This window comes from Accipiter gentilis, chromosome 21 (assembly GCF_929443795.1).
Source record: "Accipiter gentilis chromosome 21, bAccGen1.1, whole genome shotgun sequence".
Classification (NCBI taxonomy): Eukaryota; Metazoa; Chordata; class Aves; order Accipitriformes; family Accipitridae; genus Astur; species Astur gentilis.
The window spans coordinates 225,759-334,744 of NC_064900.1; the positions used below are offsets into that span (position 1 = coordinate 225,759).

Sequence of the window (108,986 nt, forward strand, 5' to 3'; positions counted from 1 at the left end):
GGCTTCAGAGGCTTGCATAGTCCAGTACCAGTGACTGGGAGAGTGAGCATCCAGGGCCAGCTAGCAAGCAGACTGCATGTCTAAGGCTAGTTTCCGGGTCTGTTAGTGCCATCTGTGTTTGCACGAGTGTTTCTGTCTGTATTGATTTGTGTGGCTGTCTGTCTGTACACATATGTTTGTATTGTGTATGTGTTTGCATGCCTGTTGGCAATACACACTCAGCCTTGCTAATGGGTGCACCTAGGGAAAGGGAGCTGCAGCAGCCTTGCCACTGTTGGGCTACTGGATTCAGTAAGCCCAGATAAAATAGAACTTACGATTCACTTCTAGCATCTTAGAGTATTTAGGTCATTAATCAACCCATGCCTGCTGGACAGCACTATTTAGATGGACAGTGGTACATTTTGTCGGCATTAGGAAAAGTAGATTTCCTATGTTTCATCCCAACTTTGTCAATAGTTTTTGTGCCACAGCTGCTCAGAATCTGCAACGATGGGTCCAATCTTAGACTAAATGAAGAAAAGAAAAATGGGGGAGGAGGGTAGAAGGGGTGAGCCTGTGGTTTTACAGTAATAAATTTACTGGCTGCAGAGAAAGGAAAAAACTAGAAGTCTTTAGTCTTTTTTGGTATTGCCTGCAATATTATGCATGTTGCCTTCTGGGAAGTATGGAAGCATCTACACACCAGCACAGCTCCCCCATGCACTTATTATGAAATGTAAACCCTACTGCTGTTACAGCTGTTACACTGCTGCCTTTCTCATCACAGATGCTGAGTACTACATAGGCCATGAAGACTGAGTTGCTCTTTTGCTCATAGTACAGAAGCTAAAATAGGGGTAAATGCAAGTAAATGAAGTTTAGACACTTATTTGGATAAAAAAGAATTTGTATATTTCAGAATGGGAATAAAAGAAAATAACAAATATATTTTTTAACTCCTACACAAAAAGAAGTACTGGCAGGACATGTGTGAACAGCATTCCATCTATTGTGTACTGCTGTTTAACGCTCTTCAGTATGTCCTCCTGTGCTTTTGCCCACACCAACCCTGATATGTGATTGGGGTGATGCTATTGTTTTTATATTGCTAGAGGATAAACACACTGTTCTACTGCATCCAGCAATGGATAAGGATGTGAGATGATGGTATCATGTGAGAAATGCAGGAAGGCTGTGAAAATGAAAGTTTGACTACTATCAAAATGTAATCCTGGGAAGAAGACTGAAAGTAACAGAAGCAACATCTCCCAAGAAATGTGTATAGTAGGAGTTTTTTCTGGTGGTGATGATAAAACTTTATCTTGAAAAGGACATCTAGTTTTGGGTCCCTCATGACTTGAAGCAGTCAGAACATTAATTATGGGAGAGGAGAAAACAGATTTTGTGGGTTAGGCACCTGATCATTGTAAGAATTACAGGAAGGAGGGTGCATGGGTAAGGGATTTCCAACTAGGTGATTCAAAATTCTGCAGAATTAAGGAAGGCGTGAGGGCAAATGTCAGGCTGTGTGATTACAGTTTAGTGTGCTGGACTGTGAAATGGTAGGATATATGATGGTAAGTGGCCTAAAAAAAAAAGAAAAGTCATTGTCTGGAACACTTAGCAGTCAGGGTTTTGCTAAATCCCATGCCTAAAAGCAGTATTTGTAGGTTCATGGGGAAGAGGCTACTTAACATCAAAACAGATTAAATGAAAATATTTTTTTGTTAAGCTTGAAAGAAAGGGAAGTAAAGAGACTGAAGGACTGCAAGGGAAGGATGAACAGGATCTTCCCTGTGGTCCTGGTATTTCAATGCTGTAGACATTACCTAAGTGAAGTAGCATATTGCATCTCCAGGAGCTAGTACAACCCTTTCAGGAATGGGGAATCTTTCAGGAGTGGCTTTTCTGGGTATGGTAGATTAGGAAATAGAAACTGTGTGCCAATGCGAGGAGGAAGAGAGAACAAGCTCCTCAGAGAATTTTTATATGAAGGCCAGAAGTAATACTGTATTTTGTAAAAGGAACATGGCTCACTGTTCTAGGTAAGAAAAAAAAAAAGTGCAGTGGAAGAGTTTGAGTCAGCAGAGCTTCACTACGAAGGCTAAAGATGGTGTTTCAGGAAAGACAGGTCAAGAAAGAAGGAGATAGTAGGGACTGTGAAGAAGAAGAGGATAAATTAACCTGTTGAATTATTGTTATTAAAGTTGCCCTGTGAATAGGACAGTTTGGTGTTAAACTGTCAGATTAATAAAACTGTGGCAAAAGGTAGCAAGCAAGCAAGCAAGCTTAATGGAATAAACTGAAGGGAGTGAGAAGGATGAGACAAAACCAAAGAAGAGACCTCAAGTCAAATAAGTGTATTTTGAAAGAATATATACTACTTCTACAATGCAGAACTCCTGGAGACTCTACTCAGTGTTTGCTGAGTCTACTGGCTCTATTCTACCAGAAATTAACTGTGTGACTGACCAAGTCTTTTCCCCAGAATTAAATTGCCTACAGAATGAACTAATCATTATGATTCCCTCTTATTCCTACAGTCTATCTCCCACTGTTATATCCAAATGGAATGTGTGTCCATGAAAAAGACAAAGGCAGAAGAAGTAGGGCTGGGAAGGATGTGCAGGTATTCATAAGGAATTGACAAAAGATGTGGAGGCTGGAGAGAAAGAAAGTGACAGTGGATACAAATGAAGGAGACTGGATCTTACAATATATATCATGATTCCTAAAAATTGTGAGGATATTGATGTCAAACTACAGGACCAGACAGTAAAGTGCTTTACTAATGACAGAGAAATGAGAGGCTGTTTTTATGCTGTGATCCAAATCATCATTAGAAAACAATGCCAAATATTTAATAACCAAGTACTACTTAGATAGACTGATATACTTCATTTTCAGCACAGCTTTGGCTACTAGTCTGCAAAAAAAATGGTATTTGAAGGTTTAACATGGTTATCACTGGACAGCATCCCAGGACATGTGTGACTAGTTTTGATATTACACTGTGAGGCTATGCTCTGCCAATACTCAGTATTTTGGAGAAGGAACAAAAGGAACAGTTCTGGGCAAGTGGGAATCATGAGAAGAGTATTAGGCTGTGCAAGGGGCAAGATTCTGGGAGTGTGACAAAAGTAAACACAGAGGGAAGCCTTTGGATCCAGATGATGGGTTCTTTTCCCAAGATGCCTCATTATTCATGATCTCTAAAGTTAGGGTAGACAAGAGCACAGCAGAATGGAGTATAAAAAATAATTTCAGCTCTGTCTGGAACACATTAAGGTTATAAGGACATTTGGTGCAAATGGCTGCGTTTATCAAGCCTATTAAAAAAATCCTGATCAATCTTGTTCTCACGCAGACTTTCAGAGTGGTTATGGGGGAGCTTGGTGAAAGTGAATGGGGGAGCAACTTGGGGATAGGTGTCTTGGAGCAGACAAACTACATTTTGGAGGAGTGACACAACTAAACAGTTCCATGTAAGAAAGAAATATAGCAAATACCAGAGAGTTCCTTTAAGATTCTGGAATAAAAAGAAAGAGAATTTTTGATGGCACCTAAATCAGTAGAGTCTGGTGATCCTCACTGGGATCCTCTAGAAAATAGAGAGAAAAGAGCCAGGCAACACAGGATATTTAAGAACAGGTAAGCAAATGGCCATTGTGGTGCCAAAGTACATTTGTGCATGAGTGAACAAACCTACTGTGGTCTGGCTCTGGTGAAAATTAATATATAGCTGAAGAAATCCAGTTCGCAGTGTAGATAGTATGATACCATCTATGCATTTCCTAGTTGAGAGCATTTATGCTTTGAGAAGGTAGGATCCAGATACCATTTTAAGGGAAAGAGAAATGACCTGCATATCCAGCTACATGAAAACTGTCAAAATGCCATTTTTCTCAAGTTAGACGCAGGCAACCTAGTGCTGACCCTGAACTATAACACTGGATCCAGAAAGCGAAATAGAAAACCAAATAAAGTGTTTCATTGAAATGAGTGATAAAGCTTCCACCAATTCCATTAGAGTCAAAATTCTACCCTCCATTTTTACTTGCAGTCTGGTTTCTTACGCACTATTTAGAGTCATTAAAGTTATTTTTACCACGACATCTCATCAGATGCATACGCTGCATTCCTAGCAGACAGATGGGGAAAGAGAAAGAGCAGAGAAGGAGATGGTCAAATGAGTCTGAGAAAGAAAATGAGGAAAAACTATAAATGCTGATGTGGGACAAAATTCTGTAAAGTCATCCAATGAGGGTGTAAGAAAAGTTAAATGGGAAGAATCTGAATTAAAGAGGTTATATCACAGAACATTTCTGTAGCAGGGGAAATATTCATACATAATGCACACACAGAACCACAAATCTCAAGCATTCATATTTTCAGACACAGAGAAACAGATTTTGGCAAGAGGAATTATTGTCTAGCATTTAAGCCTGTTTTTTTCTGATCTCAGTTCTTTTCTGCATTGCTATCAGTTTATGCAAGGAGAAAATAGGAGGTAGTTTTAATAGAAATGATGGAGCTGACAAGTCCTGTGACATTGGCGCAAGAAACACAGTTGAAGTACCATTTGCTTCTTTTCATAGTCTAACAAACTTGTACTTTGTGTCCTTTTTGGCACCAAGAGACGACACCAAGGATCTAGTGCACTTATTTTTCCTCAAGCAGAATGGAAATGGTATTAGCAGTGCAGAGTCAAGCCTTCATAATTCCAATCCTTATTTTGCTTGATAGGTGTGTGGGGTAGGGGATTTATTACTCTGGATATGAGCAACATTTTGTGGCAGGAACTAAGCTGACTGACTTAGGTAAGAAAAGATGGCCTACTATTTCTTTGCTAAATAAAACACATTCACTCTTCTTTCTTTTGGGAAACTTTGTAGGTTAAAGATTTTGTAGGTTATACATTTGGGGGGGCGGTAAATTTGTTTGTTTGTTTATTTTTGTTTTTAAAACTGTAGGAGAAGGAGAAGGAGAGATTGAGGTGAAATAAACCAAGACATTTCAGAAAAATCTTGACTCAGGACCTGAGGAGATGGACATACACAGAAAGAGATAAAAACAATAGAGGATGAATGCAGAGGATCAGTTTGCCCCCTGTTCATTTTATAGCTTAACACAACAAACCAGAGAACTAAATTGTTTTTCAATTAGTACCTTAGCTTCAGTAAGCTCAGCTATTTTGTCAGTAGCCAGAGAAAAAGTTTTGTACTCACTCTATACCTTTATATTTTAAATCCTGGAGCCACATTCTGTTCAAGTAACCTATTGATTTTGATTTAAATGGCATAGATAGGATGGCATATTTAGTACATACTATATTGGAAAGACAATTAAAATTTAATGTAAATATAATGGTCTTTTAGACTGAAGGAGGCATCGAATGGAGACCCTGAAGGGAACTTCTGTCTAGCATAGTCAGGGTCATCAACAGAAGGGGGAAATATCTCTGAAGGCCTCAGCAGAAGACAGTACCTCAGAGTCAGAGCAGATTACATGCCAAAATGCACTTGAAAATATCTCTTTAAGGGAACAGCAGCTGAATTTTAGCAAAACAGGATGCGGTTTGACATTTACTCAAAAAAATGTTCAGATAAAGCATCAGTGTCTCTTACCACAACACCGCCCCAGCTTCTCAGGATGAGGCAGCATGCTGCTCTCACTGTATTACAGTTGGACAGAAATAGTGACACATACGGGCCTTATGAAAGCTGGTGGTTTTTTTGTCTCATGTTACCATGCAGCCTTCTTGTTACTGAAGTCTGCAGATGGATTTTGCATGTGCAGCTGCTGTTTCTGTTGTGCAACACAGAAAAAAACGAAAGACTTGTGGGTTTGGGGGAGTTGCTGGCCTGCTTTTAGAAATTAAAAAAAAAACCACCACACTTTTTCTAGCTATCGCAAAACAGCAAAGCAAGATGATAAAAACCATATGCTTGTAGAAAAATTTTGATGGAAGGGGACATCCGGAGGCCCCTCTGTCCAAATTGCTGTTCAAATCAGGGCTAACTCCAAAGCTAGATCAAGTTGCTCAGAGCCTTGTCCAAGTGATTTCTGAATATCTTCAAGGACAGAGATTTGAACAGCTCTCTGACAAATCTGTTCCAGTGCTGAAGCATCCTCAAGAGGAAGTATTTTTTTATTATGTCTAATCAGAGTTTATCTTGCTGCAGCTTGTTCCCACTGGCTTCCACTGTGCCCCTCTAAGACCTAAACTCTGTTTAGGCAGTTGGAGTCATGCAATTAGCCATCCTTTAGCCTTGTCCTCCCCAAGATGAACAAAATCAATTCCCTCAGTCTTTCCTCTTATGTTTCTGCTCCAGTCCCCTGATCATCTTAGTGACCCTTTGCTGGACTCTACAATTTGTTGCTATCTCTGTGTTACTGGCGCTGGGGCAGGGTAGGGGTGTGTATGGACAATACAGGTAGTATTCCAAATACAGCCTCAAAAGTGGTTCAACATGCTAACTGCATTCTTGCCAATGCAACCAAAAAATGTAATTGGACTTCATTGCTGAAAGGGCTTGCTGCTTATTGATGTTCAATTGCTTTTCTGCAAAGCTGTTCCCTCACCAGTCAGCTGATATTTAAAGGACTCAGATAAAGGTTCTTTCACCTTTTCCACAGGGAAAGTGCCTGTAATCCAGTAACTCCTTTCCCAATGAGGAAATGCTGTGCAATAATCACAAATTGAAATTTTCCCTTGAAGATCAGTATGCTTATCCTGGACATGTGGTAATATAGATACTCCCTTGCCCTACAGCATTTACAATATAATTTGACATAATTCAGATTGGGATAAGAATAATCTCAAGATGTGGAAGCTGTGTCTAATTATAGAATGTTCCCATTCTACTTCTTTTCTTTAAACTTTCCAAACCCCTCTGACTGGAAACACATCATTATTATTCATTTCAGTACTAGCAAATTATGCAGGTGACTTTTACACATCACAAGGACTTTGCTTAGTGCTTTCTTGCTTTAGGACAATTTAGGACAATTTGTTATATTACCATCATTGAATGCTTACACCAAAGAGTATCTCATGCTATGACTAATCCCATTGCATCAATGACACTATCTGGGAGAATGGTGGTGCTGGAAAGACAGTGGTGGGTGTTTTTATCTGAGACACAAGACTCTTCAGGCTAAACCTGAAATATTACATCAGGAAGAGTTTATATAGTAAATAAAATTACATTCACATCCTGCTTGTTCATTCTTCTACATTTTCATCTTCAAAATATGAATGCTTTCTGGAGTAGTGTTCATATTAGGGCTTAGCTCAAAGTCCGAAAGAACTACAAGACTTTGAATGAGGAACATCACAAAGTTGCCTGGGAGAAAAAAAACCCTCAGAACTCATCCATAGAGAGAATTAATATAGACTGTGTTGCTGCTTATTAAGCTGTGAGAGGTATAAGAAGTATGAGGCATAAAGAGATAGATGTGACACACATAGTGGCATGTGTTTCACTGTGTAGCCAGAAGTAAACTGGATAGTCAGAACAATTTCTGAGTAAATGGAAATCTACATGTTATTTGTCTTGAATGTGAATTCATTTTAAGTTGCATACTACTTTGTACTATCTCCCTTTCCTCTTTATATCCTCCATACACATGTAACTTTTCAGGACTGTGTCTATGCTCTTGGAGACCACAGTAATGGTTGCTCTTCTGTCTTTTTAATCCAATCTGTGGCATATTAGTTCTGTTTAGCTTTTATTCTTATTTCATCTTTTCTTCAGGCCTCTTCTCTTTACTGTTGACAGTCTTATCTCTACAGATTTCTTGTGATTAGGGTAACCTTTCCACGCACAGTGAAAAGCATTGTGGCTTTCACTGCTTGATAATATTCAGAGAGGAATGAGAATGCACATACAAGTCACTATCTCTAAAGTATTTCAGACTTAGACATATGTATATTTCATGTAGCTATTCTGTGTTAGGTAAGAAAATGGCTTAGGGGACAATAATTTGTGGCTGTGTAGATTGCAGTTTCCATTTCCTTTATTTTATGTCTACATTTGGTTAACAACCTTTATTGATTGTTCTGATGAGCTAGAGAATAAATGGCTGATCGGGAAGGAGGAGTTCAGCAATTAACCTGCACTTCAAAGACCTATGCTGCCCCTCTTGATCCAACTCCTTGGCAACATCTGGTTTGTGAATAGGCTATTGGCCTGCATACCCTTCTCCTGTGCTGAGAGTGGCTCCCTTCTGAGGGAAGGTGCTGGAAAGGAGAGAAGTTTATGTAAAGGAAGTGACTTTGAAGTGTTGTGTCCAAACTGCTGGCACAGAAATAAACAGCTGAATCATTCATCTTCACGGATGAAAGTCTGTGAGGTTTAACCAGTTAGCTTTGTATCCAGTGTGAATGTCACCCTCTTGTTCCTGATTTGGACCAATGGAATAATAGAGCAGTTCCAGCCCCTTCCCTGGCTGCTGCAGATACCAGTACATAGAAATGTGATAATCATTTGACTGCATGTTAGAGTAGCTTTCTCATTTTCTTTCAACACAAGACCTGAGGTTTGGGTCATTTTAGCTCCTATAAGACAAAGCAAAACAAAAACACAGTAAAACAAGTAAACTACATTATCCCAGCAGCGCAGCAGAGCAGGTATCATGGCTCTACTGATTCCTTACTTGCTCCAAAGAAGTACGTGGCCACACACCAAGCTGTCCACATCCTCATTTCTACCTCAATAGTCAGTGAGCATGCCCTTATAAGGGACTTACATAGGTCCATTTTACATGTTTCTCTTAAACCAATAGCAGAGATCTCTGTAACAGCTAAATCTACGCTGAAAACCAAGTTCCTTCCTGCAAGAAATTTCAAGCAAACACTTTGAAGTGTATCTGTTGAAAACACACAGAAAGTTTCATGCTAACTTAGGTGGAAGTTTTTCTTATTCTACCAGACAGGATATTGTAATATATGATGCTTGTCTTCTTATCTACCCTTGTATGTTTTATTTTAACTTTTGGTATTTTGTTTTCAGAATAAAACAGAAAATGTTTAGTGTAACCAAGCAAAGCAGGTTTTTTTCTATCGGTGACTGCTGGAATTTTTCTGTTTGGAAACATGTGCTCAGACCTTAATAATTTTTCTTCCTTCTCCACCTATCAGAACCGGCATGCATGATCTTGTTTTGGGAAGAGCTTTATATGGGAGCCTGTTGTAGCCTTAGCACACACCAAAAGTGAAGGAAACTTGGGTTGTTCCTGAAGCAAACATCTAATAACTTCTTTTCCCTTAGTTGTCCCAGCAGTACCTGTACTAATTATAAACTCAACTTCCAGGATTCAGAGTGATACCACTGTCTCTGACACAATCTTTTAACCTGTGTTAAGAAGACTGATCACTGTTCTACCATGGTATTTTGGATGCACAGTGGGAACCATCACAGCAGTCACATTTGCCATCTATAGCTTTGAAATGAGGCCCTAGAGACCAATGCCAAAATCAAACAACCTAAGATCTGTGCTACTGAAACTATTCTTTCTTACTTAAGTGAAAGGATACCATCTGGTGGAATGAATGGGTGTTTACAGTGATCCCTAGGGGCTGTATTTCCCACAGTTCTCTATTTTTGCATTAGCAGAACTGCATGGAAGCCGAACTGGAACTAATGCACCAGAGGTATGTATGTCTGTCATTAAACTGGTGACTGTAAAACACTGAATTGAATGTGTTGACTCAGAAATACACAAGTTCTTTATCTGTAGGAGAAAGATCTCAGAGCTGATATTGAGAATGGGATTTCACAAAGCCAACATAATGCAGCTGAGGGAGGGAACTAGCGTGTGAAGTAGTTGATGAGGTACCTAACTAGAGAGGCTGTAAAAGTTGTCCTAAGATCCAGGTAAATGGGCTGGAAAAAGAAACTTCCTTTCACACAGAACATAGAGTTTTCTTCTGGGTCTGTGTGGGACTAGGGGCAGAGGGGTGGCCTACAGCAATATAATAGGTAAAACATTCAAGGAGAATATCTAGATTCAAAGCCCATGTTGTTGTTGTTTCAAACCAGACAAACCAACTCTCTAGTGTACTATATTGTAGGATATCGTGAAGTGATTAATGACAAATGTTTTTCTACTGTATAAAAAATACACATTTATAGCCTAGACTTTTCACATGAGACAGATTCTATGCCTGATTAATAAATATTTAAGTGAAAGTGAAAGAATTGCAAGAGGAAAATCTGACCCACAACATCCTGTTACACACCAGTGCTTAAGTCAAGGCCAAAGCAAGCACGGGGAAGAATAAAACCTAGTCTGCTAATTTGCAGCTGAGTATTTTACTTCTAGGACTACTAAGTGTGGGCAGTTGGAGGGAGAGACCTCATCACCTAATCCTGGCAGTGAGTTTGTTGGGAGACTGGACTTCTTGCTGGAGTTGTAAAAATAAAGGTATCAAAACATCTTGCTATGTCTCTGAGCATAACATGACCTGGGTAATCATCAGCTCAATGCTGAGATAGGCTTACTTTCTTCTCAGTGGGAAAGAACGTCTGCAACATGGGCTTCATGAAGTTGGTATCCAGGATCATAGGAAAGCTACATCTGAGGGCATATAAAGCAATTGTTTTGAAAAACTGCAGCACTACCATCTGTGGGACCAGACCACTGAACACTGCTACATCCTGACAGGGTATTATACAAAGCTGGACCAGCATATTCAGCATATCAGCAGTTTCAGCATGGATTTCGTCTGTTTCATAGCATCAACAGATGTTAAGAAATTATTTAGTTCATTTGCAGGCGTCTCTTAGCACTCTTTATTGATAGAATTCTGAATGCTACTATTATTCAGGGCTGAGTGATAGATTTCCTTTCAGGAGATATCTAACTCATTGATAGTGCCTCTGCTTCAGATTGCTGTGTGTTACTTGCTCAATGTACCTGAGGGTCATGGAAATTTCAGCACAGCACAAGACTGTTGCTCTTACTGTTAGGCCACTGGCGATGTAGATCTGGTACTATCACCTTCCTGCTCAGTTCTAGAATTTCAATCCAGATTCATTGAGATGGCTGCTTTTTTTTCATTTGAACCAGTTCTAAATTCTTATTGCAGATAGTACTGTTTTGTCTTGTCATCAGCACAGTTTATCTGGGCTGTGTATTTTGTATTCTCAATTATATTATTCTGCTCACTCTAGTCTTTCCTTCAAATTTCTGGTCTGACGTGCCAAGTTCAGTTAGGGCTGCACATGCCAGTTCCCCCTCTTATTTATCAGACTTTAACATAAGTGAAAACAGATATATCACTGTTTTGTTCCCTTCTGAGCATCTTATTTCAATTGAGTTCCTTTCCCCATTCTCCATCTGATTAATTCCATCCTCTGATCTAACCATCTCCTGAGATTAAAGAATTTCCATTACTTCAACCATAAAAGAAACATCATCTCAAACCGTCTTCTGCACTTGTGACGACATGAAAATATATTAATGTAGTTTGAATCACAGTGCAAATTTAAATAGAGAGGCCTATATAGGTACCTATTAAGACTTGAGATATCAGGTAGCCCGATAGCGGTGAGGCTGCTGCAGCTCCCTGTCTCTAGGTTCATCCACTAGCAAGGCTGAGCGTGTATTCCCAATAGCACGCAAACACATACACAATACAAATATACGTATACGTGCAGCCAGTCACACAAATCAATACAGACAGAAACGCTCATGCAAACACAGATGGCACTAACAGACCTTCATCCTGTGTCCCTCTCTGGCTGATCAGGATGAAGGTCTGTTAGCAGGTAACATGTATATAATCACGGTGCGGACAGCCCCAGGTCTAACTGGCCTTAGACAATCAGCCTATCCAGCAGCTGGCCCTGGATCCTTGGTATCCTCATGCACTGGCACCTGGACATATGAGCCCCTGGGTCCTGCAGCCCCACGTCCTGGTACAGAGCCCCTCACTCACAGGTACAAACCCTCATGCATTCATTCCTTTGCACATGTGTGCGCGTGCTCGCACACACACGCACACGCTGGACGCCGGTAACTGGCATTAGACACTCAGTCTACTCCCTGGTCCTCCAGTTAGCTCACACACCCACATGCACACTGCAACCCACACAGATAGATTGGATAGATTGGAGCACTGGGCAATCATCAGTGGCATGACATTTAACAAGAACAAATGCTGGATTCTGCACCTGGGATGGAGTAACACCAGGCACAAGTATAAACTGGGCACTTTGGAACCTAATGAACAGAAGCAGGTAAGATCTAACTACATACGGTTCTCAGAAGCGTGACTCTCACTGATAGACCTTGCAGAAGTAGCTCCATGACCTCTCCCATAAAACCTACTGTGTTTCTAGGATGACATCTCCCTGCGCTTGTTTGTACAAGGCCTGAGTTACTCTCTCAGTAATGCTAATGGGATCTGAGAAGGTTTCCAATCAATGTCTGTTTTGGCAAAGTAACATGGCCTTGCGTCATTGGCAAGACCTTGAGCTGGCCTTTTCTTAATGACACTCTGACTTTAAAATGCTCCCAAGAACGTTTTTGCACCAATCCAGTGGTCACTAGCCAGGAGAGAAAGCCTTTAGATGAGCCAGCAAGAGATTGTCAACAAGAGAACAGGGAATTTGTAAATATGTTCCATGAGAGACCACTAGCGCTTTTTCTAACAACAAATGCAAAGCAGGACAGTGGTGCACCTCACCCAGCAACACAACAAAAAGTACCTCCCAGGCAAGCAGCTCACAGCTCCTCCTGGCAACTGAATGCGCTCTGTCACTGCAAGGAAACTCCAATGTTCCTGATACAGAGCTGTGCACTACAGCTCACTTGAATAAAAATGCTTCGCTCACTAATGCTCAGACTGAGCTGCATTTCACCCTGTTTTTGCTTTAGAACTCAGCATCGCTTTCCTTTTGCACACCTCATGATTTTTTTTTTCCAAAAGGAGGTGTCTCTCCTAACTTAACTGGCTCTGGGTGTGGAATCCTGCTGCCCTCTGCTGCACATTTTCTGCTGTCTGCAAAAAAGACAATGGTCTTGACAGTAGCTGAAGGAGCTTTAGATCATGTGGCAGAAACCACGTATTAGTCAAGAAAAAGCTGCTAAAAGGTTGGAGGTTTTGTTGCTGTGGTGGCACTATGCAAGACCACCCTGACTTAGTCTCAAGTCACCTTAGGTAGTCCAAATGAAATTAATCAGGATGACATTTCTCTACAGCAACTTCCTTCAGTGAAGAAAAACTGGCTGTTGTGTTTGAATGTTCTAAGGTTTCACCAGTTGCAACCTCAATTTTCCAGTGTGTAAAACCCACAGAGATGTCCTAGGAAACGAATCACACTTACAGACAAAAATGTAATTATTCTACCAGAATTTACCACCAACGCAAGCTTTAAGAAAAATAGGACAATAACTTTAAAAACCTAGTGATAAGGACATTAATGTTGAGCTTTTCTGGGAGCAATAATAGCAAGGGAAGAAGGCCGTTTCTTCCCACAACAGAAGAAATGTAAGACCACGAGACAGGGAGAAGCAGCATCCTCACTGACAAGGCCACAGTCCCACAGTACCCAAGCAGGGCTGGTAACAATGAGAGGTTCCATCAACTGATCATCAAATAAATACAAAGTGACAAGCCAAGTCCGTGTTCCATCCATGAACCAAATCAACATGCCAGAAACAACAAAGGCAAACCTACAGCATAGCTTAGACAGGGAATGTGTGCCTAGGTTTGAGCTCAAATGCAGCTCCTGGGGCAATGGACAGAAACTGAATTGTTGGAGAGTACAGGTGAGGTTGTTCAGGGCAATTAAGGCTTATTGGTGCACTCAGGACTCTGATTGTCTTGGTTGAAAGTGTACAGAAAAAAAGACTTCTTTAAAAACTAACTTAATTTTCCACAGTGTAACACCACATTGTGTCACAAGGATAATGCTGAATTTAAACAGAGAGCACCCATTGTTTCAAGACACTTGCTGCAGCACAGAGAAGCCCAGCAGTGTAGTAGTTAGTGATTAATCACAGTCACTTAGAAATCATGAGTATCCCTGCAATGCTAGGTAGACATGGTAGGTAGTTTCAAAATAATTTCTCAGTAATAAGTTCAGCTGGTTGAAGGAAATAAACCTACCCTGAACTATGCAGTGCTAATAAGTACCCTTAAACAGAGAGGGTTAGTACTTTTCCAAGCTTTGTTTTTTCCATGGAATTTCTAAAATTTTTGTACACAATGCTTTTATACCTCTCCTTCTAGTAAATGGTACTCATGTGAAGCAGCAGCTGGAGATCAGTGGAGACTGAGATCCCTACTCGCAGGTTTTCTTGTGCTTTTTGGGATGCTTGGATGTTAAGCAGCATGCTGTTCTGTTAGCTAACAATACCACTTCTGTCCACTGAGTAGCACTGTTAAATTACAGAAATACAAAGTGGAGTCCTCTGCCCCCCAACACGTGGGTTTTGAAAGAGGCACTCCTAAATTGCATGCTTTATGTCATTTTTACACCCACAATGAACTAGAATTCCATGCTTTCTCGAAAGAACTAGGGAAATGCTAGACTCTCCACATATTACCTTAGCGTCTGAACCCCTGTATACAGAGTTCAGCGCAACGAAAATTTTATTACTCATTCTCAAACACCTCCACTGGCTCTCTATTCTCTTGAGATCCAGTTCAGAAGTACACTCCCTTCTCCAAGTTCTTCTTCAATTATTTTGTCTATTATTTTCACATATCTTAGTCCTCTCTGTTCACAACCTGGACTCTAATACATACAAACTGGGGAATAAGAGGCTGGAGAGCTGACCTGTGGAAAGAGATCTGGGGATTTGAGTTGATGGCAAGTTGAATATGAGTCAACAGTATGCCCTGGCAGCCAAAAGTGCCAACCGTGTCCTGGGGTGCATCAAGCACAGTGTAGCTAGCCAGCTGAGGGAGGTGATTGTCCTACTCTACACTGCACTGGTGCAGTCCCACTTTGAGCATTGTGTGCAGTTGTGGGCACCTCAAAATAAGAAGGACATCAAACTATTAGAGTGTGTCCAGAGGAGGGCAACCAAGATGGTGAAAGGTCTTGAGAGCAAGAGGTTTGTTCAGCTTAGAGAAAAGAAGGATGAGAGGTGACATCGCAGTCTACAGCTTCCTTAAGGGGTGCAGTGGAGGGGGAGGTGCGGATCTCCTCTCTCTGGTGACCAGCAATAGGACACAGGGAAATCATAGAATCACTTAGGTTGGAAAAGACCTTTAAGATCATCGAGTCCAAATGTAAACCTAACACTGCCAAGTCCACTGCTAAGCCATATCCCTAAGTGCCACATCTACACATCTTTTAAGTAACTCCAGGGATGGTGACTCAACCACTTCCCTGGGTCACCTGTTCCAATGCTTGACAACCCTTTTGGTGAAGAAATCTTTCCTAATATCCAATCTAAACCTCCCCTGGTGCAAATTGAGGCCATTTCCTCTTGTCCTATCACTTGTTACTTGGGAGAAGAGACAGATACCCACCTCTCTACAACCTCCTTCCAGGTAGTTATACAGAGCAATAAGATCTCCCCTGAGCCTCCTTTTCTCCAGGCTAAACAACCCCAGTTCCCTCAGCCGCTCCTCATAAGACTTGTTCTCTAGACCCTTCACCAGCTTCGTTGCTCTTCTTTGGATGTGCTCCAGCACCTCAATGTCTTTCTTGTAGTGAAGGGCCTGAAAAGGAACACAGTATTCGAGGTGCGGCCTCACCAGCACCAAGTATGGGGGACGATCACTGCCCTAGTCCTTCTGCCCACATTGTTTCTGATACAAGCCAGGATGCCGTTGGCCTTCTTGGCCACCTGGGCACACTGCTGGCTCATATTCAGCCAGCTGTTGACCAACACCCCCAGGTCCTTTTCCACCAGGCAGCTTTCCAGCCACTCTTCCCCAAGCCTGTAGCGCTGCATGGGGTTGTTGTGACCCAAGTGCAGGACCTGGCACTCGGCCTTGTTGAACCTCATACAATTGGCCTTGGTCCCTCGATCCACCTTGTCCAGATCCCTCTGTAGATCCTTCCTACCCTCAAGCAGATCAATACTCCCGCCAAACTTGGTGTTGTCTGCAAACTTACTGAGGGTGCACTCGATCCCCTCGTCCAGATCATTGATAAAGATATTAAACAGAACTGGCCCCAATACTGAGCCCTGGGAAATACCACTTGTGACCGGCCACCAACTGCATGTAAGTCCATTCTCCACCACTCTTTGGGACTGGCCAGCCAGCCAGCTTTTTACCCAGTGAAGAGTACACCAGTCCAAGCCATGAGCAGCCAGTTTCTCCAGGAGAATGCTGTGGGAAGTGGTGTCCAAGGCTTTACTAAAGTGTGGCTAAACAACAGCCTTTCCCTCAACCATTAAGCAGGTCATCTTGTCACAGAAGAAGATCAGGTAAGTGAGGCAGGACCTGCCTTTCACATGCTGACTGGGCCTGATTGTCAACCTGGACCTGGTTGTCCTGTACATGCTGTGTGATGACACTCAAGATGACCTGCTTCATAACCTTCCCCGGCACCAAGATCAGGCTGACAGGCCTGTAGTTCCCTGGATCCTCCTTCCAGCCCATCTTGTAGATGGGTGTCACATTTGCTAACCTCCAGTCAATTGGGACCTCGCCGGCTGGCCAGGACTGCTGATAAATCATGGAAAGTGGCTTGGTGAGCACTTCTGCCAGCTCCCTCGGTACTCTTGGGTGGATCCCATCTGACCTATGGACTTGTGTGTGTCCCAGTGGTGTAGCAGGTCGCTAACCATTTCCCCTTGGATTATGGGAGCTTCATTCTGCTCCCCATCCCTGTCTTCCAGCTCAGGGGGCTGAGTACCTGGAGCACAACTGGTCTTACTACTAAAAGACTGAAGCAAAGAAGGTATTAAGTACCTCAGCCTTTTCCTCATCCTTTGTCACTATGTTTCCCCCCACATCCAATAAAGGATGGAGGTTTTCCTTAGCCCTCCTTTTGTTGCTAATGTATTTATAAAAACATTTTTTATTGTCTTTTCATTCGATTGAAATGGAATGAAGCTGCCTCAGGGGAAGTTCAGACTGGACATTAGGAAAAGGTTCTTCACTGAGAGGGTGGTCAGTCACTGGAACAGGCTCCCCAGGGAAGTGGTCATGGCAGCAAGCCTGTCAGAGTTCAAGGAGTATCTGGGCAGCACTCTTAGTCATATGGTTTAGTTTTAGGTACTCCTGCAAGGAGCAAGGGAGTTGGACTTGATGATCCTTATGGGTCCTTTCCAACTTGAGATATTCTATGATTCTATAATTCTGTGATTCAGGAAGATAAGCAAGAGAGATGAGATGATTATAATAGATCATTCCCCACCATGACAAACAGAAGCAGTCATTCATTGCTACCTTCAAGGTGCTTGCTCACCTTTTCCATGAGTGCTGCCTAATACATAGGAGTTTTATTCTTTTCATGTTACGCTGTGGTTAAACCTGGGTGATTTCCCACCCCCGTACCCCCCAGTGTAGCAGATTTACTGAACAATGGCTTTTCAACAATTTCTAGAGGCATTTTCAAGTTTAGCTTTAGTTTCCTGCATAGTTTATGGAGGATTTTCTTTGTTTTCCAGCTTTCTTTTTGGTGGGTAGAGAACAGTTTCAGTCACTGACTGCAAGAGCAATGGGTAGTGAAAACCCATCCCTATTATGTGATACTCAGTATTAAAGGCCTCATACTCTAAGGACTGGCTTATGTCCACTTTAAACATATATCAACTGGATTGCTGCTAAAAGGGGCAGTCTTGCCTGTCCCTCCCCAACCTGCACATCCTCTGCCTTCCCATCCATCTTCCAGCTGTAGCATTTGTACAGCTCTGTAAAGTCTCCTGCACATACTCTAAAATTTTACATACAATTTTTGCTGAATTAGTTTTCAGCCAGATCAGTTCCTTGATCCAGGTCACTGCACAAATCTTTGCTGCCAGCACAGGGAAGGTGATAAGGACATACAGCTCAGGGCAGAGAAAAGAGAGATTAAGGTTGTCTATCTCAGTAGAGACTTGCATTCTTGTGGGGTTGAAATGTCTGTGGGACCATAGCCTTAGAAGCAGGTCCCATTTTGCACTACAGTGATTTTAAACTGTTTTCTACAAATATGTTGTCACCACCAGGTTCCTGAGCGTGCCAGTCTGTGCATGGGAGATGGAATGAGTGAAGGGAGAAAATCATGTTTCCTGTTGAGATGTTTTGATGCCTTGTAAGTAATTAAGCATTCCCTGGGGAAGAAACTGGCACCCCGGCTACAGACTGGGACCCAGGAACCACCAGGCTACAGACTTGTTCTGTTCATGAAACACCTCCTCTGACAGCAGATTTATGTATCTAGCTGTTCATTTCCTTCTTTGAAGAGCTCCTGAAATAAGTAAGTTAAACGGAGTATTTCACGCTAAACAAAATTAATTGTTTTAACACTTCCCATCATTCTTTTTCTCTCAGAAAGAAAAGAAATTATTTTACTCCAATCCAAACTAAACTTGTAGCTTTCCTTTCCTACTCATTTTTCAGCCAAGAGCTAAACTGAAACTGCAGTTATTTAGATAACTGTAACCCTTACTGTAACCTGGAGCAGGCTCAGAGACCCCGTACTTTGACACAGGGTGGTGCAAGCTGCCCAGTTTGGGAGCCAAAGAGAACCAGTCCGTCGCCACCTTATGTTCTCTTACAGAACCTCAGCTCCATTCCCTTTCAGCTTCCTGAGAGTGTTTAACCTTCACTGCTCTGCCTTTCAACTTCAGTAATGTACTGTCCTTATTTTTCTGCTGGGCTTCCAAGAACAAGTTGTATGTTATGGGATCTTTTTAGCAAGGCAATTTTGCTTAAATCTTTCATTCTTCAGATGAGCAACATTCACCTAAATCTAGCACAGAACTGCTCTAAGTGTGGAATACTTCCAAACACTCTTATTGAAGCAACAGAACACTGGGAGATAATTGCAGTTTATTTGAGCCCCTCTTCCTTCCAAGTCAAAAAGACAATACTGAAAAAAGTACAGTGGTAATTTTTCTATGCTATTCCAACAAGACTTTGCAATTCCTGTTGTTCTCAAATCTAGCAGAAATTAGAAGTCTCATGCTTGGTCAAGAACTGGGGTCACAGCATACGTCCAAAGGAAGCGAGTGAAGCTTGGAACATGGATCGACATGGATCAGCAGACAGAAAAGGCTAGTCTCAGGTGCTTGATAGAATACAGAGAAGATTGCCAGAGGTGTATACACATTTATAAGAGATATACACACCTTTATAAGAGATATACTGATACATTCATACTTTCTAGGGAGTTAATAGGACTTTAGTAACAACACACACAAGATAAATATACATCTCTCTCACTTATGGCTGCACGTTTCTGTCCCTGAGTCATGGCTGTAGGGGTCATGAATTATTCCCCCCCCCCCCCCCACCTTTGGCAGCTTCAGAAACCCTGTAGTGTCACATGTCCCAGTAAGCTTCAAATTAATTTACTAGGTCTGGGCATTCAGGTAAAAAGCTAGCAGCCAGTATTGAACTTACCCAGCTGGATTGCAGGTCTACACAGAATTGACTGAATATACCCAAAGTGCCCAGTCCCAGCATGGAACTAGGCTTATTGTAAAACCAGTCATGGATTTCCAGGCAGCTACTTCTCCTTTTAAATGTTCCCCAAATCCTGGACCGCAGCATAAATGACTGGTTTTCCTTCTGGGTGTTAGCATTATGAACACTAGCACTCAATCTGTGTGATGTGTGTGTCAAAATGCTTGGGTTGTATAGGCAGACTGCTAGAAAATGGATAGATTAACAGACATTTAGATTGTAGCTCCAGTGAACTGGCACAAGTCTAGCTGTTCTTTCACCTTTAAAAGTGTCATGAAAATTTGCAACTGGCCTGTGCCAATTGAGGAGGGAGGTTAGGATGTAAAGTATAGAATTACAAGGGTAAATATTAATTCATGCACATGAGGTGTCCCAGCCAAACTGGGGCAACCCGAATGTGGTTTTACACATGAATCTTATACCCTTCAAATGTTCAGGTACTACACAATTTGACTAATCACTAATACCCACAGTACTGATTACTAATCATAGTAAAACTCTGCAAAGCAACTATATTTTTGCAGCATTCTTGCTACTTTTCTATTGATCCAGATATCCTTGGAGTCAGTCGTGCTATAGCTATGCTTACCTATGATACCAGATGATGCTGGGAGGGTTTCAAAGTCATGGGCTAGGATGCTGGCGTTATCTTGGTTGTCCAGGGGGTATCCTTTATCCTTCATGGACAAAGCAAGCTTCCAAGAAGCAAAGTCCTTATTTCCAGGACTGGGCTGTCCTTTAGGTTCTTTTACTTGGAACCTGGAGAAACAATACAAACGTCTTCAGTAAAATTTCACTACGTCATAACAATACAGTGTATAATGTGAACTAATATATATATTAACAAAGTTAATACACTGTCATACTATAAAGACTGGTTGATATAATAGTTAAGGAAGGGAATTTTCATAACAACTGATACACGTACTTAATAGCAATAGTAATTAAAAATACAGGTGGATGCATATTCAGCTAATGTAGATTGGGTTTTTTCCCCTCTCTGGTTTAGATTTATTTCCATCAAAGCTTAGGAAACAATGCTCTAAGCAGAAGTGAGTGATGGCAGAGAAGGAACAAAGCAGAGAACAAGTCTGCTCTGTAAGCAGAAACATGCAGCCTATTCCAAGGGAGAACTGAAACCCGTAAGAAGCCTCCTTGCTTGTAGAAAATCTCCTTATTTGTGACAAAGATTAATAAATAAATAAATAAATAAATGCATTACTGTATACTAATGGCTACCAAGAGCCAGTGTAGAGACTGTGAAACTGCAGGGTCTGGTCTTTCACACTCCATCTTGGGCTGCCCCTCAGTCCTCTTGCAGTTCTAAGCTTCCCTAAATTCTCTTCACTTACCTCTTATTAATTTTCTGTAAGCTTCTTCTTTTTCTATGATGGGCTTTCTTAGGGAGAAAATACCTTTGTACTTCACCAAACACATCAACAAACAAAATAAGACCATAATATATGGTATCCAGAAGGGTATTATAAGGTTTTAATCTACTGATCTGTATGATTATTTTTCAGAAATCTGGGAAGGAAATGTGCTATTTTAGACTTTTGAAGTGATAAATCTGCCCTTGAAAAAAATCTTCCTGAAGATTTTATCCACTGAAAACAGTTCTGCTTCAAAACTGCTTGTCAAACATGTCCTCTCATGTATAAATAGTACCCTTCTTACTCTTTCCCCGCCTGCTCTTCTATTTGCTATTCCCAGCTCCTCCCTCTCTTCTTCACATGCCTTTCTTTCCTTGTCTGTCTTTCATAGTTACTCTGTGTGTATCTTGCTTTCTCTACCTCTGTCTTCCACCTCTCTCACTCTTACCCTCCTTTTTCTCTCTTTTTCCTTTGAAACTCTATTCCCCTTGTCTTAGCCTCACCCCTCGCTTTTATCCTCAGCTATTCTGTCATGGGTGGTTTTCTTCTCTTTGGTTTGTGTGGTCTGCCCTGCACATTCCAACTCTTTTCTCTTCAAGACCTAACATGTTTCACACAGTGAGGAGATTATTTATGAAATGAATTACGCTTTGCTATTGTGACCATTGTTTTAATAACTGCACCTTCTTCTTTTGCTTTAAATATTATGAGATCTGTTTGTGTGTCTGGATATTTGCAACTCATTATTGTGTGGAATTCTGTGTCTATAAAATCAATGTCTGTCTATGTAAGCTGGAGCACATGACTGTCTACATCAGTGGCCTCCAAACTTTTTTGATCATGTACCCCCTGTTGGTTAAAACCTTTAGCATACAGCCCCAATATACATACACTTACTTATTTACAAATTATATACATGTACTACTGAAGCTCTAATGTTTTATTCCTGCACTCCAGTGGGTCATCTTGCACACCCCATTGGGGTACATCCACCTCATTTTGGAGACCACTGATCTATATCATGCAGCCACACTGTGGCATAAGGTACGCTGTTTTTCTCACATTCAAGATTGACCTGAGAATCCGATACATCCGTGGTAGTCTGGGATGGAGAGCTTGTGTTTCTCTGTCATGTCTGGGTGTGATTGCTTACATTCTGAAGATGTAAATGCATGCATTGCAAAATGCTGCAGCACTGAAGAAAGAACATTTAAACTCTGCCTTAAAACTAATCCCTAGTAAAGACCTGACTGTCTGTTGTCTTGCCTTCCACCAAGTGAATTTTAAACAGGGGTTGGATGTTGCCCGTGCATGTGTGCGTCCCTGTAGCACAGGAACTTTTGCGAAACTTCCCTGTTCAGAGTAGCACCTCGCTCATTCTTGGCTTTCATTCCACAAAGGGGGGGGGGGGGGAATATTCCATTACCACAAAGGGGTGGAAGTGTTTCTGCAGCTATTGAACAAAGCAGCTAGTTAACCTCTTTCAAGCCCCCGATGCAATGGTACAGTCCCACTGCTCCTTTCTAGGAGCCTGACGCTCCTCCTGTACTACAAGGAAGAAAGGAAAACATATGTGCAAAAATTTGCTACCGAACTGAGTAAGGACCAGATTCCAAGAGGAGCTGAGTACCTGCAATTTCTCCTGAAGTCAATTTCTTTTAGAATCAGGCCGGGGCGGGAGTTGGAAGGAAAGAGGTCTGTTGTAATTGGTGTCTGGAAAACCCCACAGAGAGGATTAAGAAACTATGCTGTCTGGGAAGAGGTAGGTATTTGTGTTATTCCACATATATACAGAACTGCTAGAAAAGGCTGTGCTGTGTGGAAACTAGCCATGGCTTTTTGAACTCTGAGATGTGGCACTATCTGCTGATAGTAGTTCTTTTAAGCAGAAGTTTATACATTTTATCATGCAGTGGGGTGTCCAATGTGCATTGATGCTTTTGTATGTGTACCAGCATTTTACACGGAAGGGAATCATGGTCACTTTATATTGTATGTAATGTGAAGCTCATACTTGAAACCAAAGGAAATTACTTTGGCAGCAGAAGCCCCAAATTCTGCTCTGTGTTTTCGCAGAAGTATTTGTGAATTGCAAGCCACTGAGTTTTGATATATTTTCCATTCAGTCCTAATGGGGACACTTTGCTTGCACTGTAGCTCACAGCACCCTCATTTTCGGCCACTTGTCTGTGTCACTCACCGAATGGTACGTACAATCAGCGGCTTATGCAGCATGCCTCATCCTCTAGCATTTCTCCATCATCAGCCTGGTGACATCTGTAGACTGAGCAGGTAGACTTGTTCTTGCTCTAGCAGGAGACAGGAGTGCCCCCAAAAGATGCCTCCAGTCCTTTGTCTCTACACTGGAAGCTGAGGTTCTCCTTTGGGAGAATGGAGGAACCCCGGTTGATTGATCCGTGCCATTGCTGGTTGAGTTGAGGTTTGTTAGTACCTGGAATCAAGGAGGCACCTCGCCTCTGTGACATACGATCTCGAGCATCTGGAAGCGGCGTGCAAGGAAGCACATACACGCTAACGTTAAGCCTGGTTGCCACAGAACAACAACGGATGCCACAGAGCAGTGTGGATTTCAACGATGCCAAGGGAGACTGACCAAGGCTCGGTAGTTCGGGCGTTACTCCCGTACTCCCGCACCGTACCTTCCAGCGGGAACCTGGCGGGGCAGAGGGGGCACGCCGGCCATCACGCTCGGGCGTCCCCACAGCAAGCCCGGCCGCAGCGAGGCAGCGGGGCGGGCAAGGCGCGGGCCGGGCCCGCAGCTCCGGCGCTGTGGCGAGGGAAGACCCACTCGGAGAGCCCCTCTCTGACAGACGGTGGGTGGGCGAGGCGCGAAGGGAGCCCGCGCCGCCAAGCCTTGACTCGAGGACGGACCCCGGTGCCGCCCAGTGGCTGTGAGGGGGAGAGAGAGAGAGGGAGAGGGAGAGGGAGAGGGAGAGGGAGAGGGAGGGGCGGGTCCGCGCCCCGCTCCATCCATCCCTGCTGGTCCCGGCGGCGGGCAGCCCGCGGCGGCGGGGGACGAGGGGGCCGCCGGCGGTGGGACAGGGGACGGTGACCGCCGCGGATGTGACAGGAGGGGCCGCCGCCGCCTCCCACTGTGGGATCTGCCTGCGCCCCCACCCCCATTTGCCGTCGCGTGCAGCTGCGCTAGGCTGGGCCTCTGCAAAGGAAAGCAGGTCGGGGGCGGGGGGAGGAGGAGGGGCACGGCGAGGAGGGGAGGGGGGAAAGCAGGAGAGCGAGAGAGAGGAGCCCTTAGAAAGGGACGAGTCAGATCCCGGGAAGCGGGAGGGAGGGAGACTGCCGTACGACAGGGATCCGCGACGGCGGGGGGGGGGGGGGGGGAGGGGGAGAGAAAAATCCGTTCCCGGGGAAGGGCCTGGGGAGGAGCGCGAGGATCGGGACCGCTCGCAAGCATCCGACCTGTTGAAGGCATCGATCGAGGGCCGGGGGCTGTGCCCAGGGCCGGGGGACAAAGCGGCAGTGGGTGCGGAGCGAGCGGGACTTGGCGCTAGCCCGTCGAGATGGTGTGGCCGACGCGGTGAAAACGGCCTTTGTCCAACTTTTCTGATGGCGGGAGGCCGGTCGGCACGGCTCTAGCGGGAAGGGCTCCTGCGAAAACTGCTCGAGTAATGCTGGGAAGTGAAGGGGTTGTTGCTGGAGTCCTGCAAAAGGTATTGTGGCGGGCGAGCGGGCCGGCGGGGAAGGGCATTGTGAGCCTTGGCCGAGGAGGTCTGAGGAGGAGAGCCGCGGCCGAGGAGATCCTCGGGTCTCTGGCATCGGGTGGGGGGGTGTCGCGGGGGCACAAAAGACGCGAGTACTACTTCTGGAAGGGATTAAAACTCCTAAGGTTGTGGGTGTTTTCTCCTCTCCTGGTGTCCCCTGTCTGTTACTGGGACCGGGAGTGTCCAGAGAGACCCTCCCCCGAGCGCACCCCCCTCCTGTCAGGTGCCGTGTGCCGGCACGGAGGGAAAAGCTGCGAAATCGGGTCGCGGTTTCCCTGCTCACGGAAATTGCTCTCCAACCCGGGTGTCTTGCACACAAGCATGGTGTCTTTGGTCCGCTCCTATGCGTGTTGTTTCTCTCTCTCTCTCCTCAGCTCCTTGAAGAGCCATAGTTAAATGGTGCCTTTGAAGTCCCTGGAGCAGGAAGGCAGGGGTAGATGTGTGCTGGTGCAGGTTCCCCATCCTCGTGCAACGACACAAGGAAGGCTTTGTGGCCTTCTCTGTGGGTAGGGTTGTTTAATGTTCTTGTGGGGGACAGATGGCTGTATGAGTGCTCGTGGCAGAGAAAAACCATGTTAACCTATTTTTCAAGGAGATGATGCAAGTTACTACTATCCAAGCTAAATAAATCGGTGAATGTGGGAGGGGCTGTTGTGATTTAATTTTTAATTTTAAATTTGCCTTTCACGGATCCACTGAGATGATTTCACTTACTCTGAAGTTTGTCTTGCTATTACCACACTCGTTTGGCTGGGAAGAAGAGTGAATATCACCTGCCTCCCCCACAAGTTCTAGAAATAAGACAGTAAAGGTAGGGAAGCAAATGTCCCAAGGGCCATCCTTCATCAGCAGTGATATTAAGTCATGCAGATTGATGAGGAAGGAGAGTGATGAGGAAGGAGAGTGAGAGGGCAAATGGAAACAACAAAGTCAAGACAGTAGGAAGCGTAGCTGCCACCAGACACATCTGTTACAGAGACAGGTCTGCAGCCTGGGCTGGGGTGAACAAGGGAGGCTCGCTCCCTTCTTCCTTGTTATGTAGGTTCTAACCAGCAACATGGAAACTGGGTGTTGGTGCACCTCTTGTTTAGTCACAGCTGATCCACCTGCCCCAAGCCACTAATACAAGATTTAGTGAGTATTTTTAGGTCTTTCTTCATTCCCAGTTTGAAATCATTCCAGTGCTGAGGTTCCTTTGGGACCAGGAAAGGAAGAGATAATCCACAATCTAATAATCCTTTTTCTTTGATGTTACCCGATCTCTGTGCTGAAAAAAAATATCTGTTTTTCTCTAGAAATTAATTCCCTAAATTCAACACCTTGCACCACTTCAGTTTATTTTGCTAGTGTTTTGGCAAGCCTCAGATAACTGCATGTAATTGCATCCTTTCCTTTACTGCCTTTTGCATGTATGTCCTCTTAGCCAAATTACACGTGCAGTTTTTAATTCCTTGAAATGTATGCATGCCCCTTTAGCCACTAAAATGTTTTTTCTTGTCTTCTGGGTTCTCTATTTGACTTTATTGCGCTTGCACTGAGCCTCATGGAATTGTTTGTATGGCCATGTGTTTTGATACTTGGAAATACCATTACTTTGGGGCACTGGAGTTTGTATGCCAAAACCCTGCAGAAAGGCATGTTTTCTTGCTTTGTTCTGAGGTTCTCAGCTCTTCCAAGCTGTTATCTGTGGCGAGAACAGCTTGGGTTATAGAGACTGGTTTTGGAGGGGGTTGGGAGAGGGCTATCTCCTCTCTTTTCTTTTGCCCAAGGCTGCTACTGTCTTCACCTTCTGTATTTGACTTGCAGGCTGACCAATGACACAGTGTGAATGCTTTTGGGGGGAAAGGCAGCTGATGGCTCCAAGGAGACAGCTGCTTATTCCCCAGCATGCTCCCATAGGCTGCCAGCAGATGTGTCTGACAAGAGAGCTGATCCTTCAGTCCATTGAGAATTGTCATGTTTATGCGTATACAAATTCACTGTGTACATTCCTCTTTGTGCCTAGGTGCAGATGTCTCCCCCTTCTCCCCTTTGATACTGCATGTACCATATGCAGAGAATCATGTAAGAGATCTACAGTTTCTCACCCCTTGCTTTGTGTGCCTCCATTAAGATAGAGCTTCTTTGTGGTCAACTCTCCTTCCCTGTATACCTGCACTGTTATGAGATTTATGCATGCTTTTCCTCTGGCTTCAGGAATGCTTCCCTCTATAGGTCTGCTCCCCTTAAAACCCGCTTTCCCTTGTTATCCATGAACTATCCCTCAGCAGCCCCTGTGTAAAAGGTTCTCCTAAAGTCCCTACAGATGAGTGCAAAGTATTTTTAGAACACATTTAAGGTTGCGCAGTTTATTTTTATTTCTCATTTCTGTGGCCATGTTGCATATGTTTGCTGCACGCACAAACAATAGAAGATGGAAGAAGTAGAAACTGGTATGTATGGTCAAGCTAGACCTTTACAGTGTGGTTTAGCCACCAAAAAGGATGGCAATATTACCCAGAAAAGGTGCTATTGTGAAAAAGTGTTTGTTAAGAATATCGCAGATCAGCTGTTCTCAGTCATAAACATATAATGATTTTTTTCAAAAAGCTAAAAGACATATTTTTATGAAGAGAAAAGTTGATTAAAGCTTTAGGAGGAATCTGATGAGGGTCCTACAATTTTGTCATTATTTTCTCATGATTTTTCTTAAACCTGCTTTAATATTGTATTACTGTTATATCTTACTGTTTAAAAAAAGGAAAATTTGTATTTTGTTAGGAAGTTTTACATAATCTTAGAGCAATACAATTAACATACTTTTTCCAGCTACGAATTCCACACATTCAGCAGTTTTCCAGCTCTTTGCAACCTTATCACTTAGCTTCTGCCTGTTAAGTCATTGACTGGACATCCCTCTTCTCTCCATATTTGGTCTCTTTGGCAACCTTGCAGTGTAGTGGACTTCAGGAAGTGTGCCCAAGTATAACTTACGTGGATTTTGTAAATAATTCTGTAGATGTTGTACAGCAGCAGACTAGCTCTCTGTCTTGACTGGTGCCAGCTGTGCTACATAAACAGACCCCCAAAAGAATAAAAACTCCTTAATTACTCATGTCAGCCATGGTACTCTGACATGTGAGCAGCAAATCTGCTGAGTAAGAAAATGCCATTTCATGTTGTCACTCTTCTCACATTTGATTTATACAAGGAGTTTTAAACTTCATAAAGAGAAGAACTACACTAGTACTTTCTTCTCAGAAGCTTGTGTTGTGCTTTTAAGACATTCCTCTGCCACCAGGAATAGTATTTTATTTCAAGTGTACTATTAATACATGTGGTATTTAAAAAAAAATGTGTACTTTATGGAGGTACTAGCGCAATATTTTATACAGAAGATGCAGTCTTGCCTCTTAAAAAGTCACTGTGGAGCAGGCTGATGCTCCTGTTGTGGAGGTGCTACTTGAAGATTGCTCTTGAGACCACTTCTGAGAAAAGCAGCAGCTTTGGAAGTCAAGCTCTTCCAGTCACTGGTTTCAATTTTCCACGCCTCCAGAGGCCCCTGTGCATTCTACTACTCAGGGCTTGCTTGTCAAGAAAATTTTTGTTGAAGTGTTTCACGTGCACACACACTCTCTCATATGCATGTATACACGCACATGCCCATGTATGCACACAACAGTTAAAGAGGAGAACAAAAGTGCTATCGTGGGGGTAGAGAAGATGCTGGATACTACGAGAACACAGCCTATCCAGTCTGAAAACTATAGCCTTACATATGAAGGCTGGATCCTTAAGGTCTTGGTTCACCTTAGGATGGAAATTCTCACGAGCCCAGACCTGTATATTGAAACATACATGACTTCATTTTCAGACAGGCTTTTTCTTTTTTTTTTTTTTTTCTTCCCAAGCTTGCCAAGTAAATGATTCCTCTGCTGATTCTGCAGTTTCCAAGTGCAGTTCTTTTTCTCTGTGCCATGTCTCTGGAAAATATCCAATGTGTCTAAATCATGTAATTAAACCCTAGAAGCTAGAGATTGAGGACTACTGACTCTTTGTAACTTATTTCTGTTTTAGCATACCGATGTTCCTCCCAAGTTACTGTAAAGCTTTCAAAGCTCCCTAAATGACCTGATCTCTCTCCCACTTACTGTAAAACACTCACATGGTATGAATCTATTTGGCCCAGCTGACCACTTCAGAGACAGTGTGTAGGATACAGACGCCTGTGTGGAGGCCTTTAGCATCAGGCTTACCACAGGTTCTCTCAGATCCTGAGGATGTCTACAAATGGAAGCAGGGTTCCTTGGCAGAACGCTCTTATCTTCCTAACTATTCTTTAAGAAGAGGGTGGGATGTCACAAGAGGGATATTGTTGTGGCGATTTCTGGAAGGTTTTGAAAAATTTCAATTTGGAAATTCAAATTGAACTGTTTATAAAACTGAATTTCCAAATGTTAAGTTTCACTCACGGCTAGGATCAGTTTGATTCCAGTAAGAAGAATCTGAAATGCTTTCTGCACCAGGAAGATGTTTGAGATTATTCCTTCTTGGTTTTGAGCCAGGAAGAAGCTGCTGGAAGCACAGCTGGATTGAGATGCTTGCCTGCAGTTGTCTCTCAGCTGGTCCCTTCCCTTGCTAATGTCAGTAGGCTTTGAGCTGATGCCAGCAGCAATGGGAATGCAAATATGTACTGGCATTTTCACTTTTCAGTGAGTTTGCTAATCCCGTTTGGACCATGTGTTGTTCATAAAGGGGCCACCATATCAGCAGTTATCACTGCCATCATTATGGTATCAGGAATGGAGTAGGTCTGATGAGGAATGTTCATTTAATTACTAGTGCAGAGAGATCTTAGTGGCCTTCTCCTCCAGTATCTAAGCATGTTAGAAATCGGTAAAGGTGCAGTACAGCGTGATCTGAGAACAAATTTTGCTGACCTGAGTATGAATCAGTGGTCTGTTAAAATCTAGCAGACAGATAGAGGCTTGACAGAGGGAATTTTCTGTAGTATACATGTATCTTGGTGGTGTGTTCTGCTGGGACACGTATGCGGAGTCAGATGCTGAAGAGTAATTAGTTTTCTTTTAGAGCCTTACTGTAGCACCTTTTTGCTCAGGGCCCCAGGCTGAACACCAAGAAAGACATTTGGTGAAATAACGTAATGGGAATGATACATGACTTGTGCTCCTTGTTTCAGTCAAAAGTCCTCCTAACGCTGCCTGGAAGAATCATGTTGTTTCTCATGGATGATTTTACGCATCTTGAACTAGAAGTGTGTCTGGATGGTCTCAGAGAGCTGCAGGTTGCTGCAACTAAGGAAATCAAATTAGTGACTAGATCCCTGCTACCTGAAGAGAATAGCTTAAAAAAATATTTCCTAAATAGATTCTTTTGACTCTGTCTAATGAATTGCCCTCAAAAGTGTGTGCGGTGACAGGGTGTAAAGAAAACAAATCAGTCTTTGGAACAGAGTAAAAATAAAAATGTTCAATTCTTTAAAAGAATTAAGCTAAAGCAAGATTTACTCTCTTTAGTAAAATAACACCTACTGGACAACTCTAATTGAAAGGATCAGAATAGGCTCATTGAATTGTTTTACCTGTCTTGCTTCTCTTAGATAGTCAGTACCAGCCCACTGTGTCTAACAGCGTTACAGAGGAAAGAAATCAGAGTGGGAAGGGAGAACTTGCCCTAAAACCTCAGAAGGTTATTTTAACATTTTTTGATGATTCTTTTGAAAAAGGCTTTGCTTCCCCACCCCCACCCCCCCAGGTCATAGCAGATCAACCCAGTGTTTTCTCCTGTATTTTCTCTTGCGCTTCTGTACCTATGGTGTTGAAATTGGACAATCCCTGACTTTATGGCACTAATTCAAATGCACATGGGCTATTTGTATTTGACTGTGTGAACTTGTCTGCCACAGCACTGAGGAACTGGGAGCTCAGTGAAGAGCAACAGAAGTGATTAGGAGACTGTAGGGAATTTTTGGCATGGTATTGAAAAGAAGTGGCTTAATGATGACTGAAAAACGGTTGCTCTGGAGTACCTATAGTACCTGGGAGACTATTGACAGGATCCTAGGCAATGTGGCTAAAGTAAAAGGGCTGGCTAAAATTGCCTGAAGTAGATGATTTCAGGTTCAGCATTAAGGCATGTTTTCTTCCAGCAAGGGTCTAAGTAGATTATAGGAAGTCATGGAAACCCTATTGCTTATGTAATTTAAAAACATAACTAGGAAAGCTTAAAGGAATATGCAGTCAAAAATCCTGCAGTTGACAGGGGACTGTAGGCCAGATGTTGTCTAAATAAAGATGCCCATCCCCCTCTTTTAGTTTCTATTATTACAGTCTTACCAGCAACTGGGGAGGGACTACCTTCCCGACAGAAAATGTATCTTGGATCTGCTGTGTTACAACCAAGACTGGTTGGTATCCAAGGAAAAAAGTGGTGTGTTGTACTAACTCCATTTTTGGTGTAATCCTTTGGTTTGAAGTTGGACATGGCTGTAACAAGAGCAGTGAGCCCCAGCATCCACACTGAAATATAAATAAACCTTTGAGACACAGAGAGGCAGGATGAGCTCTGAGATTTATATGTCATTGCTTTCATTTCTGGCATGAAAAATAATACAAACGTGTTAGAAAGAGATGCTATGAGCCTGAAGTATCTTTCTACTGTAACGTGCTTGGCCTTCCCTTTTCCTCTTAAGACTTTTTCTGTTCTGCTGAAGTATTTATTAGTGGCACGTTAGGTTCCTGTTTCCTTCAGGGTGGAAACAGTGAACTGGAAATGCAGGATGGAGGAGGAGGGAAGGACCTGAGAATGGGACTGGCTGCTCTGCAAGCTCTGCCAGTGGCAAATTCAAATTTTTGGTGGGGCTCTAACCTGCTTTCACTGCACAGGGACTCCCTATGATGCTTCACTGAACTCAGGTAATTGTTCCACCTAGTCATTCCCTTTCAGATCATCTCTCTCTTCTTTGCAGCCTTGATCTCGCTTCACTTCTTCAAGCTGCCACTTCTGCCTCATTGCTCTCTCAACTGTTTCCTAGACAAGAGCCAATTTTGGGCAACCTGACTCCCAGAACCAAAGTTAGAGCTTGGTCTAAGCCTTGAACAAGCATGAATCATTAATTTTGTCCTCTAAATAAATATCTGTATATCATTGACAAAAGGTAAAAGAAACTTAGTGTTAAAGACCAAGTCAGATGTTTCTGAAGTTGAATAGGATCCTTATATTGTCTGTTCTTGTTGCTTAGTTCAGTCTTTTTAACAGTGAGACCAAGGTAATGTGAGGGAAGGAGGCTGAGTCTGAATGAAGATTATGGATTTGGAGACTGGAACTGAAAAGGGCAAAACTGGAAAAATCAGCGATTTTCTTAAAGTTTTTCCAGAATAAGTTCTAGGTCTCATAGTTCCTGTCTCTGTGTTCTTACTGTGCCTTGAGTGATTGCTACCAAGGTAGCTCCCTTATTGCTTGTTACTGCACAGTGCAGTAACACCTTCTGCAAAAATGGTTATAGACAGACTGGTTAGTGTTGCTGTGCAATTCTGCGGAGTATGGTCAGTGCAGTGCAGGATTATTTTGTAGTGTTTTAGTGTGTAATGGGAACATGAGGCTCAAACTAATGGTGGAACAGTCAAAATTCCCATCTAGGCAAACAGTGGTCATATAAGGATGAAAACTGTGTAGTAGAACTCTTCTCTGAGCCATTTTCTCTCTCCCTCATAGCTTCCTAGTTTTGTGCATGTATTTCCACATCAAACACTCTAATTTACATGCTGGAGCTAAAGCTTGTGTACTGTATAGCCTGTTGGTGCAGTCAGCAAAATTTAAGGGAATTGACTTGACTGAAGATAATTTCTTATTCCCACTTCCATTCAGGGAATATGTTACATTACAGGCCTCTGTTAGGGCAACCCTACGAACTTGAAAGCTGATATTTGCAATGAGGTGGGGGTATAACGATGGAAACTAGCTGGTAATCGACTGCATGGAGTGGGGCTGGGGGAGGAGGTTTGGATAGCAAGATCAGGGCAATTAAGTCAGTAAAGCAATTGTGCTTCAGTACTTTTCTGCCTTGTTGTTTTACAAAGAAGCATTCTTTCCTTGCTTCTCTTAACAGGAATAAAAATGGTGATGATAAATAATGTTAATAATTAAATAGTTTTATAAATAAAAGTAGCCTCTATCCGCAAATGCATGCAGCCAACAATTTGAGAACTAAGCTCTATGACAGCCCAAGGCTGTGAAACTGATTAAAATGGAAAAAAGTAGTTATAATTAATCTTTAAATCAAGAAGCACATTCTCTGAAAACCCAAGTTGCCTCCTTGAAGCCAGAAAGGAGGTTAATAAAAAGAGCAGCACTTAAATAAAGATGTTTTAATATTATTAGTTCTTTCTGCAGTCTGTTTTGGAAACGTCAGTTTCTCTCATGCAATGAAACGTGATTTCAAAATGCAGGGAATATCCATAGAAGAGGAACACTATCTTTTAACCGACTGTCAGTGCTGCCACTATCTCCTAATGGACAGCATAAGTTTGGATACTGTGAATATGAATAGCATGCATTTTCTGCTTATGCTAAATATTCCTTACTCTAAAACCCTCATAAAGTCAAAACCGAAATTAGATATGAAGTCAGTAAGTATATTTTTACAAAAAAAAATGAAGATTCTTTACTGCAGCTGAAGAAAAACTTAATCATTACTAAAGGGCTTTGCAAACTTTTGTCCACAAAGAGCAGTTTAAGAAAGGTATTCTCAGTTTGGTTTTTACCCTCCATTGTATATTTTGAGTGTTTGTGCATAGATCTTGGTTCATATATTTCTAGCCATGCCATGTAAGGCTACATTCTGAATTTAAAATGGGAAACAGCATTAGTATAAAACGTACATTTTCTTAGGCTTATCCATATTTTACTTTTGCAAGCCACTCTGACTTTTCCCCCACTCAACCCTTCAGGCCCTTGATTTCTTTTCCGGCATCCTGACAGTGCCTTTAAGGCCCTTTTGCACCCCTGTGCTTGGTTTGTCTTATGCACATTTGCAGATGCTCTCACAGACTTGGTCAGCAAATGTCAAGGGTATTTGTTTGATTTGTGGCCTTGCATGTCTAGCCATTGCTAACACTGTGCTTGACATCTTTATCATCCATCAGCAATCAGAACTTGGTATATAATAAAACTTTGATTTCAGATGAAAAAGAAGCAAGTTCAGTATTGCTGAGTAGATGAGAACATGATTTTAGGGACATATTCTTTACATCACACATCCTTTGTTTAAATACTGTTCGTGAAAAAGTTTATTTCCCTTCCCTTTTTTAATGCCAAAATAGTATGCATCTCTTTCCTTGTTGTTTTCAAACTTATTCTGTCACAAGATTACTGTGAAATTTGAAGTGTTTACTTAAACTTAGCTCTTGCCAGTTGTACTGGAGAAGGAAATGGCAATTTTCAAAGAATTTTTACTACCACAGAATTTTTTCACCTAGAAGTTAATAATGTGGCCATCTTCAGGGCTACCCAAGTCAAATGCCCTAAACATAAAATTCTGTGCTTAGAATTTTGGAAATACAGCCTTTTACACAGTGCTTGAGAAGGGTTTGCTGCTGCGCCCTAGAGCTTGTAAATTACCTATTTTTTTCCTCTGTAAAGCCTTATGTCTTCCTTTTATGCAGATAAAAGTATACTTGTTAAAGGTAAATCATACTTGAAGTTGAAAACATTGTGTTTATTTCCACACAGATAAAAGTGCATTGCAAGGATCTGTACACAGTTGTACTGAGAGAAGTTTCCTGAGAAATTAGAGTAAAATTGATAAAAGCACAGTGAAACCATACCCAATAGGTACAGCTGTTATCTTCTCTTTCCATCAAAGAAGATAAATGTGATGGGCAGTTGCTGATTTTTTTTCTCCCTCTTTCTGCAGTCTCCTTTATTTACTGTATGAAAATTCAAAGGGAGTAATTTCTGTATCACTCCAATTCCTATTATTTTTTAGGAGAGTTTCTATCAGGCAAGTGATGGATAACATACACAACAATGCATTTCTTCACATTTTTCATTCTATAATATTACTATTATTCTAGAGCTGGGATTTTGCTTCCCGGTGTTAATGTTAGAAACTTGAGTACAGTTACCAATGTTTCTTTGAAAAGTACATGAATCACTATAAAAATTGTCAATTAAGTCTTGTGAGGTGGGAAGAGATTTTATTAAGGAGCTTTGTTGTACTTAATATGCACGTAATTCAAGAACCTAATAAGCAGGTGGAAGAAAGAATCTGTATCTTTAATAAAATAAAAAATTTTCTAGATTGTAATAGTTTCAAGAGATCCGTGTCCATCTTGTTAGGCATAGCAGAAACATTATGGGGAGATTCTGCAGAAACACAGGGTAGCGGTGAATGAATTTTGGTTAGAAAGATAAACTGGAATCACAAGCAAAGCTGTGAGGCTTCTCTAGCCAAGTATATGTGTTATGGCAGAGAAGAGAGATTTAAAGGAAAGCACTGTGTTTATCTATAGAAATGCTAACATGGCCACCCGTATGGGTTGGAAGACAGCACAGAGGCTCAGAACCTCCCCAGATACCTTTAGGCTGCACCTAAGGAGTCATCTGGAACGGGCTGTTTAGCTGTCCCTATCTCCCTTTTTTAATTAGTGCAGATCTTAGGTACCTACTGAAGATAATTCAGCTCAGTCCACTGACTGTAGAGCTTGTCTGAGTGATTATGCTTCTAATTTGGGCACGCTATCTGAGCCCTGAGTCTTAATAAAAATTCATGAAAATAAGCATCTGTTCCCTTTAAGGGCTATGGAGGTTCTTAACTTGGATCCCACTAGGAAATGGATAGTCAGAGCATGGAAGATCAGCTTCAAGACTCCTGGTGTTTCTGCCGTAAACAAAGAAATTAATCCCTTTCTTTGGAGAACATTCAAAATCAACCTTTGGATTGTCGTTGTAAACTTAAAGAATCCCAAAAGACATAGCCGCAACCCTATTTAGATAATATGTAAGAAACAAATGATCAAGCCAGCTAGTGGAAATCTTTTATGAAGTAAGTTGTTGAGGAAGAATTCCTTTAAGCTTAGTTATACATTAGCACCTAGAGCCTTTCTCTCAAAATTAAACTAATAAACTGAATGGTCCATAAAAAATCCACAAGGCTTTGATACCTATTCCACTCTCAGATATTTTAAAAATATTTTGGAGTCATTCAAAATAATTTCAAATAGTAACGGAGGATAAAAGGATATACAGCAACTATTGAAATGATTTATATATTTAATTAAACATTTCCCTGTGCTGCTATATGTGCCCTAGTGATAATTTTTTTTTGAAGAAAAACACATTAACTTCATAATATTCAAACTCTGAGCAGTAAATTATCTGTTGCTCTCCCTCCATTCACTTCCTGTTTGGGGTGTGGAAAGATTTGTATGAATAGCCATTATTGTAATTATTGTCTAAGAAAGAAGATAGGCAGTATTATGTCATGCTCAAAGTGTTGCACAGGCATTGAGTGACAGGTTTTCACAACAGCATTGTGAGATTTAACCTTGTGAGATGTGTGACCATAGTGGCAAGGGCATCTCAGTGGTGAAGGAGCAGTTATAGTAGGAGAGAACTGGGGGAAATAAGAGAAGAAGGCCTCTTGCTTGATTTATAACACTATCATGGTTCCTTATTTATCATGAATGAGAAATACTAATTCTATTTTTTGTACTCTGCCTAAATGTGATGAATCAGTGTGCAGCACAAATTAATTGGAATAGTAGTTTATTGACTCTCCCAGATGTTGTGCTCATTTATCTTTTTAATACTTCTCACTGAGAGATATTTAGCTGTTCTGAGTCCTAGTGCAAAACATGTAAGAGGAAGAAAGACTGTGCCTGCACATGTACAGCATTTACTCTGCCCTGAAGAATTTTTGAGGTGCATTTATTTTGCATCTAGATGCTTTGTGTGAGGAAGAAGTATGACAAATATGAGGGAAATCTGTTGAATCAAGTGTAGCAGAGGGAGGCTATACCCATATAATGATTTCTACTGTGAAATAGGCTTAGAGGAGTTGGTTAACAATGGAGGAAAAAGCATTGTTCCAGTGGGAGGAAACAAGAGGATTTGAAAAAGTTCTTGGGACAGTTAAGAAGAATAGAAAGAGTAAAAATCTGACAGTGTTGCAATTTCAGCTTCTGTTAGCAGAACAATTTAAAATACGTAAAAGTACTTTGTTGCATAGGGATAGATATCTTTTAAAATCTGTTGCAAGTTCAAAACAGGGACCAGATAAATTCGTAAAGAGATACTAAAGGGAATGGATTGGGGTATACTCTCTAGCAACCCTAGTCTTGTATTTCTGCATGCTGTAGGAATAGGAGGGAAGTGGACCACATAGAGGCCAGGCTTGCAAGCTGTCTCCAAATACCACCTCTTCCTGGCACTGGAGATAGCTAAAACTTGGGTTAGATGGATGTTGATCTGCTTCAGTGTTCTTTCTTGTGTTTTGAAATGTAGTTTGCACTAAAGCATGCAGAATTGTTGACCGCACATTCAAAAACACAAGTGTTCTCGCAATAAGGAAGGCTGTCAGGAGCTCTTAATTAAGAGCTGACAATTTTTATATTGTGTTGACAGCCCTATTGTTTCCATTTGCCTCCATGCCTCCTGGGAATGAGATACTTGGACCAGTATTGGAGTTGGGATTTCTACAAAGTAATGCAGGATGGAGCATCCTCTCTGCAGTGGATCAAGCTCCTGTCACCTTTTAGGGAATAGAGTTTTGGAACTGCCCTTAGATCTCCTGTAGGAATTGGGGGCTATGGGACTAACAGTTCTTCCTACTGCCTCTGGTTTGCTCTACTTTTACAGAACTCAAAGAAACAGCTACATTCCCTGCATGGAGAGGAAGGACCTGTCAGGCCCTCATCTTTTCTCCAGGAGGCTTGTGCAGTGCCCGAACAATCCTAGCTTTTTTCTTAATCCTAAAGGCATACCTGAATTCCTCCTGCACCACCAGAGAGGTGCATGGTTCAGATGAATGCTTAACTGTTATTTGATGTCAGGTTCTGCAGGTGGTACCTGTCAGAGGGAAATAGGGTCAATGTGTATTACTTTCTGATCTGTGTCTACATATCATCTGCATACTAAGCTAGAACATGCTTCAGCAAAGGTCTATCTAAAGACTTATGGGTGGAATCAAAAGGATTAGAAAGCAAGGGGTTTTCTTTAATGCTTAGGTCCAGCAGAACCTGTGGCCAGCAGAGAAATAATACAGTTTATCTAGTTGTCACTATTCATGATTGGTCTCAGAGTGCCAGGCAAACCCAGAAGAAAAAAAGCAGTCCATTCTAAGGAGATCCTTCTTAGGTTTGTCATGCGAATGACCACTTCCATCAAGGCTCAAGACATATGCCATTGTTGTACTCTAAAATATGTGACTACACAAACCTAGGAGCAAATCTGCTTCCCTTCTAATAAAAACACATGCACTGATGGAAGACAATTTTGAATCAATGCTGACCTATTTAGCAACACTAGTGCCCTGTGGCTCTTCAGGTATTGTCACTGACAGTGCTTAAACTTTGAGGGAGTCCTTTATTTGCATAAGCAAACTGCTGCGGAGATACTGGCTGCATGAAATACTTAATACAGGATGGTGCTGTGGTTTCAGCCCAGCCGGTAACAAAGCACTGGGCAGCCACTCGCTCGCTGCCCCCCCCCCCCCGCCGCCCCGGACATGGTGGGATGAGGAGAAAATATAACGGCAGGCTCGTGGGTCGAGACAAGGACAGGGAGGGATCACTCCCCACATATGGTCACGGGCAAAAGACAGGCTCAACTTGGGGAAGGAACTAAATCAGTTTAATTTGCTACCAATCAAATCAAAACAAGGATATTAGGAAGTAAAACCCAACCTGAGAACACCTTCCCCCCGGGGAGCCGTCCCTCCTTCCCGCCTCAACTCCACTCCCCGTTCTCTCCACCTTGCCCCTGCTGTGGCGCAGGGGAACAGGGGACGGGGACGGGGGCTGGGGTCGGTTCCTCACCCCTTGTCTCTGCCGCTCCTTCCTCCTCAGGGGAAGGAGGACTCTGCACTCGGTCCCTGCTCCGCCGTGGGCTCCGTCCCTCCCTCCCGCGGGAGACAGCCCTTCACCAACTTCTCCAACGTGGGTCCTTTCTGCGGGCTGCAGTTCCTCACAGTCTGCTCCAGCGTGGGTCCTTTCCGTAGGCTTCAGCTCTTCCCGAACTTCCTTGACATGGGTCCTTTCCGCAGGCCGATCTTCAGTCACACACTGCTCCAGCACAGGCTTTCCCATGGAGTCCTGGCCATCTTGGGGGGCATTCCCCTGCTCCAGTGTGGGCTCCTCCCTGGGCTGCAGGTGGGCATCCACTCCCCCGCTCCCCTCGATGGGCTGGGGGCGACAGCTTACCACCTCACCACGGGCTGCAGGGGCATCCCTTCCTCTGGTGCACCTCGTCCCCCTCCTCCTTCACTTGACCTAGTTTTCACAGAGAGATTCTAATCCCCCTACTCACTGCAGGTTCTCCTTCTTAAATCTGTTCTCCCACAGGTGTTACCACTCTCACTGAGGGGCTCGGCCTGGGCCAGAGGCCGGTCCAGCTTGGAGGTGGGGGAGCTTTGAGCAGCTTCTGACAGGAGCCGGCCCTGCGGCCCCTTCCCTGCTACCAAAACCCAGCCACACAAACCCAAAACAGATGGGCACAAAGCAGCCCCCTTTGTGACAGAAATCTCAAAAGCATAGACCTGTACAAGTGTCAGTTGTCCTAGTATGTATGGGAGCACTGTCGCTATCTGCCCTGTAGCACTGAGCATCATTTGCCTGGTGACTGTACTAAAGTGTTCCAACTACAAGACTGAATTCAGAAAAAGTGAGAAATTGCAGCACTGCTTCTGTCTGGTGAGAAGAAGCAGGCTGTAAACAGTGCAAGTTAAGCCAGGCGTACTATGTTTCACATTCAAGGCTTTCTAGCTCAAATGGTTTGTGTTTGCAGCCTTGTGTAGAAGAAGCTTTGAGATGCTGGGCAAAAGCTGACTCTCTTCTGTTGAGATATACAACAAAAGAGAGCAAAGATGCCCAAAGAAGCTGGGGAATCTCCATCCTTGGAGACGTTCAAAACTTGCCTTGACAAGCTTCCCAAAGAAGCTGGTTGCTCAGCTAAGAAACCAGGATTCTTTAAAATACTGGTGATGGTTGTATTCATCTGTCATATTGGGATCTTGAACATAATTAAATTTTGGTAATCCACATACCAGCGATGGTGCCAAAGTAAACAGTCATGATGGCATTGGTGAATAACATAAGGAGATAACCTGGATACTTCTATCTCCTGTCTCTTGGAGCTTGGTACTAAAACAAAGGCAACACATAACTGGTCTTTTCTGACTGCTTGGGATCTTCACTGTTTTATAGGGTTGAATTATTAAAAGATATTTGGATCCTCAGGAACTGTCATGCTTTTCAGATGCTTTATGATTTTCAGGACTTCCAAGGAGTTGGAGATCATTCCACTAGCCGAGGAAGTATATGCCCCCAAATGGTTTAGAATCCTTTATGGAAGGGTTAGCATAAGAAGGATTGACAGGTGGTACATGGGTGGCAAGTTCTATGTAGCTGGAAGAGAGAGAGGATGAGAAGGGGTATTTAAGGAAGTTTGTTGAAAGATCCTGTGCAGGGAAGGTGTATTACTTTGCAGTTGGATTTGGAGGAGAATTGGGGGATAGTGGATTCTGTAGCAAGGAGAGGTGATATGTCTGAGAGTGGTTTTGGAAGTAACAAGCTGAGAAGGCCATGGAAAGGTGCTTGTGTGGACAAGAGAAGAGGGTGGTTTAAGGGTTGGGATGGTTTGAGGTTTCTGTTTAAGTAGTTTGGTGTAGAGAAGAAATAGTAGGAGAACTGAAGAATGAAAGATGAGTGTCTTTGGGTGTAGTCAAATTCTGCACACATCAAGTGCTGGGGGGAAGGGTAGGGCACTGGTTAGCAATTTAGGGGCTTGGTACTCTTTAATTCAGAGAGGCTAGTGCTTCCCTCCTACTCTGCCTTAAATGCTTCCATAATGTTCTCCTCTATCCTTCATTGTGGAGTAAGCATTTTTCATTGAGGTGTGGAAGAGGCAGAATAATAAAAAAATTGACAGATTTACCTTTTTTAACTGCTAAATCAAAGCCAGCTCTTTGGTTTAGCCACAATTTATTTCAGCAAAAAATAATTTTCAAGTCTAATCCAGACAAAGGCTGTATGATGCCTCATGAAGAGCAGTGCAACATTGCTGGGATACGGTGTCTACCAGGGTAAGCTGAATAGATACTGTAAGAGAGATGTGCAGGTAGGGAGGGAAGGAGAAAAATTGGTTTCCTTGGAGCCAGAAATTATTTTGTGCCTGCTTCTTGGTAGCAGGGTGGTAGCAAACTGATTTCCTCCTCACATATTGCCTAGTAATTTCAAGACTTTGGCCTGAGATCCAGCAGCCAGAGCATATTTGGGTTCTGCTTCCTGCTCTGCCACTCATAAGTTATGTGACACTGAGAAATTCTGATTTGTGGGCTGTTTTCAAACCTTCTGTAATGAATGTAGTCTTATTGACTGAAATGAAAGTTTTCTTCAGTTTATTTGACCTCTGTTTCTGCATCTGTTTGCCTTCGAAATAAATGTTTGAAAGTCCCCATCTCTCAGGATGTTGGCTGGCCTAAAAAAAAGGCTTTTAGATGTTACAGTGTCATAGATTGACTGGTAGTACAAATGCGGAGTATTCATGTCTCCGTGTAATCATGCAGGCTAGATTCCAGTGTACCCAGTCTTGTGTTTGGTGGCTCAGGCAGTAGTCTTCAGCCCTGTTCCTGGAGACCACTGCTATGTGGTTGGATAGCTCTTTCTGTAAAGAAGGGGTTTCTGATAATTCAGCCTGGAATTTCTCCTTTTACAGTTTCATCCAGTAGTGTTTTTCTTCTGTGGTGTATACATGCTTCATAAACTAATGTGCAGTACCTGTATTATATCAATCCTCCCATTTAATCTTCATTTTTCCTCAGGTATACTTAACTGATTTTATTTTTCTCTTTCCTCATAAATAATGAATCAAGGTTTTTGCTTTTTCCTGAGGTCTTTTTCGTTTCCTTATGTTTTAGTGATGCTCGGTGTGCTTTTGGTTTATTTGTGTTTGGTGCTCTAGGTTCTCATTAGGGACAGAGTAAGAGAGAACTGTTCCATCCTGTCCAGTAATTTCTCTCCCTCTTTAGTAAAGCAAATCAAATTGCACTCCATTGCCCTTTCTCATACTCCCCAGGCTGCTTTTTTCTCTGCTATGCCGAACTTGCTCAAATCCCCCATTGCTAGGTTTTCAGATAATTGCAGTGAGGCTGCCCCTTTTAATTACAACTCTCCTCTCCCCTATTGCAGCCAAGTTATTGAGCCATTTCTCTGTATTGCCTGAGACATTTTTCCTTCTCTTTAGCTACGCTTCACTGTCTCACTGAAGATATTGAAGTGTTTTCAATGCTCTGCGCAAAGAGCACCTAAAGAAACAAAACATACTGGCTTTTTGCATGTAACCTACATATTACCATGATATTTTTTCTCGTGGGCTAAGAATTGGGCAAATGGATCCAGAAATACCTTGCTTAGCAAAATTACTGTGCTGGGCCGAACTAATGCAGTGCTGGATTACACTACATGCTGCTCCCTGACTGTGAGATAAGCCTTTATGTCAGGTTCTTAATGGTGGTGGTGGAGTTTTGTTTGGTTTTGTTTGGATTTTTTTCCCACTTAAGATAATACATTTGGACTTGTGTGCTTTTCCTGGCTGTAACTATTTGACCTTAAATATCACGTTTGCTTCCTCACCTACGACATATTAATGGGAAAAATACTGTCCAGCTTCAATAGTGTTGTACAGTCATATGCTTAAAGGGACAAATGCCTGCATCTGAAATGCGGTTACAAGTGTGGCAGCAGTGCAGATTTGTATTGTCATAAATGGTGAAAACTCTCCTGTCAAGGCTACTGCCCTGCAGAGTCCTGAAAAGGCAAAGCATAAATTGTAAGAGACAGAATTTGGAAAGCATACAGGAGAAATGGAATGGAGACCTTCCAAGAGACATTGCCAAAGATGCAAAGGGTCAGGACTTAAGTAAGAATACAGCCTATATTGTGGGACAGATTAACATTGATCTGGAAACCCCACTGTCACTGATGCCATGAATGTCTCAAAATCTCTGTGTACTGTCAGTATACAAAACAACTGGGACTGAAGACCTGAGGGGTGAGAGATGTGGGTATATGGTAAATACTGGGTCTGTGCCACTCTTTTTCACGTGTATCTCAGAAGTAGTAAAAGATGGAGTGGGTGTATAAAAACAGCCAGTTCTGTATTATTGTGACCTGATTTCTGTTTCCACCTTCTGTTTTTTCTTAACCAGTATTTCTGTGGGAAGGCCTCTGTGCTTTGATTTGGGAAGATATTAAAACATTCCAAGAAATCTCTGACCATTTCAAGGGAGTGGTGTGTGTTTTTTGGAGATGGTGGTATCTACAGAGAATCTTCATGGATTCTAATGCTGGCATCAGTGCAAGAAGAGTGGCAGGAATGTGTTGGCTCTGGGTGGTCTGCTTCCTTCATGTAGTCACCTCGCTAGAAGGTAAGAACAGATTTTATATAATGCAACAACTTAAAGTTTTCTCTAAGGGAAAAGAAGTGTGCTCTCCAGTATGCTTATCCTAGTCCAGATGAGCATTGAGCACATGTCTTTTGGTGTGATGGTTGATCACTATCTCATGAGGTGTAAAAAGATATTAGTATTGTTTCTAGTGGGACTGGCAAACCCTCTTATGAAGGAATATTAATGAACATTCCTACTAGCTATCTCAGAAGCAACAGTCCTAAAGAATAAAACTTTTGCCCTGGGAATAAGCTCCTTGTTTATGCTTTGTGTGTATTTGATGCTTGTGTTCCTACTCTTCCACCATGTTTGTTTTGTGAAACAATCTTTCGATGCTTATGCTGTTCTACAAGGCAGCATTCAGTGGGCTGAAATCAGGAATTTTTGTCTCTGCCATCTGAGCAGCTTGCCTCATATAATAGATATGGAGAGAATGCTTTGCATTAACAAGAAGAGGCAGTTTGCGTTCAGCCAGCAGAGGAGAGGAGGGAGACAGCAGTGAAGACAGGATAGAGAAAAGGTGGGCAGGGGAAAAGAGAGGCCAAGAAAACTGTAGAAGAAAGAGCATATGATAGGAAGGAGGGTGATGAGAGCAGGAGATAAGATGAGAGCTATGGGAGAGAGTTAGAGAAGGGCAGAAGTATTGTAAACAATCCTCTTGTTTGTTCCAAGAAATATCCTTGCAGCTACATGTGCTCAATGAACTGCACAGCTTTGTGATGAATGTTCATCTCTTGCATACGTGAAAGCCTCTGAAAAAAAAGGCTTGGTTTTTTCTTATTAATAATGAAGAGGAAACATTGTTAAAGCATCCCTTCTCTAAATAGGAGGGGAAGGGAGTGGGAGGGAGTTCAGAGAGGAAATAATTGATGTAAGATTATAATACAAATTCTTAAATCTCTGCAACTCTGTTAATTGCTGATTTTAAAAATTATTTTACAGAGTACTATGTTATTCCTTAGTATAACTGGTAGAGGAACTGAGGTGGAAGGGGAAGAAAAAACGTCCATTCTTTGCAAATATGTAGTATCTCAGTGATGCCTGTAGGAATGGATGTTTTTGGATTTCGGAGATTGCTCCTGTAAGTTTGTAGAGAGAAAAGAATTTAGAAAACACTGTGTGATACAGCTTCACAGATCACATGGTTGAATTGCCTGGATTAAAATAGGACAATAAAATTCTGCCTGTGGAGATGAAGCAGTAAAGGTGCCCATGAGCTGAATTTCAACTCTGAATTCAGAGTCGGGGGAGTCAGCACCTTGCATTGTGACTGTACTACATGGTCCTAGGATTGCACTCCAAAGCTAATTTGCATCTCAGAGGTAAGTATTTTTGTTGTGGTCAAAAGTCCAAGAAGAATTATACATTAGGGGAAGGAAAGTCTGATGATAACTACTGAGTTACCCATAAGGAAGAAAAAAGGCCCACGGCCATTTTGTTGACTCATTATTATACATAGTAGAAACTTGAACTTCAGGTTTCACATTTAAGTTGAAAAATACAGGGAATATCCAGTTTGGTCTTTAGGTTTTTTAAAGGTTTCTTAGAAATTTTAGATGGTGTATAAAATATGTCTTGCCTCTAACTGAAGGGGATTGACTGACTGGAGAAATCAATCAAGGTAATTCTTCTTCCAAGTGTTTCTCAGGCATTTGAGTTAGATTTAAACAGTATGAATGTAAATCACTTTTTTCCTTAAACTAAGCTTTGTTTGAAATTTTCTAACAGGAGAAAAACAATATTGATAAAATCTTAATGTAAATTGTTAAGAAAAGAAAGAGAAGCTGTAGAGAGGGGAAGAAAAGTAGACAAAGTATTCAAACCATCTTTCTATGCATTCTGAAGAGAGCAAATACTTTTTATGCAGAATGCTTTTTAGATAGAAGGAAGGCAGTACCCTTTTGCAGGACCTAATGGGACTTTAAACCCCTTTAGGACTCAGAAGTAAGGAAGTTCTTGTAAGCAATTGAAAATGTTTTTGTTGTTATTGTTGTTGTTTTTCATACATAAAAAGGAATCATTAGGCTGAACTTATTTGATACAGATCTAATATTTGGACACACTGATTTCACTAGGAACGAGTATGTCTGTCCAGAATTTTCCAGGCATGATTTTTAGATTAGAAAAAACCTGCATGGGAAGCATAAGGGGAAACTGTTTTGCAAACAGAAGACATTTCTAAATGTATTATTTTAGCTTTATAAAAGGAAACAAAATTGCATTTCCCAATGTTTATGGCTCTGCAAGAGTTTTTGAGGTTTTAGTTTGGCGAGCGTTATTTTTGAGCTACATGCTGGATGAAAAAATAGATTTTTTTCCTTTTTCTCAAAAATACATAAAGAAATACACAGAAATTTTATTTCTGTGAGTATCTATATATGTATGTAATTACTGTCTACAGTTTAACATTTTTGTAGGTTAACCTTTCTGATTGTAAAAGTTAATGAAACACAGAATTAAAGAATGCCTGATGGGCTACAGTTAAAATAGCTGAGAACAAGTGATAACTTGCTAATGAAATAGCTCTTACTAAGGCAGAGAGTTGAATTTTCTGTGGAATATTGGTTTTGCTTTGACTGAGGTATAAATGTTTACAGCTGTAAACACAAGCGGAGTTCATTTTGCAGAACTCATTAAATATGTTCCAAAGGAATGATGTTTTCTGCATGTGAGTGACTGCATTTATTTTGCAACAAACTCTCCAGCCTGCAGAATGGCTGGACAGCCTTTCTAAATATCATCCAGAAGTTCAAGATATAGAGAGGATTATTCTTCTGCTTTGATAGAAACTTTTTGATTAAAAGTTTCTCCTTAGCAAAAGGGAATATGCAAGAAAAAGGTTGTGAGGTCAGGCATTCTTATTTAATTTTTTCCCCTTTCTTTTCTACTAGCTGGTTGTCATCTTGGGCTATTGAAAATAATGTACTGATTTCTCAAATTGGCTTGACTTTGAAGTGCAGGAAAACTATACTTTCCTCAAGGGTAATCTTCAGAGTAAAAAATACCGTTGCTTTTTGTTTTATTATATACAAAGAAAGGTTTAAATGGATGTTATTTTACTTCAGGGGAAAAAGTCAAATTAGCTTTTTACTTCAGTTGCTTGTGATTCACATGCTTTGTCATTAACATGAGTTATTAAAATCCTAGCAAAGGTTTTCTGTTATGTTCTTCCCGGTTCGTTCCTGACAGTCCCCTGCATGCCAAAATCTTTGCCACATGCTTGGAAAGCGCAGGGCAGAGGAATCTCCTATTGTAGATATTCAGAAGGTGAATGGTACTGGGCTGGATGTGCTGCCTTTTTTTAAGAGGAGGGGTGTTTGGGTTATCCCATTGGTCAGTCTCAGCAGCTCCACTTGATTTGGTTTGTCCCACAATAGATTTCTCTGTAGTCCCTCTGCTAGGACATTCCCATTCCCAGGTATGTACCATAGCCCTGTGTTGAAACTGTTCACAAGCTGCAGGCTAGCTCTTGCTGCTTGGAGGCCAGTAGCACAGTAGAAGCTATTCGTGCTGCAACTAACACCGTTTATATTCAAAGCTAATTAAAGCTTCAAAGAAAAGGAACAGCATTCTTGTAATATACAGTATCTGGGACTTTCAGTATATGCTTCAGTGAAACCTTGGAAGACCCAAGCTCATTTTTTAATGTTTATGAAGAAAGATAGGCAGGAAAACATAGATAAACTTTAAAAATCTCACTGTACTGTCATCAAAAGTAGCCAGTTTGATGGCAGTGGCAATTAGATAAGTTCTAGACTCAATAGTGGGTGTTTGCAGACTGAATCTCTTAAGCTGTGGAAGAATACCTATTATATTGTATTACTAGGAAAGTTGTAGATAATAGTTTAATTTGATTCATATACAAAGTTGAAACTAAGCATTTAATGTAATTTTTTTTTATTTCCTGATGTCTGCATTTCCTGACATTAGCAGAGGAATTAGTGCAATATGCTAATCCTGGCAGTTTCCCTAGACCTTAAACAAAAGAATAGGGGAAGTAAAGAGAAAAATACACAGTCATTCACAAAGCTTAAAAGCTACGCTACCTTGCAAATAGCTGTGTATTTCTATATCCTCAACCATTTGGCTGTCATTTCTCTCTTTCACAGATGGAACATAACTCCTGATTGGGGGGTGAGAATTCCTCCATGCATGATGTTCTGATAGTGTCAGCATTTTGCTCTGACATGACAAGTAGTTAAAAAATATTATACTTCATGGAACTCACTAAATACATATCCCATTGGCTCCAAATAACTTTTTTTATTAATTGCATTAGAGTACAGAAGTAATACAGGAACATTCATTGCAGGAATGGCTTCACAATATGGCTTTATCCAAGAAAAAATCAAACTCCTTTGTCTCATATAGGTTGGTTTTGTATATATTCTCTTATATTAGGAGGCATATTTTATAACTCTGTAGCTTTTTTTTCATGTTAAGTCATAGCTGAACTGTAAAAAAGAAATTTTTTGTTAAAAAGTACCAGCAATCTTTGTATTAAGTAGTTATGAACAAGTGGGATTTTTTGGCTATTTTTGTTTGATTTTTTACTTGTTTCATCAACTCATTCTTGAAAAATAAAATAGTTGTTACAGTTGCATATGTCACTAGCCATTGATATATTACTTGCTTCACCACAATAGCTGTTTGGTTTTGGAAGAAGTTCTAGTGTATTTAAGGCTTCCCAAAGGTTTCACTGTATTCTGTCTCCAAGTGATAGCCCCCATATATACATATATTTGTTCAGTTGCATGATAAAAGACTCCTCTCCCCACACTCTAAGGAGCACAGAGGAACAATGAAAGGCAGGGGAACCTGAATAACCTAATAGGGAAATCAGCACACTGTCCCAGCTTCTCCCAGGTCTTATCACAGGAGTGTGATCAGCCTGGTGAGTGGGTTCCATTAAGATAAGTCAATGGAAGTGCTCTCTGAAACACCTTGCAGTCTGCTGAGGGGGGTTACTGCCAGCAGGGGCATGGGACTTGTTATGGGATGTAGAGAAGGTCATTTGGGGCTTCTGCAAAACTTATTGTGGGTTATTTAGGGGAGGAACCATAGGTGGGGAAAGGTGTTGAGGTGGTTTTGGGGAGGATCAAGTGTGAGAAAATAGAGAGATAAGGGGTCAGTCATGTGTAAACAGTCAGTACATCTATTAGGCCTTGACATGCACCTGATCACCACAGTCTATCCTGTCTTGTTATTAAATTCAATTTTTCACTAGTTACCTGGGTGAGGAGGCTTTCTTTTATGTATATGTGTGTGTTTAAATGCCAGCAGCTGGAGTCGAACCATAGGTCATAGGGGACCATTTGTCAGTGCTGCCAGCAACTGGAGAGCCCGGAATGGATGAAAATCAAGTGCCAGGAACTCAAGTTGGACCACAGGTCATAGGATCTGTGCATTTGTGATGCTAGCAACTGGAGTGAGTGAGCTTATATGAGCTCTGATCTCTAGCAAATATCAAGCCAGACTAGCTGGTTAGTAGAGTAAATGGGTTGGGAAGCCAGGGAGAGACCAGCGAGTCTGGGGGATGAATGAGACACCTCTTTGTATGTGTGTCTCTCTGTGAGTGAGACAGCTGGAGGAGCTATCTTCTGAGGACATCAGGCGGTCCAGGCCAACTACCGGGGAGACCATAAGTTCTGGGGGTTCTTTGGGAGTCCTGTCTGTATATTGTGTATCTCCGTGCAACCGGAGACAAGATGATCCAAGGGCCACCTCCTGGGTAGGCCGAGTGTCTAAGGCCAGTTACTGGAGGAATCTGTAGTGTGTGTGCCTGTGCATGTGTTTGTATGTGTAAGTGGGGTTCTGTGGAATGGAGCAGCACTACAGCAACTGGCTATGGGCCTTGGGGGTTCACATGTCCAAGTGCCAGCAACCTAGGAGAACAAGAATCCAGGGCCAGCTACTGGGTAGACTGCATGCCTAAAACCAGTTAGTAGAGGATCAATAGCATGCCTGTGTGTGTGTGTGTGAGGGGACCTATCAGTGAGTGAGAGTGATCTATCAGTGAGTGAATACTAGGAACAGGAGTGGGGCTGCAAGCTTGAGGTGCTTATATGCGCAGGTGCCAGCAAATGGGGATACCCCAGATCCAGAGGTCAGCTACCGGAGACTGAATGTTTAAGGACAGCTATTGCAGGGATCCATACTGTATATAAATGCATATATATTTCCCACTAACAGACCTTCATCCTGACCAGCCAGAAAGGGGAGCAGGATGAGGCCGTTGGTGGTGCTCTTTCTGTTTGCATGACTGGTGAGTGTTTCTGTCTGTGTTGATCTTCGTGGCTGGCCATTTGTATATGTGCAGTGCCTACATGTGTTTGTGTGTGTGCCTACTGGGAATACCCACTCAGCCTTGCTGTTCATTGGACCTGGGGATATGGAGCTGCAAGCAGCCTTGCTTATGTGAGGTTACTGGATTTGGCAGCCCCTAACAGTATTTTTGCACAAGCCCAGAGAATGCTTTCTCTTTCCAGCCCTCTTAGAGAGCATTCGCAGTCTTCCTACTTGTTCATGTTCAAGGCATGATCATACAAGGCAGAATAAGCCCATTAATATTTCAGTTGTTTTCAAGAAGTCTGTTAAGCCAGAGAGCTTTGCTACTTGGGGCATTCAGCTGCATAGCAAGGCAAACTCCCTGAATGTTACCTTTTACCCTAGTGCCCTTTGCCTTATCTACCAATGTACATGTGCATTTGGATATATTCAGAATTCAACTGGAAAGGCCTTGAGCAACCTAGTGTACTTTAGCCTGGCCTTGAGAGGTGTGTTGATCAAGATGACCTCTATACCTCCCCTCCAGTTTGTTTCATTCTGTGATTCTATCATCTGATCATTCTTAGCACCAGCTTCTCATCCCACAGGTAATTCTTTTGCTGTATTCTCAGGATCAACCCTCTTCTCAGTGGCTATAGTTTGCCTAAACTTGGGTTGTATAATTCCCTCTTGCACCACTCCATTGTTAAGACACTGAGGACAAGTGTTCTTCAATCCAGAAAGCTGTTAGGCCATCTCTGCAATCCAGAAAGCTGTTAGGCCATCTCTGTCTTCATGAAGGTTGTCCAAGGGTCAATCATCCTTGGGTGAATTGTCATCCTCTTGCATCAGGGGTACATTTTGCCTGTAACTCAAACACTAAAGTGTCCTGCTTGAAAGTATAGGCTAACCAAAATCTGAAAATCATTAACATGCCTATTCTGAACAGCCTGATCTGTAATGGCAACTTCCAACCTCTGCCCAGTTGATCTTGATGTTGTGCAGCCCAAGAGATTGGTTTGTGGTGTAAGTGTAGACTGGTACTAGCATAAGTCTTTGGGATTTTTTTTTACCCTTTCTGGCCTGCAAGAACAGAGGATGCAGAAATGAGAGTGTAGTTAATTCTGAATTTTGTTTTACGAAGAATGTAATGAGTCTATTTGACTCTGCTATAAAAGATGATTTTTTTTTTAGTTTAGGGAAGACATATACAGGAGAACCTCTCATCAGCTATTTTTCTCTTCTTTGAACTAAAATAACAGTCTTAATAAGAAATTGGAATCTCATTCTTCAAAAATGTAAGATTAAAGCAGGAGTCGAAGAAGAATTGTCATCATTTCATGTGTTTAAAAGCCTCCAGATTGCTCTGATACCTTGCTTATTCCTCATTTTTAATCCAGAGTGCAATATTGTTCTGTTGATACTCTGAGGTCACCTCAAGAAGTGTTGTCTCTAGCAGCATCATAGACTGTTCCAGGCCTGGGTCTGATCTGATCTTGCAAGACCCTTGATTTTGAGCAAGATAGAAAGGGTGAAAGCCATTTTTCTTCCAGGTTGGTAAATTCAGCTGAAAAGATCATTGCTATCTGCACTGAAGAGCAGCAGAATACTGGTGTGGCCCAGCACACTGAGGATGTGGAATGCTACATCAGTACTAAAAAAGAGGCAAAGTGAAGGCTTATACCTGTACACTGGTATGTAGTCATTCATACTGTTAAATTATTAGCACAGTCATGGGTTTGGCCGATGCCAACTAACCTTCTAAACAGTGCCTGGGCATAGGTCAGAGGTTAGGATGGACCAAGAACCATTCCTGAGAGATGGTTTGGATGCAACCATGTACTTCTGTGGGGTTGGAGTTTTTAGCCATGTGAACATGAACCATACTGTGCCTGTTGTCCTCAGACTTAGAGAGCAGTCTAACATCTTGTTAGATTTATGAGTGTACATGCAGCTAGTGTGACTGCAGATCTGATTCAAGGCATATAGCCAGTAGGAGAGGGAGAAAAAGAAGAAAAATAGGGACTTTTGACTATAGGTGACCAAATGAGATTTATGCACACAACGTTCTTGGGTACTTTTATTATTTTTCTAATGCTTCCTGACTTAAAATACTCACTGTGAGAGTTCTGTCTGCTTCCAGCTGCCTGTATCTGTTTGCCTGTGAAATATTCATGTGCTTGATAAAGATTATCTTGCTCACTGGTGAGAAGCTGTCTGGAGAATATGCTTCCCGATAGTTGTGGCAGAGCCCGGGCTGCTGAGCAAGTCTTGTCTATTTTTTCTCTTCTTGTAATGGAATCATAGAATCATAGAATGGTTGGAGTTGGAAGGGACCTTAAAGATCATCTAGTTCCAACTCTGCTGCCTTGAGCAGGAACACCTTCCACTAGACCAGGTTGCTCAAAGACCCATCTAGCCTGGCCTTGGAACACTTCCAGGCATGGGGCATCCACAGCCTCCCTGGGCAACCTGTTCCAGTGCCTCACCACCCTCAAAGTAAAGAACTTCTTCCTTACATCTAATCTAAATCTACCCTCTTTCAGTTTAAAGCCATTACCCCTTGTCCTGTCACTATGTGCCCTTGTAAAAAGCCCCTCCCTGGCTTTCTTATAGGCCCCCTTTAGGTACTGCAAGGCTGCTATAAGGTCTTCCCAGAGCCTTCTCTTCTCCAGGCTGAACAACCCCAACTCTCTCAGCCTGTCTTCATAGGAGACATGCTCCAGCGCCCTGATCATCTTCATGGCTCTCCTCTGGACTTCCTCCAACAGATCCATGTCCTTCTTAAGTTGGGGGCCCCAGAGCTGAACGCAGTACTCCAGGTGGGGTCTCATGAGAGCGGAGTAGAGGGGGAGAATTACCTCCCTTGACCTGCTGGTCACGCTTCTTTTGATGCAGCCCAGAATGCAATTGGCTTTCTGGGCTGCAAATGCACATTGCCGGATCATGTTGAGCTTCTCGTCAACCAACATCCACAAGTCCTTCTCTGCAGGGCTGTTGTGAATCCACTCATCGCCCAGCCTGTACTTGTGCTTGGGATTGCCCTGACCCATGTGCAGGACCTTGCCCTGGCCGTGTTGGACTTCATGATGTTCGCACAGGCCCACGTCTCAAGACTGTCGAGGCATCCCTTCCCTCCAGCATTTTGACTGCACCACACAGCTTGGTGTTGCCAGCAAACTTGCTGAGGGTGCACTCATTCCCACTGTCCATGTCACCAACAAAGATGTTAAAACAGTGCCAGTCCCAATACCAACCCCTGAGGAACGCCACTTGTCACTGGTCTTCACTTGGACATTATGCTGTTGACTGCGACTCTTTGAGTGTGACCATCCAGCCAATCCCTTATCCACCGACTGGTCCATCTGTCAAATCCATGTCTCTCCAATTTAGAGACAAGGATGTCATGTGGGACAGTGTCAAACGCTTTGCACAAGTCCAGGGAGATGACGTCAGTTGCTCTTCCCTTATCCACCAACACTGTAACCCCATCACGGAAGGCCACTAAATTTGTCAGGCACGATTTGCCCTTAGCGAAGCCATGTTGGCTGTCACCAGTCACCTCCTCATTTTCCATGTGCTTTAGCATAATTTCCAGGAGGATCTGCTCCGTGATCTTGCCGGGCACAGAGGTAAGACTGACTGGCCTATAGTTGCCCGGGTCTTCCATTTTTCCCTTCCTTTCTCACTTTTTATCTGGCTTTCCATGCCCTGATTAACTTTTCTCTATTTTATTTTCTCCTAGAGTTTCCATGGGGTAGATGCATTATACTTTGGTAAATGGAAGACTCAGACCTGATTAGAAAAAAAGTTCTTTCTTTGTTGAAAAATTACCTTGTATATTATTCCAGCATATCAAAGCCATGTTTGGGAACCCAGTGGCTAAGTACTGACATGGCAGCATGCAACCTCTATGCCAGACTGTGCAACTGAGACAGTAATGTGCATGGGGGAATGCCAAGTCCCTCTGCTGCCAGGACAGCCCAGGGGAATACTATGCCTCAAGGAAGCATAGGCTTTTCACAGATGTTTTGCCACTCAGAGGAGCCATCTGAGCTGAGCTATCCTTGAGTACCAAGCTGCTCAGCATTTCCTGAGGTCTGTTAGGTAGTTTTAGTGGGGTTGTGCTTAAGCTGTAACCAGTAGCTCTTTCCAGTTCTGGCAAGCCAACCCAGGTATTTTGCCCTGCTTTGAAGCAAAGAACTGTATCGGCTCCTCAGGAAGGTCTAAGAAACATATAATCTCCTGTAGGAATATGGAGTACATCAGTTTGGGGACATCGATGAAGTCTGAGGTCTGGATAAACTTACACACTTGAACATGTCTGCTTTAGGATGAGTCTAGTCTTTCCTTTCTGCTGATTAATGTAGAGTGAATCCCCAGGAGCACTGTTAGGGATAGTGAAGTCAGCAATCTGTAATTTGGAAATAGAAACTTTTGAGGATCTCTCCTGCATAAAACATGGGACAATCATATCATTAAACCTTTGCAAGGGAATAATGAGTTCTGTTTGTAAATAAGCTGGATGTTGCTGTTGGGTTTTGGGGTTTTTTTCTGTTTGTTTTTTTTTAAACAAAGTAACAAATGAAAATTAAAATAAAGAAACAAAAGAGTCTGACTTCTCAGAATTTAAGAAAAAGCAGTTGATTCATACAGTATGTATCAACACACATAAATACCTATTTGAAGGAATCTTTTTCTTCCCCTGTGTCCTCATTATAAATGTGCACAGAAAAGCACAGGTGCGTGCATACCAATAAGTTTCAGGATGGTCTGAGACCTTCTGGAGAATACTATGTGTATAGCTTGCACTGTCACAATCTCTTCTGTATTTCTTTGTACCTGAACAGAGAAAAACATCTCTAACAGCAGTCAAGTCTAGTACCTGTCTCCAGTGGTAGATTCAGTAACAATGGAAATGCAGACTAGTTGTGGGAATAAACTAGGCCTGTGAAGTTCTGCATGTACCCTACTCCTGAGCAGTATAATGCAAGAGACTATTTAATACTAATTTTCTGATAAAACTGGGACTTGTACACAGGCTTGCAGCCTAATGTCCAGCTCCAGAACACAGTGAATCCATTACAGGATCAATAGGGTCATCATCCTAAACTCCCACAGAAATTTGATTCCAGAGCTGCAAACAAAAGTGTCTTGGCCTTGTGTCCACATTTACAACTGCAAATAAAATAGGCAACCATGGTCCTGAGGAGACTGGCATGCATTCATATAACTCATCTCTCTGTCCCACGCCCACCCTTTTTCTTTCCAAAAAGAGGGTGGCCTCATCTGTACTGCTCGTTATAACAACTCTGCTCCATGCTGTCAGTGTGCTTACACTTTGCCTGGGAAAGCTTTCTTCTGGCCAGAATATTGCCAAGCAACTTGCTAACCGTGAGGTAGCATGATTATGTGCCCAGTGCCTCTACCCCTGTCTTGGCCCTGCTTAATTTACTAGTATGGACATAACCTGTCATATTTAATCTCAAAACATGAATGTATAATCTGGGTGTGTAGAAGCCCTCTACAAGACATGTTTGGGGGATTTTTTTCAGAGACAATCTTGTGAGGGACAGATAAGATTTTAGCCTGACTTGGAAAAGCACAAAATACTTCTTTTATTTCATTTTTTAAAACATAAACAGAAATACTTCTGGATACAACTGGAGAGACTTCAGAGATTGGCTGGACCACCCACCCTTCTGATGGGGTAAGCATTTCCCTTGTCCTCTTCTTGACTGCACCTCTTCTGGAAAGGCATGCATGCATCTGATGAAGAAAGGGAAACTGGAACCAATGTGACTTGTTTTATGGATTTTGTACATATGAACAATTTGAACACAGTATGTTGTGCAAAGCCAGATTGTTAAGAGAGGAGGATACTGGGTGGGATACTATTGCCTCCTCCTTGCCCTCTTCCTTCCACCCTCCTTCAGAAATACTCATGAGGTTTCCAGCCATCCCTCCACACAGAGCGAATAGAATAGAATAGAATAGAATAGAATAGAATAGAAGAATAGAATATTTCAGTTGGAAGGGACCTACAATGATCATCTAATCCAACTGCCTGACCAATTCAGGGCTGACCAAGTTAAAGCATGTTATTAAGGTCATTGTCCAAATGTCTCTCCAACACTGACAGGCTTGGGGCATCAACCACATCTCTAGGAAGCCTGTTCAAGTGTATGACCACCCTCTCAGGAAGGAAATGTTTCCTAATGTCCATTCTAAACCTCCCCTGGTGCAGCTTTGACCCGTTCCCAGGCATCCTATCACTGGGTAGCAGGGAGAAGAGATCAGCACCTCCCTTTCCCATTCCCCTCCTCAGGAAGCTGTCGAGAGCAATGAGGTCGCCCCTCAGCCTCCTCTTCTCCAAACTAGACAAGCCCAAAGTCCTCATCTGCTCTTCAGGGGACATGCCTTCCAGCCCTGTCACCAGCTTTGTGGCCTTCCTCTGGACACACTCAAGGACCTTCACATCGTTCTTAAACTGTGGGGCCCAGAACGGCACACAGCGCTCAAGGTGAGGCTGTACCAACGCCGAATACAGCGGGATCATCCCCTCTCTTGACTGGCCGGTTATGCCGTGTTTGATGCCCCCCAGGATGGGGTTTGCCCTCTTGGCTGCCAGGGCACACACTGCTGACTCCTGTTGAGCCTCCTGTCAACCAGCACCCCCAGAACCCTTTCTGCAGGGCTGCTCTCCAGCCACCCCTCTGCCAGTTTATACTTGTGCCTGGTGTTACTGCATCCCGGGTGCAGAATCCAGCACTTCAACTATTAAATTTTGTGCCATTGATGATTGCCCAGCTCTCCGATCTATCTAGATCCCTCTGCAAGGCCTCTTGTCCCTCGAGAGAGTCAACAGCACCTCCCCGTTTGGTATCATCAGCAAACTTGCTAACGGTGCATTCAACTCCTGCATCCAGATCATTGATAAAAATAGTGAACAGAACTGGCAGCAGAATTGAGCCCTGAAGAACACTGCTGGTGACCAGGTGCCAGCCAGATGTAGCCCCATTCACTAGAACCCTTTGAGCCCCGCTTCACCCAGTGCACCGTGTACCTGCTCATCTCACAGCTGGACAACTTTTCCAGAAAGATACCATGGGGAACAGTATTGAAAGCCTTACTAAAATACAGAAAAATTACATCTACTGCCTTCCCTTCATCCACTAGGTGGGCAGCGTTATAGTGGAAGGATATCAAATTAGTTAGACAGGACTTTCCATTTGTGAACCCATGTTGACTGTGCCTGGTGATTGCATTGTTCTTTAAATGCCTTTTGATAGTACCCAGTATAATCTTCTCCATAATTTTTCCAGGTACTCAGGTTAGACTAACAGGTCTGTAGTTCCCTGGGTCTTCCCTCACACCCTTTTTGTAAACTGGAATAACACTGGCTAGCTTCCAGTCAGAAGGGACCTCCCTGGACTCCCGAGACCTTTGGTAGATGATTGAGAGGGGTCCTGCTATAACATCTGCTAGCTCCTTTGGTACTCTGGGATGAATCCTGTCAGGTCCCATGAATGTGTGAACATTCATCTGATACAGCTGGTCCCTTACAATTTCACAATCCATAAATGGAAAGCCACTGTTCCCGCATTTGTGGTCCTCTGATTCAGGGGACTGGGCAGTCCAAGGTCTATCAGTGTTATTGAAGACCGAGGCAAAAAAAGCACTGAATGGCTCTGCTTTTTCTTCATCCCTATTAGTCAGGCGACCATCTTGAGCAAGTATCTGTCCAATGTTTTCTTTAAACCTCCTCTTGCTAAGTACTTAAAAAAGCCTGTCTTGCTGTCTGACACAACACTGGCCAGTTTCAACTCTAATTGAGCTTTGGCCTTTCCTGTCTTTCCCTGCATATACGAACCACAGCTCTGTAATCTTCCTGCAACACCTGACCTCACTTCCAGATATCATACAATTTCTTTTTCCTCTTGAACTCCATGAGGAGTTTCCTGTTCAGCTAAGATGGTCTTCTTCCCTGCTTGCTTGACTTACAACACAGTGGAATTGCCTGCTCCTTTGCTTCTAAAAGGTGGTTCTTAGACTGACCAGCACTCATGGACTCCTAAGCCCTCAAAAGCAAATTCCCAGGGGACGCTGCTAAGTAGCTCCCTGAATAGCTTAAAGTTTGCTCTCTTGAAATCCAGAGCAGAAACTCTGCTGTCCTTTTTTCTCATTACACTGAAAACTTCATAAACTCAACCATTCATGATCACTTGTGGCCAAGACAGCCACTTACCATCACATCTCCCACGAGTCCTTCTCTATTCAAAAATAGCAAATCTAGGAGGGCCTCTTTTGTAGTTGGCTCACCGAGTAGTTGTGACAAGAAGTTTTCTTCCCCAAACTTCAGGAATTTCCCAGACTTGCTCATCACAGCAGCATGGTATTCCCAGTTGATATCTGGGAGGTTGACATCTCTCATAAGGGCAAGGGCTAAAGATCCAGAGATTTCTCCTGATTGCCTATAGAATAACTCATCACTGCTAACCTCCTGGCTGGGCGATCAGTAGTAGACACCTGCTACAATATCTCCTCTGTGTTCCACCACCCTAATCGTCACCCAGAGCCCCTCAACCACGTCATCACTAACTATAAGGGCTGTACAATCAAACCTCTCCCTCACGTACAGTGCAGCTCCTCTACTTCCCCTGCCCTGCCTGTCTCTCCTGAACAGCCTGTAGCCCTCTATCCCAGCACTCACTTGTGGAACTCATTCCTCCAGCTCCCACTAATACCAATAATATCATAGCTCTGGGAACTGACCAATGCTTCCAGTTCATCCAGTTTGTTTCTCATACTGTGTGCGTTGGTGTACAAGCATTTCAGATATGCTTCTGAGCCCTCCATGCTCCCAGGAGCAGCATAAACATTCTCACTAGCATTGCCACCCTCAGGCAATGCCATGCGAACGCTTGGTTTACCTTCAGCTCTCCTGTTGGTATCCCGTTCCCCCATCAGTTCTAGATTAAAGCCCTCAATCAGTCCTTCCAGCTTACAAGCAAAGACGCATTTCCCCCATTGGGACAGGTGGGTCCCATCAGGCCCCAGAATACCTTGTGCCTCAAAGACACTTCCATGGTTATAAAACCAAAAGTTTTGGCAGAGGCACCAGTCCTGAAGCCAGGTATTGATATCTTGGGATCACCTGTTTCTTCCAAAGTCTCTCCCCATTACTGGGAGGATTGAGGAAAACACTGCCTGTGCTCCTGAGTTTTTTAGCATTCTTTCCAGGACCCTGAAATCTATTTTGATCAATCTTAGACCTTTTGTTGCAACATCATTAGTACCCACATGAAAGAGCAGGAGTGGATAATAGTCTGAAGGCTGTACTAAGCTCTTCTATCGCCTGGTGACATCGCTAATCCATGCCCCAGGGAGGCAGCAAACTTCCCTGAAAAGACAGTCCAGTCTGCAAATGGGTACTTCTGTTTCACCCAGGAGGGGGTCACTGATGACCATAATTTGCCATTGTTTCTTCTTGGCTCTGGTCTTAATGCAAAGGAATTGTTGCAAGGAATTGGTCAATGTGACCTTGGCGAGAGTGTTTGCACAGTTTCCTTCTATTTCATTATGCATTTTGTGTATCATACCCAGCGCCTCATACCTATTCTGTAAAGCTAGTTGAGAGGGTAAAGGGGGGGGTTCTCTTACAGCTTTGTGTACTAACCTGCTTCCACCCCTCTCTGACTCTCCCTTGTGCCTTCCTCCTGGCACAAAACAGATCCTGGACCTGCCCCCATAGTGCCATGCTGAGTTGGCTTGTGTGCATTGGAAGTGGCAGAGCACAGCTCCAACTGTGATAAAGTTGGGTAGAAGGGACTTCTGCTTTAATGTTTTCTCCAGAGAACAGTGTCTTGTTTCTCTGTCTCATTTGTTCGTGTTGTGTGTCTTGTCTCTGGAGATGAGAGATAGGAGAGAAGAAAGTGTGACACCGATTTTAAGATTCTCAACGCCACGTGACAGGTTTGCATGAATTATGTTTTCTATCACAACAGTTCTTACTTGCAAGCTTTAACAGCTCTTCTTTACAGGGTCATACTTTGTTCTGTCTAGAGTGCTGGGCTGCACGTGCCATCAGCAGGTTCAAGCCTTGTCATAGACATGGCAAGGAGAAGGGAGGGGAAGAAGAAGGCCTGTCTTGTATTTTGGTGCAGTTGGAACACTGAATCCGTATGTTTTTTTACTATTTCTTCTTCCTTTTCTCTCCCATATATCCATTATAGTGGGATGAGGTAAGTGTCCTGGATGACAAGAAGCACCTGATCCGGACCTTTGAAGTCTGTAATGTGGCTGAACCAGGTCAGAATAACTGGTTGCGTACCCACTTCATAGAGCGACGCGGAGCCCACCGAGTCCATGTCCGCCTCCGTTTCTCAGTGAGAGACTGTGCCAGCATGCGCACTGTAGCCTCTTCTTGCAAGGAGACTTTCACACTCTACTACCACCAGTCGGAGGCTGACATAGCCTCTCAGGAACTGCCAGAGTGGCGTGAGGGCCCCTGGACCAAAGTGGATACTATTGCAGCTGATGAAAGCTTTTCCCAGGTGGACAGCACTGGGAAGGTGGTAAAGATGAATGTTAAAGTACGTAGCTTTGGGCCACTCACCAAGCATGGCTTCTACCTGGCCTTCCAGGACTCAGGAGCCTGCATGTCCCTGGTGGCAGTCCAAGTCTTCTTCTACAAGTGCCCAGCTGTGGTGAAAGGATTTGCCTCCTTCCCTGAAACTTTTGCTGGAGGGGAAAGGACCTCACTGGTGGAGTCACCAGGGACGTGTGTACCAAATGCTGAAGAGACTAGCACAACTGGGTCTTCAGGTGTTCGGCTGCACTGCAATGGAGAAGGGGAGTGGATGGTGGCCATTGGACGATGCACCTGCAAGGCTGGCTACCAGCCTGTTGATGATGAACGAGCCTGCCAAGGTGAGAGACCCTTTTTCCCCACCCCTTAGGCAGCCACTTCTTTGTTGGTTCTCTGTATTTGTAGTGTTTGGTATTTACCAAAAGTTCACAGAGCGAGGAGATTAAATAATTTGTCACAGAGCGCACTTACTGGCAGCCTCTTCTGACACTTTTGGCACCTAAGACTGGAGTTGGAGTGACCACTTCTTGGTGCTAAGAACATGGTTGGAAACTCCACTCAGGCCTTAGTTCAAGCTGCTGTCAGAGACAGCCTGTTAAGCTACATATACAGAATTAGCAAGAGTTGTATCTAGCCAGATCTAACAGAGTTCCACTTCTTCACCAAGAGGCAACAGCATTAGAGGAAAGATGCCACATGGAGCTAATACACTCTACCATCCTCACTAGTTTGTGCCCTTTTGCTAGTGCTGTTGGAACTAGTGATAAAATAAAGGGGAAATGGCAGCACCCTGGTCATGGGACAGGGAACACGTAGCAGGGATCTATGAACCTGGCTCGGTAAGAAAAAATGGTCATAATGGTATTATCATTACTTCTAATGTGCTTACTGCCCTGGGGCCCATGGTATTTTGTGTGAAATGCTTGTAGGAGGAAGTAGAATAAATTACGTATCGCCCAGTAATGGTATTGGGCCAAAATCTGGCCAAGCCTGAACACCCAGTCTAATGTCATGACTGTCTTCCTATGTCAAGCTTAAGACAGTCCATTAGACCAAACTGCTTATGTTGTTTGTATAATGTTGTGTATAATGTTATTCTGGTGCTTCCTTGGTTTTAACACGCATCTACTTAAGATCTCTTAGCAATGTAAAATGTTGCTGCACCACAGTTAGTACTCTAAAAAATAAATGTAATGTGGAACCCAGTTTTGGCTGCAGGCATAATTTTAAAGTTGGATTGTAATTTATTCAAATAAGAATTCAACTGGGACATTGAGAGTACAAATCTTCTAGTTAGCACCAAGTGTAAATGCAGTCGATAGTTAATGGTTGTCAATATGTTATCTTAAATTCCTGTTTCATTAAGTGATTGGGGTTGTGTAAAATAACTTTAGTAAAATACAGCTCATTGTGCTGGAGACATATAAAGCAATTAAAATTGGTAAGTGCTTTTTATTTGTGTAAGCTTTGAGAATGATTAAAATGTGTGTGCCTTTTTATTCTGCTCATCCTGAAAAAAAAGTAACTACATTCATATAGTGCTGCTTCTGAGACAGGAAGCTCAGGCGGACATAGAGCAGCTCTGTATGGCACTAGCTTTGTTGTCTGCATCAGCAGCGTGACTAGTTCACAATCCAGGTGAACTGCCAGTCAATAAAGTAGTAGTCTTAAGCACTCAAAAAATATGGAAATTAGGCTTGGCAAATAAAAATAGGGATTTTTTTTTTTAAATCTATCTTCCCTTTTTTGTAGTGTTCAATGAAAGCTGATACTCCCTTGCAGCCCCATTATCACAGAAGCTGGAGATAGATGAAAATGGTAAATATTTTAAGGAATAACTGAAAAGACAGTCTATCAAACTACAAAACACTGTTCCCATCATTTACTTCCTGAGATTCCATGAGCAGCTTAGAGCAGCCAAAGACAACCAGATAATGAACCTTAATGTTAGAAGGTATTTTTTCGCTTCATGTTTCTTGTAAACTCCTCTGGCTTGATCACCATTCCTGATCTCTTCTGCTAACAATGTGTTGCCGTCCTGTCTGAATGGAGCCACGTTCAGCTAGTGTAGTTGTCCCCTTGTCCCCTTGCTTGGTGTTTCTTTGCATGGACTCCTTTCCAGGACTTCTCCTCTGTATGTTCTCTCTTCCTAAAAGCAGAAGTACACTGTGATACAGGGTTGCTACAGTGTCCTATATGAAACACAGAACAAAAGCAATATCCCAAGGGCAGATTTCTGTTGATCCTGCAGAGCTCTTCTTAATAAGACTGAAGAATGAACCAAGGATAGGAAGGAGAAGCAAGTTTCCTTCTTATACTTTAGTAGAAGAGTGTGTGGGCATTGCCTTCCCCCTCACCATATGGAAGCCTGTAGAGTCCTTCCTGGACCAGCTGTTACCTCTTTATTTAGAACAAAGAATCTGACAAGAGCCATTCTGAGCAGACAGATAGAAAGCCCTTTTTTTTTTCTGTCCCCTACCATGAGTTAAGATACTTTCTTTCATTAGTTTCATAAGACTGCCTGCTGTTTCTTACTATACGGCCAATTTCTCCAGCTAAATAGAAGAGTGAAACAACATCCTTTGGTAAGCCCTCTTAAGTGATATGGGATGTGGTGTCATGTGGGATTCACTTTTGACTTTATCCAAGTAGACTTTTTCTCATGCTGAACAGTCAGAAAGGAGAATGGCAGTTTACAGAGGAAAAAGGAAGGTTGGGACCTTAGCTCCTTTCCTTTCTGTAGTTGTATACCCACAGGGTGCCTTGCCTTGCAATTTGTTAAGTGTTTTTCCACATAGAAGGCCAGAAATGGAAAGTTCTGGGTGATCAGGCCATCCTAGGCTACTGGTTCCCTAAATTCTGGACTGATTGGCTGTTCTCCCAAGTCTTCCCTCAGATCAACAGATTCATTACTGAAAACAGTTGTTCCCAGATTCCATCCCCACAATATTTCGTAAAATATATTTTACAATATAATGTGTTTCTTGGGATTCACTGCCCACTGCTTATCATCGCCTTTTAGCTAGAAGTCACATGGGATTTAAGTTGCCAGATGCTTTTGAAAATAGAATTCATGATTGAGATATTTTAAAAAATATTTTTTAAATGACAATGTGGAGAAAAAAGAGAAGAGAAATGACTGCTAGATAAAGTGCTGACTTCCAAAGGAAGAAGTAAGGTGAGCTCTTAGCTTGAAAAATCACTGAAATAGAACTATTAATTTAATAATATGGAATTTATCTTTTTTTGTCTTTCAAGTTCAAATACAAATTAATTCCAAGTCAGTTCTGCCAGTCAAGTTCCATGTCTGTTTTTCTACTCAGTCCCATAGCAGTATGCAGTATGATGTTTGTCCTACATCACTGAAAACGTGCCATTACTATATCAGTATACCCCTAATCTGCAGTTACCTTCCAACTACCCACCTGCTGTTTCTGTAGCTCAGAGAACTGACTCTTCTCCCTTTATCCAGCTTTGATGTCTGAGGGAGAGAAGATCATGGGACTATAGGAGAAAAACATAGATGGAACCATATTTAGAAAGGGATAGAGTGGAGGGAGCTATTTCAGTCATGAGACTGGGGGCAGGTCTTTGCATCCTTGTTGAAGTCCCCTTGTTGGACTTGGGCTGCTGATCCCCTTGTTGGATATCATTGTGTATTGGATTTACGTGGCAAGGTTCTGGTAGTGGTGGGGGCTGATGGGGTGGCCTCTGCGGCAAGGGGGCAGGGGCTGTCCCATACCAGACATAGCTTTTTCCAGACAGCTCTGCAATGGACCCACCACAGGACAAGAGCTGAGCCCATTAGCCATGTGTGTGACACCTCTGTACAAACTTACTTAAGAAGGAGCAGAAAACATCAGCCAGGGAGGGGAGGAAGGAACAAAAACAGTGAGAAACAGCAGAGGGAACACCAAGATCAGAGAAGGAGGAGGTGAGGTACTCCAGGCACTGGAGCAGATACTCTCTGTAGCTTGTGGAAGAGCTCATTGTGAGAGCAGATATCCACACTGCAGCCTGTGAAGGATCCCATGCCGGAGCAGATGGGTATTTGCTGAAGGGACTGTGGCTCATGGAGAGCCCACACTGGGGCAGGGGAAAAGTGTGAGGGGGAAGAAGTGACAGAGAGAAATTGTATACCGCATATCCTACCCTGTGATGCTTGGGTGGAGTAGGAGAGTTTGGCGTGAAAAGAGTTTAAGTTGAGCTTGGGAGAGGGAGGAGGAAAAGTGTTGGTTTAATGTTTGTTTTTGTTTTCTCATTACCCAAGTCCATTTTAATCAGCAATAAATTAAATTAATTTTCCCCAAGCCAAGTCTGTTTTGCCTGTGATAGTAATTAGTGAACAATCTTCCTGGCTTTATCGCTACCCACAAACTTTCTTACCCTGTTTTCTCGCTACGTCTTGCTGAGGAGGGGGAGTGAGAGAGTGGCTGGGTGGACATTTGGCTGTTTACCAAGGTTAACCCACCACATGGCTTCTTCTGTCATCTTGCCCTGGATGTTTCTGAGAGTATTAAGGAAAGGTCTGCCTGTCTTCTGTAGTACCTATAACTGGCTCTTCTTCTGTAGGATGCAAGGGTATATGAAGAAGTCATATGGAGAAGAGGATTCCATAAAATTGCCCATGTCCTGTGGCCATATGTAGTCCCTTCTGATTGCAAAGGAATCATATCTGTGTTACTGATAACTACAGGAGCTAGTAACTGTGCACACAGCTGTTTGAGGGTTCACTTGGGAAGAATATTGCATGATTATTTTTCTATTATTAAAAGATGTTCTTCCTCACCAGCCTGGATAAACATTTTTCAGTGTATGAGGCTAAGGAAATGTTAAGATTTATGTTAAAGCATAACCTTCAGTAGTCTACTAAAAATATGCATATCCTATTAGCAAAAAAATCCCCCCACAATAAGCTCTTCTCAAATTTTAATCACTTACATGATGCTTCCTTTAAAACCATAGAATAATCTACATTGCAGGGACCTGTGGAACTCATCTGTGCCAACCCCATGCTTTGAGCAGGACCAAATTGGGTTAGGTCACTCAAGGCCTATCCCAGTGTAGTTTTCAGTATTCCTAAAGATGAAGATTCCACAATGTCCCTGGGCAACTGTTCCAATGTATGACAACACCCATGGTGAAATTTCTTTTTCCTATATAGGAGACTGTAATAAGATGTAATAAGAGATTATTACAACTTGTGTCCATTGTCTCATGTTCTACCACTCTGTGCCTACACCTTCTTTATATCCTCCCATTAAGTGGCTGATGCCACCCATAAGTTGCCCCCCCCCAAGCCTTCTCTTTACAATTAACAAACCCAGTGTCTTAGCCTCTCCTGAGTAAGAGCTTCAACTTCGAGGTAAACTCACAGTTGATAATAATGTTCGGTGTCTTGTGCTAGACTACCTTTTTTTTTTTTTCCTTACGTATTTCTCCTTTCATCAGCTTCTCCAGCCTTATTCTGCTACATGCACATACATTTTGGTGCTTTTCAAGCAGTTTGCTGCTTTTCCTAAATCCAGTGGTTGCTCTCTACTCATATTCCATCCTTCTGTTTCCTCTCTTATTTTGCCTTTTTTTCTTCACACAGCCCATTCCCTGGCAGTCCTCCCAATATATTACTAGCTAGTAATTGCTTCAGCTCCACCTCTTTTACCTAAAAATCCCTTACTCAACTGATCTCCTATCAACAGTTCAGCGGGAAACAATACTTAGTCACTTCATTTATTTTATTTCAGTTGATTTGATGGTCTCCTTCTCCATTTAAAAAAACACAAATCCACACTCTTCTCTCCTTATGTTTCTTTTATTTTCCGCTATCTCTTCCCCAGCTAAACAGTTGTAGAAACTATGAAACTCTAAATCAACCTAGGGCCCTATCGCTTCACCATGCCTTCTAACTCTGGCTGATCCCACCTTATTCAGAACAAGATGCAAGATACACAGTTACAGTCACTGTCTAATAGCCTGCCCCAGTGGGAAATTACTTCCTATCACCATAAGCTACCCGGAGGCTTATTTCTGGCGACAAAAAAAAGCAGTGATTTTCTAAAATTACTTAGATTTTTCTTTTTTAGTATGTCTTCTGCATGTTGATTATGCCATCTTTCTTGCATTATAAGAGAGTAATGTCTAAATCGTATTCTACAATATTATCAATTATTGAATCCTTTCCATCATCCTTCCCTCTGTAACTGCCAAACTCCATCCCTCTTCCCAGCTGATTCAGTTCAGGGCTTATTCTAACAGTGACTCCCATTGTCTCGTTAAAGCAAGTGGCATGGCCCGTACCAGTTATCTTCTCATTTAAACTCCATGCAGATTCTGCTTTGCCTAGAGTCATTATCATTTGAGGCCCTCTGTAGCTCTGCACATCCCATTTTCCCCAGGCCTCAAATTCAGCTATGTCCATTCATCCCTCCCAGTTTGACTCCAGTGCCAGCTTTGACACTCTGTTCATTTTCAATACTCTCACATCTAGCATTCATTCTTGCTGCCCCACACTACACCTGGGAGCAGAGCTCCCATATAAGAAACAGATCACTTGTCTCCACCAAGAAGAGAGCAATTTTGTGCTCTTCTTAATGTCTTCCTATGTCCAAGCTCAGTTCCAAATCAAAAGTCAGTGACAAAAGTCAGTGTCACCTGTATCACGTTCCCTAAAAATGCTTCTAGGGTACCTAAAGCTCTGTTGAAGTTTCTGACTGCCCTTCTTGGTCCCTCTCCCCTTGCTGTATTTTGTTTTACTCTTGGAATATTTCCTCTCTGCCCTTATTGTCCAATTGAGCTTTTCACTGCCTCTTTCTCTAACTATTTTTGTTCTTGGTCTGTCCCCTCCCCATTTTCAGTTTCTTCACCCCCCTTCCCCCCACACTCCATGATTCCAGCACTTTTCTCTGCTGATACTTGTTTTTGTTAGAAGTCTGTTAGAAGCTGCTCCTCTGGCCTCCCAGGTGAAACTTATCTCTATTGAGCAGTCAGGCAAATACAGGCAACACAGAGGCAAGCGTTGTTGGGGGGAGCTGAGGAAAATTGGGTCAGCGTCTCTGGGATGAGCTGTGCCGAGCTGAACTGTTGTGGCGTTCTGACACTGTGCCAAGATATGAAAAATGACTGAGACAAGCTGAGAGAAAAGCGCTTGCGCACTCCAAACTCTGCCTTCTCCTTTCATAGTAACCTTGCCTTGATGGGAAGTGGCAGCTTGCTCTGCCCCCTGAGGTGCTAGCTCTGCAACCCTCTGTCCTTGCATTGGATATTGTGAATCAATGAGAGCTAAATTGGTGTTTTCTTGGAAAGTGCTGGTGCCTGGGAGATGATCAAGTCGTACTGTCCCCAGTGACAAGGCCTGTGGCTTAACTGGTGTTGGTGTTTGTGTGAAGTTGTTCTGCAGGCACCCAGTGGAGGTGTTTCAGGAGAAGCTGCTCTTGGTCAGGCTTTCTCTGGGATGGTCCTGAGATGGTAATGTTTGCTAAAGCAAAACATGCTAGTCCTAGTGATGGTGGGCTTGCTTCAGCTTGGTTATTAGTTATGACTGTGTCCAGTGTGCATAGGAGTCATGCACAGAGATTGTAGGACCACATCAAGTGGACAGGGAAAGGGAATGTAAGGTACATGGAAACTGAAAAATCTCATGGTGTGAAAAAAGGGATCCTTCAGAAACAAATGAAAGATGGATTCTGTCTGTGTGTGGAAAGACAGCCCTAGGCTTACTGTAACTGCTGGAATAAAAGGAAGTGGCTTTTGCCTATTTAGATTGCTAGGGGATTTTTTTCCTCCCAACTTGACCTTTGATATACTATTTATAGAGTGATTGGACTGAGGCAATGCCAGGAAAAGCTCCATGTCATGGGAACAATTATTCTTGCCATCTGTGGGCTGAAGTCCTGAGTGCAGAGAGCTAGCATATCTTAGGCAATTTTGGAAAGGGATAAAGGTGCTTGTGAATGTAAGCTGCTCCCTAACTGGATGCAGCAGCAGGAGGTAGGGTTTAGGTGGAAGCAGAAGGTCTGTGATAACTGCAGTCCTGCCTGTGGAGGCCATTCTTTAGCTGCATGGTGGCCAGTAAATGTCTACTGTAGTCAATCCAGCCTTATTGGTCAAAATTGCAAATGTAAAATACAAGTAACTACAAATTTTAGGTTATAGTCTTTTTTTTTTGCAACGATCTTTTCATTAGGAAGGTGGGGGAGATGTGAATCATGTTTAATCACTGCAAATCCACTTTGCTTGCAGTATGCTGTATGATTTCATTTTACTGTTTTCCTTCTGGAAGTAGAAATACCTAGGGGCAGAATGAGTTTCCAAAGCATGATCCTTTCTCTATGTCTGCCATCTCTCCTGGAAATACCAGCATGAGATTATAGGTTTATGTAGTCATTAATTTTTTTCACTAGACAGTACAAAAATAATCACTGTGGAGAGATCTTTCCTCCTAATTTTCTCTGGATTCCACTCCATAGTTCCTCAGCTGCCATTTCTGTCATGTGAGTTGAACTGCGTAGGTGAGTCTCTTCCTTACCGCTTTCCTTTACACTTTTCCTGTCTCCTTTAAACTCTTTTCTCAGGTTCCTCCCTCAGAGGGAACCTGCCAATCCTATTCTCATTTCACTTCTGAAAATCTGAAATGAGATGTAGCCTAGTGTCAAGAATTTTCCATTCATTGTTCCATGTCTACCCACAATCATGTATGTGGTGAAAGATGTGGCAGTGGGGCAGCCAAGACCACAGGGATCTATCCACACATTTTAATTTGCATATGTTTGAGGGAAATCACAGAGTAGCTGAACTTGGAAGAGACCTCTCTGGAGGACATCTTCTCCAACCCACCCCTGCTCAAGCAGGGTCACCTGGAACAGGTTGCCCAGGACTACGTCCAGACCACTTTTGAATTTCTCCAAGGAGGGAGACTCCACAACCCCTCTGGGTAACCTTCTCCAGTGCTCCGTCACCCTCATGGTAAAAAGTGTTTCCTTGTGTTCAGAAGGAACCTCCTGTGTTTCAGTTTGTGCCGGTCACCTCTGGGCCTGTCACTGGGCAGCACTGAAAAGAGCCCGTGTCTGTCCTCTTTGCATCCTCCCTTCAAGTATTTGTGCACATTCATGAGATCCCTGGAAGCCTTCTCTTCTCCAGGCTGAGCAGTGCCGGCTCTCTCAGCCTCTCCTCCTGTGAGAGATGCTCCATTGCCTTAATCATCTTTGTGGCCATTTGCTGGATTCTCTCCAATATGTCCAGGTCTCTCATGTACTGGGGAGCCCAGAAACGGACACAGGACTCCACACATGGCCTCACCAGTGCTGAGTGGAGGGGAAGGATCACCCCCCTTGACCTGCTGGCAACACTCCTCCTCATTCAGCCCAGGATACCATTAGCCTTCTTTGCCACAAGGACACATTGCTGGCTCCTGTTCAACTTGGTGTCCACCAGGACACTTTCTGCCAAGCTGCTTGCCAGGTGGTCACCCCCAGCCTATACTGGTTCATGGGATTATTCCTGCCCAGGTGCAGGACTCTGCACTTCTCTTTGTTGAACTTCATGAGGGTCCAGTCAGCCCATTTCTGCAGCCTGTCCATCCCTCTGGATGGCAGCGCAGCCCACTCCTCCCAGTTTTGTATCATCTGCAAACTTGCTGAGGGTACGCTCTCCCCCATCAACCATGTCATTAGTGAAGGTGTTGAACAGTATTGGACCCAGTATTGACCCCTGGGGTACACCGCTAGGTGCTGGCCTCCATCTAGACTTCATTCCAGTGGTCACCACCCTCTGGGCTCAGTTGTTCAGGCATTTTTCAATTAACCTCACTGTCTGCTCACCCACCCCATACTTCATCAGGTTGTCTATGAGGATATTATGGGAGACAGTGCTCAAAGCCCATGCTGTGTTCTCCATGAGGACGTAGGCAGATAGGACATAGGAACAGTGGAAGACCCAGCACCTACTGGAATGCCATTTGGATGACAGAGGGAATGGTTGCCAGGGGCCTCTCAAATGTATGGGCAACTGAATTGTTCCACGGCTCATTAGGTTCCACTGATTGTATTGCCTGGGGATGGGATTCAGCTGCCTATCATGGGTATCTGTGCGGAATATGGACTGAGTGTCACATGCCAGAGATGTTCATGGTCTACTGAGAACGGCACTTGGCTGTGCTCTGCATAAGTGGGGATCACCATGTACCGTTATACTAGCCTGCTCTCTTGATTTTTTTCTTACAGGGAGCTGCCTTAACTCCCTTCTCTCTGTGATGTGGTTACTTAATATTTTAGGGTTATTTTTTTTCATAGAAAATTAATTAGCCACCGTAGTTGGTGGTTTTTATGTACTTGACTCACCTTGTAAAAATGATACACCTTAATGGAGCCTTTAACTCACTGTATGGACCCCTCTTTCATCTGATTCTTTGGGTCACTGAGGAGGAATATGATAGCCAAAATGGCAGAAATTCCACCTCTTCTCCAAAAAGGGAGGGAGCATGTGAGGACAGAGAAATATTACTGAAATTTGTTTTGTTGGTGAAACAGCTGCAGTGGAATGTTATTTGTCCAGTTTACTCAGGTGTAGTGTAGTGCTTATAAATGAGCCTATGTGGCTGCTTCACGTTCTGCTTGATGTTAAGTACAGGACAAGGGAGTGTTGGGTCTGGAGACACTGGGAAGCGGAGATGTGTTTACCTTGTCTGCTACTTTGCTCTCAGTGGCAACTGTATCACAAAATCACTTCAGAAACAGGCTACCTTCCTTCTTAAATGTGGTTAAGCTTTTTTTTTTGTCTGCTGCTTGTATTGGAAGTTTTTCTCAGAAGCCTGCTGCTTTAGTTAGTAGAAGCATTCTTCTTACTTAAACTTGTAATTTACTGTAAAGTCACTTGTTTTCATGCTGACATCACTCTTCAGCATAAACAAACAATTCTTCATTCACTGAGTTTAACTGGGATTACATTCAAGAACAGATGCTGCCTCAACGAGTAAGAGAGAGAATAGATAGCAAGAAACGACCTAAGTATGACAGCACGAAAAGCATAGCACACTGGGCAGTGCTAGGAGAGACAGCAGTAACCTGGCTTTGCATATGGTGCAAGTGTATAGTGGCAAGGACAGTGCATGGATGAAGAAATTAGATTTTGTGAGGCAAATACAAAAGAATAGCTGTAAGTATTTGGTCTCTAGTATTTGTTAAGAGTACCTTTTCCAAAGTGTTGTCTCTGTAGTATTGTACTGTATCTGTGGTATGAGTAGATAACATTGTAATCCATTAGGAGACACCATGTCCCTATACAAAGGTTTGTATTCTTGCTGGGTTGGTTGGTTGGTTGGTTTTTATAAGCAGGTGTTGAATGCTTTTGGTCAATTGGAGTGACTGTATAGTATTAATGAAATCTTGCATGGCCTTTTAAGCAATAGACTTGCTCTGCCTTATATAAACTGGCTTTCTTTACTGAGGTGGTAGTGATATTAGAATGTTCATTCCATTATGTAAAACCTACAACATCGCACTTTTGCTTAATACCTTTGTCTAGCTCATCAACAGTGTGCCATCACTGCAGACCTTGTCCCTGCATCCCCAGTCTCAACAGCATGTTGCCAGTAGACTTCATAGCACCATGTAAAAAATGTTTGTTTATTTTTAACACAACCATGTTTATTCTAAAATGGATTTTATTTACTAAATACCAGACAAATTCTTCTTAAATCACAGCTTTGTCTAGCTTTCCATATGATTTGCAATTGGGCTAGAGATTAATCTACCTGAATTCTCTTAGCACTACCCTTGTAGGGTAAGTATGTTTTTGCACTGCAGGGGTAAAGTCTGTATACTCTATAGATTTCCTTTTAGCATCACATAGACTGCAGGCATTATCATTACCTGTTTATTTTCACTATTGTGACTAGCAGCAAAGTCATTGTCGCACTTCATGTCAGCGTCTGTATAACTGAATGAAGAAAAAAGAACCATTCTCCAGGGTCTACCTTGACAAGTGGAATGAATGTGCCATTAGTTCTAAGCCTTGACAAAAGCTTGAGACGGGGTTCAATGCAAGAAAAACCAGATGAGATAAAATGGCTTGTAAGAAAATAAAGACATTCACATTCAGTTCAGCATTCTTAAATTTATTCTTAAATAGATAAAGGAAGATCCCTGAAAATGGTAAATTTTGGTTGAATGACTGTGCACTGAGGTGGATGAGAACTTCCCATTCATAATACTCATAGTTTCAGTACAGGTGTATTTGCCAAGAAATGTGAAAATTCTATTCTACATCTGTGGCTGTTAGCAGAGCCTTAAACTGAATGAAAGGGATACAATTCATAAAGTGGACAAAATTTTACTTACTTTTTTTCCGTAGGAACATAGGGACAGATCTTTCTATATGAGAATAATTTGATTTTTCTGCTGGATAAAGGCCTGAAGGCAAAGGCTGTTGCTCTTTCCTTACCATCATCCATCATATGCAAAATTACAATCTATTCTTCCCCATTCCTTTCCATATGGCAATGTATCACATACTGCATGTTGTCATTTTCTGAGTGCTGGGAAGAATCGGTGTTCTCCTATCTAATAGCTATCATTCAGGGTTACTGAAGTCCCTTTTATGGTCTGAACTGTTCCAGGACTTACCACTCTTATCACAGTACATGTGGAGGTTACTCTGCAGCCAAGAAGACTTCTGACAGAGAGGATGAAGTAATATAACAGGCATAAAGCTGATGAGACTCCACAGATGTTATTGGCTGTTATGTCTGGACTGCAGCTGTAACCTTTTCAGCTTTGTTAAGGTTTGCATACCTGCAGTCCCACAGTATACATCAAAAATTCTACAATGGGCTTTGAAAACCCAAAGCAAAGGCAATTGAACACATATGAGAAGAGGGTTAGATAAGCAAGCTGCTCTGTTCTTCAGAAGTTATTTGTTAAGAAAGTTGCATCAATGGCCACTCAGCACCCATGTGGTTTAGAAACATTTCCAAATAATTGTTATTGGAGGTGGAAGCCTGTAAGTACAGTAAGTAATAACCAGATGGGCTAATTCTGCAGCTTCTGGTGTAGCGTTCTGTTTCAGAACATTCATTAGATACTCTAATTTTGTATTAACACCTGTATACAATATTCTTCTCATACACATTTTTCTTTTTTTACATAAGTTTTTGCTACCCACAATCCTTTGGAATGTTCTGCTTATGGTAATCACTAGGGCAGTTCTTCACTTGAGTGTGTTCCTTGTGTCTTTCGACAGCAAATGCTCATCTGGGGTCTATCTGAAAGTTTCCCCTTCCCTGTAAATGTTCTTTATTGTGAAGTTAACTAACCAATGTCAGTCCACAAATGAACTTTCACCTGAGCTTGTTAGTCCATAAAATAAGAGCTGTATCTATTTATATAGAAAATCAGCTTTAGAAACTGACATAAAAATTGTAAAAGCTTTATCCTAGCACTTCAGTGTAAGATCCAAGCACCTTCTGTTATGTAATTCAGCATAGCATCTTTGCTAAACCTAGAATTTGCCATACTCCCATATTGTTAATAAATTATTATTTTTTTCATTTTCTTTCCCTGTAGAATGGATTTCCATTCTTGTTTCAGTTTTTTGCATAGGCATGTTCCTGTGCATTTGCAGATTAAATTTGACTAAATCAGGAGGCTTTTATCCATTATTGGGAAGTTTCCAGAACTACAGGGAAACAATAGGTCTGCCAATCTGAGCGCCTGCTCCTAATTTTGATGCTAAATCAACTATGGTAGCTTAAATTACTTTGAGCAATGAAACTGTTGAAGACGGCATAAAAAATCCATTTTGGTAGCTGTATTGGGTGGGGAGGAGGAGGTGTGGATGATACCTGTAACTGCTAAGGCTGTTTCCAGACAGATCACCTGGCTATGCTCTTTGGCTCCTCCAACACTAAAGCTCTTTGAGTGAGTAACGAGAAGACAATTATTTCAGATGGCCAGAGCTGTCTCTGGACTGGTTCTTTTTCATCTGCCAATGAATCAATTTAAGCACCTATTGTATAGAATAAACTGTTTTGAAATTGCAACTTCAACTATACATGCTCCATAAAGCAGCAAAACCACTAGTGGATACTATATGTAATAATTTCTCCCGCAGCAGCAGCCTGAGTTAAATGTAAATAAGACTGCGTTATTTCTGGAATCTGAATTAATGAGTTTCCTGCTTTTGCCTCTCATTTTCCTCCTCTTAGCCTGTCCCCTTGGTTTCTTTAAAGTATCTGTGGGAGATGACCCCTGCTATCTATGCCCTGCCCACAGCCACGCTCCACTGCCAGGTTCCAGTGAATGTGTGTGTCAGAACCGCTACTATCGATCTGCTTCGGACAATTCTGATGCTCCCTGCACTGGTAAGTATTTGGATGGAGTGTTTGAAAGCAAGAAGGGCAGCTAATGAGAGAGAATGTGCCTGAATGATTCAGGGGAGTTGCAATTCACCTCTTCTTATGACCTCTGAAATAACCCAAAACTTCCCTTTGCTCCTCCAGTTGACTACAGCGTATATCCACTCACTGAATGTAGATGAGAAGGCAGAAGTGTACCCACATGCTTTTTACAATGTTGATGCATTGGTGAAACTATGTTTTGAGAATACTGGGGTGTTGCAATACTAGCTGCTCAGAAATGAAAAATGTCAAATTTTAGATAACTCCTGCAACCTTAAATAAGTCCATTGCAAATATGCATAAGGTACAACTTTTAATAATAATTTACTAATTTCTCATGAAATGCTAAACTCATTTCGTACACAGGGTAAACATTGTTCATTGAAGGAGTTGACCAGTATTTTCTTCCCTTTATCACTGAAAGTGTGAAGACCATATTTACTGCACAGAATTAAAATTCTGCAAATTTTATTTATGGGAAAATAATTAATTTTTTCATTGGCTTCTCTATGGTTCTCATCAGTTTTGACTTTTCACAGTCATTGGCTATGAATATTAACAGGTCAAGAAAGAATAATTAGATGCAGAAAATGAAATAAAGTTATTGATTAGCACTCAAAAATATAGTTTAAATAATATATCAAACATCACCCTTAAACTTTGTGGAAGTGACAGGGAAAAAAATTAACTTTCTAAAGCATCTTGCAAACACTTTATGGCTCTGAAGTTAAACACTCAGAAATTAGGAAATGTGATTGTGGTTTTTTTCTGTAATCCTTTGCTTCCTATACTGCACAGAATCCATCTTCAGCAGCATCAAGCAATCTTTACCTCACAGGGATTATTTTTCCTGAGTAGTTATCTATCCTTTGCATTGACTGTGATAAGAATCCTCAGGGAAAACTAATATGTGATCATGCAATTAAATACTACACAATGCAAATGCCGAGTGGCCCAGTTAAGATCACAAAATAAAATTTAATTCTGACATTCCCTGATGTACAAATGCTTCATCTTGTCAGTAATACATTTTTTAAACAGTCTTCTGTGTGCAATTTTCCAGCATAATTTATTTTTTTTAACAATACTGGAAATGTGAGTCCCCAGGGAAATACAGCTATTGGAAATACTCAAATGGTCTAGCAATGAATAAGATTGCAGCCAGAGAGATCCCCCCAAAAGACTTCATCCACCTGTACTGATTGATGATGTCATCCTTTATACTACTGATCAGTGTCAGAGAAAAGGCTTTGCCCTTAGTTTTCATTGATATTTCTTCCCGATAGAATAATGATGAGAATGAAGGTTCTTGGATTTCATTATGGCCTTTAGAGGGAAATGTTCTGTAAATCATGTTTCCCTTGCCCCTCCCTGTTACTGAGCTCAGCCTTTCTGTCCCTGCCCTTCCAGTCTTGCTTTGTGCCCATGCCCAGCTTTAGCAGTGCAACACTGCTGCTTATTTTCACCTGTCTGAGCTTTTCATTTTCTGGCTCCAGTATCTTGTCCCATTCTCATACCCATGCCATCTTCTCATCCTCTGCATTTTCTTCCTTCTCTTCACTGTCTCTGTGCCAGTAGGGGAAGTGTTGGATGCACAGAACGGGCAGTTTATCAGCTGTCAGGTTACTCCTGATGCCATTCAGGAATCTGGCTGGCAACAGAAATAATCACAGGGAAAGTGATGTTCAGTTCCTGCAATAGATGGAACAGGCTAAGTGAAGTCTGAGAGAGTTCAGAGATATTGGGTGCCAAAGGAGAGAATTACAGGTCTCAGTAGAGACAAATCTTTACTAAGTTAGTGCAAAGTTTAAAATTTCAAAGGCTTGGAATTTCCCTAAACACTGGCTGTTCCTTTAGGGAAAAGTAAAAGTCGCACCCTTGAAACAAAGACCCTTCCTGTTAATTTTGTTTCTCTAAAATGTACTAGTACAGTTGCTCCTTTGTGTATGTAAGTATATATTTGATGTATCAAAAAATATATTTTTCTTAGCCTTGTTCAGAGAAACAACTAGAGAAGAGTAAGAATAAGAAGAAAAATCAACTTGTTCTCCTGTTCTTTTCCCCCTGCTTTGTCTTCTCCCCTCCTCCACCTCTTTCCCATTCTTTCATGGGATTTTGATCTTCTGTCTTCTAGGCATCCCATCTGCTCCCCGTGACCTTAGCTATGAAATCGTTGGCTCCAACGTGCTCCTGACCTGGCGCCTCCCCAAGGACCTAGGTGGCCGCAAGGATGTTTTCTTCAATGTCATCTGCAAAGTATGCCCAGCAGGGTCCTCAGGGCCATGCGTGCGCTGTGGGGACAGCGTGCAATTTGAACCACGCCAAGTGGGCCTGACAGAAAGTCGTGTGCAAGTCTCCAACCTCTTGGCCCGTGTGCAGTACACCTTTGAGATCCAGGCTGTCAATTTGGTGACTGAATTGAGTTCAGAAGCACCCCACTATGCCACCATCAATGTTAGCACCAGCCAGTCAGGTGAGGAGATCCCTGCGTATGAGTCCCAAAGTTTCCAGTTCTGTCTCTCATTTGATTTGCTTTTATCTTTTGAATCCTAGAGCTTTGTCTTCTTACTTGTGTGTTGTGCCCTTTTTCATCTTGCCCTGCTAGTTCCATGATTTCACTTCTGCCCTTCTCATTCCTGCTTTCTCTGAATGGGCTTTCCTTTCTTCCCTCTTGACAAAAAAAATGAGTTTAGCAGCTGATGTGGTTGTATATGGAGAAGAGTTGTTGGGGTGGACGCTGCCCCAGAGAAGAAGGCAATGGGAGATGTGGTTCTGTGGGTCAGACCAAGCATGTTGCTTCACTGTGCAAGACAGGGGACTCTGTCGGGGTTTGACAGGGATGTTGTGAGCGTCAGCTTGCCACAACAGGTCTTAGAGAGCATTTCTTCATTTCCTCTTCACCTTCTCTATTTCCTACTTTTCTCCATTTCATCTTCTTATACTTCAGTCAGTCTTTCTAGCATTTTTCACCTGTTCACTTTTCTTTTTTTGTCTATGTTTTGACATACTCTGTTTTTCCATCCTTTCTTGTTGCCATACACCACCTTCCGTTCTCCTCATTTCAGTTCATACTCTAGTGCACTTTAATAAGTGGTACTGAGTGTTTCATCAATTGTGTCCACCTTGGCCTTGCTGCATATCAAAGTAAGGAATTGGAAAATAGAGAGACAGATAGGTACTGTCTAATGATGAAGATACAGTTAAAGATACAGGTAGGCGCTGTATGACAAGAAAGAATGTATGCAATGATATTTACTCATCACCTAAATATATGTGACCCTGGGATGGGATGTGTTAATGCTGTGCACTCCTGTGGGTTATAAAAGGATATGAAAACTACAGTTTACTGAAACTGCTCTGGGTTCTTCTGCATGCCATGTATTTTCTTCTACCTTGTTCGTACCTTTTCAACTTTGCTGTTCTGATAAGTGATCTTGGAATATTATTCTCCTTTCAACAGGAAACAAAGATATTTTTTTTTTGGCTTGTTACATGGCAGAAATATTAAAATGTGGTGTTGTTGCAGAAACACTAGGCCAACAGCAATATGTTTCAAAAGTCAACTTTCTTTAATGATTTCAAAATGCAACAGTCAAATTAAACGGGAATGTTATGTGGTATTGAGATATAACAGCCAGATTGAACAGGAATATTAGGTGGTAAATGCTGCGACAAACACAACTTATTTACATGTTCAGGATGTCAGTTGGGAACTATCACTACATGAACTGTAACGAAATCTAAGCTTAGAATGATGACTCAAAATGCTTGTATCACCAATAAGGCGAGGCACTGAATCCCGGGAAGTTTACTTAGACGGTGTCCTGATCTAAGGGGAGAGTCTCTGACTGCAGATCCACTGCTCCGAGGAAGACTGGCTCAAAGGTCTCCTGGCAGGCTCCATTTATACCCTAGGTCAGGTCGGGGCTCGTGGTCGTATGTGGTCAGGGGTCTAGAAACTTCTCTTAAACGAGGTAATGCATTGGATGAGGTGCTTCTGGCAGGCTCAGGTGGCTGGAGTGCATGACTTGGGTCACTCTGTGTACGTGACTCCACGTGGGCTGGGCAGCTCGACCCCCAAACCACAGCTTCTAGTTTAGCCTTTTCCTTTCAGCGGTCAAGAACTTTCAGTCTTTATCAGGGCGGGTGAACCTGCCACACTTGTACAGTTCTATCAAAGGTGCTGTGATCCTTGTAACTAGGAACTAAACCACAGGGATGAGTAAACTGAAATACTAATGGTTTGTGTGGGCATTCAAAGGAAGGGGAGAGATTAAAGAGTTGAAGAGTAGGTCAGACTGATGGATAGCATACAGAAGGCTTATATATACGGAGGAAAATGGAGAACAGCATGAAGCAAATTCTGGTTTTCTGTAAATACCATATACGAGGACTGGAACTGGAGAGAGCCACATGCATACAGGCATACAGTTCTGCTAAATGTCAACAATAAGAAACTGGGCATATGTTGTTCTTTACAAGCATGTATAAGCTAGTATGGAGAGGAATTGTACACAGCTTGTTTAAGAGGATATAATGAGGAGTAATGTGAGGAGGAGCAGAAAGGGGGAACAATTTGAAGTAAGTGAGAGCAAATGTCTATAAACATTTAGAGATGTGTAAATGTTAAACTCAAACAAATCCCCAATGAGATTCCACAGTGTAGTTGTGGAAATCCCTGCAAAACCAGGCTTCAGTAAAGCTCAAGAGAAATGCTGCAAAACCAGATGTGGCATCATGCTCTTGGTTAAATCACATCTTGTCATTTCTGCTTCTGTGCTATGGAAAGGAAGGGAATATATATACACCCCAAGTAATTTCCTACTGTTAGCCGGTGCCAGGGGTTTGACAACATCAGTTTCTTCCCTTTGAAATGTTACCTGACAGGCACTGAGTAGCAGAGCATGTATAGGATACCTGGTCTCCTTAAAAGGCTGGCTGCAAGTGGGTGATCAGTTTTTGTTTACAGTAAAAGATGTAGCTGAGTAATTTGTATGGTAATTGCAGGCAGTTCCTTTGGCTTCTCCTGGAGAGAGGTGGGTGTTCTGTTAACATCCTAAAGAATTCTCTTTCTTTGTGCTTCTCATCTCAGCCTTCTTCATCTATATCTGAGGTAATTTAATTGAGTAGCTGCTTCCTTCTCCTGCCTGGAATCACCAAATCTACCCTCTTCTTTTTGCTTCTGTTTGGCTTTTCTGACCACTCCTGTTCCTCCAGGTGTCTCTTGCTGTCTCTGGGTGTGTTGGGTGTCTCTCTTTAAGGTGCCTCTCTTGTGCACTGAAACAGTTCCAGGGGAGGCCAACTTAAACAGCAATGTGTACTGAATGGCTTCTTCATGTGTTTGGGTCTTTTTTCCCTTGCTCTTCCTCAAGATCGTTAGGAGTGAGCTTGAGATGAGCTGCCCTCGATTCATAGTGACAGCTCATACTAACAAGGCCCTGCTTCCTCCATCACGTGGGCCTGTCTCATCCATACCCCCCTCCCTTCAATCCCTTCAGCAGCTTTTCACTTTAGCATGGCTTATTGTTGTTGTTGTTGTTGTTATTATAACAATTATTATTACTATTATTATTATACAAGCAGAGACGGACATTTCAGGATCTTATGTTCTGAAAGAGAAGGAGGGGAGAGGAAGGTATGAAGAGTATTGTTCTGGTTTTGGCTGGGATAGAGTTAATTTTCTTCTCAATAGCTGATACAGTGTGTTTTGGATTTAGCGTGAGAATAATATTGATAACACACTGATGGTTTAGTTGTTGCTAAGTATGCTTACCCTAAGTTAAGGATTTTTCAGTTCCCCACGGTCTGCTAACAAGCAGGTGCACAAGAAGCTGGGAGGGAGCATGGCCAGGACAGCTGACCTGAACTAGCCAAAGGGATATTCCATGCCATAGAATGTCATGCTTAGTATATAAACCAGGGGGAGTTGTCCAGGAGGGGCAGATCACTGCTTAGGCATCGGTCAGTGGGTGGTGAGCAATTGTATTGTGCATCACTTGTCTTTTCTTGTTTTTATTTTCTCCTTTATTTTATTTTATTTCATTTCATTCCTTTTCATTACAAATATTATTATAGTTTATTATTATTCCTGTTAGTATTACATTTTATTTTATTTTAATTATTAAATAGTTCTTATCTCAACCCACAAGTTTTACCTTTTTTTTCCCCCCTCTCCGAATTCTCTCCCCTATCCCACTTGGTGGAGGGCAGGGGAGTGAGCGAGCAGCTGTGTGGTGCCTAGTTGATGGCTGGGCTTAAACCATGACAGGTATAAAAAAAGCAAACTGGAGAAAGATAAGCTTTCAGAATAAATGGCCATAGCAAAAATTTTCTCTCGTGTTGAATTAAAGGTGACCAAAGAAAGACCCTCCAGCCCTGGCAGTTTCTGAATATTCTGCTTACTCATACATCAGTCAGAGTTAGCTTTCTTCTTCCAGTTGCTGATCCAAAAAGTCCTCCTCCCCACCCTCTGCCCCTTTGTTAAGGGTATCTTGGGCAATATTCTGTGCTGGAACAGTTCTACTTTTCTTTTTCCCCTGCTAGCTATTTGCTCTTCATCTTTGTCTCCAAAACACTGTTCCATCTGAGAGTTTGCTTATCCCTAACAGTCTGCTAGACCTTTGGTTATACAATCATGTTTTTCTGTGGTAGTCTGATTATGATGTTCCTACTCTTCCGTGACTATGTGTCTGAAGACAGAATAAGAAGGGCTAGCACTGAAAAACTTCCTTTGATGTAGTAAGACTTAACCTTCTATAGCAAAAACCATCTGAAACCTGTTTGGATGGTAATAATAAAACCTGCTTAGATAGTAATAGTATGACATGCAAATATGATATGCAAATTACCAGAAGGAAAAACTGTCCATAGATGAGACAAGATAGAAGGGAATTGCTTTCACCTCAGGTTTGAAGTGCTGAGGGTGAATACCTAAAGAACTGTCAGGATATATAGAAAGATGTTGGGAGGCTGTTCCAGACAGTATGCACTGCATGAAGAAAGACTATTATGTAATTGTAGTGGAGTTACACTTCTTCACAGAGGGGAACCTGACACAAAGAAAGCAAAGAACTTAAAATCCAACCATATTATTTAAAAAAAAATAAAATCAAACTGACTAAAATTTTAATTATTATTTTAACATATTCAAGTGTACTTATCAGGCTAAACAAATATCTCTTCTCATGTGTCAGGACAGAAGGGAGGTTTTCCTTTAAAGGATTGTGAAAAAACTTTCTCTGTGCACAGCTATAGGTACCTGTCCATTTTTTTTTCCTACACCTTCCACTGAAGCATGTGGTAATATCTGTTGCCAGAGACATGTTACTGAACTTATTCATTCAGGCAGTTGTTACATACCTAGAATAAAGAGGAAGAGAGAAAGACAGCAAGAGACCCAAATGTTGGAGCAAATATACGCAGACTTTTAAAAGCAAGTAGATTCTTTTTTTTAAACTGAATCCAGACATTATGAGAGATAATGGAGATATGCGAGGATAAAGGTTATGTGACCAGGTTGCCTTGTAACTGTGAAAAGATATGTAGAAGCCTTATACATCAGTTGGATTCAGAGCAGTGGGACCTGGCAATACCAAAAATCTGTAGAACTGCAGAAATGGAAGCTAGGCAGACTGAAGGCTTGTGTAAGAGGCTGAATGGGGACAAGGACAGTTATGGGTAGTGCCAGGAAATTTAAGAGGACCTGACAGAAGATATTCAGGTGAAATAGTGTGAGAAGAGGAAAAGAATTAAATGCCAAGTATGATTATGAGATTATGAAGGGAAATGGATGAGTTGCTTGAAGATGTTTGCTTTTCCAAAGAGAGACAAGAGTCTAGCAGACTTAGCTGGCAAGAGCAGGGACACAGACGAGGCGTTTTCTTGACCAAAACAGGAAAGGAATAAAAAGAGAGCTGTCAAAAGCTACATACTATTGTGTTTTGCCAGGCTAAAACCAGCAGGTAAAGCAAGTGGAGTGTGAGCTCTGTGTTTGTTATCCTCTGAATGAACTACATTAAGTTTCAAAGTAACAAGCTGTTTGTTTATTTACAATCTAATTGCCAACTCTGAGCACTCACCAAAGGTCCCTAAGAATTTAATTTTTTTAAATTGTTTTCTTCTTACATAGGGACAACAAAAATACTCTTAAGGTTTAATTTTTCCCTTAGTGACATTTGTCAACTTTGCCATCTTCAGCAGATTTGCCCAGTTATGTCTGGGACTTAGTAAAAATTTCTGTGGTCGCTCGACAAAAAGAAACTTCCAGTTTCTCTCTTTACTATGCCCTATCTCTGCAGCACGGGCAGAGAATAAATGTGCTTGTTTTCACATTTCAGGTTTCAGCAGCTGTTTAAATGAAGACAAACTTTTTCAGCAAGTAGAAGTAGGAGGTGCATAGTAAAACGTGGCACCTTGTGGCATAAAGGATTTTGTCCTGTTTATTAGGAATGAGTGGAACACTTACGCAAAAAGTAGTAATAATAGAGGTAAGGGAAGTGAAAATAACTAAGTAATTTGCCTTTCTAAAGCACTTTCCATCCACAGGAAGTAAAGTACAAGGTTATGATAGAAGAAAACCCAAGATACTTTTAAAGTATTTTCAGATATTTAGAGAAAGGGGTCGGAACTAAACTGGAGTCTGTAGAAAAGACATAGGACATTCTCAAAATCAAGATAAGATATTAAACACATAAAGAAGGGAATTTCCATGCTGTATTCAGACTGATCGTCCTTGAAGATGATATGTGGGAAGATATGTGGAACAAAGCCAGGGTCTTCATGCCATTTGCTTAGAATATGAGGATCATAGGATACCTGAAGAGGTGACGAAGGAGAAATAAGAATGTGAGAGTGGTAGATTTGGGGCTAGTATTAGAGAATATGGAGGCATATTAGAGAACATCAGAGGCATAGCTGAGGCTGATCAAACCATATGAAATACAATGAATGAGACACTGGATGCTTTCAGAAGGGGAAGAAAACCCATAAATAACTAGAAAGAACACAGAGACCCTCGCAGGGTTTAGTTTGAAACCCAATTAAGTGATGACCTGTGAGCCAGTTGTCTGAAGTCCTGTTATAGTCCGTGGATCTCTAGTCAGTACTGCTGAGTGAGTGATTCAGCTGTCTGGTCAGAATCAGAAGATAGTTGAACTTGGAAGAGACCTCTCTGGAGGACATCTTCTCCAACCCACCCCTGCTCAAGCAGGGTCACCTGGAACAGGTTGCCCAGGACTACGTCCAGACCACTTTTGAATTTCTCCAAGGAGGGAGACTCCACAACCCCTCTGGGTAACCTTCTCCAGTGCTCCGTCACCCTCATGGTAAAAAGTGTTTCCTTGTGTTCAGAAGGAACCTCCTGTGTTTCAGTTTGTGCCGGTCACCTCTGGGCCTGTCACTGGGCAGCACTGAAAAGAGCCCGTGTCTGTCCTCTTTGCATCCTCCCTTCAAGTATTTGTGCACATTCATGAGATCCCTGGAAGCCTTCTCTTCTCCAGGCTGAGCAGTGCCGGCTCTCTCAGCCTCTCCTCCTGTGAGAGATGCTCCATTGCCTTAATCATCTTTGTGGCCATTTGCTGGATTCTCTCCAATATGTCCAGGTCTCTCATGTACTGGGGAGCCCAGAAACGGACACAGGACTCCACACATGGCCTCACCAGTGCTGAGTGGAGGGGAAGGATCACCCCCCTTGACCTGCTGGCAACACTCCTCCTCATTCAGCCCAGGATACCATTAGCCTTCTTTGCCACAAGGACACATTGCTGGCTCCTGTTCAACTTGGTGTCCACCAGGACACTTTCTGCCAAGCTGCTTGCCAGGTGGTCACCCCCAGCCTATACTGGTTCATGGGATTATTCCTGCCCAGGTGCAGGACTCTGCACTTCTCTTTGTTGAACTTCATGAGGGTCCAGTCAGCCCATTTCTGCAGCCTGTCCATCCCTCTGGATGGCAGCGCAGCCCACTCCTCCCAGTTTTGTATCATCTGCAAACTTGCTGAGGGTACGCTCTCCCCCATCAACCATGTCATTAGTGAAGGTGTTGAACAGTATTGGACCCAGTATTGACCCCTGGGGTACACCGCTAGGTGCTGGCCTCCATCTAGACTTCATTCCAGTGGTCACCACCCTCTGGGCTCAGTTGTTCAGGCATTTTTCAATTAACCTCACTGTCTGCTCACCCACCCCATACTTCATCAGGTTGTCTATGAGGATATTATGGGAGACAGTGCTCAAAGCCCATGCTGTGTTCTCCATGAGGACGTAGGCAGATAGGACATAGGAACAGTGGAAGACCCAGCACCTACTGGAATGCCATTTGGATGACAGAGGGAATGGTTGCCAGGGGCCTCTCAAATGTATGGGCAACTGAATTGTTCCACGGCTCATTAGGTTCCACTGATTGTATTGCCTGGGGATGGGATTCAGCTGCCTATCATGGGTATCTGTGCGGAATATGGACTGAGTGTCACATGCCAGAGATGTTCATGGTCTACTGAGAACGGCACTTGGCTGTGCTCTGCATAAGTGGGGATCACCATGTACCGTTATACTAGCCTGCACTTCCTTCACATTCCTTCCTTACATGTTGATTTAGGTAGATTTTTCGGCTTGCAGGCACATGTTGTTGGTCTGAGCAGATGCTACAGTCAAGGACATCAGCTTTATTAGAAAACAGCAGAAACATGTCAAACATTAATAACTCAGAGAATGTAGCATTTTCAAGGTACTCAAAATATCTTATTTCCACCCCTGTGTGCTAACAAGAAAAATTTGTCCTGCCATGTAGAAGAGTTGCAACTGACAGCCCACCAAAAATAGAATCTGGGTGCTGTATTGGATTGAATCAGGCCCTGTGATTTCAGCTGTCATGAGACGCAGACCTAGCATGTCTTCATTTATAAACCCCATGTGAAAAGAGCAAAAGGAATAAAAGTGGCAAATCAACATAGAACTGGACACTTATATACATGAAACAAGCTTTGAAAGCAATGTTCTGTTATAAACTTTCTTAATAGTCAGCATGCATACAAAGGAAAATACTCATCTAGCACTTCTGTGGCAGCAGATGTAGGGTAGTTTGTATGTTGTGTTAAGACATAAAACCTTGAGCTTTATATTTCCTAATTTATTAACACTGGGAGAGTAACTTTATCATACACTAATGATGGGAAATATGTCCTTAGTCCACCCACAAACATGTTTTGCATCACCTTAGTATTAGTATTCACGTTACCTTGGTATGAAATTTTTCAAAGGAGAAATATAGATATCTTTTTTACTTGAAGTGGTGGGAGAGCTCCCTGGCCAGCATTTCATAAGTTTTGTCCTTAAAAGAGAGGCAAACACATGTATCAAAATCTGAACTCTGTCTCAGAAAGGTAGATTAAAGCCAACCTGCTTTGCATTGATTCATAGCTATTTTTAATACGGAGCATTTTTACTCATTTAGGCTTTTGCCTTAAGTAGTATCTGCTTATTAGGTACATATCACCGAAATGACTAGTTTTAATACAGCAGACTATGTTATCATGGGCATCCCCACCACGCCCCAATTTACCGTGAGGGATGGACATACCTGGGTAATAGGGGCATTCTAAAATGCTGCGGCGCATGGTTAAGAGATATACACAGTGTAATTCTGGGCAAAGCTACTCCAGTGATATTTTGCTTATCTTTCCCAATATTTCTCATTCCACTAGCTTTACTCTGCTTCTGCATACTGCCCATCTGAGTAGAGTAGCATTTATCATCATTGTTCTGGTGCAGATTTTGCTGTGCCTAAATGTACTATGCACAGTGCCAGCTCAGGTCTTTGTACCCTTGGCAAAAGATAACATGTTGATGGGTAGCTGAAAATTCATAGAACATATTAACATCAGAACAGATATGTTTTAACTAAATTACAGGTCAAATATTCCTAGTTGACTTTGACTATTCATTCCAGGTAGGGGAAAAATTGTGGATTGGGAAGAAATGAGAGGGGTGGCAAGAATAACTGATGGATGTGGGAAGGAGGGGAATGAGAAGAGATGGAAGGGCAGGCATGGAGGGGAGATTTAACTGATCATTCTGCAAAATCTTCATTTGAAACTAGAAGGAAGTGGGCTCTTCCCTGGCACTATAGCTGTGTATTTAGGTTTGCACCTCTCCCTGTGTATGCTTTATGACCCATCAGAAGGAAGTTAAATTTTTCACAACATCAAAATGTAGTGAAATCTGTCTTCATCAAATGTTAACTCACCAATTATCCCATTCTCCTCACATTATCATTTGCATACAGTATTATTCGTTTATGTCTCAAATGCTACATATGGTCTTGGTTAATTGCTGCTGTCTCCCATCCTTGTCTCGACATTGTCATTAGCAGGTGAAGTAGTTGTGCAATCTTGTTTGAAAGACAAGCAATTGTAAAAAATAAAAGGAGTAAGGATGAGAGAAAGCATTTTATTGTTTATACTCTTACATTTTTGTTTCATTTACATTTTTAACTGGTTCCCACTTGCCTGAACTGTTTGAAGCCCATTTGAATTATGTCTTTCAGAATAATTTTATCTTGTTATTAAAAACAAACCTTTTCTCTTTTTCACAACTAATGAGGGAAGAAAATGCTATTCTGCAGTTTTTGATCATTTGCCAAATGTCTCTGCTTCATTCCTCATATCAAGGAAGTTTATGTCTATTGTGTAAAACCAGTGGAGTTAGGTGGCAGCTTTTCATTGGCATGCTGTTTCTGGAAAATTTAAATGTTGCTGAAAATGTTACTTCCATTAGGAAAATGAGGGTTCCCTAGCTGCCTACCTGGAGGTTTCTTGGCAACATGACATTTTGCTTGCAGAGAGAAAGCAAAACTTGAGAAGAGCTTTGTGGACAGACAGCTGGCAGGCTGAAAGATCCTTTTCCAATTATCCTGAAATTTTTGCTTGGAAATCTCTTCCTTACAAGAAACTCATATTCTTTTAGCTTTTGCATGAACCTGGAGAGTGTGTGTGTATAAATTCATGGATGTTTTCTGTAGAAGTGGATTTTCATTCTCCAGAAAGCTTCACATGCAAGTGGCTTTAACAACCATTCATCTCCCTTCTGAGGAACATCCTGCTCTGGGGACATTTTTTAGAAGAACTAACTACTTCAGGAAAGCGCCTGCTATTAAATAGATGTTCTGTACTTTTGTTGTCTCAGGAGGACAAAAAAATGAAAAGCAAAACTACCCCAAATAGTAGCTTGGATTGTTTCTTATTGTAATCTAATTTTAGTTCAGTGAGCAGTGTTTGAATCATTAATCATATTCTCTTCAAGTTAATATTTTGTTTCCTTCCTACTGATTTAATGAATTTCAGGTTAGTGAGAAGTAATGGCAATTACACAAGTCTCAAAGTCTTAAACTGAACTTCAGACTTTTAGAATAGGCAATCAAAAGATTTCCAAAATTGGTAGACACAAGTTCCTGCTTGCTTTCTGGTTTAGATTCATGCTTCCAAAGCCCTCTTTTGTGTTTGATGTCCAGATCCTTGCTTTCTACATAAAGGGAGGTTGACATTTTCCCACATTAATTAATATCTGACACAGACTATAAGGACTTAATATCATAATGGAATCGAGAGCTAACAGTTCCATCTGGGTAGTATACCAGGCTGGCCTGTTCACCAAAAGACAGAAACTTAGCAAGCTATTTAAGAACAGGCAGAAAAACTGTACATGCACACTTAACAGTTACCTTTAGGTTGTGGTTCCAGACAATAGTGCTAGTTAGAAGCCCATTCAGACTGGACTTCTGTGGTTCAGTGGCCTAGAGGGACTGAGAGTCTCAAATACAGTGGTAGTTTTGACATCTGGGCAACAATCCTGACAGGGATTGGCCTGAGATCCAGGAGCTAGTCTGAACACAAGGCTGCATATCAGGCTGTGAAATGAGATGCTTTCGTTCTCTATGATCTGCAGCTGAACTGGGACCACTGAACTGAGGAATGCTTCAAAGTCTGTTCCTTAACACATCAGTGTTCTCATCTGCCTCCATCTTGATTTGCAACTGTGATCTGGTAGTGAAAAGCCTCCATTACTCTGATAGCCCATACTTGATTTTTTCCCCAGGAAAAGAATTATACTCTGGGGGAGAAGCAGAAGAGACGTAGTGTGCTCTGTGTTTGCTCTGACCACTATCACATTGTTTGTCCAAGCGTGATCCTAGAACAAGGCAGTGGCACTGAACACCTTGTCAATTTGCATGTAAAATTTGAAAATTTGAAGATCAGAATAATGTTCCAGCAATAACATAGATAATTTCATAATTCTTGTACATGATCAGTTGGATGTGGATTTCCTTGTTTTCTTTCTAAGTTGTCAGTGACTGTATCTCCCAGCAGAGTAGAATTGTGCCTGGATTTATTCTGGTTATTTTATAAAGTAGTTCATAATGGAAATTAAGGGAGATTACAGGAAGAGCTGACCTAACTTATTAACTCATCATAATGAATATTCAATTATAGTTCATTGTTAAGCTTATCCCACTGCAATTTCTCCTTCCTCTCTTCTATTCCAGTCCCCTCTGCAGTCCCTATGATGCATCAGGTGAGTCGTACTACCAATAGCATCACACTGTCATGGCCTCAGCCAGACCAGCCCAATGGCATCATCCTGGATTACCAGCTACGCTACTTTGACAAGGTGAGCAGAAAGTGATGCGGTGCTGATTTTTGTATAGTTATTATGCAAAAGAGAACAGGGAAATCTTGTGTCTGGGAGATGCACCCCTGGATCAGGACTGGTAAGGTGGAGAAAAATGCACGCTTCATCTAGCCTCAGTCCATTTGCATTCCCAAATTGGAATGATCTAGGGGCAATGCAAATAAAAAAAAAAGAGAAGATAGCTAAGCTAAAAAGCTGTGGCTAACAACCTAGTAAGTTTAGCACCAGCTGACACAAGTAACAGTGGAAGGGGCTTAAGTTTCCAAACGCGTATGGTGGAATTGGACACACTGCAACATTCTGTTTTGTGTTCGTGGAGGGAAGTCCTGTGTCCCCATTTGTGCCTGGACAGACATCTCTAAGAAATTCTGTGAGGAGGAATGCACTCTTTCATTCACTTAAGTGGTGGATATGAGTTACCTGTTTATGTGCTGGAATTACAGGGTGCCAAATACAAAGTTGTTCTCCATTTACATCTTTCATGACTCCTAACCCAACTGATTTGAGGGGAAGAAGTACGTAGGGCTGTTCAGCAAGCTCCCATTCCATATTCTTGATCTTTCACATAACCATTTTTGCAGGATTGTGCAGGGCTACTGTTTTTCTAGCAGTAAAAGGGCCTGCTATTTGTAATAAAATGTCTAGCAGCTTCCTGTATTTTTTATGGATATGCTTAGCAAGGAACCACAGGACAAGGTAGTTTTGTCTCTCACTCTTGTTTAGGTCAGGACTGAGGGTCTCTGGCAGAGCTTTGTGGGAAGCCCAGGCCCAAGGGAATGAAAAGCAGCAGTGAGGAGCAATGAGTAGCATGCGAGGAAGTCAGGTCTGGAATGGCAGTTGTGGTTGGAAGGCTCTGTAACAGATTCAACTAATATTGAGCCAACATGGAAACTAGCATTCCTTGGTGAGGACAGTGATTGGGCTGGGCAGAAGTCTCACATTCATTTCTGGTCACTGACATTCACAGGCAGAAGATGAGGATAATTCATTCACCCTGACTAGTGAAACAAACATGGCCACCATATCAAATCTGAGCCCAGGCAAGATCTATGCCTTCCAAGTACGAGCTAGAACAGCAGTGGGCTATGGCCCATACAGTGGAAAGATGTATTTCCAGACTTTAATGGGAGGTAAGTGCTACCATTTTGTACTCAGATCTGCATGTGACCATCTTTCACTTGGGTGTGTCCGGGAGAGTATTAGCTTATCCTCTGGAGGACTGCAACCAGACACTCCTACTCAACTTGTATTTCTGTATATCATAATTTGCATATGCAAGATTTGTTCACTCAGAGACTCTTCATACTGTCAGAGCATCTTATTTATGCTGCCACCATATTCCCCAGTCCTACTGATTGTTGCCCCTGCACCTCTGACCAGCAGGAGCAGAGTGTGTCAGTAGAACTCTCTTTAGGAGGGTATTACAGTACATAGCACTATACACTGCTGTAGTTTGGTCTCCAGCCATCACAGGACATCTTACATCTGAATGCTCTGTGAAAGTCTTAAAGACAAGTGGGACACAGGACATACACCCAGAAGCTTGCCTTCCAGCAGTAACACCATCTATTCATGCAGAGAGCAACATATTACCTTGTGATACACTTTGGTCTGGATCAAAGGTATTTGTGTATGTCATCTACAAGCTAAATTAATAGGGGACAATGGGATCAAAGCCCAGGTGTAGAGCTAGCCTATACTTAAGTGGCTAGTCAGCTGTCAGTGGACCAGGGGAAGGAAAAGTGGATTCAGAGGGAGCACTGGCTTTTCAAAAGTAGGAAGGCAGGCACTGGAGAAGCACAGTGACTGGAGGGGTAAAGGGATAACCAAGTCAAGCATTTGTTGAACTGCCAGGACTAGCCTGGGAAGCAAAGGGCTGGTAGGGATGGAATTATGGGTGAGAGCTAGTTGAGTAGAGGGTAGACTCTAACAGTTCCTGTCCTCTGCATTTGTGTGTGTATGCATGTGTCTTCCTTGCTAGGGGAGCGCTCGGAGATGGTACAGGACCGACTGCCGCTTATCGTGGGCTCAGCGCTCGGTGGTCTAGCCTTCTTGGTAATTGCTGCCATTGCCATCCTTGCCATCATCTTCAAGAGGTGAATTCCTTGACCTGCTCATGTGCACTGCAGACAGTGGAACTTTCCTACCCCTGCTACTTAACCCCATCCCAAGGGAAACAGCCTGATCTACATTTATCCAGATGTCCTTGAGATGCCATTTTCTAATTAAGGAAAGATCCTGCCCCATTACTCCTATCTGAGGAGCCTCTCCTTTGGTAAACTGCTCATGTACTTAGCTGATATTTGGCTAGTTAGCAATATGAACACGAGGGAAGCATTTTAAAGCTGGTGCTCAAAAGACATTTAAATGCATCACTGTAAAGAAGGGACTGTAAATTGCATTTTAGGCAAGCAAGTGGAAAGTGAAACAATGTAGTGAAGAAGAACTGGTGGAATAAGTATTTAGATCCACTATTTAGAAGGTGCTAAATGCCCTTTAACCAAGGACCAAGAGACAATAGCTCATTTGCTGAAGAATAAAATCTGTACAACCCCAATGGTTCCATGGAAAACTAACTCATAAAATACAGGTTAAAGAAAGCAAATACCACTTCCCATTTTGGAAAGAAAAAAGAGCAGATAAGTCAATGTAGAGATAATCTGATATGGCAAAAAAGAAGGACAGAAATTTTAAAGAGAAAGAGAGAAAAGTAAGGGTCACTATTTTTGTAGAGTTACAAAAGTAAACAATGGGGGGTTTGTTATTTGAAGACAAGAAAAAGTCATTACCAGCTCCTTGAATTTACTGAGGTTTGAACTTAATCCCCTAGATGATTGTCAGTAATGGATTTCTGTCTTTGCTCTACTCTGCCTCTGCACAAGAGGGACTTTTTAGCTTTTTCTGCTGACCTAAAAAATGTATAAACTACTTAACTCTAGAAAGTGACATCTAGTTTTAGTTATTTCTTTTTTGTTCTCTTCCCTTTTCTACATTTGTTTTCTCTTTCTGTGTATAGTCTCTTTTAATATTTTTCTTTCTGGAAAGAAAAGAATTATCAAGTATTGTTATATATGCACTGTTGCCTCCTTTTGTAGCTTTGAACTGTTAAAAATATAATTTCTTGTTACAGCTGGAAATGTGATATTATGTGCACAACTCAATAAAGCGTATATTTTTCTAAAAAAAATAAACCAAACCCAGAATAAATTAATATTACCAAAACTGTGTTGGGGAAAAACATTAATGGGTTTCTGTAAATGTATCTGTATAAAAAGAAGTATCATAAAAAATAGATTCATTGATACTTGAAGGATCATGTGAAAATAGACAGTTGTTTGGAAAAAGTGGAGATACTAAATTTCTACTTTAAATTTGTCCTTGATAAGAAAAGTAAGTTTGAAGAGGTAGGAAATGAGGAACACCACATGAAGTGAGTAGTTCTTTAAAAGGGTGAATATATGTAGAGTCAAATGCTATAATTTTAACTCGGTTTTGTAAATTGTTGGTACACATTTTCCAGGCAATATGCAATGTGAAACATCTATTTTAGCTAATTGTTGGGTTTTTTTAATAATGGAAAACCATTGGTATATCAGATAACCTAAAAAAAAATTGTGAATGTAGACCTGACTTTCAGATACAACAGCAGAGTTAGAGCTCTTCTGTATAGGCCCCCAGTAAAGCCAGTTTCTTTCCACAACAGAACAGATTTTGAAGGTAGAACGCTCTGTGCTTTTGCAATCTTAGCAGGATTTGAAGACATAAGCCTGACAAGTAAGAATGATACACAAAGTTACCTGTTAGAATGACAGAATTAGTTATGTTAGTAAAGAAAAGTAACATAGGGTTTCATGATAATCTTGTCATCAGATGTTAATTGTATCAGCAGCTAGATGGTCTTGTGCTGAACCAGCAAAGCACATGAGTTGACACAAATCCATGCATACAGCAGGGATACTACAGGATGCTACAGGGTTTGATTTACAATCTAGTCTAATTAATATGATTTAGAAAAGATTGTAAACTAGCATGAAGTGTACACTTTTGGGAAAAAAAAATGAAAACTATTGGGAACAAAGGCAGTAACTTGAAAATGGAAAATATGTTTAGAGCAAACCAAGAATAGGATGAAACTTATAACACAAATCGATCATGTGGGAAAAAAATTGCTTGAATCACACACATTTAAGAGGCGAATGAAATCTGAGAAACGCCTATGCTGAGAAGGATCTATGCTTACTAGAAATTAGATGCATATATGCAATAAATATTACAATAATGAAGACTATACCGGTTTTGATCTGCACATGCAAAAAATCACATAATGGAACAGATTTCTGCCTTCTGGCTCTGTGTGGTTGGTTTTGGGTACCATACTTATGAAAAGAATAGTCAAAGTAAATGCTGTTAAAGAGACCAGGAGGAAAAACAAAGAAGAATTAACATTGGGGGAAATTTTCACAAATTAAGCATTAGAGTAAATGGCTCTTAGAATGTTTTTGAAGAACTTAAAAGTCATCACAGGAGATGGCTTAGATTAGTATTGAAAGAATGATTTGTTGTAATTATATGAAATTAAAATGAAGTTTTAGCCTGAATAGCAAAAAAACTTCCAAGGCAGTAATGTTAGACTCTAATGGTTTTTTTTCAGGATAGTGCTGGAGGCCTTATCATTTGTCATATCTAAAGTGGGGATGCAAACAGTGGTGTAAAAACTACCACATAGAAAACAAGCATGCACTAGTTACCAAGAGATGGGCAGGATCTTAACACCCATCTTCTATCCCTAAATTCAAGGATTCTCTGAGTCTTGCATTGAGAAGCCTACCCCAACATCCTATGAGAGACTCCTGTGTGTGTTTTGACTTTCCTTTCCTTTATGTCCTGCAGTAAAAGGCGAGAGACTCCATACACAGACCGCCTCCAGCAGTATATCAGTGCACGAGGTAAGAGTTCTTGAGCAACAGATGGCAAGGGCCTGTCTCTTTTCAGGGCTCATTAACACCCATTTCTCTCAGGGTTTGATTCTGGTGATGTTTTGGGCTGTCTCCTCCGCTGCAGGACTTGGAGTGAAGTATTACATTGATCCTTCAACCTATGAAGATCCCAATGAAGCTATTCGAGAATTTGCCAAGGAGATTGATGTGTCCTTCATCAAGATTGAGGAGGTCATTGGATCAGGTAGTGTAAGAATCTGCAGATTTTGAAGTGCCTTCTTGTTCACCTTGAGACCTGGCACATTACTGGCCTCAAATGGACCCAACCATGGTACCTCAAGTGTCTGAGGATAGCTGACCTTCATTTTTACCAAAATTCATCTTAACCTACTTACCCTTAGATGCTGGCTCCAAACCAAGTTTAAAACACCCTTTGAAGACTCAGAGCTCCTCAGCTGAACCCAGAGGATTTAAGTCTCCAACCTGAGCCATCATCAAGAACTTTACCTTAATCCAAATAGTCCTAGTAACCCTATTTCCAAGCAGTACCTGGAGTCTTCCACAATAGAATGTTTTAGTGTGCCTGACCAAAATTCCTTGCTGTGTTTCCTTACTTGAGGTGTGTTTCTTCCCTCCCTGACAGGAGAGTTTGGAGAGGTGTGCTTTGGGCGCCTGAAACACCCAGGGAAGCGTGAATACACAGTAGCTATTAAGACCCTGAAGTCAGGTTACACAGATGAACAGCGACGGGAGTTCCTGAGCGAGGCCAGCATCATGGGGCAATTTGAGCATCCCAATGTCATCCATCTGGAGGGTGTGGTCACCAAGAGCCGACCAGTCATGATTGTCACAGAGTTCATGGAGAATGGATCACTGGATTCCTTCCTCAGGGTACCACAACTAGAGTCTCCACAACCGTTACCTCTTCATCTTGCTGTGTGCCAGTCTCAGATCTGATAATTTTGCCTGTCCTTCCTCTTCACTCCTGTCTCTATAAGTCCTCAGTTGCCCTCTTCAGGTGCAATAGAAATAATAGCAAATTACCAGAATAAGTGGTTTTGGGCCAACATGGTGAAAATACTCCAAAAGCTCACCCATCCGATAAAATTTCTTCATTATTTTAGACTTCTCCAGCTCAAATAATTAATGGTAAACAGTACTAAATTGTTTATCTTTGTACACAGCCTTCCAGTTCCTTATGTGCATGCTCCAAAGTTTGCTTTTCTAATAATGCTTTTCAGACTTTATTCCACTGAATGTTTTCAAGTTTCAACATTGTAATGAAGTAATGAAACTTGTAGTTATTTTTGGACTCGGAGTTTCCAGTGTTTTTTCTAGTAATGAAACATAAATACAGGCATTTTTGTAGTATAGATGCTTCACTACTTTTTTTTTTTACTGAGTCATATGCTAATTCAACCACAAATGCTTTGGCAGGTATATTTTGAAGAGCACATGAACCCATTGTGTAGAATTGGATAGAACCCATTGTAAAGATCTTAAAACAGTAAGAGCAGATTTGTCTGCTCCCTTTCATTTAGCCATCTTAGTAGTTAATGAGACTAGGTGGAATATGCTAAAGGAGGCTATGGCCACAAGATGAGACTTGTCTTCAGAAAAAGATCACCAGTGTCTGACTTCATTTGAGATTCATTGCTTTAAGCCCACCCTCCTTTCTTATTTGCTGTCCCTGAACCTTCAGATTTTGGCTGAAGTTAAGATGTATGTTCTCTAACTTCATAAATGCGCCTTGTTACCTTGCTCTTTGTTAGTCTTCCCTGTTGGCTTCATGTTCTCTGGTCATAAAAGCCTATGTTTGCCTCCTCACTTGCAGCAGAAGGAGGGACAGTTCAGTGTGTTACAGCTGGTGGGCATGCTACGGGGGATTGCAGCTGGCATGCGCTACCTTTCAGACATGAACTATGTGCATCGTGACCTGGCAGCACGTAACATCTTAGTCAACAGTAACCTTGTGTGCAAGGTGTCAGACTTTGGTTTGTCCCGCTTTCTGGAGGATGATGCTTCAAATCCCACCTATACTGGAGCTCTGGTGAGTTACCTCTATCGAGTGAGTTACTGCAGTGCTGCCAGCTATCATTTTTTCCTGTGTTCCTCCTTGATTTGGTTTACCCTTTTTCATCCATCTTGAGACCAGAGAGACCAGTGGGGTAGAGCGTTCTATCTTGTGGGCTGTCTATTCCAAACCAGCAAAACCCAAAAATAACTGAATATCTGATCCACTCTGCCATGTGAAATGGAGACTCCGTGCTGTTCTTTGTGGAATGATGGTGAATAGGACAAACCTCATAACCTGATGTAGATGTTGTCTTTCTCCTTACATTAGCTTCTTACAAGAAGTATAAAGGACTGAAGGAGAGATTGAAGTCCTGTACTACCACCCTTCGAGAGTTGTTTTTCTCCTACAGAAAAGATAATGGGCATAAGTATATTTATGGGCTTACAACCAACCATCAAATGAATTTATTGCCTATGAAGGTCTGACACCTGTTATACATACTACAAAATGGGTGGGACTATAACAGGTGGGTTGAACCTACCATTTGGTATGCAGATGATGAAGAAGAATTCAGTCACTGAAAAGTGAAACAAGTTTTAGATGTATGTGTTTTGAAGAACCAGCACCTAAATAATATTTCATCTGGCAGGTCATATGTACAGTCAGAGAGGTCAGGATGGAAAAAACAAAGGAGTTAATGCTAGCCACTCAGTGTATCTGTCCTTGATGTTGCGGGTTGGGATTGTTTAAATGGCTTTAGATTTCCAAATGATTGTGACTTTCAGGAGGACTTTATTATCTGCCACCTCTCAAATGCTGCAGAGAAGAGCTATAAAAGTTAAAATCTATTATGTCATGGGATTTGTGGCAGCAAGGAGGCATGATTCTGTTTTTTCATCTATATTTGTCAATAGAACAAGGTGGAAACCTTGAACATAGCTTGAATTTAAACCAACAATGTCTACAAGACATCATCAACTGGACTAGCACCCCATGCTCAGAGTTGTGTCATGCTACCAGCATCTGATCAGTTCAGTGACGTCAGTTTCACAAATAGTCCTTATCTCACTAACATTCTGGTTGCTCTCTGACTGCTTTCTAGGGCTGCAAAATCCCCATCCGTTGGACTGCCCCTGAAGCTGTCCAGTATCGCAAGTTCACCTCCTCCAGTGATGTCTGGAGCTATGGCATTGTCATGTGGGAGGTGATGTCCTATGGTGAGAGGCCTTACTGGGACATGTCCAATCAGGATGTAAGTTTTAGAAGTGGTGAGAATGTACATCTGCCTCTCTTCCTATTCAAGTAGAAGAAAGTCATACACCACCAAGTGATTGAAGCTTGTTTGTCTTTTATTTTCCCAACTGTAATAAAGCTTTGTTCTTCTTTTCCTGCAGGTAATTAATGCCATTGACCAGGACTATCGCCTGCCACCACCCCCGGACTGCCCAACTGTTTTGCACTTGCTGATGCTTGACTGCTGGCAGAAGGAGCGGGTCCAGAGACCCAAATTTGAACAAATAGTCAGTGCCCTAGATAAAATGATCCGCAAGCCATCTGCCCTCAAAGCCACTGGCACTGGGAGCAGCAGGTGAGATGAGGATTTAATGCAAAATAATAGGGCTTGTCTCTCAGTAGGCATCATGAGGAAAAGAAAGCAGTAAATCAGGCTATATAGTCTTTTTTCCAACCCTCTCATCTGAGACTGGAAACAATTAGGAAGGGGAAAAAAATTAGGGAGAGGGTTGGAAGAACTGTGTATCCTGATTGACTTAATGGGTGATGAGGAGTTGTGAGTGCTGAATCTGAGGGTAGATAAATCTCTTGATGAGGTGCACTGAGGATGAACTAGTGAGGGATCTTGGGGAATGAAGGCAGGGACAAATCTGGGTGCAGTTGCACAAGATATTCTGCAATCACAGAATACTGTGTGATCACAAGAGGTGATGAAGGAAGAGAAGACCTTAGTTTATGGAGGGAAGGAAATCGGTAGCCTTAGCTACAGATTACAGACTAGTTCTACTAATTAGAACGGCAACTTGCATCCCATATTTTCCCAACCACGTTTTGCAACCTGATGGAACCAGAGGCAGGAGGTTGGCAAAGGAGAAGTCTCTGGGGGCTAAATGGCACCAAGATCAGATGGCTGTTGAGCTGATGGTGGAATTGCATCCTGCTGGCCTGGAGGGGTTTTCCCCTGTGGTTATAAACCTTGTCTCAGTGGAATGTACTCCACAGTTGGGGGAGGGAAAAAGTGCTTAGTCAAGTCCAGTTTACTAAAAACAGCACATAAAGAGAGTTACAGCTTTGGGACAGATTCAGATGATGGGGAAAATAGCAAATGCCGTGTATAAACAGTCATTTCTTTGGCCTTTTACTGCTATGCTTTTATCTGATGGGTGTTGTACCTGAAACAATGCACTCATTGTCACATAGGTTGCTTTCTGATCCAAGGAGTGCATCTAGGAGAGGGAGAGCTAGTCACAGAGGTAAAAAGGTATAATGTCTCATCTCTGCCTCAAAAACCTCCTCACTGCAACTCTTTGCCCATCTAATAGGTCTAGACCCAGAAAATGTGGAAAGTTCTCAGGCAACAAGAAGAGAATGTGCCTGAGAGAGTATAAAATGGGAAGGAAGGATCAATTTCTTGGGTTAGGTTGATTGTTTTCAGGTGGAAAAGGGAACATGAGTAGTCTAGAAACAGGTCATCAAGGTGGGACTTCAGGAATCAGGGCATGGATAACAAATATTGTTCTCCATTTGGTGCTCTTCAGAGGTTGCATTCTCTCCCTCTCATAACTCTTACCTTACTGGTGTGGTCAGCTGATGTTGATAACTTGGGTTTTTAGAACCTGTCTCTTTTGCAGACCATCTCAGCCTCTCCTGAGCAACTGTCCTCCAGATTTCCCTTCACTCAGCAATGCACATGAGTGGTTGGATGCTATCAAGATGGGTCGTTACAAGGAGAATTTTGACCAGGCTGGTCTGATTACATTTGATGTCATATCACGCATGACTCTGGAGTAAGTAGAGGGGTAGAGAGCAGAAGATACCAGACACTGAGTTTTCCATGCAGAAAGTGAAAGCACTCTGAGAAGTATTTAGTAAGGGCTATATGGAGAATACATACACATGAAAAAGGAGAGGGAAGCCAGAGCAAAGTAGCTACTGTTTCTCACATCTTATTAGGGCCTCTGGACACCCTCCATAGCAATATACATTTGTAATCTGTTTCTATAAGCACCAATACTGATCCCATGTACACTACAAAACATATTGTCAGTATTGCAGAGAGACTGTTACATCAGAATATTCATGACAGCTGCCACAGGTAGTAACCACTTTTAAGGAGGTGTGTAGAACCAGCCATACAATATACTGGGCTGAAGTGTTATATAGAAGACAGGAGCCAGGAAAAGGAACATTCTTAGAATCATAGAATGGTGTGGGTTGGAAGGGACTTTTAAAGATCATCCAGTCCAACCCTCCTGCCATGAGCAGAGACATCTTTCACTAGATCAGGTTGCTCAAAGGCCTGTCCAACCTAACTTTGAACACTTCCAGGGATGGGGGATCCACAACTTCTCCTGGCAACCTGTTCTAGTGTCTCACCACCCTCATCATAACAAATTCTTCCGTATATCCAATCTAAAGCTACCCTGTATCAGTTTAAAAGTGTTGCCCCTAGTCCTGTCACTACAGACCCTGGTAAAAGTCTCTCTCCATCTTTCTTGTAAGCCCCCTTTATATATTGAAAGACTGCAGGAAGTTCTCTCTGGAGCCTTTTCTTCAGGCTGAACAACCCCAACTCCCTCAGCCTTTCTTCATAAAAGAGGTGTTCCAGCCCTCTGATCATTTTCAAGGCCCACTTCCAATGCTTCTTTTTTGTATCATGACCTACCAGGTTCTGCCAACACCCCCTCCACCCACACACATTTGCCAAGCAAAAGCAGAAGCCTTGCCAACTGTTTCTCAGACAAAGATACTCGTACACATTTATTTGGATCTACAGGGAGATGGACTGGGAGTGTTCAGAACAAGAAGCCCATTATAACAACTTCCACATCCTCTGTTCTCTTGCAGAGATATCCAGCGTATTGGCATCACCCTCGTTGGTCACCAGAAGAAGATTCTAAACAGCATCCAGCTCATGCGAGTCCATTTGAATCAGCTTGAACCAGTTGAAGTGTGATGTTTACACCATCCTTATTCCACTAGTCTCAAACTCTGGAAAGGTTCAGGGGAATTCAGAGGAATTTTCACTGTAAGAAAAAAGAGATGTCAGTATACTACTTGAAGACTTAATGCACCCAGAGAGTGCACATTACATGTCCCGTTCCATGAACAAAAACAAAGCCTTGTCATGGTTTGAAAGCAGAGCTATATAACTGGTGGCATTTAAATGTGGCTGACATCATGCATCGGGAATGGGTTGGGGGAGGGAAAGTTATAGTAACATGGGGAGAAGATGGAATAATAGCTTGGACAGATCATAAGCACCTGTTGCCTCTTCTCTGCCAACAAAAGGTATCAGACAATTTTTATAAAGCCATCAGCAGGCTTTATCTGTGGCTGGGAGCCCAGCAAAGCTACAAAGACATAATAAAGGCAACAAAAAATTACCATTTTTTTTCCAAAAGGATGCCATTATGGTGTGAGAGATTATTACTCAGGTGGAGATGAGCATCAGGCTATCACTTCGTATGCCAGCTCAGTCCAGAACTGAAGTTCCAGTTAGTGTACAATATGTGGTAAGCAATAAGATATGTCACCTGGTAAAGAGGTTGAGAGTAAAGGGCTCAAAATTCTGTGCTATTTCATGTGCAATTACTGGGTCTGCTCTATGATCCAGGAGAGAAACTTGCTAATCCTTTGTGCTGACGCAAGGAACAGCAAGTCCTTGGTGCTACATAACTCTTTTTATGGGACTGCAACAGAATGGAACAATAAGGATTCCTAGAATCCATCCTCCTGGATCTGCAAGTGGAGAGGGAAACAAATAGGTTCTGGTCCTCACAAGCCCATTCTTAAGAGGAAAGGCATAAGTTGTGATGTTCTGAAATCCTGAGCACCCAGAATTTGGGTTTTGTTTTCTTCTGACCCTCTTACAGACATTGAAGAACATGACAAAAAAGTCTGAAGCCCTTTGCTCTTGGAAAATAGTTGCTCTTTTTCTCACCCTAACCAGCTACATCAATGGGCCCCAGGTGATTGAATATTGTTTCTGAAGAAAATGCAGACCCACAGTAGTCAACTCTAAATAGACACTTGGAATAAGGGAGGTGATACTCTTTCACAAGTTTTTGTCAAGAGTGATCAGGGAAGAGCATCAGTCCCACAAGTCACTTCAGTCCTTAAAGGAATAACAGTGTGCTTGGGATCAACTATGTTGTCTGGTAGAGATGCATGAGAATGACCAGAATAGCAGACCTTATGACTCCCTTCAGACAGACTAGTACCTGCTCAAGGAGGAGGAGAGCTTCAGGACTGTATCTCTGTATCTATCCCTAGGCAGGAATATGAAAACATGAAGCTGAGCTTGAGAGGTAAACTCATAAACTATACACTTGTCTACCTCACCAACACATTGGAAAGGAAATGGAAATGGCCTTGTTAAGCAAGAGCCCAATGAAGACATCACATAAAAAGATACCTTCTTTGTGTCTAGAGAGGAAATAACCCTAGCTGTTCCGATATGTCCCCATCTGTTGGCTCACTGTGAACTAGTCATGAACTTACTGTATTTCTCCAGCTGTCAAGGTTAGACTAGCATAACTTCTGCAGATACTACTCCTGTACGGATTTAAGGATTTTCCCAGTCAACCCAGCAATTGAAGACTGAGAAGCCACATTTAATATGTATTGAAGAGTCCCATAACATGACAGGAGGTGCTCCAGAATAGTTGCGCTAGAACAGCCAACACAGTTGACTCTTTATTACACCATTAGAGCAACATTATTATTAATTTTTTTTAGTTGACAAGGGAGAACAGCAGTGCATTCTTTCAAGATATAAAAAAGTCAATACAAAACCAATACAAGGAAATGAGAATAAAACAGTGATGGCAGTACAAGGAGTGTGAAAATAATTTTTAAAAAAAAACCAAAAACAACAGACTAGAGAGAGTCCAACCCTAGAAAATTTGAGTCTGTTGCTTTTTAAAGGATTTCTACAAACTTGTAATACAAATCCAGTTACATGTTTGCTGACTGTCGGCTCCACCTACAGCATCTGAGACTGAACAAGTGATGTCCTCTTCAGAAAGTATATTGAGCACAAGATGTTGAGGGTAATCTGTGGTCTCTAGCGCCTTCCATATGTATTCACCTCAGGACAACAGAGCATATTCATGTATGAGTGTCTTCTAGAAGTTCTGCTGGCCATTTGGGGAAACATGGCAGGCTATGTTTTCCATGTCTTCAGTGGTCAAGATTAGTGGAGAAACTGGTGATCTAGTTCAAATCCTATGGCCTTTTTTCAGCCTACTGGAAACTTACATGCAGAAAATAACTTTCTCTGTCTTCATGCAATGGGGACAAAATGGGAGCCTTGTCTGAATTTCATACCAATGACAACGAGGTCATGGGGAGGTGCAGTGAAATGAATTGTTTGGTTGTAGTTCAGGCAGTAGGACATTTACTTTTGCATATGAAGTCTATGGCAAAGTGGTTTTCACAGTGGGAGGAAAGGGATTTGCTTGCTATACTAAGGCAGGCAAGTAGAGATTGGATGTCATAGAGCTCTGCCTTCTGTTCTAAGGCAAGGTTTAAATGTCCCTATGATAGTTCTGAGTGGTAAAGTGTCAAGATATCCTGGCTGTGGCTAGAACTGCACAGGGACAGGCTTGGGGTCACAGACAGAGTGCAAAAAGATAACTGTTTTTTGTAAGAAGTCTCTCTATTCTCTTTATTCCCAGGGTGTTCCCTATTTTCAGAGTACTTAACTTCTTCCACAATTTGGGATGCAAAGGCTCTCATGTCACAATGCATCTTGTATTATTTGTCATCATGTCAGCCCTCAACTCTGGAAGCGTGGAGGAAAGGCAGTCATGGCAAAAGCATTAGAAATATCCTGATCTTACTTTTCTCAGTCATGTGAAAGCAGAAATCCAACATTCTGTTTCCACAGATGTCATCTGGGATGTCCTGCAGTATATGGGCACCCTCAACAGGTAGGGATGAGAATCATGAGGGAAAGGAGTGGGGCTCACCTAGGCACCTGGTATATGTACTTTACCGGAAGAGTAAGAAACAATGCAAAAAAAGTCTTACAGAGCCATATTCTTTGCCAGAGAAGCAATGGGAGATTAACAAGTTATTGCCAACATTTACTTCATATGATATCTATAATATGCAGTGGATGAGAAGACTGAGTAAATTAAATGCACCAGTATCAATGCGCAGAGCTTCATGAGGGCATTAGGCATTTGTATGAAAACTCAGAAGATTCATACTTAGAGTTGGAAGGAATATATTGCAAAGACCAATAGCTCTTCTGCCTCAACATGAACTTTTCGCTATCTGGAAACGGGAAGAAACTTCACCTTAAGGCAAGCTGTTTTGTAATTATTCCTCATGAGGTTCTTTGCACCTGCCTTTTAGGTGTCTGTTCTTGGACAGCCTCCCAGACAAATGGGTCTGCACCAGTATGTCAGTTGTATTGTGCTGCCAAAGAGCACATCAGGCAAGCAAGTTCCCACCTATGCTGCTTTGGCAGCCAAGTGAAATCCTCAGGCAGGAGCTACATGTCTGTGCGCCCCCTGCCTCACTAAGCCGTGGCATGTTTATGTCAAAAGCAAGCCCTGCTCAGCCAGAGTATTCAAAGACAAGCACATAAGCTAATATTTTTGCATCCATGCCGGAAGTGATGTTGAGGAAAGGCTCAATGACAGTATGACTTAGTGATTCCTATGTTTGGCACCCAAGTATCCTCAGTGCACATGCAGATGATATGGCTTGCAGTCCCTATTTTTTGGTTTGTTTGTTTTTTTAAAATTCAAGGATGTAATCTTAGTGCATACTTTGATAACACTATATTAGGGTTAGTTGAGGGAGCACAAGCTGCTTGATGCTACTGAAGGAGAGCTGAAAGAATCTGTCTAATACAAATATATGCAGCACCTGGGACTATCTAAAAAGAAAGCTCCTCTAGCTTCCTTAGGCCCAGACAATTCACTTGTTGTTAAGCTGAATGAAACCTCTGGGTGTGGTGAGAAATGGTGAGCAACACCAAGCAACTTACCTTTAATATGCAAACAAAGGTAGAGCTGCCCCTACTGCTGCATCCTCTTCGGTCAGGGATTCCAGCCAACGAATCTACCTGGGAGCTAGTCTAAGTGAAGGTAAGCAGCCTGAATCCATCCTGCCTTTGGCACACTTTCTCAGCAGTCAGCTACACAGCTCTTATGCATACAGGTGCAGCTAAGCAATAGATTTGGATTCAGGACAAAACCCATTCTTTCTCTTCCCTGAAACCAGCAGATGCTAGAGAGGGCAATGCAATGAACTGTTCACATATATGCCGTGCTAGCAACTATTCATGAGTATTGAGCATCCTAAGGATTGTACATCACATGTAAATTTGAATCTCTGGATATCATTAAAAGACAGCATGGAAGAGCAAACCTCATATCCTAAGAAAAAGCTAGTCTAATCCTTCCATTTTCAAATCTATATGGAAAAAAAGGCAGCACTCTCAGAATTTACATTTTGTTGTGGCATTCAAGATCATCGTGCTCTGTGTATGAAGCTGTTCCACTTCTGTGTTACTGAAAGGCCTGCACTGAGCTAGTAAGAAATGGCTGAGTCTTCCAGAGCTTGCCGTGTTGTACCTCAGACATGTTCAGAGAGGAATTGCCCCCCCGTGGTGTACTGCTACCTCAAACACAAAAGAGAAGGCTCTACTACCCTCAAAAAGCCTTGTAGCTTATATTCTTTATTTCCCTTTTCTGGGATGATGAGAAAACTCTGTTCCTGAAAGAGTCTCAGCTAAAACATGCAGATTCATGAAAACATATCAAGATTTCTTCCTAGTTTCTTCCATGACCTTTTTTCCTTGAATGACCAGAGTAATGCGGTCTTTTAGTCAGCTGCTGTAAAAGCAAGTCACAAGTATGAGTACAATGGGTTAGCATCTTTGCCTCAGCTAGGTAATAGAGTTTGGTCTGTTATTTATGTCTCTTATACAAGACCAAGTGTGCTTGCCTAACAGTGATAATGCTGCTTGCTTCTGAAAACTAATCCCTTGAATTCAGGCCATGCTACGTAAGGTTGGCTTTTTTCTAGTTTACAGTGGCACTAGAAATTATACACGCTGCTGGCTAAAACTAGAATTTTAGTTACATCTATGCAACACCCTCTCTCTCTCATTGCATTTTGGTAACTTTTATACAAACCTACTACTATCCATGCAGTTGGACAGCTGTAACAGATTGATCATTTATAAACAATTCAGTTGCGGAGAACAGACTCTAGTCCTCTTTGAATGATATTGACTTTGCAAGTGAACAGGAGATTAAAAATAAGAAAATCAGGTTTATTCAGAGAAGTCAGCTAGTTTGACAGATATGAATGAGAAGGCACTATCTGAAATAAGCTATTTAAAAATAGGTCTATTAATGTTGCTCTATAAAAAAGGACAGTAATTATAATGTACCCTAATGTCTCTACTATAAGTTAAGTTGCAAAACTGTTGCTATTTTAACCTGTTATCTCTGCAGACTCATAACAAGAACAAACTAACACCAACAATAATAACAATGATTATGAAAAACAAATGTGGTTTTCCCCGGTGAAGAGAACTGCAGTAATAATAGCAGTAGTCCAGCAGCTGGGTTGCCTGTGATTTGTGCTGAGAAGCAATGTTTTTTTTTTGACAGGTGAAATATTATTGCAAACTGAAAGATCAGTTTATCAAACCTACCAGTTAGGAAACTAAATGTCAGCTTAGGAACATACTTAGGAACATGTGAACAGCTGCTTAACTGCATGCACATAATATTTATTGTTAGGACTGCTAGACTTTTTATTCATATTTAGAATGCTTTTTTAAGACCTCTGTAGGAAATAGTACCAAGTTATTAAGCTAACACTGAGGATCTTAGGTTGAGTAGCTTCACGCAAATATATATCATAAGATCAGTGAACCGTTCTTGAGACTTCTCTTATGCAGCCACAGTCAGAATGCAGCACAATTAGCAAGTTGAACTGTAAGTTCAGTTTCAGTACCACAGATGTAGGTGTGGTCCAACCCCCTCTGCCATAGGCAGGGACATCTTTCACTAGATCAGGTTGCTCAAAGGCCCATCCAACTTGACTTTGAACACTGCCAGTGATGGGGCATCCACAACTTCTCTGGGAAACCTGTTCCAGTGTCTCACCACCCTCATCATAACAAATTCTTCCTTATATCCAATCTAAAGCTACCCTGTATCAGTTTAAAAGTGTTGCCCCTAGTCCTGTCACTGCAGGCCCTGGTGGAAAGTCTCTCTCCATCTTTCTTGTAAGCCCCTTTGTATATTGAAAGGCCACAAGAAGGTCTCCCCAGAGGCTTCTCTTCTCCAGGCTCAACCACCCCAACTCTCTCGGCCTTTCTTCACTGGAGAGCTGTTCCAGCCCTCTGACCAGTTGTGTGGCCTTCTTCTGGACCTGCTCTAACATGTCCATGTCTGTCTTGCACTGGGCCCCCCAGCACTGGATGCAGTACTCCAGGTGGGGTCACAGGAGTGCAGAGTAGAGGGCCAGAATCACCTCCCTTGACCTGCTGGCCACGCTTCCCTTGATGCAGCCCAGGATACAATTGGCTGTCTGGGCTGCAAGTGCACATGGCCGGCTGACATACACTTTTTCATCCACCAGTATTGCGAAGTCCTTCTCCACAGGGCTGCTCTCAAGCCATTCATCCCGCAGACTGTACTGATCCTGGTGATTGCCCCAACCCATGTGCAGGACCTTGCCCTTGTTGAACTTCATGATGTTCACATGGGCCCACTCCTCAAGCCTGTCCGGGTCCCTCTGGGTGGCATCCCTTCCCTCAAGCGTATCAACTGCACCACTCAGGTTGGTGTCATGCAGACTTACTGAGCGTGCACTCAATCCCACTACCAATGACACAATGAGAGCGGTATTAAATGGTATCAGTCCCAGTATGGACCCTTGAGGGAAACCAGTCATTACTGGTTTCCACTTGGACATTGAGCCATTGACTGCAACTCTTTGGGCATGGTCATCCAGCCAGTTCCTTACCCATGTAACTGTCCATCCATAAACCCCATATCTCTCCAATTTATTGGCAAGAATGTTGTGGGGGACCGTATCAAAGGCCTTACAGAAGTCCAGGTAGATGACATCTGTAGCTCTTCCCTTGTCCACTGGTGCAGTCACTCCATTATAGAAGGCCACTAGATCAGTGAGGCAAAACTTGCATTTGGTGACACCATGTTGGCCGTCTCTAATCTCCTCCCCAGATTCCATATGTTTCAACATATCTTCCATAAGAATCTGTTCCATGATTTTACTGGGCACAGAGGTAAGTCTGACTGGCTGGTACTTCCGAGGGTCCTCATTTTTACCCTTTTAAAAATGGGGGTAATGCTTCTTTTTCTCCAGTCACTGGGGACTTCACCTGACTGCCATGACTTTTCAAATATGATGGATAGTGGCTTGACAACTACATCAGCTAATTCTCTCAGGACCCTGGGATGCATCTAATTGGGTCCCATGGACTTTTGTATGTTCAGGTTCCTCAGGTGGTTTTTACCTTGATCTTCACTTACAATGGGTGGGACTTCATTTCCCTAACCCCTGCCTTCAGGTTCAGGCGCTTGAGAGATGTGGGAATAGAGACTACCATTGAAAACTTGAGTCACTCCATTAAGTCTGCAGGGTGGCGGTCTACACTCTACCTGTGTAGGCTTAGTCACTTTGGGATATGAAGGGGACATGAAGAATCAGATACCCGCAACAGTTTCTGCACATATATAGTATCATCTCTTTGATCTGTTTTGGTGTTGTCTTGAAGTTTCAGAGATCAGTAAATGCAACGGATGGTGAAGCAGATCATGTAGACCACATAGGACACAGTGAGGATACAGAAACTGCTACATCCATATTTATTCCACTTCAAACTCACCAGCTCAGTAACAGGAGTAAGATCAAGGACCATCTGGGCCTCAGAAAAGAAGCCAGACTAAATTTACATTGTCAATCAGGAGAAGAGTAACCTATGAACAACTCACCCCAGACTGGGAAGACTGCCATTCCCAAAGTTATCACAAACCAAGATGAAGTAGAGCCTTCCAGTCTTGGCTGTACCTTGCTCTGCCTATCAAACACAAATGATTGAAATGCCACAGGCAGAGAAAGACTAATAGAAAAAGCAACAGTTTTTCTTCACTGACCTATTCACTCCTTTACTGCCACTGCACCTATTTAAAGACTAAGACCCAGTGTACTCACTAGATAAACAACACCATAATGACAACAGAGAAAGAACCTAGGATAAGGGGGAATGTACGAGGAAAAGAGGACACAGGGACCAGGCCATTCTTGGACATCCAAACCCGCATTCCTCTGAGATTATGCCAGTAGTGATGTTCCACTGTAACAGCTGCACTCCTAGCTTTCAACACATGGACAATTCTAATATTCTGGGATATTTAGGAAGTGTGCAAAACTTTGTCAGTGAAAGAAGGAGTTAGAGATCAAATCATACACTTCTCTCTTCCTTGTGTTGATGGTAAGTTCCAAGAGAGAA

The 108,986-nt window shown here is 42.2% G+C and overlaps 1 protein-coding gene across 4 annotated transcripts; it reads left to right on the top strand.

Annotated features, from left to right (window-relative positions):
- The first annotated feature begins 23,647 nt into the window (after nucleotides 1–23,647).
- LOC126048821 (ephrin type-B receptor 5) lies at nucleotides 23,648–102,243 on the top strand. 4 transcript variants are annotated; one of them, XM_049824262.1, is made up of 17 exons: nucleotides 23,648–23,783; nucleotides 43,114–43,332; nucleotides 55,266–55,330; nucleotides 59,856–60,552; nucleotides 74,409–74,564; nucleotides 76,735–77,073; nucleotides 89,136–89,260; nucleotides 90,249–90,411; nucleotides 91,263–91,377; nucleotides 94,172–94,227; nucleotides 94,343–94,462; nucleotides 94,862–95,109; nucleotides 96,053–96,268; nucleotides 97,338–97,487; nucleotides 97,630–97,823; nucleotides 99,100–99,255; nucleotides 100,316–102,243. In XM_049824262.1, the coding sequence occupies exons 2-17, from the start codon at nucleotides 43,239–43,241 to the stop codon at nucleotides 100,422–100,424; spliced, it is 3,003 nt and encodes a 1,000-aa protein (XP_049680219.1). In that variant the 5' UTR covers nucleotides 23,648–23,783; nucleotides 43,114–43,238; the 3' UTR covers nucleotides 100,425–102,243. The 4 variants fall into 4 exon arrangements, with proteins under 4 accessions (XP_049680219.1, XP_049680217.1, XP_049680216.1 ...); XM_049824260.1 differs by lacking the exon at nucleotides 23,648–23,783 and adding an exon at nucleotides 23,996–24,143; XM_049824259.1 differs by lacking the exon at nucleotides 23,648–23,783 and adding an exon at nucleotides 24,340–24,638.
- The last annotated feature ends 6,743 nt before the right edge of the window (nucleotides 102,244–108,986 follow it).

Excerpts from the sequence above, each read along its gene's own strand:
- LOC126048821 (XM_049824262.1), top strand. The coding sequence starts at position 43,239 with ATGGATTCTAATGCTGGCATCAGTGCAAGAAGAGTGGCAGGAATGTGT. Across the intron at positions 91,378-94,171 it reads CTTGCCATCATCTTCAAGAG|TAAAAGGCGAGAGACTCCAT; the intron begins GTGAATTCCTTG and ends TATGTCCTGCAG. Across the intron at positions 94,228-94,342 it reads GCAGTATATCAGTGCACGAG|GACTTGGAGTGAAGTATTAC; the intron begins GTAAGAGTTCTT and ends CCTCCGCTGCAG.